Source organism: Alosa alosa, chromosome 20 (genome assembly GCF_017589495.1).
Source record: "Alosa alosa isolate M-15738 ecotype Scorff River chromosome 20, AALO_Geno_1.1, whole genome shotgun sequence".
NCBI lineage: Eukaryota > Metazoa > Chordata > Actinopteri > Clupeiformes > Clupeidae > Alosa > Alosa alosa.
Genome location: NC_063208.1, coordinates 30,017,727 through 30,139,957, shown reverse-complemented (window position 1 = coordinate 30,139,957; position 122,231 = coordinate 30,017,727). Strand labels below are relative to the sequence as shown.

Here is a 122,231-nt window from a genome sequence, read left to right as displayed (position 1 = left end):
TAGAATTCTAATTGTTAACGGCCGATTGTGGATGTCATAATCATAATGTTAAGTCAATGGGAAATTTTGATTAGTTTTTAATTAATAGTTTAAAAAAGTATGTGAAGTTACAGCTGAAAAATACATAGCACCCATGTCCTAAAGTAAGACCCACGTAACATAGTTTGAATGAAGTTTACACGCAAACTGTTGAAGCTGCATTGGCGCCGCTAGAAGAAGAAGAATAAGAATCATTTCCTGAAAAAAAAGCATTTCCCTGAAGGAAACATGTAAAATATCATACAGAGAAAACAAACCATATTGGTTGCCAGGCAGATGAGGCTTAATATAGCTGGAATGACTGAACAGTTAAATAAGTGGATAGTTTAAATGGTTAAATTATTTAGGCAGATAGCTGACCATAACTGACAATTTGAAATGGCTCTAATGTTTGCTAGCAGTTATGCTAACTATGTTAACAAAGATAATAATGTTAATCAAGTATGCTAATCTAAGATGCTAACAATGTTAAAATGTTAACCACGGACTTAGCTAATTTAGCTAATCATTTTTAGCAGTTTTGCTAAAATGCTAATTAAAGATGCCAAAGACTTAACTTTAAGAACTATGTGACTTAGCCAACTTAGCCAATCAATATAAGTAGTTTTGCTACAAATGCTAACCAAGATGCTAACACACAAGATGCTAACTATGCTTACTATGTGATCTTTAGTTAATAATTTTTAGCAGTTTTTGCTAAATGCTAACCAAGACGCTAGCATGCTAACTTACGCTAACCACGCTACTTTAAATACCTTTAGCTAATCATTTTAGCAGTTTTGATAAAATGCTAATTAGCATGCTAGCATGCATGCTATCCATGCTAACCATGTGACTTAGCTAACTTAGCTAATCATTTTTAGCAGTTTTGCTTAAAAAAAATGTTAACTAGTATGCTAACACGCTAAGACGCTAACTATTAAATTACGTTATTTAGCTAACTTAGTCAACCAATGTTGGTGGGTAGGGAGTCATAGTTGATGACAAGTAACTACAATGGCTGAAAAAAAACAGTTAAAAAAGTTCAGTAGTTTAAAGGGGTTAAATTGTTTAACAGTGAAATATTGTAGTGAGGATCTTTTATTTTGAAACAGTTTTTGGCAGGCAGAAATAACAGGATGTGTAGTCTTAATTAGGGCCAGTTTGTATGCTTAAAGTCTGAGACTGGCAGTTGATCCAGGTGGCCCGAACACCCGCCATAGGATTCTCTAATTGCTTAAAAGGTCAGACATAGATGTCATAATCATAATGTTAAGTCACTGGGAAATTTTGATTAGTTTTAATTAATAGTTTAAAAGAATAAAAAGTTACAAAAGCTGAAAAATACATAGCACCCATGTCCTAAGTAAGACCCACGAACATAGTTTGAATGAAGTTTCTACGCTAAACGGTTGAAGCTGCACATTAAATGCTAGAAGAAGAAGAATAAGAACTAAAAGCATTTCCTGAAGGAAATACAGCATGAAAATGCAAAATATGATGTAAAAAATATCATACAGAGTAAAAAAACAAACTATATTGGTTGCTAGGTAGATGAGGTTTAATATAGTTGAAATGACTGAACAGTTAAATAAGTGGATAGTTTAAATGGTTAAATTATTTAGTAGATAGTTGACGATAACTGACACTTGAATGGCTCTAATGTTTGCTAGCAGTTATGCTAACTACGTTAACAAAGATAATAATCGTTAATCAAGTGCTAACTAGCATGCCAACAACGTTAAAATGTTAACCATGTGACTTAGCTTAACTTTAGCTAATCATTTTAGCAGTTTTGCTAAAATGCTATCCTAAGATGCTAAGATGCTAACTTTAGTAACCATGTGACTTTAGCTTAACTTAGCTAATATAAGCAGTTTTGCTACAATGCTAATCCAAGATGCTAACATGCTAGAAGCATGCTAACTACGCTTTTCTACGTGATTCTGAAGCTAATAATTTTAGCAGTTTTGCTAAAATGCTAATCCAAGATGCTAGCATGCCAACTATGCTAACCAGTGGACTTAGCTACCTTAGCTAATCATTTTAGCAGTTTTCGATAAAAAATGCTAATTAGCATGCTAAATGCTACATGCCAACCATGCTAACCATGTGACTTTAGTTAACTTAGCTAATCATTTTTAGCAGTTTTGCCTTAAAACGCTAACTGATGCTAACATGCTAGCACGCTTAATCCATGCTAACCATTTTATTTAAATAACTTTAATTAACTAGCTACATGGGTAGAGTCATAGTTGATGACAAGTAACAGTTACAATGGCTGAAAAACAGTTAAAAAGTTCAGTAGTTTAAAAGGGTTAAATTGTTTTAACAGTGAAATATTGTAGGCAGAGGACTTTATTTGAAACAGTTTTTGGCAGAGTGGTAGCTTTTGAGTTGAACAGGATGTGTAGTCTTACTAGGGCCAGCCAGTATGCTTAAAGCCTGAGACTGGCAGTTGATCCATAGGTAACAACACCTGCCATAGGATTCTAATTGCTTAAAGGTCGATTGATGTCATAATCATAATGTTGGGTCAATGGGGAAATTTTGATTAGTTTTAATTACAGTTTAAAAAAGAATAAAAAAGCTACAAAGCTGAAAAAATACATAAAGCACCCATGTCCCAAGTAAGACCCACGTGAACATAGTTTGAATTGGAAGTTTTAATGCTTAAACGGTTGAAGCTGCATTAAATGCTAGAAGAAGAAGAATAAGAACTAGAAAAGCATTTCCTGAAGGAAATACAGTGCATGAAAATGCAAAAATATGATGTAAAAATATCATACACAGAAAGAAAACAAACTATATTGGTTGCTAGGTAGATGGAGGTTTAATATAGTTGGAAATGACTGAAATTGTTAAATAAGTGGATAGTTTAAATGGTTAACTATTTAGGTAGATAGTTGACCATAACTGACACTTGAATGGCTCAATGTTTGTTAGCAGTTATGCTAACTATGTTAACAAAGATAATAATGTTAATCAAGATGCTAACTAAGCATGCTAACAACGTTAAAACGTTAACCATGCGACTTAGTTAATCCTAGCTAATCATTTTAGCAAATTCATAAAAATGCTAATTAGTATGCTAACATGCTAACTTTAGTAAACATGTGACTTAGCTAATTTAGCTAATCATTTTAAGAAGTTTTGCTGTAATGCTAACTGAAGATGCTAACATGCTAACTATGCAACCATGTGATTCTTAGCTAATAATTTTAGCAGTTTTGTTAAAATGCTAATCCAAGATGTTAACATGCTAGCATGCTAACTACGCTAACCATGTGATTCTTAGCTAACTTAGCTAACTACCACAGTGGGTAGGAGTCATAGTTGATGACAAGTACTTAGTTACAATGCTGAACAGTTAAAAAAAGTTCAAAAGTCAAAGTCAAAGTCAAAAGTCTTTACCGGTCAATTTCCTTCACATGTTCCAGACATACAAAGAGATCGAACACGCTTTCACCATCCCACCTGAAGAAAAGACATATTTTACCAATTTAAGGTCCACAGACAAACATAACATTCAAGTAAACAAAAAAGTAAGTAAATAAAGTAAATAAGAGGGCACATATAATAATGAAAAAATAAGAGCAGCAAAATTTGGTTGAAATTGTGCATAGACAGTCAATAAAAAATACTAGTGCAAATCCAGGGCCAATAAAAGGTTTGGGTAGTCCTGTTTGATCCTAAGTAAGAAGAAAGTGGCATAGTGGTGCAAGTTATAAGAGCAGTTATGAAGTGCCGTGGTTTCAGGACAACAACAAAATCAGGGGCAAAGTAAAAGTGTGCAAGTGCGTAAGGAGAGTAGGCATGGCCATTGTGGGTCCAATGTCCAGGATGTTATGTGTAGCTGAGGGTGGAGGGGGGAGGAGGGAGAGAGAGTTCAGCATCCCACGTTTGGTGTATGAAGCTGTTGGTGAGTCTGGTAGTGCGGGAGCCGCAGGCTTCTGCACCCTTCCCAGAGGGCAGTAGATCAAACAGATTGTGAGCGGTGACTTGCACTCACCACAATTTTGGTCGCCTTTGGCGGGTGAGGTGGGTGGTGTAAATGTCCTTCAGGGAGGGGAGGGACCAATAATCCTTCCAGCTGTTCACCACCGCGCCTGCAGGGCTTTCCTGTTGTATTCAGTGCAGCTCACCACCCACCTATTGGCCAGCCGGGAGAGGATTTCACGGTGCCCCGCAGAATGTGGTCATGATGGCTGGTGGAGCACTTGCTGCCCTGAGTTTCCGCGAGGAAGTACAGGCGGCGCCTCTCGCCAGTGATGCAGTGTTATCCAGGAGAGGTCTTCACCGATGCACCCCAGGAATTTGGTGCTGCTCGCTTTCTCCACCACAGCACCCTGCCGATGGTCAGTGGCAGGTGTTGGGTGTGACCTCCGAAGTCAACAACAATCTTTGGTCTTGCTGACGCTCAGCAGGAGGTTGTTGTCCCTGCACCACGTGGTCAGATGGTCGACCTCCAACCTGTATTGAGTCTCGCCGCCTCTTGGTGATGAGACCCACCAGAGTTGTGTCGCCAGCAAATTTCACTATGTGATTGCTGTAGGTTGCAGTGCAGTCAAAGGCCAGCAGGGTGAAGAGCAGACTGAGCACGCAGCCTTTGGGGGCCCCCTGTGCTCAGTGTGATGCTGCTTGGAGGTATTGTTGCCAACAATTTCGCACTAATTTTGAGGCCTCTGACAGAGGAAGTCCAGTAGCCAGTTGCAGAGGTAGGTACTGAGTCCCAGTTTGTCAAGTTTGCAGATGAGTTGTTGTGGTATTATGGTGTTGAATGCAGAACTGAAGTCTATAAACAGCAATCTCACATATGAGCCTTTTTCCAGGTGGGTGAGGGCTGGAGGGCAGAGCAGATTGCATCCTCTGTGACCGCTTGGGTTCGGGTATAAACTGGAAGGGGTCCAGGGTGGGGGGGAGAATGGCTTTGATATGTGACATGACAAGCCGCCAAAGCACTTCATGATGATGGTGTCAGTGCCACAGGGCGTATATTGAAGCAGGATGGAGCAGTTTTCTTCGCACAGGGTATGATGGTGGCAGCTTTGAAACATGATGGGATCCATGGCTTGCTTCAGGGAAGTGTTAAAGATGTCTGTGAAGACATCCTTTAAGCTCCCCTTATTGAGTCCTTCAGAGCCACCTGGGATGTTGTCTGGACCTGTTGCCTTATCGGTGTTGATAGCAGCAAGTGTCCTCTTCGCCTGTCAGCAGAGAGGCACACAGGGCTGCCTCATGTAGAGGGGGGGGATGGGTCTTCGTGGGCAGGTGCTGTTTTGTGCTTCAAAGCCGAGCAAAGAAGCCGGTTCAGGTTGTTGAGCAGAGGGATGTTGCTCACAGCCTGTGGCTGGCCTTTAGTCCCGAGGGCCTGAATGCCCCTGCCATAGGCTTTGTGGCGCTCCTGCTGTCTTTGAAGGGTGGTTATCTTGTGAGTGTATTCCTTTTTGCTTCCTTTGATGCCACACGGACAGGTTGGCTCTTCTGTTTTCATGCCAGCTCATCCCCATCCTGTAGGTTTTGTCTCTGGCCCTCAGCAGCCTGAGGACATCCCCTGTCAGCCATGGCTTCCCCAGTTAGCCCAAGGATGATGTCTTGTGTGGGTCACATCATCGATGCACTTGGTGATGTAAGAGGTTACGGTGTCTGTATACTCCTCTATGTCTGTCCGGGTTGTTGTAAGTGGCTGCCTGCTTTAACATTTCCCAGTCTGTTGTGTCAAAGCAGTCTTGAAGAGCATCGAGGCTCCCTCAGGCCACACTTTTACCTGCTTTACAAACCGTTTGTTAGCTTTTTGCTTTGTCTGTATCACGGGCATTAGCATAACAGTGATATGGTCTGAAAGTCCAATGTGGGAGGGGTGGCTTTGTATGCTCCTTTGTGTGCAGTGTAGACCAGGTCCAGGATGTTATCTCCCTCTTGTTGGAAAAAATCAACATGCTGGTGTAGCTTTTGAAGTACAGTTTTGAGATCAGCATGGTTAAAAATCTCCAGGAAGATGGTGAAACTGCCTGGGTGTGCTGTCTGTTGTTCACTGACAGCCTCAGTAGTTTAAAGGGTTAAATTGTTTAACAGTAAAATATTATAGTGAGGACTTTTATTTTGAAACAGTTTTTGGCAGAGGAAGCAGTTGAACAGGATGTGTAGTCTTAATAGGGCCAGTTTGTATGCTTAAAGCCTGAGACTGGCAGTTGGTCCAGGGTGGGCCTGAACACCTGCCATAGGATTCTAATTGCTTAATCGGCCGTACAGATGTCATAATCATAATGTTAAGTCAATGGGGAAATTTTGATTAGTTTTAATTAATAGTTTAAAAGTATAAAAGTTACAAAGATGAAAAATACATAGCACCCATGTCCTAAGTAAGACCTACGTCAATGTTTGAATGAAGTTTCTAAGTTAAACGGTTGAAGCTGCATTAAATGCTAGAAGAAGAAGAAGAAGAAGAATAATAACTAGAAAAGCATTTCCTGAAGGAAATACAGTGCATGAAAATGCAAAAAATATGATGTAAAATATCATACAGAGTAAAACAAAAACTATATTGGTTGCTAGGTAGATGAGGTTTAATATAGTTAGAATGACTGAACAGTTAAATAAGTGGATAGTTTAAATGGTTAAATTATTTAGGTAGATAGTTGACAATAACTGACAGTTGGAATGGCTCTAATGTTTGCTAGTAGTTATGCTAACTATGTTAACAAAGATAATATTGTTAACTAAGTTACAATGCTAACTTAGCTAACCATGTGACTTAGCTTTTAGCTAATTATTCTAACTATGCTAACTAACATGGTAAAGCATGCTAACTATGCTAACCATGTTACTTAGCTAACTTAGTTAATCATTTTTAGCAGTTATGCTAACAATGCTAACTAGCATGCTAACTATGCTAACCATGTTACTTAGCTGACTTAGCTAATCATTTTAAGGAGTTTTGCTAAAATGCTAATCTTATTTATGCTAAATGCTAACCATGCTAACCAATGTGACTTAGCTAACTTATGCTAATAATTTTAACATGCAGTTTAACTATGCTTAAAAATTAGCTAACTAGCATGTTAACATGCTAGCATGCTAACTATGCTAACCATGTTACTTAACTTTAGCTAATCATTTTAGCAGTTTTGCTAAAAATGCTAACATCATGCTAACTATGCTAACCATGTTACTTAGCTAACTTAGCTAACTAGCTACAGTGGGTAGGAGTCATAGTTGATGACAAGCAGACAAACAGTTACAATGGCTGAACAGTTAAAAAGTTCAGTAGTTTAAAGGGTTAAATTGTTTTAACAGTGAAATATTGTAGTGAGGACTTTTATTTTGAAACAGTTTTGGCAGAGGGAAGCAGTTGAATAGGGTGTGTAGTCTTAATAGGGCCAGTTTGTATGCTTAAAGCCTGAGACTGGCAGTTGATGCAGGTGGCCCGAACACCCGCCATAGGATTCTAATTGCTGTCTATTGTCATAAAGGCAATGTTAAGTCTATGGGGACATTTTGATCGTTTTTCATTAATAGTTTAAAAAGTATAAAAGTTACAAAGATGAAAAATACAAAGCCCACATGTCCTAAGTAAGACCTTAACGTAACATAGTTTGAATGAAGTTTCTACGCTTAATGTTTTAAGCTGCATTAACTGTTGAAGCTATTAAAGAAGAAGAAGAAGAATAAGAAGAAAAAGCCTTGAATAACAGTACAGTGCATTTTCATGCACTGTAATAATAAAATGCCTAGGAAGAACAGTACAGTGCATTTTCATGCACTGTAATAAGAAGAAGCCTTGGAAGAACAGTACAGTGCATTTTCATGCACTGTAATAATAAAATGCCTTGGAATAACAGTACAGTGCATTTTCATGCACTGTAATAATAGGAAGAACAGAACAGAAGTGCATTTTCCAACTGTAATAACAATAGGAAGAACAGTGCATTTTCATGCAATAATAATAAAATAATTCGGATAACAATAGAATTTTCATGCACTCTAATAATAAGAAGAATAATTAGGATAACAATAGAGTGCATTTTCATGCACTCTAATAAGAACTGTAAGAATAAGAAGCCTAGGAAGAACAGTACAGTGCATTTTCATGCACTGTAATAAGAAGAAGCCTAGGAAGAACAGTACAGTGCATTTTCATGCACTGTAATAAGCAACGTGGCTCAGTGAGTAAGCCTATTGTGTAAGTAACTATTTAAGTAGGTCTACTCTTTTTTTAGCTAGGTGGTCCGTGAGGTTTTTTTTATTGATTAAGTGGTCCTTGGTCTGAAAAAGTTTGAGAAACACTGCTATAGGCTACGTGCACAAGCGGAAGAACGAACTTCCGCTTTGTACGAAATTCGGCACAGCTGGTTCCGGTCTGTCTCCTAGTTACATAGTAACGTTAAGCGTATGTTGCTAGCCTAGAAATCTAGACGCGCCCGTAGCGGCTAGTCTAGCAACTCTCCGTTGGCTTGTGAGCTCCAGAAATCGAAACTTAATCAGGGCATTGAAATCGTGTATAGAGTCGTTTGGTGGGCTTAACATAATGATTGATGGCAGAGTTGCCACGGTTTGGCTTGAATTCCCTGCTACTTGAAAACAAATATCCTATTAAGTCCCTATTGCAAGGCAGAGGGAATTTGAAAGACAACTGATTATCCCTTCCGGACTGAGCACTGCGAACGGTGAGTGCCCAGACCCTACATTTTAATGTGGGTCTGGCTCGCCAGGCTAGTATGTTGCTGTTATCGCTAAAACAATAAACATGAGTGTTAACGTTACTAAATTTATGAAAATTGTAAACGGCTCAAATGAACACTGCTGTGTGCCACTTTGTTCGGCCTCGGGCCGTTATAATAGTTCACTTAGTTTCCACTGCTTCCCAAAAAACTTAAGTCTTCGGGCTAAGTGGATTCATCAAGTGCGAAGGACGGGTTTTACGATAACTCGGCACACAAAAGTTTGCAGTCGGCACTTTAAAGAGAGCCACCAGCACAGTCACTGAAAGCCCAGTCACCAGACCAACTGTAAGTGTGCACTTCTCATGGTTATATACTGTACCCCTGGGGATCAATAAAGTATCTATCTATCTATCTACATGGTTATCTGTGAGGGATTAAATTTTTATGTGGGTGAAATATGTATGTATTTGTGTGTATGTAATATAAGCTACTGGATGTCTAAAATGTCCCTCAGGATGAGTAAAGTATCTATCTATATATTTCTCCCCAACCCTTAGAAACTGCTGGCGATAGATGAGCTCTTCTTGTTCCTGACATACCTGTCCACTGGCTGCACACAGAGGGAACTGGCTCATCGCTTTAACATACACAGGACAACAGTAAGTCGCATCATCGTCACCTGGGCCAACTTCCTCTACACTCTGCTGGGCTCAGTCTGTTTTTGGATGTCTCCTGCAGCTGTTAAGGACAATCTTCCACCAGAGTTCAATGCATACAGTGACACACAAGTCATCCTTGACTGCACTGAACTACAGTGCCAAACACCATCTTCCCTGGTTCTACAAAGTGAAGTGTTTTCACACTATAAATCACATTGCACTTTTAAAGCCATGGTTGGTATGTCCCCTCAGCTCTGACATTCATCTCGCCCCTCTTCGAGGGCTCCATGAGCGACAAGGAAATATTCCGTCAGTCCGGGATCCAAAACCTCCTTACCCCTGACACCGCAATTATGGTGGACAAAGGGTTCTTGGTGGACGACCTGGCCCCTGGGACTGTTTTACCGCCCAGCCTTCGTCATCCAGAGGGCCCAAATGGCAGAGGCAGACGTGCTGGAAACGCAGTCAATTGCTCGCTTGAGGGTACATGTAGAGAGGCTAATCAGAAGAGTGAAGGAAAACAAACTGTTTGAAACCACAATCCCGCTTGCCATATCGGGGAGTATTAATCAAATTTTTACAGTCGCCTGTCTACTCTCTAATTTCCAAAATGGCCCTCTGGTCAAGACCTGGGCAAATGAAGTTTGAAATGTTGACCTTGTGTTGAATGGTGTGTGTGTGCGCGCGTGTGCACATTCTTAAAATAAATGTTATTTATATAATTGTTATTTATTACACTAGGTATATGGACTCCATGGACTTTTATGTGCTGTTTGTCTAAACCAACATTTTAAAAAGTAAATCAGCCAAGTTTGCATTTTTGTGTTCATTGTTTATTAAGTTTATCAGTTACATGCATTTTCGCATGTAAACATTGAAATAAAATTGGTCAACTTTGTCTCTGATGAGCTTGAACACTTCTACGTCTCTGTGTATTCTATGAATTAATGTGTCTTCCTCCGCCGACACAACAAAATCACACCACGTCATGCCACTTACCACTAGCTGCCCCTGAATTTGGTAGTAGTACGCATATGATGTCTTCAGCTCCATTTTGCCTAAGGTCATTTTAACATAGGGACAGTCAACATAGTTTTTAACATTTGGGCACTTAATTTCTAGAAGACCAAAGGAAGAGGGTTCTGTCGGGTCAAAAACTAGTCCATCCGGAGATGCTCCCAGCCAAGGCGTGTCTGGGTGGATTATAAATCCACACGGATAGTGGTTGACCCTCTTTATTTGGGTGTACTCCCATATGGCATCAGCCTCCAACTCCAGTCCTCTTCTCATGGCCTTCGTCTGATATGTTCCCTTCAGGATCCTATCAGCCAGACTGTCCTCACATTTGTTGCTGACAAAGCAGATCTCCCTGAAACGCGAAGCAGTGAGTCTTAGTCTCCGCAACTGGTGGCATTCGTCGCAGGAGCTTTGGGTTCTTGGACACCGGGAAAAGGAAAAGGAAGAACTGCCAGTGGCGGCTGCCATTTCTGTGGTGGTTAAATCGACAGGCTCATAACCGGAAGTCAATGTGCCGAATTTCTGTCAAATTCGAATGGTCGTCATGACACTGTGCACAGAGCCTATAAAGACTACACATCCTGTTCAACTGCTTCCTCTGCCAAAAACTGTTTCAAAATAAAAGTCCTCACTACAATATTTTACTGTTAAACAATTTAACCCTTTAAACTACTTAACTTTTTAACTGTTCAGCCATTGTAACTGTTACTTGTCATCAACTATGACTCCTACTCACTGTAGCTAGAAATTCACATCCTGCTTTATATACAGCCAGGATAAATTTGACTAGGCCTAGTATGGCTGGTTTAGGCTACACAATCGTGCATAAATAACCATTGATAACTTATCAGTTTGAAAATCAAGTGCATTTATTAACTCTTCTTCATTTAGAAATTCAGTGTGTTGTGCTTCCCTGCCATCCATTCAGTATAGCATTCATAGACCACTTGGTTCGCAGTCAGCCCTCCTCCACCATCCAGTAGCAGAGTCAGGGCTGCCAACTTTTCAAATAACCTTGGAGTGAGATTTGGTGGGGCCAACCAAAATTCTGCTGTGGAAATTTTTATTTGGGTCATTCAGCATTATACCGTACAGTAAAAAAAACGTACATCAGTGGTTCTCAGGTGTAGGGAACTTTCGGGCCCCTGGGCCCACATGTATTAAGGGCTCCCCACTAATTGTCGCATATGTGGAAGGTTTTTTTTTTTATTTGTTTGATGTGATTTCCTGTATTCTGGTGCATTTTGGGGATGGCCAATACTAAATTCGTTCAGATTCATAGCCTACATCCTGATGTGTTGATATTGAGGCAATGATTCCATGCAAAGGCTTGGGCTTCAGGGCCCTCCGACACCTTGGGCCCCTGGGTCTGGGCCCGGAAGGCCCGTGCAGTAATCCATCCCTGGGACCAGGGTCCCAGAGTTAAATTAACATTGGTATCAAAGGGATCTAGCCTACTACTAGGACCATGGGCGTCGGAGGCATTCTGAAAGTGGGTGGGACATTTCAGTGAGTGGTATGGGGGTCAGACTTGCTTATTTTTATGGAAATATTTGTGCCGTAGCCTAAGCTATTTTGCACTTCAGAATTATAACCATGCATACACAGGTGGAGTAGTTATGGTGATATTGCAATAAGTTCACAACAACAAAAACATATGCTACATTTCACAGTTCAGAAATGTTCAAAAATGTGTGTACATTTCAGCACTCCATGAAATTATGCAGAAGTGGTCACCTGTGTTATTCAGCTAGTTCATTCAAGATAATATATTGGTCATTGTAATGGCCATAGCCTATAGCCTACATGCTAGTTCTTTTTCAGGATGTACCCATATCTGCATGATGTGAATGTTTGCATATGGCTTATGTCAGGCTTTATATCAATATTTGTGTCTCGTTATTTGATTTTCTTCATATTTTTGCATTAATGTCACTAGGAAGCATGTCAATATACATATATTCATGTATCTGTTTAAGTGGGATTGGCTGGAACCTGACAATATAAGAACTGCTGACAAACTGACAAATAGTTTACATCAGAATACATTATAATTTCGCACCAATGAGGCTATGTAGAAATGTGTTGCAATTTCAAAACTGGATTACTCAGGAACCACTTATTGCACAGAGCAGAGGCATGCTTTATATCCTCGTATTCGGTATGGTTTGCTGTTTATTGTGATATTGGGTTTGCCACGTGTTGTGTGAAGGGTTAGTGAGATATTAAACCGAGAGTAATGGGTGTGCACTGTGTGCAAAATGCAAATATGATTAGCCTAAATTGCACGTCGGTTCAATGATAATTTTCTCGCGAATTTATCACAGCAACTTGGCGCTAATATCATTGGAAAGCTTAGATTCCGCTCGTTCACATAATGTGTCATATCATATGTATAGGTTTAGTTTAGTTGAACCTCATCTGCCAGGTATTTGACCTACCAGGTTGACACTTCAGCGTGAAAAATACTTAATACTCAAAGCATACCTGAAGCCGGGGAAATGCGGGGGGAATGCGCCTAGGATGGCTTCTGAAGTAGAATCGCAAATGAGAGAAAATTTAGAAAATTCCACAGACAGGGGGTGCTCTTGAACCCTCTCACCGTCTCTGAAAGCATAACCGTGGCTCAACAGGTAGATAGGCTAAACTCATTTTTCAGGCATCTGACCGACCGGGTTGACACTTCAGCGTGAGAAATCTGGGGTGTGGCGTGTGAGTGTGTGAAACTAATCAAATGCGTGTGTCTCACGGCCAATGCGTGAGAGTTGGCAGCTATGCAGAGTGAAGTGGCACCTAACAGAAACAGAAGAAAAAGAGATAGACAGTGTTAGATAAATATGTTCAACTGAAACTGAAGGCTACTTATAATTGAAACTTTAGAATAATCATAAAATATATATTCTATATGTTTGTTGAGTTTGCTGTCAAAATTCCAGGCTGAAGATAGTGTTAGTTAGAATAATTCAGTTTCGCAACCTGGGTGAGCTCATTGAACATGTCGTGTTTGCTAGCAGCACCAGCCATTCGGGCAGCTCTGTTCGTCTGAACAATTTTGCTGCCCAATGAACGGTTAATGATAGCAGTCTAGTCAGATATGACTTAAAGTTAACTTATATCAGTATTGCTAAAGTTAGCCTATTAAACTCACAAAAATATGATCACCAGGAGTTACATAAATGTTAGCTAAATCTCCACGTTAACCAGCAGCACATCTTCAACCTATAATTTTGACAGTAGCCTAGAAGCTAACGTTACCGGTAGGCCTAGCACTACTTCATATTTTATTATCATGAGTAATAAACTGTAACTTACTGACAACAAAGGTAGGACCTAATTATAAATCAGACTGCCAAGTAATGTTAACCTAACATTATGATAAACTGCCATAACGTAAGTTAGCCTAAACATTAATTTGACAACAGCAAGTAAATTTAGCTAGCCTAGCATTTGAATGAGTTTGTAAGTCAGACAGTACGATGTACATAGACTGTAAACATGATCGAATTTAATGTAGTACACTTTTACAATAAAACATTATCGTTTGATAAATAAATGCTTGCTTACCATTAAGGAGGAGTGAACTTGACAGAGAGCTGAACACCCCCGTTGGTCTGACTGAACTGTTGCTGAAAATGATCTCCTGGACAGTTCAAACGTCGTTGCACGGTCAACTATGAATCCACTACTTTTCAATCACCACGTTAAGATTTCCCAGTCAACCACAAATCCATGACTTTTCAATATCTTTTAGTGAACTATGTATCGATGCTCTATCGATTATGGCAACATAAACTATAAACCAATGTTGTTTCGATATCTCTCTTATCGATATTCATGCACTGTCGGGTTTTTGTCAGGATTGTAATGCTGATTCAATGTCTATTTACCATTGAGATTTCAATCTCAACCAAAATGATGATTTGGATGGAAAATCAACATCATATCAATGTCACCTTGCTATCTGGGCTACTAATGGCTCTGGTTCTATTCAACATCAGGTCACTTTCCACAGGTTTATAGAATCAAGCACCTAGAATAGATTATGAATGCAGACTACATGGTGCTTGATTAGGCTATACTGTGTGAAGGGACCTGATGAAACTCATCATCAGGTTTCATTCATGGCATGAATAACGTTACTCATTGTTGATAATCATAAGGTTATAGCTTCTACCGTTCACATTTAGTTAAAGCTAACAAATATGTTACTGTTTTTATTTTACCAAATTTTTAACGTTGTACACCGCTTGTTTGTGTATCAAATAGGCCAGGCTACGTTTTCATTATACGCTCCTGATTCTAAGTAGCCTAAGTAAACACTATCATGGTATGCTATCGTTTGTCTATTGTTTCGTCAGGTCCCTTTCAATAGGTGTACAATCAAGCACCTCTGCTCTGGAAATTCACAATTTCGTCGCCGTTTCAAAAAAAAAAAACATAGTCCAGTCCATACAACTTCATTTCAATTTCAAAAGAAATACTGGACTATGTTTTTTTTTTGTTTTTTTAAACGGCGACGAAATTGTTAATTTCCAGAGCACACTTGGCAATCGACTCCTACGGACTTTCCCCTAAAGATGGCAGCAAAGATGGCAACATTTCCGGAAAGGTACTGGCTTGATGAAATTCATTCTGGACTCTTTATCCGACCACATAAAGACCTCGGGATACTTCGGTTTGGCTTTAGGGACCCTCTACTCACTACCACGTAAGTGCAATGTTGTTTGGAACTGTAGAAGAGGTATAAAAATAGCGTTTTGTAGCGGCAAAACAGCATCCCTTCTCACTTCCACGCTAACGAACTTTGACTAAAAATGGTAACATCGAACTTTCTCAAAACACATCCGAATGACATGATTTGGATGTCAACTCAACGTATGTACTCCCAATCATCCGTAAATCGATCTAAAGTGCATTTTACTCCTTTAACGTTAGCCTACCACTAACGTCATGTAAACCACACAATAACAATAAGGCATGTTTCTGATAGGCCTATTTGACAGAGTAAGCATATTAGCAGAGAGGTTTCATTTTAAATTGTATAATTTTCAAAAAAGTATAAAGTTGCAATACTTTTTGTATTGGTTTTATAGGCTACAAGATGTTTGTGAAATTTGCACAGTAAAAGTTCTGTATTTTGACTGCAATTGTCTTTGCATTCTGATTAGATTCTTCATTAGAATCATGAGTGGCTCTGTAAACAGCATCATTTTCTGGGGCCATGCAAATCTGCATTACCACTAGTGTGGAGTTATTCTACATCATGACAGTAAAATAGACCATCTTTAGTCAATGTACTGCAGCAATTCCTCTCTCAACCTGTAGAAAATGCTGTGAACATCTGATTATGCATGGAAAAATACCGTCATATACCGTGAAACCGTAAGAATTTAGAAAAATACTGTGATATACATTTTTGGTCATACCCCCCAGCACTATGTGAGGACTCTAATCTCTGGTAGGCCTAATGTTCAATTTCGCCAAATGACATGTCAACGAAAATTGAGTGTTGTGTTGTTAACTATGATGTTACTTTGCATACCAAAGGACACTGGGAAAATAGGGGGTGGCGTTTAGCCTACATAAGACCTGTGTCATTCCACTTTACATTTCAAGTTACTTGCACATTACTTTTAAAACTAGTAGAACATGTATTTAAAAATCCTCTGTTGAATGAAAGTAGCCTGTACGTTATACGTAATATCCAAACTTTTTCTTGTAACCGTCTTTATTTGGCTCTTCTGATATAAAAAAAAAAAAATGGTAAAAGTGGCTCTCCAGGCAAAAAAGGTTGCCGACCCCTGGTCTGGGGGATATACGTTAGACCGGCACATCCGGGAACTTGACTCGTGACAAACGTTCCCGCCCCTTTCGGGGGGAAAACAAACAACCCCTCTCATTAACTCCAACGCAAATTATGGTCAATAAACGTAATTGCATACAGAAATCGCGGGAGTAAATAATAACAAAAAATACCACAAATCAATATGATCACTCAATACATAACCACTTTGCCGGTCGTTGACCGTGAAAGATACCTACAAAAGCTTAATTCAATTAATATAAAAACATGTCCCTTCAGTCTCCCGAGTACGGCGGGTGCAACAACCCCACTCAGTGACCAGAAATATAATGGTCTTCTCTTCTTTTTCTTTTTACAATTTTCTTCTATGAGGATTTTTTTTGAGGACATGGTAGGCAAAAGAAACTCAGGGAGGGGTTCTTAGCTGTGTGGTTGGTACATCTACCGGTTCACTCTGGCTTGTTCTGAGGGAATGTTTTCCCCTCAAAAGGGGCATGGCACAAACAACCTGCTCTGTGTGACGCGGGTCCGGTTGTAAGTATAGAGATAGACTAGAGATATATCACCCAGACCCACACTCCATTTCAGCAGGTGGCGGTAATGCACCTAACGTCGTTTGCCAGCTGTCATTAAAAAGAAGAGGAAGAAGAACTTCCAGTTTTCACTGTGAAGCATGCGCATTGAAACGCATAATGCGAAAGCCCGGTCTCACTATTGTCGTACTTTCGTAGTGCTATATCCGCAGAAGGCCGTAATTTATTTTTTACCCGAGTGAAATACCTATTTTCCTCCTGTAATTGGTGATACTATATAAGTAAATACTAGCAGAGAGATTCTTTCTACTCACTTAACAAGGGTAAGTTCTCAGTCCATCGCTTTATTAATCGAACTGTTGTTTCGTTGTTCGTAATGTTAGCCCTCAGGAAGCTAACGTTAGTTAACGTTAACAAGTTTGCCACTGCTTCAAGTCAAGCCCTATACTTTAAGGATGGTCAACACAATTAAATGTTGAGGTAACGCTAATGAGATTACTCCGATGGTGTATTCTGACACCAATTTGTTTCTTAACGTGGCTGCTTAAAAATGTTACGAAAACAGCGTCAACTCAACACTTTAACGTTACATTACTGATAACATCTTGGCATCTAGGTTATAATGGTAACGTTAACGTTAGACGTTAACTTAACCACACGTGTCACAGAAAGTAACGTCAACAGTCAGCTTTATGCTAACGTTAAATTGCTAGTCTTGTAAGATTGCTAACTAACTTTAGTTATTGTTAACTAACGTGAACGTAAGACGTCTAAGCTTAGATCTAACGTTAACGTTACTATAATCTCTGTCGTTCTGACCTAGCTTAGCTATAGCAATCATAGTTTTCGTCTCACTAACGCAAGCTAACGTTAATTGTAACGTAACGGCAACATTAACTAGTTTGGCGAACAACTCCTGTCTTCACCATCGTTTGAAATGAAATATGAAAATGAATGCTAACCTTGGTGTGCAATGACTATTAGGCTGCTAACGTTGTGGCGCGGATGTTAATATTAACGTCACTCTTTGAAGCTGCAAGGACAGGAGACCAATGTGCAACCAACATCGTAGGACCCCTAATCATAACGTTAACGTTCGTTTGCTGGGAATGAGCCGTTACGTTACATTTCAAAACGCCAAATGAAAGTTAAATGGCTGTTAGGTTAACTTTGGCTAATATCAGTTCATGATGAACGTTAGACCTAGTATGTCATGAATCAGACCAACAGTATTATTAACTTAAACCGCTAAAATAAGGATAAAATACCCGAGGTTATTAGGTTAACGTTACTGACCAACGCCTGTCTAAAGCAGTGTAGTAGATTAACATTAATGTTAACGTTAAAAACACATACTTTAACGATATTGTGAAGTTAGCCTACATATCCAGTCCTCGAGGCTCCTGTGGTCCAATGAATGACACTTGTCGGACAATAACGTTGCATTAGACCATGAGTGAGGGAGGTAAATGGCATGTAAAGATAACGTAATTTTTCCAAGGGCAAATACAAAAGCAATGTCTTTATTTTTACAGCGATTTTGGTTTAAACATTGTAAACGTGCCAAAGAACCCTCTTTCCGCTCTTGAATACAAACTACTGACGTCAGTAGCCCATCGCCATATGGCCAACCCGCATCTAGTGGTCTTAGAGGATTTGCAGACCGGGGCACTGTAGCCTATGTGTCAAGAAGACTGACCTAAACTGTAGTAGTATTTGTTTTAATTTAGTATCTCCGGGATGATCTGGGCTACATAGGCTACAGCAGTCAATGAGGGAAGAATGGAATCTTGCTGGACAAAACTCAATGTGCTTTACACAGCCAGAAACAATAGCAGACCATGATAAATAAAAGCTTGTGGGGAAAAAAAGTATTTAAAGTATTATGTAGTATTTAATTTAATTTAAATCAATTGTAATTAAATGCATAATGCAGCGAATGAATGAATGAATAAATAAATAAATATCTGTTGCACTCCGAGGGGGGGGGGGGTTGTGGGTGCTGGCGTCTTGTTTGTGCGATACACTACAGACTCTGTACATTTAACAATTATTTATTAAACACTTCATATTAAATAAATAACCAGCTTCTCAAAATAACAGTTAACAAAGTAATAACACCAAACAAACTATACAACAGTATACAAATATTTGTGCAATTTTAACAGACTATTACAGTGCAAAGTGCAAAACAACAAAATGTGCAAATGTGATCAGTCACTACTTATGGCAGAGCTGACAACTAGCATCGCTACAAGCCATCCTCCTAGGCTTAGGCCTGTTCCGCAAGTATGTCCTGATCTATACACAGAGAGTAAATTAAGTTTAGATTATTTTAGTTTTGTGTAATATGGATGGAATTTGAGCGCTGAACGCTTTTTAATTTAGAGGCCGGAGCGGCCGCTTTGTTCTGCTCCAATACCGCTCACACCACGAGTCTGAGGCATGCCCAAAACCCACCCAGAATTCATGTCTTCCTAATAAAACCAAGACCATTAAATTTCAAAGATATTGGCCATAATAGCTTAAGTTCGTGGATGGGGATGGAGTTAGCTAAATAATTTAGAAAGCATACTCGTAGCCATGGGCGGGCCTGGACGGGCCTAGGCCCATCTATTTGTCAGTCTTGCCCGTCCGATTAGAAGGCTTGCCTTCGTTTAAGCTCACCATCTTAAAAAGACGCGCAAGTCAACACTGTGCTGAGAGCAGGTGGCTCTTTACTCGGCTGCTCCTCCGCTCAAATTCGCGTCAGGTCGCTCTGCTCAATTTCGCTCCCTGCTCCACTTAAAAATTATCCTGCTCCAGTGAAATTTTAAATTGCTCACGTTTTTCTTTGCTCTCCGTCGCACACTCTCATGTTTCCGCGAAATGTGTCCTCTTAGATTCCAAAATGAATCTTTACTCACTGAAACTGTCACCACATGGTTATTCTTGCTCTACATTGTTAGTAACTAGTTGTTTGTAGGAATAGTACACTTATGACTTATAACTTTCTTTTCTAACAGTAGCGTAGCCAGAAATGTTCAAATGGGTGGGCACAGAAAAAACGGATGGGCAAAGCGAATCTGATTGAACATAAGAGAGGCCTAGATTAGATACGCCTGACCATACAAGCATCAATCTTGGGCATGTTATATTTCTAACATAAAAGAGGAATTTATTAAACGCATTATCACAGCTGACAAATTACGCAGAAACATTTTCAACTGGAGCAAAACAATGCATGAATGTAGCTTTTGCGCGTCACGTGAAACACAATTGACCGATCCCAAGCCCCTCCTCCCATTGTCAATCCCATAGTTACTGTTGCTAAGTCGGACAAGTTTGCAGGAAAGTGTGCGAGAACGCGTGTTCAACATGGGGACGCAGCACCCCCATTTAGCCGAGGGCAACAGTGTATGCTGGATTTCTGGGCGTCAAGTAATATTGATGTATTCAAAAAACAGAGGTCAGAAAGGCCTTCAGTATGCAGAAGGACACATTCACAATGTCCGCTGTCATCAACGAGGTGGAACACCACAAATTGAGGACAAACAAATCCGGTGTCGTGGATCTTAATAGGATGCATGTTAACTGGATAAACAATTAGCACGTCCCCCGAGCAGGTAGTTTACCTTATTTGCTGCAGATGTGACTCTGATTCAATAAACAGGTCTGTGCGAACATATGGTGTTGACGTGTCCATAACAAAATCTAACCATATTTCGACAATTAATAGAAGACGGGACCAAGTGCTGCAGATCCAATTGGTTCCCACGCAACTTGGGAGAGTGACTAGCTTGTTAAGCAGCTCATGTTGGGGAGGTGGAGAGAGAGCTTCTCTTCGGTCGGCCGATAGCCTACTTATTTTGAATGGCTGCTTTAGAAGGAGTTCAAATAAACATGATAGAAGTGTATTGAAAAGAAACCATTCCGAGTTCAAACCCATACCACGCATGACATATCTGCAGTTTGCAGACGTGATTTGTCTTGCACTAGACTTCATCAGTGCCCGCTTATGCTATAATTATGACCGCCGCGCAGCGAAGCTTAGTCAGATTTTTTTTTTTCTTTTTTGCATGTCCAAATTTCCGTCAAGGATTCCCGGGACCCTGAAAGACTGGGGTAGACGAAACTTGGTGGGCATGTAACCCCATATGGATAGCATGGAACCATCGTTTTTCGTTTTGATCTGTAGCCCCCTCTGGACTGGACCCCGAAAGGAGGGTAGGGCAGACACAGTTTTCTGTGAATATCTCGAGAACCATAGGGTTTAGGAGGGCCTTTTTTTTTTTTTTTTTTTTTTTTTTGTATGTTGATCTCAAGGGGACATGTCAACCCATTCCATAACCACTCATTTCATGTATAGCCCACCTAGTTAAACACAAAAAGTAAAATGAGGTGTTGTAATGTCGCAGGTGTCTTTGACCTAACATAGTCAAAACTGCACGAAATTGGAAGTGTAGGATCATTGACACCCTCTGAATGCACGCCAAGTTTCATGGAATTCCGTTCATGGGGGCCACACAATAAATGAATTTATGTTACTATACACCAACTGGCCTGTAGGTGGCCGGAGACAATTTTCTGTGAATATCTTGAGAACCGTAGGGTCTAGGAGGTCCACCTTTTTTTTGTATGTTGGTCTTAATGTGGCATGTCAACCCATTCCATTACCACTTATTTCATGTATAAGCCACCTAGTTAAAAAATTAAAAGCAAAAATTAGGTGTTTTCATCACAATATCTCTGGCTGACATGGTCAAAACTGCACGAAATTGAAAGTGTAGGATCATTGACACCCTCCGAATGCATGCCAAGTTTTGTGAACTTTCGTTCATGGGGCCTTACAATAAAATAATTTGTGTACATTTAGTGACCGTACACCAACACGGATTCCCGGGACACTGAAAGACCGGGGTACACGAAACTTGGTGGGCATGTAACCCCACATGGATAGCATGGAACTATCGTTTTTTGTTTTGATCTGTAGCCCCCCCGCTGTACTGGACCCCCCCGAAAGGAGGGTAGGGCAGACACAGTTTTCTGTGAATATCTTGAGAACCGTAGGGCCTAGGATGACCAATTTTTTCCGTATGTTTGCCTCCAGGGGTCATGTTAACCCATTCCATGTGCACACATGTGCATAAACAGATACACACGCATATACATTCACAGTAATCATACGGATGACACATACTCACACAGTAGACTATGCGCATGCATGCACATGCACAAACACGCATACGCAGGCAAACACACACACACACACACACACACACCCACACACATAAACATGTACACGCACACAATTCAAGAATTTCTCAGAATTATGAACAGGCAAGATGGGGGGTGGGGTTGTATAAAATGAATTTTACATGTGAAATCTATGAACTAATCATGTTTTGGTACTTGTTGTCTAGCAGATATCAGTGAGAATTGAGTGTGGATAATGCAATTTAGTGAGACAGTTAGAATCATATAGGCCTTTCAGCATGATTTATTTTTGTGGAAAAAATGTGCTGGACTGGGCGGTGGTCATATTTTGTACTGCTCTGCGGTACATCTAGTTAATTTAAATGTGGGCAATGTAGTAGCCTAGGTCTAGGCTAATATTGGAGATTTTGAGACTGCATAGCATAGTTTTGAATCTGCACATGATTCGATCTGTAGAAGACCTTGGCTATCTCTCATTCAGCCATCAATAATGCATTGCAGTAGGCTATTATTGCGTTTGTTCAAAAATGATCATTAGCTTATTTCTGTGAACAGTCTTCTATCCCAAGTTAAACATGGCAAGGTAGCAAAGCTGAAAGTGAAAGTATTCTTGTTGTGTGTAAGGCGATACGTGATTAAAGGTGTAGACTTTTTCGCGTCTTCCAACCGTATGAATGCGCAAGTTCAGTTCCTGCAAGGTAGGTATAATGTTTTGCGTAGGCTTATGTTGATGTTTCAAAGTCAAAGTCAGCTTTATTGTCAATTTCTTCACATGTTCCAGACATACAAAGAGATCGAAATTACGTTTCTCACTATCCCACGGTGAAGACAAGACATATTTTACCAATTTAAGTCCACAGACAAACATAACATTCAAGTAAACAAAAAAGTAAGTAAATAAGAGGGCACATATAATAATGAAAAAATAAGAGCAGCAAAATTTGGTTGAAATTGTGCATAGACAGTCAATAAAATACTAGTGCAAAGTCAGGCCAATAAAAGGCTTGGGTAGTTCTGTTTGACCTAAGTAATAAAGAAAGTGGCATAGTGGTGCAAGTTATGTAACTGGTTTCAACAGTGGAAACCAGATTTAGTTATGTTTTTGTGTGTAGTTATGAACACAATTAAAGGGAACATTTTTGTACACACTCAGATTTCTTTACTGAAAAGTAGCAACCTATCCAAAGTTATGCAAAGTTAGGCCTATGTATGTTAACGTTTCACACGGTCAGGATATCGGATGTCACTTCTACAAGTATCCCAGGCTTATCTTTGAACCTTTTTGAGCTCTTTAGTTATTTAGTTACTTAGGCTACTCGCAAAAAGAAGCATTATAGAATTAAGATAACCGTGTATTGTCATACAGAATGGACACTAGAAAATTCAAAATTGACCGAGGTCCTCCGAAGTCCTCATTGTGACATAGTAAAAGGGGGCAGGGCTTGGGATCGGTCAGTTGCTCAGCTCTGCTCACTAGCTCTGATTCTGAGACATATTACTTATAGCTGGGAAGGAATATGTGAAAAATCATGAAAATTGGGCACTTCTGGATAAGCTTTTGATTTTTGGCAGGGTGTTAGGTATAGGCCTAAGGTTTTCAAAAATCCATGGATACAAAATGGGTGGCCCCCTAGTGGCAGTTATCCATAAAATCCAAAATGGCCCCAAAAAAGAAAGTTTATGTCTCAGCTTCCTTTAGTCTTAAATTGTTGCATAATGTATTTTCTCTCAAATTGGGATGCAATGTGATCCTTGAATTGGATGCCATGCAGGAATTTGCTAGGATCTCAAAACCGGAATATGAACATGCTTTGCCATAGAGAAACACATGATTGCGTTGGATTATAAACATGCTTTGCCACAAGAACAGACAAAAACGTGGGGTAAGTCCAGCTATATGAAGTTTTATTTTGCTGTCACTTCATCTGTTGTATAACCCAGAAGGATGTACTTGGTATCAAATGATGGCTCTGAGTCTCCTCTTTCATCTGACATGCGTGGCATATCTATCCGATCAGGGGTCCGCGAGTAATTCAAACGATAGTAATGGGTGTGCAGCGTTGGTTTGTGTACATGACGTTATTATTTTGCAGTCACTTCGTCTGTTTCTATAAGCCAGAAGGATCGATAAACATGGTACCAATGGATAGCCCTGTGCCCCCTCTTTCATCTGTTATGCTTGCCATATCGATGCGATCACAGGTTCGCGAGTAATTCAGAGTAATGGGTGTGCAGGTGAATGCAGAGAAGTATAGACTGTTAATATGATGCAATTTGATTTAATTTCATGATTTTTATTTTTATTTTTTTCATACTTGATTGTACAGACAAGTGTGTAGTCTCGTTGGAAAGCCCCACTCCTGCTCTGTCATGCAATAAAGGTTTCATCTCGCTGCGATGAACAGTTCCGGATCAATGTAACAGAGAAGAAAGGGTGTGTTTTTTTGACGCACTTTGCGTCAATCGGGTTCTAAGGGTTAAACATCATGTATTTATTCAAAGATTTTTGGTTTCACTCTTCATCACACTTGCACAATGTGGTACAGCAAAGTCCAGCTCGGTGGCACAGTTGCCCATACAGGCAACCACACAGCCACAGTTGAGGAGGAGTGAGCATCCCTTGCTGGCATCTTCCAGATCTATCCAATATGGCACCCAGACTTTGGTTCTGTCATTCCATTCCCAACCCCACTCACTGGGGTCTGGAATCTCTGGAGTTTTGGAGAGACTGCTTCTAGACAAAAGCTGCAGTGTTCCAGGAGTTGGGTCTCTCAGAGCTGTGGATTGGATTTGGATCAGGGAAGGCATATAAAGATATACCAATCCACCACATCTCAGAAATGCTGGGACCTCAAAAATGTCAAGCACTGCCCCTCTTCCACCATTCACATGATGTGACGTATCAGCAATGTATGGAATTGGCAAAAAAAGCATGGAATGCGTGGGCAGCTTACCCAGAAGTCACCGGCACCCTCATTCTGATTACCCAAGACCCAACCAGCCTCACGCTGGAATCAGTGCACATGCAAGTTCTCAAACGCTGGAGTGGACTGTACTGATGTATAGTAAGAACTGCGGTGTCGAGTCGGTCAATGAAACCCGGAAGCTTCTTTTCACACATGGCCTCAAATCCCTGGATTCAATCCCCCCGACCCATCATTCCTTATTCCAGCATGGAAAGCGTGCCCTGCACGCTGCAGCTTTTTGTCTGGAAGCAGTCCCTCTCTAGCCTCGTGAGACCATCCTGATCTCGAGAGTTTCAGATTTTCACTCGCAAATTAGTCTGATATCTCTCCGATAAAGAAAATTTGGAGCAGTTTGCCAAACGAACGTCCAATCAGAGTTGGTTTTGAGGCGGGTTTAGGTGTGATGCAACATGAAGCTACTGTTCAATCTAAACAACATGGTCAAAGTTCTCACTATCCCACGGTGAAGGCGAGACATATTTTACCAATTTTAAGTCCACAGACAAACATAACATTCAAGTAAACAAAAAGTAAGTAAATAAGAGGGCACATATAATAATGAAAAAATAAGAGCAGCAAAATTTTGTTGAAATTGTGCATAGACAGTCAATAAAAACTAGCGCAAAGTCAGGCCAATAAGAGGCTTGGGTAGTTCTGTTTGACCTGAGTAATGAAGAAAGTGGCATAGTGGTGCAAGTTATGTAAGAGCAGCAGAAGTGTTGTGTTTTCAGGACAACAACACCAAGTTGTAAAGTGTACAAGTGTGCAAGTGTTCAAGTGTGCAAGTGGAGTAGTGCAGGCGCCATTGTGGGTCCAATGTCCAGGATGTTATGTAGCTGAGGGTGGAGGGGAGAGGAGGAGAGAGTTCAGCATCCTTACAGCTTGGTGTATGAAGCTGTTGGTGAGTCTGGTAGGCGCGGGGCGCAGGCTTCTGTACCTCTTCCCAGAGGGCAGTAGGGATCAAACAGATTGTGAGCCGGGGTGACTTGCATCACTCACACCTTTGGTCGCCTTTGGCGGGTGAGGTGGGGTGGGTGTAAATGTCCTTCAGGGAGGGGAGTGAAGCACCAATGATCCTTCCAGCTGTGTTCACTATGCTGCAGGGCTTTCCTGTTGTATTCAGTGCAGCTTCCGCCCCACACAGCGATACAGCTGGAGAGGATGCTCTCAATGGTGCCCCTCGGGTAGAATGTGGTCATGATGGCTGGTGGAGCACTTGCTCGCCTGAGTTTCCGAGGAAGTACAGGCGGGCGCTGAGCCTTCGCCAGTGATGCAGTGTTGGTGGTCCAGAGAGGTCTTCACTGATGTGCACCCCCAGGAATTTGGTGCTGCTCGCTCTCCACCACAGCACCGCCGATGGTCAGTGGCAGGTGTTGGGTGTGACCTCTCCGAAGTCAACAACAATCTCTTTTGGTCTTGCTGACGCTCAGCAGGAGGTTGTTGTCCCCTGCACCACGCATGGTCCAGATGGTCGACCTCCAACCTGTATTGAGTCTCGCCCAGCCTTGGTGATGAGACCCACCAGAGTTGTGTGCGTCAGCAAATTTCACTATGTGATTGTTGCTGTAGGTTGCAGTGCAGTCATCGTCCAGCAGGGGTGAAGCAGCGGACTGAGCACGCGGCCTTGGGGCCCCTGTGCCAGTGTGATGCTGCTTGAGGTATTGTTGCCAACCACGCACTACTTGGGGCCTCTGACAGAGGAAGTCCAGTAGCCAGTTGCAGAGGTAGGTACTGAGTCCCAGTTTGTCGAAGTTTGCAGATGAGTTGTTGTGGTATTATGGTGTTGAATGCAGAACTGAAGTCTATAAACAGCAATCTCACATATGAGTCTCTTTTTCCAGGTGGGTGAGGGCTGGGTGGAGGGCAGAGCAGATTGCATCCTCTGTGGTATCGCTTTGGCTTACGGTATGCAAACTGGAAGGGGTCCAGGGTGGGGAGAATGGCTTTGATATGTGAGACTTCCACGGATGAGATGAGCATAGCTATCGCTGAAGTTTTATCCGAATAATATATTTTAGTATTCCTGGGGAAGCTAGGAGTCTCTGCAATGTAGCTGGGAGGAATGAAGGATGCAGACATCCTCCACGGCCAATTCAAGTTAGTGTTTGGTAGCACTGAATCTTAGTTACTTAACGAGAAGGAATATGCTTTCTTCAGACGTGTAGCCTACCATGAAAACTTGGTGGGGGATTGTCGTTGATGAGGTTCATGTCACATACAAATAGTAAGTTTAAAAACGTTAATGTTAGCTACTTATCTAACTTGTATGTTAAAAGATGGCATTAGAAGAACACTTCCTTTATCTCATTGGTTGATTTGGACCGACCAACATAGGTGGTGACAGACAGATGGATTATCCAATCAGCTAACCAGTATTTTCGACCTTTCCCCAAAAGTTCTCCAACGGAAAGTTCCCAGATGGATATGCGGAGCAAATGCAAAGCAATCCATCTGGCGGAGTCAGGTTAGTCCCTCTCAAACTCCAGAGATTCCAGACCCCAGTGAGTGGGGTTGGGAATGGAATGACAGAACCAAAGTCTGGGTGCCATATTGGACAGATCTGGAAGATGCCAGCAAGGGATGCTCACTCCTCCTCAACTGTGGCTGTGTGGTTGCCTGTATGGGCAACTGTAAGTGCAACTGAGCTGGACTTTGCTGTACCACATTGTGCAAGTGTGAGGGAGGCTGTAATGATGAAGAGTGAAACCAAAAATCTTTGAATAATACATGATGTTTAAGTATGAATTGTTTTTTTGTGTTATTTGACTAAAATGTAATATTGATCCGTAACATGGTGAAAAGCCTAATATAATTTTTCATTGTGGCATAGTTCTGAAGTTGTGTTTATTTAAGGCCTCAACAATGGTCCTTTTGGTCACAACATGTGATTTTTGACACTATAGTGATAATGACCTGTCCAATCAACAAAGAAAAGCATACATTGGATGTAAAATATGGGTCTAGGGACCTGAGTATTTCAATGTGACTTTTTCAGAGATATTGACAGTTTATGAGCTAAATATGACTATGATGCTACATGGAAATGGACTTAAAATAAGAAGAACATATCAAAATTGGATTCCTTGTATCAAACAAAGTAGAGAAAATACATTATACAACAATTTAAGACTAAAGGAAGCTAAGATATAACCTTTTTTCTTTTCGGCGGGGGCCATTTTGGATTTTATGGATAGCTGCCACTAGGGGGGCCACCCCAACTTGTATCCATGGATTTTTGAAAACCTTAGGCCTATACCTAACACCCTGCCAAAAATCAAAAACTTATCCAGAAGTGCCCAATTTTCATGAATTGCATCCTAGCTATTATGTAAAGATTATAAAAACTGATTATTTTTCGATTCATGGCACGTTTCTTATTATTTTCTTAATGCGTTCTGCGGTGAAGGGAGACTGGCGTTGGTCACGGTTTGGAATGAAAGGGAGAAAACGAAGCGAAAAAGCATCAGGTTTGCCTGGTGTCCCTTTAAGTCATCTCAAATTTGGTTCGGGAGCTGAGCTGCATAGCACCCAAATGCTGCTTCACCATGTTTGCTTCTGACAGAGGGGTTTATTGAAAAATGTTTCTCCTGAGGTCTGAATGGTGTGGAGGGTATGTCATTGAAGCCTGTCTGATGGGTACTTTGGTCCAAACCCATTCAGTGATTTTTAAAACAAACGACAGTATTTAAAATCAGTTTTGTAAGTTATTGGAAGCCAGCGCAGGGACTTAAGGAGAAACTAGGCAGTATTGGCAATTTCTTCGCTGTTTTCTCGGTATTTGCTTCTTTTTCGCTGGCTCAGTCATGGCGAATGTCTGAGAAACTCTACCACCGATGTTTGGTGACCATAATCCAGCTGTAGATGAATGTAGTGAATGGGAGGGTTAGCAAAGTCCTTTTAGGCAAGTCCCTCCACTCCGGCAGCCATATTGCAACACATTTTGGGCCCTTATCGAGCATCTATTTCATACAGAACTGCGCGTGCACTATTACATTAATACACAGGATTAGATGTTAAAATCCCTTGTGCCAAAATCCAAGGTAAAAACACATTCAGAAGCCCCTCCTCAAGTTTAACTTTAAAAAGCACACTACCCACAAATCCGCCAACAAATGGTCACAAGCACAATACAAATGGCCCATCCAACAGCAGTAGCCTATATAGTATGCGGCATGTCATTGGGGTTATCAAGTGGGCACCCTCATTCACCCGATGTTTTGGTTAAGTTAGGCCCACGACACCTCATGAAGGCTTAACAGTGAAACCAGCGTCCTGGAGACACTCCCCTCCATGCTGCCACCATATTACCACATTGAAATATCCAATACCCAAAATACTCTTAACCAGCCCAGGCATGGTCAAGGTTGGCTAGGTTGGTCCATCCCGTTGATGTGGACTGAACCATAACCATAAAAAACCTTGGCCAACCAACCATCAACCTAGGCACAGCCCATCACAAACACAAAACAAATTAGCCAGTTAGCTTAGGCCCCATCCCAAACACAAAATAAATTAGCCAGTTAGCTTAAGCCCATGCTGCCACCATATTACCACAACAAACATCCAAATACCCTTAACCAACCTAGGCATGGTCTAAGTTGGCTAGGTTTGGTCTGTCCCGTTGATGTGGACTAAACCATAACCATAAAAACCTTGGCCAACCAACCATCAACCTAGGCACAGCCCATCACAAACACAAAACAAATTAGCCAGTTAGCTTAGCCTGTTAGCTTAGGCCCCATCCCAAACACAAAACAAATTAGCCAGTTAGCTTACGCCCCATGCTGCCAAAACCTGTTTTACGTTAAGTTAAAGGTTAAACAGTTAGCTTACCTTAGCTTGCTGGAAGGGTAACTTCTCCTTACCGCAACCAAGACAAATGAGCCAGTTAGCTTACCTTAAGGGAAGGGTAACTTCTCCTTACCCACAACCATTCGGGTTGCCCGTTCTGCTGCTAAAGACATGTTACTAACCACCTGCCTTAGACTTCGACCACAAATGCCCAATTCAGACAGCAAGCCAATAGCAGATCTGGCCACAAACCCACGTGCACCGATTTCAATAGGCCTTAATCGTGCACTCCAACCTCGCTTAGTTGCCTCCTCTGCTATCTCACAAGGCTTAATGTCACCAACCTCGCACCAGCTGCGAGATCACAACACATGATTTGTACGATGCATTCACAACAGTATTCACATGTCAACTTTTGGCTGCGGGAGGGGCGGGATAGATGACTGCCATGTTTGCGTTATTATATGAGTGTTGTGTCTCCTCATTAGAAAGTCTCTGGTATAGGTCTGTAGGAGTTCTGTGACATGGAGGGCAAAGGTTATGAATGGCTTTGAATGTCATCAATAGGATTTTAAAGTTGATCTGCTGAGATACAGGGAGCCAGTGTAGCTCTATCAGGAGGTGTAACATGTTGGGAGGACTTTGATAACCGTAAATTAGCTTATTATGCCCACATGCTGTGCATTCGACGACAATTTCAAAAATAGCTTCACAATCACAAGCTGTTATACACAACGCTCAGTCTTCTTTCACATCGAAAGTCTAGGTGTATTTTGGTTTTCAGCAAAGTAAGGACTTTGAGATGCACCATGCCATGACAAAGTTTTTGCACTACCCTCCTATTAGGTTTAGACATTTTATTAAATAACATTTCAATAATTTGGAACATTAGAGAATTGGAATATTTGAAAACCTGTATAAACTGGACTGATTTGAACAGTGAACATATAAATTGTATATAATAATATACAATATAATATGATATTAAAATGATATTGATATTCAACTTGTATAAAATGAGAAAATACTGAATTTCTGATATTCATGACTGCATACATTATGCAGATTATATGCTACTATTATTACAGCTTCAGCTGTCAGTTAGCCTATCATAGTCTACTGGGTGGGCTGTTCAATTTCCCCATGTGTGTTTAAGTGTCAACAGTAGCGGCTCCTCGGCCGAAAATCTTGTAGGGCAGATATAGTCTAATGATGGGGTAGAACTGAATTCAAGTTTTATATTGTGCACGCACAGTGTGAGATGCCACTGGAACACTGAGTCCAAACGTGTTTTAATTTATTTATTATAAGGGAATTAAATGGCATGTTATTTCCTTGATATCCACGTCGAAGATAAAAAAATAATTAAAAAAGAAAGATTTACGCTTAAAGGAACCGTATGTAAGATTGTGGCCAAAACCTGGTACTGCAATCACTTTCAAAATACTGTAGAGCGGTGTATCCTCTCCCCATCTCCCCAGACTGGCAGAGCTGGCAACCCGGATGCCGAAACACTACTGACTTCGTGATTAGTAGATAGGTGGAGGGTGGCGCATCAGGCCAAACATAACACGACAACATCAACATCAGTTGAGGGCTGCAACTTCACTTTTTGAATGACAATATCCTGGCCGGACTACTGTTGTCAGTGATCTAAGTATTTGAAATGAACATGATTTCTTAATGTCTAGTGACATATCAGGGCCATTTTATGATTAATTGAAATACATTTCTTACATACGGTTCCTTTAAATGATTTTGTATTGGTGCTGCATGAACGCGAACTTGTCATTCTCTGAACTTGAAACTTCACCTCATGCAAAGAACAAAGTTAACCTAAGAAGATGATATGACAAAACAAATCCAAGAGGAAATGTGGCGTCTGAAATTATTTGAGTTAAAACTTTCCTCTCTGTGACTGAACACTTGAAGGTCGGGGAAACAGAGATGTTTTAATGACTGCAGAGCCGACATCACAGCGCTAAAGTTTCAATGCATCTGCGCTAATGCATAGCCGTGTCCAGCTCAGACTGGGAAGCTGTATGAATCCATTCTTATGGCTAGGCTAAACAATATTAAGTTAGAAGTGCTGTGTAGTTGTTTGCTGTACAGGGTCGATACTACTACAACTCATAACTCACTTACGCATGGTCAGAGGCTGCCAAAACTGGCCAGAATAGCAAACATAACCATAGCCAAAACTCACCATCACAATTCATAACTTGCTAATTCTCAGAGACTGCAATTAATCATGCCACAGCGGGCCAATATAGCAAACATAGCATACCTTATCTTCTAACTGTCTGGGTTACTAACCACCAACAACTTTGTGTGAAGTAATATGTTACATTATGCCCGTACGTTAATAATAAAATGGGCAGAAATATTTCTGCCTCCGTAGTGGGGATGTAACAGTTACCAGTGTAATTGTAAACCAAGATAACAATTATTGTTTTGATTTTAATTATCATAATTACTGCGGTGCGAAAAACGTGTGTGGAATTGTTTCCAGCATCATCCGAGACCCCCAAAGTAGGTGCACAGGCGCAGCATGCAACGTAGGTTTGTCTGAAATTATGTGCCACTGCTACGCATAGCCTATTTCAGAATAATTGCGAACACATAAACCTAGCTAGATTTGTGGATCTGCGGTGCATTTTGCAGGCCTACTCTCACAGGAATGGTTCTCCGTTGAATCTACCAAATGTATAGGGTAGGATAAGTAGCATAACACTTTTGAGTGGTTTAACTTTTTTACCGCTTGTATGATATGAATGCACAACTGCCTACTGCATCTTTTGAAGTTTGTTGTGATAAACACTCATGGCATCTACTAGGCTGCAGCTAACGACAAATTGTGATGGCCATTCATATATTGATATATTGAAATTGTCGGAAGTTTACATAGGCTTGTTTAAACTACCATATATTGTACCGCTTAGCGGTACATCTAGTTTCCTTATTTTTTTTAATGCCTTTTGAATAAGATGGGAGACGGGAATCACAATATGTTAAGAACTGCAATATCATATGGGAATAGTCAATTCCCATTCCTACTTTTCTTTGTTTCAACACAAATATTTCACTTACCTACCAGTGCCATCCCTGTAGACAGCAGTGAATAGCTGTCAAAAAGGATGCTGTGTGTGGGTGTGTGTGTATGTATACATAATCATTTTCCCCTCCCAAAAGGTGTAGGCCTATGCAGCTGGCTTTACTCGAAGATGTTTAACAAGTCATTTGGTGCTCCCTTTGGAGGTGGAACTGGGGGATTTGGTACAACATCCACTTTTGGCCAACAAAGTAAGTTGTATTTAAATATTTTTAAGTCACTTTCACTTGACTAAAATTTGAATACACTTCAAATTACTTAATGCTGTGCTTTGTCCTTCATCAGTTGGTATTGGGTCATTCCATGTGAAATCAACCAGTTCCTCCCACTCGACCCCCTCACATTTTCTTTGTTTACTGATATGGTGCACCTCTACATCTCAAAGGAACGTCTGCACATAAAAGTAAAATTCCCCAGAAATACTCAAAATGTAGGAAATATGTTGCACAGTGCACCGACTACAAAAGTACCGCAATACCCCGAAATAGAAAATGTCACAATACCTAATTTTATTTGTATTGATACTTTTAAGAATGACAGTGTTGTTTTGCAGAGAGATGCGTGTGCACATGGCATGCTTTTAGTGCCTCCCCTAGTCTACATTTCTTCTCACACACACACGCAGCTTTCAAGCTGTAGCTGTCATGCCATAAACAGCGAGACATGGCTGTTAGTTGAAGCGATGCTATAGCCACACAGCAGCAAGTAATAATAGGCTAATGTTAAGTTGATTTGCTCACTTGCATCTCTCAAGTTTGTGTTGCTAACCTACCTAGGCTATGGGATTTAGTTAATTTAGGCCTAGTGTTGGGTTTAATGACAGAAATAGGTTACGCAACGACCCACTGGCAAACTTTTACATCTGCTTGCACACCTAATCTGGCAAACTTACATAGTGTGTCTATACCCAATAAAAAACTATTTGGTGTTGCTTTAAAGAAAACTTATCACAAGCTAGTAGGCTAGCTAGCACATCTTACTTTACTGTGCTACATTCGCATCAATTTTGCTGTCAACTCAGTCAACCATACTACAAATAAAGTGTGCCGGGTTTATTACTTTGGCCAGCAAAACAACGATGTACTTACTTGCTATGTATTGTTTCATTACATTTCCGTTTGCACTTGTACGCTGCTTTTCTTTGTCTTGTTTTTCCTACTGTTTAGTTTCATCTTTTTCTACGCAACTACTTGAACTCCTCTATTTCTTATCCTTGACTGCCACCTACTGGATAGAAAAGGCAACATAGTAATTATGTCAATACAAATCTATAACCTGTTTGAATAGCCAAAAATCATGGGGGTATAGCCAACAACACATTACCTTGGTTTTGGGGTACTGCACATATCATCAACAGTGAGTGGAAACTATGCTGATGCCTGCGCCAAAGCGAAAATTATAATAAAAGAGAAAGACACGTTTAACTTTAAAGTCTATAACGTTGGTTTGGCTCTTCATTGATTCATTCATCTTCCCTGAGTTTTTAAAATATGTTCATAGTAGGGCTGTCAAACGATTACATTTTTTAATCACGATTAATTGCTGAATTCCTATAGTTAATCACATATTTTATCACATGATAAAAATTCGATTATTTTGCATTTCTGAATTTTCCAGGAGTCTATATTAACAATATAAAGCAATTATTGTGTATCTTGATTGGAATTCAATTGAAAGCAAAGCAACTTACTTTATTAACTTAACTTAAGAAGTAGGTCTATTTGATTATTTCAAATCAAATTTCAAAAGATGTGCAGCAGACCTGAGGCAACACAATATATTCTTCAGAAATATGGCTGATATAAACTGAATTAAATGCTACCACAGAAGTACATGCACAAAATGTAGGCCTACACACATTATAAAGGGCATAACAAACAGAAAATACTATATTCATACTATATTCATTATCTTTGAGTTCAGTTGAAAATAAGGAACTTATCAACATGAATGTTCTTAGAATATTTGCTAGGAAGTGTCTGGCAGTTTGAGGACAAGAAACAGTGCATCAAAGCCAAAGAGTCAAAATAGTAGCAGCCAAAGAGGATCGTTGATAACAGAACAAGTGACAGTGAAAAAATCTTTGGCGGCACACGATTAACGCGTCAGCCTGTGCTACTACTTGGCCGGCTCGTAAGCCCAAACAATTGTGTGCAGCATGCCTTTACGTAGCCTACTAACGGTGCATCATCATAGATACATTTAAAGATGCATTTAATCTGCATCACGCCCCATAATGTTAACACAAGTTAACATTATATCATTGATTCCAATGGGAAAGACGGCTAGTAATCACACGTTGACGTTACATCTAGTTATTAATTCACAGGACATTCAATCATTTTACTAACAGCAGTTATGAAGAATTATGTAACCTACTTATGTCAACTATTACCAACCTAATTTGTTTCCAATACCCCAATGCTGAGGACAAATTTAGCACTTAGCTACACTTACCATAATATCCCATGTAAAACGGTTAGCTTGCTAGCTAGCTTACTGTGGAACTTCAGTATAACAGCCTATTTCCTACAACTAGGTGAGATAATTGGCTATGTTCATATTACAAGTGATAGAATGAATGTGTAATTTATGTTTAGTTGATGTTATGACATGTAAAGTTAAGCTTGCCGAACTTAGTCATCCACGGGCAGTTTGACTGTGCCTACATTCGTGACACTCCTGTTAGTAAACTGTAAAGAGGAACATAATGGTCACATTAATCCCATTTGAATGGAACTTGCAGTGGAAATTCCAAACTTCTGCAGCTTTCTGAAGAGCTTTATTATTGGCTAATGATGGGCTACTTTTAAAATAGTTATGAAAAGCATTATATAGTTTTGGTGGGTAAAAATATGTCTGGCAAAATATGTCTGGCAATAAAAACTTAATTGACGAGATCTCTCCTAATGTTTTGCTTCCTGCAGTTGAACCCTGAGTAACAGGACGTTATATTTTCTATTAAGGCATTCCTTTACTTTTCACGCTGAAAAAAAAACTGTTTTTACAGTTGCAAGGACCTCATTGACAGATGAAGCTGCACGTATTGCCTATTTATCATATATAACCCTAGCCTCCTATGTAGGCTATTTTAGGCGGTTCTCCCCATTGGTTGAGTTGATCAGGCGTAAGTTCAGAGGTATGTTGTTTATGACTAGACCCTGTCAATATGGATAATGTGAGGACTGTTTTGGTCCCAGACGTTAACTGGTACACACGATATGAAAGTTGGCGCAAGCATTGGTTTCATTGATCTGCAGAATCATCACAACACTAGCGTTCTAACACAGAAACACCTGTCCCATAGAAATGGAAATCAGAACACCAGAGAATAATGTTCAAATGACGTTTTTACATAATTTTACATAAATAATAATTTTAAATGAAAAGAGAATAATGTTGAAATGAAACATATACTGGTTACATGGTAAAAGGAAGAGACACATTAAGCTAACCTGAATTATCTAAGCACTAAGAACACAACATTAGAAAAAGAGGTAAAGGAAAAGAAAGGATGAAAAAATGTAGGTTCCTTGGCCTCACTGTCTTCTGCCGGACCCAGTGGTTTGGGATGGCTGCCCTGGCACAAGTACACAAGGACTGCTCTGTGGGCGGCCCAACGAGGATGAGATGAGGCGAAAAAGAGTAAAGAAAAGTATGAGAAGAGTTAGGAACATAATGGAGGGCATCAGACATTACTGGCCACCAGTAGGCCTACTCCGTGTGAGCGTTTTTTCCCCTGGCAGTGAAGTTGTAACAGTGTCCCGACAGCGGTCAAGTCTCCATCTCTCCCATGTCGATGCTTTCGTTTTTTCTTATCGTGAACCAAAAACATGGCAGAGTGGAAGTGAGTAGGACTAAGACAGCGATGAGTATGCTAATGCAGGTTTGATATAGGTCAATGTTTACTAATGGCCACTAGTGTTGCACGGTGTATCGATACTAAAAAGGTATCACAATGTTTTTTCACGCAAAAAAACGATACGATTTCGACGCGTTTTAGAATCGATACTTCGATATTAAAATAATAACGTTCTGTGTCTGTCTGAACTGCTGCTCTCTGCTCCTTGCACGCATATAGGCAAGTGGGCGTGTCAAGCAGGCAGCTCTGAGTGAGTGAGTGCACAGCAACGTCAACATAGTTCTTTGCCCGACAGTCGTCGGCGTTGTGGATAAAACAAAAGGTGATGTGAAATCTGGACTGGAACTATTTCGGATACATCGTGAATAGTGAAGGCAAGCCATCAGGTACACAGAGGCCCGTTTGTAAAATATGTTTCAAAGTCATTTAAAAGCAGTAGACTACGCATGGAACTTTGCTAAACACCTCGCAGACATATCCCAACATTTTTAAAGAGTTCAAAGAACGACAGGTTAACGAATATGCTATGGACCCTTTCAACAAGGTAAACAAAAACAATGCTTGAACGTTCTATTTGGGCCCCAATCTACTTCCTCTGCATTAAGATAACATATGGAATGTTAAAAAGGAAGTCTTGTGCGGCCAACTATGATGCTGATAATGGAACTCTCTTGAAAGGGTCCATAGAAAACACAACTACATGGTTAGTGCCAAGTTCTTCTCTTCTGTTTTAGTCTAGCCTAAGTGAAATGAGTATGGTTCTCTGGGATAAAGCGAACCTTCCTTAATCAATGAATTTTGATGAGACATAGGCTAATGAGCTGTAATCATTTTGACGAGACCTAACGAGCTGTAATCATAGGGTGCTAACGTGATGAAAGTGCAATGTTCACGCCAGAATAACATTACCAACACTAATCAATCTATTTCATGTTCGGTCAGTACTACTGGTAATATTTGTCATGGCATGTAGACTGCAATTTGTTCAATAATTATTGCCCAGATGTAGGATAGGTTACCCGAAATGCGCTAATTAAAGCCCACAGCATATATGCCTATATAAGCATATATATATATATATATATATATATATATATATTACCACCAAAGCGTGTTGAGTCCTAATAATAATAGCGGCTTATTGTTACGTGGTAGCAAATCATGTTATCAAAGAAATAGACGTAATGTAGGAATGCACACAGATATATAGCAACAGGTAATGGTGTAGGCCTATCTGACAAAGACCTGAGTGGTTGGAACGTCGTACTTGTACACGGCGCAAAGACTATCCTCACATTTTTCCCTTTGCAACTGTCAAAGAAATCCCATGAACACGGGAAGGCCTAGGGTAGCCTATACGGTCTAAAGATTAGGCCCTTCTGCATAGCATTCAGTGATTTGCATGCAGTAATTTCAACACTGACCTTGATCTAGCCTAGTTTGGCTATTTAAAGCTACTTTATTGCCAAAACACAACAAAATGTAAATGAACTATAACAAACAATAAAGGATTTAATCACACAAAGTAGGCCTACTATTTTACTGAATATAAAAAATAATAATTATGTAGTAAGTTTAGACGTTTAGAACCCAGAATTGACCTGCACACTACAAAAGTGCACCGAATTCAACACAAATGACTCTATACACTTGGAGGAGGTATGAGTCCTTTCTTTTCCAGATATCTTAGGATTTCGCCTTAGTATCGTTTCAGTATCGAGCATCATGATTTTTGTATCGTGACGACACTAATGGCCACACTGTTTAATTGTTGTAAGTTGCCACTGTGGTTTATGGTAATTCCAGTTTAATTCTTTAGCTAAACACACAATGAAAAATTTGTGCTGAACTCGCGTTCGTGAAGTTGGCAATGGTTATGTTTACTTCCGTGGTCAATGCAACCTGGCTGCCAGATATATTTTTATATTAACCCATGTGGATAGTATAACCTATGTATTTTCGTATTATGTTATTTAATCATTTTGAGCCCTGAACTTAATAAACAAATAAATGAACGACCGTTATGAACTAGTCGAGGAAGTAGTTATCACCAACCACAAGAATGGTGTGCTAAGCCACCACGCAATGCATTGTTTATTTCTCTGCCTTGTGTTGGCCACATACATTATTACATTAGCAGAACAAAGTAAAGGGAAAATGTCTCAAATCCACTTGCGACTGCAAGCTTCTAACTTAATTAACCGTGACACTTGTAGCAGAACTTATACCGTGATCGTGTGACTGCTATGTTAGTATTATTCGATTATTCGACTATCAGTGCACACCCCTGCACCTATCCATCTGATCTCGCAGTGTCAGTATAGTCAGGCGGAATGTACCGACTAGCAGCATCAGTGCAACAGAAAACAGCCATTCAAGAGCCCGATGGCTATTCTGCTGCTGCTTCTTTCATTCTGGTTCAATATGCTCACACTTTTTTTTCAGACACAATGTACCTCCTCCGTTGTGTTGGGTGGAAAATCACAGTTAGCACAGAAAGCACTTGCACATTGTGAGTTAAGACAACAGAAAATTGTCTGAGAAAATGTCTCGGGTGGATGGCGCAAATGTAATTTGTACGCGTGGCCGTACATGGCATTCATCAATCTGAACGTGATCAGTGAATCTCAAGTCTCAACTCGTGTAGGCAAGTTTTTGGGTCAGCATAGCATACAGTAGTAAATCGCCGGAGGATTGGAAAGTTGGAGAGTTATGTTGATGGATGGTCTCGATAGACCAAAGACTTGTCCTGCACATTTGTAGACTATATTAATGTAGCCCGTTATTTTGACAGATTTGATGCCTTAAGATGCCCATCGTGTGAACAGAATTACTTTTGTTGCTAAAATTTTGTGGATTTTAAAAAGCAGAACATAATTAGGCTTTTTTGTGCAGAAAATAATCTGCTTTCTTCCAACCTGTCTTAAGTGTTCCATGGACACATTTGTGTTTTTTATTTTCAGGTACAAATGGCATGTGTCATGGTTTTGTAGTGAATACATTTAGTGGTATCACATGACTGTTTTGCATTCTGTGTGCATTCTGTGTGCACATGTGTCAAAATTAACTAGTTCAGCTGGACTTGCAACGTCACCATGGCTATCTCCAGGTCAGAAAATATTCTTTTGGACGTATTATCTATTATGCACCTCCCATATCCTCTAAATTATAATATGTGGGGGTGATATTTGAATTACACTTGCCATCACATTTACCAAAACCCATTCATTCTTACACTGGAATTTGAGTGATTCATGTGTTTCATCTATGAAACACATGAATCACCCCTGTCCTGAGATTATTCTTGCGCTCAGATCTGCATTTGTTTGATAAATGAGGGCCAATATCAGTGAATAAAAAAAATTAAGGGGGCCGAGAAGGAAGGTTTTCCAAAATTGGTTCATTTCACATGGATTGACCCTATTGCATTTGCACATTCTGTTTGAGATGAGACGCCTCTGCTGGTGTATCTATGCTCTATGTGCTAGCTGTTGAAGAAGGGGGCCCCCCATTTGTGTCGAGAGTGCATATGGGCAGTTCATTTAGGCCAATCATTTTTATGTATTAGTATGAGTGTCATGCCACTGGTTTATTCACTTCTGTGGATATAATATTGGTAATTGTTTTACCAGGACACATAGACAAAACCTTTGCTGAAATGGTGTTGTTGAATGGTTTTACAGCCACAAGTTTTGGAGCAACAGGTGGTTTTGGATCGTCAGCCTTTGGCACCACAAACACTACAGGTGGTCTCTTTGGAGCTGCACAGAATAAACCAGGTTATATTTTTTCTCTTGGCTATCAGGAAATTGCTTGACATAAACCTGTTACAATTTTTGGACAGAAGGGAAGGATTAAACAAAGCATGTTGTCTTTGCTGGAGAAGCAAGTAAGCTAGAAAGGAGGTGGAGGCTGCATGATGTATGGGTGAGGTCATTGATATTTTGGACTTTCTAGCTACATTAGATGACCACAAAAAGGAAAACAAAAATCTTGGCCTTCACTATTGTGGCCAGACTTTTGTTACTACCACCTCTAAAGAATATCATGTATCAAACACTTTGAACTGATTGGTTCTTACAAACACCTTGATTGAGAATTTGCCAGTTGTAAAGAAATCCTATTAAAGCAACACAGTATTATTAAAAAAAAAAAAATGAAATTGTGATACCTTGTTCTCTGCAATATATATTGTGATTTTTTATATTGTGATATATTGTGAAGAATACAATATTTTCACCAGATAACTTGAATAGGTCCATTTTAAAATAAGTAGTGACTGGGGGGATTTTGTAGGGGAGTGCATCTGCATAGGTTACGACGATAAAGGCTGGGGGGGGTGGACCCTTTAAACTGTGTTTTTATTATGGGGACATTTTTAGTAGTGACAAAGTCCTGGACTTTCCCTACATTAGGTGCAGTTCCTAAGTATTTTATGGTGTACCTAAGCCAAATGAACGTAAAAAGGCATTTCGGTGAATTCAGATTGAAAACAGTTGAGTTCCTTGCTTGGATGAAAGCGCAAACAGAGGTGTCTATCTCAAATGGAAAGCTAAACTGACAACAGGAATAACATGCTAATACAGTGTTATTGATTGGATGAGCATTTGTGTAGTTGGTGTGTAACAGATGTCTAACAGAAAAGTGGTCAAACTAGTAGGGCTGTAACGATATGCGATTCGAAACCGAAATCGCGACACTCATATCCACGATACTGTGTCGCGGTGTGAAAAGGCAGAACCGTGACACACCCTTTCTAGTGTTTCATGCAGTGCTTTGCAGCTTACGCGGCCGCATAAGCAACACGCATATCCCGCTTTACCTACCGGTAGCCTACGTTGTCCAAAAATAAATAAATCATTTTTATACCTCTCGTTGCTTTCATTGTAGACTATGTGTTCAACTTTACCAAACAGTATACAAGTAAACCTCTCGTTGCCCGCTCTCTCTCGCTCTCTCCCCTCCCTCCCTCTCCTGCTCAATGAACACGCGCAACTCGGCCAACGCAATCCAAATAAAACATTCACAATCGTGAAAGTAAGGACGCATAGAAGACGGCTAGCTAAATTACTATTAAATCATTAGCATGCTGCACAGTTGTTTAAAACTCTTGCATTCAAGTTGACTGATCATCTCAATACCAACGTTTCCCAAAAGGGCCTGTCCCAAGGAGAACAAATATTACCTTGAAACTTAAACACACATGGGGAAACTGAACAGTCCAATCAGTAGACTATGTGATAAGCTAGCTAACTATGCTACTTTGTTTACAATATTTCCAGGCTTCAACCAGACAGCTGAATTAAAGAGGTAGAGTTGTAATAAAAATAGTAGGCCTAGGCTATGAGCTAATCTGCATATAGTGAGCTGTCATAAATATCAGACATTCAGTAAAATCTTTTTATATCTGGATATATAATACAGATATTATACTGTATTATCATGTTCTAAGGTAGGCTATTTAAAATGTTATTTAATAAAATGTCTTCCACATGTTGCATTGCATGCACATCTGCTGGACTGGACGGTTGAAAGAATATGTCTTAACGATTTTTTCCCCTTTGACCTCTCAAATAACAATGCAGCTGTGTTAGTCACCCTGGTGCTGGGTAGTGTACTCCACGTCAGGTGGGGGAGAGGAGGGGGCACAGTCCTAAACTATCAACCCTGCTAGCTGGTTTACAGAAATGACCCAACATGAGTAAAAACAACCCAACAAAATGACCCAACAGCCTCAACCCAACGTTTGGGTTGGAAAAAACAACCCAGCATTTTTTTAGAGTGTATCAGTATTTATATAATGTTTATTTGATTTTAATATTGCGGTCACGTTCCAGAGCGCTTATGACTGCCACTACACATGGTTTGTGGAGGGAGACACGCACGGTCTGTTCAGTGTGACAAAAGTGTTTGCATGCCTCTGATTGGCTGAATCTGATTTCTGGTTACGAGTGAGGAAATGTTACTTTTAAAAACACATCGAGCAATCAATCACACACATTACAGCAAGCAAACCACTCATGATTTTGACCTATGGTGTAGGACAATAAAGTAGCCTAAAGACGAGACTTGTGACTTCAGCCAAAGGCATGAGCCAGCACAAGCACCAGTTGTGCTAGTGGCACAACAGTCAACCAGGCTTATAGCCTACTTACAGTAAAACTTAGGCTTCTGATAGTCAGTAAGGAATAATTAGGGTTTGGCACCGAAAAACGGTTCTAATATGGCACAGGCGGTTCTAATATGGCACTGCCGCTTAGGGCTGGGCTATACATCGGTATTACGACTACGACCGATATGTTTTTGAAATCGATATGTAGTTGAAACAATATCGTCATACCGATATAATATCTTAAATAATGGGCCATTTTATCAAAGTCCCCTTGCTTCTGTGTTCATAGCATTCAGACAGCCGTAGCTCTGCTCAACTGCGCCCCTTGCGTATGGACGTTCTCCCTCGCAGCACTACAAACTTTCAAACATGACGGACACCGAGTCAGATTTTGTTTACCGTGATCGGAGGTTGGTGCTGGGCTGGCCATACTGTATTGTCAACGCATCAACGGTTAGACTGAGAATTCTCGTCGTGAAATCAAAATTCCACTGGAGCTTTACATCACTGTTTACAGCTCTTCTTCGAGTTAGTGTAAAATTTAAATTTTTGGTACATAGCTAATTTAAATGCACATATGGGGTTGGGTGCTTGCGTTTCTTCAGCGATATAGCAGATCTAAAGTCCTCACGGAGACAACCTACACACTGATTTTATTAAAAGGATATGAAAGCGGGGACTCGCGAGCAGTTACGGACATAATTTTTTAAACTCCATTCATCCGCGCGTAGGGCTTTTTTTCTTACTAACTGGAACATGCAAAATGCTAATGAACGCGTACAAAATGATTGTATTGTCTACCACACTTTATTGGTGAGTGACCCAGTTACGGTGTTTAAGTACCATAATTGTTTAAAACTATTTAATTGTTATCGATAGCAAGTCACACATGTCTAGGCCATCATAAACTTGCTTGTCATCTAGGCCCCATCAAACACTTGCGGGGGGAAAAAACTGCATTGTGTAACAAGAAAACTGCAGTTTTTTTCTGCAGTAGGCTAGGCATAAAAAAAAAAAAAAAGGTTTGGTTCCTGTTGGTTGCCAGTTGAGGCCATGGGTCGGTAGGGATTTTTTTATTTTCCCCAGTGGCGGTAAGGGATGGGTAGAAAATCAGTCCCTCCAGGATTTCACAAGGTTTTTTGAAACTGTTTCGACCTAAAATGCCTGGATGGAAGTTGCGGTGTTTTTAGCTGTTTCTTGTGGAGAAATTGCGGGAGGAAGTGAAAATTGCAAAAATAGTTGTTGTGTGTTTTCTTTTTTTTTTTTTTTAACAGTAAACAGTAAGGATTACAGAAAATCAAAGTAGGCCTACTTTATTTGTGAAAATGCTTTGACTGAGGTAATTCACAAAGCAGTATAACCTTTCGTAGAACTGTCCAAAAAAGACAGTCACCTTAAGAGATGGCATCATGTCATATGTTTCAATACATTCATATATTTTGTAATTCATATTAAGTTCATATCTTTTTAATAATTCATAGTCTGTGGCCTGCATAATTACTAATAGCCAAGTAAGTATCTAGTAATTTCATATTGATGTAAACTATTTGACTACACTTCTGTTTAATGTCATTACATTGGTGGTGTACGTCTAATTGCCTGCCTGCCCCTTTAAGGGCGGAGAGTAGCCTAATTACATTTCTGAGTCGATTGGAAGGCTTGCATCTCACTGTGTTCGCCTCACAGTGTAAATCACTTTTTGCATAGTGCATTACGATATGTGGATGCAATTGGGAATGTCTTCTATGTCATTAGTTAAAATAAATGTTAAAAAAACAACTCGAATGTAATCATTCTTGGATCATAGAAGAGGTACTGTAAATGTCTTGCAATTTTATTAATTTCTATGATTTTGGTAGCACTACTCAAACTAAGCCCACAAGCTAGCAAACATGACATAAGCTAAAAGGACATATCCAGGTAAACGTTTGCCAATGGGTTGCATAGCCTGCTCAAATGTCAGTAAACCAAGTAGGCCTTAATTAACTTACTTTCATAGCCTAGGTAGGTTAGCAACACCAGGTTGAGAGATGCAAGTAAGCAGATCATTAACGTTAGCCTTCTATTTATTGTCATCAAAACTGCAGAGGAACGAACACGTTAGGGCAGTCTTTGGTGTCATATGCAGAAGGTGCAGAAGTAAATGTGCTATCTGGCTCAATATTCTGCGCGAGGGACTGTTGTGGTAGGTGAAATTTCATGGTGAAACTACGATGATTGGTCAAATTTGCGAAAAAGTTGCGGTGTTTGTACAAAATTGCGAGTGCCTTGGTAAGTGACGAAAACAATCGCCTTCGTGAACAGCTGTGCATAGGCTACTTTGTAAAAAGAGAGAATACGCTCATCCCTATACATAACGCAAGGGGTAATTAATGTAATTATAGTTCGCCTGTTATTTCTTCCCCAAGCTCATAAAATAAATGCGGTCGGAAACCGGAACCCAAGAATTGTTTTTTTTTTATGCCCTACTGCAATATTTTTGTGTCACATATTGCATTGTGCACTACAATGTAGGCCTGTGTTGTCAGTCAGGGTCGACCTATTGGTCTTTTTTTATTTGCACAGCTTTATTAGAGCAGCTGTAGCCTATGCCTATTGGTATTGGTAGGCCTATATGTTTTACACTAGTGTTGCGCGGGTTAAGGTTTTTTAACATCCGCACCCACTCGACCCTCAAAAATATGCGCTAATTAACGACCCGAACCCGACAAAAAAAAAAGCCAATGTGCCTACAAAGCCTAGGCTATCCTTGAGGTAGAGACCATGTTTTCTTATTAACTAGACATTAAAACAATAAGAATTTGCCCTGTAGGCTATATGCTTCAACAAAGTGAGTTGTTGCATAGGCTTGGCTCGCTAGCATGTTGGATTAATTGAATCTGAATCTAGCTTTATGGGCTTAGGCTAGGCATACTGAGTAAATAAACTGAAAGATCCTTAATTCTTATTGATGTACTTAAAGGTAAAACACAAGTAATAGAGAGCCGAAGTCACACCCTTCTTCTTCCGGTCCATGGGACCTTTCTTTCAAAAAAATATGAACGGGAGTTAATGGAGAGAGAACAATTATTTTTTTGGTCCAGTTTGAATTGTGCCAAGAATTTCACATATGATGTGTGAATTTAAAAGATAATTTTTCACGTCAAGAAAGTACTGTTGTTCGATAGACTTAAAAGTTATGTTGGTTTTATGAGAATCCGCTCCGTGGACTACATCTCTCGTCTCGAACAATGTACGTCACCAACATAATGAAACGATAAGATTAGCTGTTATGCTAGTGAATGGTTGCATCTTGCAGCCTGCTATGTCACTTAACAGTATCTTATGTACAGTCTATGGACGAATACAACTTACCTGATGTGTTTAATCCTCTGACTCATGGTATTTTCATTGACAAGGAAAGCCCAATTAAGACCTGTTGCCCGTATACTTGTACAATCTAGTGTGGCTGTGAATGAGCTAACGTCACTAGCACGACTGATGCGTTTGTAGTCGTTGGAATTACGATCTTTCACAATGTTGTAATTCAATAATTACGAAACGAACTGCAAATGTCTTTGCATGAAAAATTGTCTTTAAAATTGACAAACATCATATGGGTAATTCAAGGCACAAGTCAACCGGGACCAGAAAATAATTTCTTTTTCGCCATAGACTGGGCGCCATACATTTTTTTGAAGGATAGGTCCCATGGTGGCTAACGGAAGGGGCGCGACTTCGGCTCTCTATAGGCTACATCATGTAGCCTAACATGAACACACTCTCTCCGCGGGCGCGCAAACACACACATTGCCACAGATACAAGGAAGTTTATCGTCACATGCATATAGTTACTGGAAGTAAGAAATGCAGTGAAATGATGTCTGGTGTCAGCCTATTTGTGCAAAGTGGGGGGGGTAAAAAGTGCAGTAGAAGAGGGGTTTAGTAGATTAAGTGGCAAGGGCTGCATAAGAAAGGTAGGGGAGAATTGGGGGGGGGCACCAACAAGGAGCACCCAAGAGCAACAGGGGCAAGGAAAAACTCCCTTACCAAGGAAGAAACCTTGGGCAGATCCACGGCTCAAGGGGCTAACCCAACTGCCAGGGGTCTTGGTGTGTGTGTTGGGGGGGATGACAGGGGAGATGGGATAGTGTGCTGTGTATGTGGAGAGAGGGCAGTGTGCAATATGTGTGTTGGGGAAGCTTCCTCATGACACAATGTGCTGTGTATTGGGGGGGGGGGGCAGTGTGCTGTAAGTATGTTGGGGATGTGTGTTGGAGAAGCTTCCTGATGAAATAATGTGCTGTGTATGTAGGGGAGGGGGGCAGTGTACTGCAAGTATGGTGAAGGGACTTACTATTGCAAGCAGAGTACTGTATACATGTATGTGAGTGAAGATGTGTGTGTGGGCGGGAGGGGAGTGTAGCAGTGACTGTGTGTGTGGGTAGGTGGGGGCAGTGTGCTGTAAGTATGTAGAGGATGTGTGTTGGAGAAGATCCTGAAGACAATGTGCTGTGTATGTAGGGAGGGGGGGCAGTGTGCAGCAAGTAGAGGAGGCTTACTGTAGCAAGCAGTGTGCTGTATGTGAGGTGATGACAGTGATGTAAGTGTGTGTGTTGGGGATGAGGGTGAGGTGGGGGGGGGGGGCAGAAAGGCTAGGCAATCAAGGACATGGGTAGATGGAGGAGAAATCAAAAATAATAAATAAAAAGTTCTATGGAGATGTGCAAAAGTTGGAGAAAGACAGGTGTTTGTGTGTGTGTGTGTTTTGACGTGTGATGAAATAAGAAAATAAATAAAAGGTCTGTAGCATAGGGTGAGGGATGTAAAAGTGCTAAAAGTCTTGTGTGTGGGTGGGGTGGGGGTGGGGTCCATGAGTGCTGAGGAGTGAATGAGTGCAAAGTCAGTATAGTGTGAGTTCAGAGTTCGGATGGCCTGGGGATAAAAACTTCGCTCAGTCTCTCAGTTCTGGCTTTGTGACTACATAGGCGTCTTCTTGATTTCAGCGGTAGGAATAATCCATTGTTAGGATGAGAAGAGTCCTTCAGAATCTTTTGGGCTCTTAGAAGTACTCTTCTGGAATAGATATCTTGTAGAGCAGGGAGTTGAGTTCTTATAGTACGTTCAGCTGAGCGCACTACTCTCTGCAGAGTACTACAATCTCTAACTGTGGAGTTCCCATACCAGGTGATGATGCTACCAGTTAGAACACTCTCAACCGCTGAAGTGTAGAAGGCCTTCATGATGGATGTAGAAACTTTGAATTTCCTTAGCTGACGAAGAAGGAAGTAGAGTCGTTGTCTGGACTTCTTCAGAACATATTGAGTGTTAACAGTCCATGTTAAGTCTTCAGTAATGTGGACACCAAGGTATTTAAAACTTGTGACTCTCTCTACAGGTTGCCCGCTGATCATTAGTGGGGTGTAACTGTAGTTCTGCTGCTGCCTTCTGTAATCCACTACCATTTCCTTGGTTTTATTGATATTCAGTGTTAAGCTGTTAGATTGACACCACTGTGCCACCTCATCAACCTGATCCAAGTAGGGCTGTTCATTGTTGTTACTAATCAGGCCCAAGATCACTGTCATCTGCAAACTTGATGATGGAGGTATGACTACTGTTGGCTTTGCAGTCATGTGTGTAGATGTACAACAGTGGACTCAAAACACAGCCTTGGGGAGCACCAGTGCTGATGGTTAATGAGTCAGATGTCAGACCCCCCACTCTAACCACCTGTCAAACGGTTGGTGAGGAAGTCAAATATCCAGTGACACAGGGTGGTGTTCAGTCCTAAGGCCTTCATCTTTGTGACCAAGGTGAGAGGTACTATTGTGTTGAATGCTGAACTAAAGTCAATGAACAGCATCCTCACATAATTCCCATTCCCCTCCTGTGTGTTCAATCGGATGTGTTCAATCGGTTTAAACCCGTGACATCTGTCTGTTGCCTAAACTTTACATTTTTATGAACTGAACCAGAAATCTGTCTAATGACAAAGTTGAAAATATCATTATAGCATGCATCCACAAACTTAACAAAACTGCATCGGCTACTTAATGCAGACGCAGGCAATAACTTAATGCAGAGGGTTGCAGTCAAGCACCTGTGTGAGGGGGAGAGGGGAAGAGAAGATGGAAGGTCTTGTAGGTTAATCCTATCTTAACCTGTTTTATGCAGGGTGTCCGCGGGTAACGGGTTGACCCACGCAACACTATTTTACACAGCTGTGTTGGAGCAGTCTGAAATCCGTGTAATTAAAACTGGTTGTGTTGTCATAATTGTTGTGTTGAGTGAATACGAAACACTTAGCTCTTTCTGTTTAAAATATCGATAAATATCGTTTATCGCCAATCAGCCCCAAAATATTTTATAGTATAAGTATATGTACTATTTTGATCCTGTTAGGGACATTTGGGATATCAGTGGTCCATATCGCCCAGCCCTACCTCCGCTTAATCAAACGGTAGTAATGACATTGAATAACAATGTGAATTTCGGTGACTCATTTCGATACTGCATGTTATTTATATATTTATTTTTTAATACAAGGCATCATTGCATGTCATGCGCCATCTCTGACGTCTTGCTCTGATAGCACCACATCCAGATACAGTTAGCTAACATAAATACTAGATGTATAAGCTTAAAGCAGAGGGGTGCACAACATAGGCTAGTGGACACTTTTTGACAGCTCTGGCGACCCCATGCAGTAACTAGTAGATTTGGGTCTTTCAAGAGGGGTCAAAAGGCATATCTGTTCAACATGCGTTTAGTTCATTAAGCGCTTTGTATGCGTTATGGCTTATATAGTATTGTTTATTTTCATTAGGCTGTTGATTAATTTGACGACGTTTGTTATTGATATTCTCTTTAATGTAGTCTTACCATGCTTATTGTTGTTATATTATTGCTTTTTTCCTTCATTTTTATTGTTTTATTTCATTAGGGCATTGATTGAATTGACATTGTTGTTTATTATTGCTGTTCTCCTTAATGTAGCCTAATGTAGCCAGACATGGAAAGTATGAAATTATCATTTATCAATTATCATTTTGGGGCAAATTGAGGGAATATCAGAGAATTTTGTTGCAGCAGATAAAAATTTACTTGCCAAAATACATTCATATAAATATTTACACATCTATCTATCCATACTCCAATAACTTTGTAGCAGAAAATACAAGTACATTAGAGGGCGTCCTCATTTTTGCACCTTTGTCCTCACTTTTAGACAAAAGTGTAGTCCTCCTTTATTTTCATGGAGAGAAGTATTGGTAAGAATATCAATAAGAAGAAAGAAGTGGATCTATACAGTGCAACCCTTTCTGTCATTGCGTTTTTTTATTTTTTATTTTTCTTCCTATTTTTAAACGATATTCTCCTCGATTGTCTGGCTGGGGGCGCGTCCCGAGGCACATGATGCTAGAACCACCCCACTGCCACACTCCCCTGCCCCTGACACCAGTTGTTCCCCACTGACTGGCCAGCTCATCTACACACCCCACTATCCCTGTGGTGTGTGCCTTCTAATGTCTAAGTGCATTAAAAGGTGTGGAGCAGAGAGGAGAACTTATTCAGGTCTCACCTCAAGCACCGCCCTCGCCCTACCTATGGATTGATTGTGTGCAGCCTCTAATATGAGAAACATTTTAAAAAGAGGTGCTTCCATAGCTTTCTGGACAGCCAGCAATGTTACTGGCGCTTTGGTGTCGCTGTCCGAGGTCCGTCCATAGTCCTGATCAGCAAACTGACTTTTCAGCGTTCGTATGCAGAAACAACACAGGACAGCTGACCATGCTCCTAGAGCTCTAGTGTCTGCTAAGCCTGTTCAAGAGTGGGCTACCGAGTGTCGCTCATACCAGGAGAATAATCACTGCCCAGTGCTCATGGAATTAATATTGAGTGATTTGTACTTGTTGTATTTGTCTATGTGAAGTACTTTGAGTTGCCTTTGTGCTAGAAAATGCTATGTATAGGGCTGTCACTTTTGTAAAAAAAAATCCTGTTCGATTTTTGAGACGTAAATGTTCATTGAATCGATTGTAAAATCGATTTTTCATGTTTAAAGACGTTTACATTTTCAACGGAGAATAAAGGCCAATTCACAAACAACTAACAGGCATTAGGACGAACGTAAAGAGGGTGCTTGTAGACACAAGCCAACAATATTTCTGATGATTTATTGGCGTTTATTGTTTAAGTTTCGTGCCTGCAGTACTGCTGCAGGCTTCAACGTAGCCGTGTCTGTGTTTACGATTAGAAATGTCAAACAAATTTCGCCTACGTAAAACTTCGGTTGCACAGTTTGCATAGCCTACCGCTTTGTTCTTCTCCATAGTTTGATATACCAAAAATCCGAAGTACTTCCACATCGAACTCAAGTTATTAGGCCCCATCACTCGTCTCATGTCGCACAGGTTAATCGTAAAGTGACAGCCCTACTTATTTACTAACTTACATTGGGATGAATTATGCTGAAACAGTACATCATGCAGCCCTAAACCCTATTCACAGTAATCAAATCTGGTCAATTGCCGTATTTTCCAGACTACAAGTCACACTTTTTTTTCCATAGTTTGGCTGGTCCTGCGACTTAGGTGCAACATATATATATATTTATATGTATGTTTTTTTCCCTCTTCATGACACATTTTTTGACTGGTGCGACTTATACTCCGGTGCGACTTATAGTCCGGAAAATACGGTAAATGTACCTGCATGGATGTCATATACCCTATACAGTTGCCTATTTACTTTTGTTTCGCCTGTCATGTTATTGTAAATCAACCTGTAGAATATGTAAACAAACATAAGATGAGAATGCATTTTACTAACTAATTCTATTTTGGGTTTTAGGTGGGCTCTTTGGATCTAGCACTTTCAGTCAGCCAGTAACTTCAGCCACCAGTAGTGGTTTTGGCTTTGGCACTGCAAGTGGAACATCTAACAGTCTATTTGGAAGCACCAACACTGGAGGAGGTGGTCTCTTTTCACAGCAAAGCAATGCCTTTGGTACCAACAAACCAGCTTCCTTTGGCAGTAAGGCTCTATTTAGTTTCTTTTTAGAATGAATTGATCACTCACTCACTCACTTCGATGATGCAAAAGATAACTATTAGGAGAGGCACAACACCAAGTAAAACTGTATAGTGCAATGCAAATTTAGAATATCATTCACTTTCTTAACTTAATATTTTGATACATAGATGTTTGTTATTTTCCCAAGGGGATATTCATTTTCACATATCAGTGTATGTTCATTGCAAAAAAAAATGTTAGGTAGGCACAGAGCCACTCAACTCAACATTAATTCCCTACACCAGCCTGAAGTACACAGTAAGGAGAAACATTACATGATATACAGAACATAAGTCACAACACATACTGAATCTTAACAACAAGGCATAGGCCTAATTTATGCTTTTATCAATTTTTAGTCTAGTTTGAGTCACAATCCTGTTTTGAAATTAAATTAAATATGTAAACCTAGTCAACTACATTGAATGTCTGGTTGAATACTAATAGACACAATAAAAAAAGCATTTTCTAAAGCCAAATAGTATGTCAAATAAATAAAAGCTTTCTTCTTATAGAGTTAGCCTATATTACAGAAGAAGGTTTGAATACAGTGGCCAGCAAAGAGGAAAAAATATACACGCTTATCTTTCTGTTACAGTCTAGAGTTCCGCATAGGCTACATTGTGTATAATATGATTGTCACTTGGAGGAGACTTAGAGGTTGGTAACACTTTATTTTAAGGTTCACATGTTAGCCACCAATACATACCTAATTAATACCTGTATTAGTGACTTGTAAGGCATGTGTTAGGCAACATTAACCATTTCTTAGGTGTGTATTCACACATTTCTTGTTCATGACGAATTAGGCCTTTATTATTGATATAATCTTAATAATGACCTTGTAAGCCTGTATCTCTACATACTAATTAGTAGTAAGTACCAAAATAGAATATGCATAACCTACTTGTATACTGTCTGAATAAATCCCAAATAGTAGTTGTAGAATAAGCAAGTGTATGGCTCAACCTCATTGCTGCATTTCACTGCCCAGGTTGCTGTGTGAAATGGCACTTAATAACTGGGAGATTGGCTCCCATTTTAAAGTGGAAACTGGTTCCTTGGTAGCAAGCACATTATCATCAGTAATACCTCTGCAGAATGTACTTATTAGAATTGGTTCCATATTCTAAAGTAAGGCATTATTTATTATTATTATTATTATTATTATTATTATTATTATTATTAAGAATTATATAATAGGAACAGTCTAGACTATAACTCCTGGTCAATACAGACATTCTTTACCCTTAATACATTGCTAGTGCATACATTGTTCATTCAAAATATGGTCCCTGTTCTAAAGTAGAGGCTCCCAAATAATTCAGTTTCCATATTTAGTTGATTTGCCTCATGATTAGATTGTTTGCTATAAGCATCCTTATAACCCTGTCATTGTATTTTAGCCTTTGGGACCAGTACCAGCAGTGGTGGACTATTTGGTGCAACCAATACCAACTCGAACCCATTCGGAGGCACCTCTGGGTCACTTTTTGGGGCATCAAGTTTCACTCCTGCCCAACCAGGGACAACACTTAAATTTAATGTAAGTAATGTTTAATCTTTTGTTTAGCATTTAATTATTTAAAGGAATACGCCACCCCTAGGTGAAATTGGGTCACTCCCCGCAGTCCCTAGAGTTGGATGAGTGAGCCAAAGCGTTTTATAGCCGACCCAGCCATTGTCCTAATCTAGAAATGGCCCGGTTAGCTTTAGCTTAGCGTAGTCGCTGTAATCCGGCGATATCAGCTAGCATGCCGTTGCAAAAGTGAATCAAATAACTCAAGATTTTTTATAATTATTTCTCATAACCTGTACATTCACATCGAGTACAAATATCAATGCAAATTAACACGAAGGGATTTACTAGACCAATTTAGATTTGGAACTATTTTCGGGCATAGCACCGGCAAAGCAACGCTGCCAGGCGCAAAGACATCACGCAGCATCTGTAAACCCTAAACTTCCCGCAATACACCAGCATGACTCAAGTTTTCTGCTACTAGGCGGACACTGACAGGTGGGCTTTCTCTAAGAGTTCTAATGGCAATGAATATGGAAGATTACACGATAGACGAAGACCTTATTTGATGGATTAGGCTGGCTATGGTCCTTTATCCTTAGGAAGGGTAACAAAAGTACTCCCCTGGTAAACCTGCTATCCAATATTTTGGAATACTGCTCTTTTATTAAATGGTGGACAGACCTTCCTTGCATAGAATCCACTGCCAAAATAGTATTGGGACAAGAACCGTTCCAGGGTGGGAGTTTGTTAGAAATTATGATTTTTATATTCTGTTTAATGACTGGTTATTTCCTTTTTTCAGCCCCCAACAGGAAGTGACACCATGGTCAAAGGTGGAGTGACAACCAGTATCAACACAAAACACCAATGCATCACAGCCATGAAGGAGTATGAGAACAAATCTTTGGAAGTAAGAAATCTTTGAAAGAATAAGTGCTGCCGCGATTAGTCTACTTAGTTGTCATAATTGACCATGAAAATTAGTCAACAGCATTTTGTTGTAGTCGACTAAAAAAATTTTATTCGTCGTTTACTATTGACCGTCTTTATTTTTGGTATCCCGTATATGATTATTAAAGAAACGCCGAGCTAGTCTGTACTGTTTATTAACTCTTGAGAAGTACAGTGACTACTTAAGTGTTAATACATAATGTTTTTGAACAGTTTACTTAATGAGCTTCTAACAAAAGTAGGCTTATATTGATGTGAAGGTTAAGGTGAAATTGTTTGGCACAGGTAACATTTTATGTTTTGTTTAGTTCAAAATAAAATGGACTCAACAAAATAACACTTGATTTTTTTTTTTTTAAATAGTCATTTAGATTAGTTGATTATTCAAAAAATTATTCATTAGAAAATTAGCTGTTAGTGGCAGCACTAAAAAGAATGTCTCTTGAGTATGAATTTCACTCAGGTCTGATTTCAAAAGTCTACGATATTTTAATTCCATGTCGACTGAACAGAACAAGTGACCGTGTAAAATAAAAAAATTCTTTGGCATTTTTTTTTTTCTCCCCGCATCATTCAGAACTGTTGTTTATCTCCATGATTGCAGCAGTAGGAGGTAGATCTTGGAGCATATAATGATCCGATCTTGGAGCATATAATGATTACGTGACTATCTGGACTGGAGTAAAGGCAGGGACAAGGGTAACATTTGTCAGTATAAATGACAAAATGTGTGCTAACAAAAGCACAGTAGATTGAAATTACAATTGTGATTACAAATGCAATTAAAATAGCATAATAATGCACCTATGAAAACATGCACTGTGATGCCCTAATTTTATTCAAAAAAGTGTTTGGGAAAAACAGTGTCACCATTTTAGAAGTAACATATTAATTATCTGTGTTTACACAAAGAAACACCAAAATGTCCACTCCAACTCAAATGTTTAACAGTCCATCAGACACAGTTCAATCAAGATATATCCAAAAGTTTTACAGTTGTCCAACATCAGAACCTTTCAATGAGCGGCAAGCAATCATTTAAAAGTGTCATGGCTATTCAGTGCAAAACAAATTACACAAGAATATTTTTAGAAATTGGTGCATTTGCCACAAAAACCTTAATTAGTGTGCATGCTGAATGCATTACACTAATGTTCTTAAGTTCCGAATCTTATTTTTATTATTCCCATTAGCCCACTTTTTTAGGGCTTTGCTCAAGGGCACTTCAGCCTCTTCCTACTGGTCGGGGTTCGAACCCCCCCGTATTACGTAATATTACAATCGTTTGGAAATTATTGTTCAAGTGGAGAGTTAGCTAGGGTTTTTTTTGTGTTTCCACTGGCCTAAAAGGGAATCTTAGCATGCTGTTTAAAAAGAAAATATATATATATATTGCCATGTTTATTGTAGGAACTCAGACTGGAAGATTACCAGGCGGGTAGGAAGGGTCCCTCCAACCCTATGACAGCTGGTACTGGAGGTCTGTTTGGGACTGCCGCTGCTGCTACACCCAGCACAGCTGCTGGGCTGTTTGGCTCCTCGGCAAACAATACAGGCTTCTCCTTCGGACAGAATAAGACCACATTTGGAACTAGTTAGTATTCATTTTCCACCTTTTTTGTGCACAAACAGAAATCTCATTTGTGATATGTCCCTAAAGCTCAATAATGATTTAATTGTTCTGATTAACATGTACTTTGATGATTTACTTTGTAATAGTGTGTCATTATGCACTCTTGGCAGGTACAGGTGGTTTTGGTACAGCATCAGGCAGTCTTTTTGGTCAGCAGCCACCTCCCCAACAAACTGCCAGTCTCTTCAAGCCCTTTGGCCAAGCTACAACAACACAAACTACGGGGTTTTCTTTTGGCAATACCAATACTTTGGGACAGCCCAACACCAGCAGTATGGTAAGCAACCACTGAAAATGTAGAACTTGGACATTTGCACTTAAAGGGATATTCCACCATTTGGGGAAATACTCATTTTCCACATCCCCGTGAGTTAAACAATTGAGTTTTACTTTCCCCAGTTCATCCAGCTGTTCTCTGAGTCTGACAGTAACACTTTTAGCTCCAGCTCATTGAATCAGATTAGACTGTTAGCTTATAGCAGAGATGCTAACGGTCTAATCTGATTCAATAAGCTGGAGCTAAAAGTGCTACTGTCAGACTCAGAGAACAGCTGGATGAACTGGGAAAGGGTAAAACTCAATTGTTTAACTCAAGGGGAGGTGGAAAATGAGTGTATTTCCCCAAATGGTGCAGTATCGCTTGAATGTGCTTTCACAAGATATTTTGTACTTCAACACAGATAATTGTGAGACTAGAATGTAGAGAGTATAGTTTGACAGTTGACCTATTTCAGTTTCTATATGGTCAACCAATTAGAATTGAACCATCACCTCACCTTCCTCCAAGTTGATTTTGGGATGGTGGTAACTACACAACTTTACGATAGTGGTTAACGCTCGTTAAGTTGCTACTATGGTTTTGGGAAACACTAACGTAGTGGAACGATGCATTGACTATGTATGTTCCAAATATGAATGTAATTCTGCGGCATAAAGCAGATGTATTTGTTTATTGTACAGAAAAATAAAAATGACATGTCAAGTAGTCAATTGACTACATTGCAGTCAAGAAGTAGGGCAAATTAATTTACGAAACCAAAACGTGGGTCATAGTTGTCTAAGCCTCTATTAAGTAGCCTGTTAAAAACGCCGCCAGATAGTATTAAATCGGCAACAACATTGTTTTCAGCAGAAGCCTACCCAAGGCTACAGATTAATTCTGAACAGTTATTTCTCTACTGGCTCAATTATCACACCACTGTTTTGATTTATGAGTTGCACTGACAATAATGTAGACAGCAAATTAAGATATTTTTTACGATTTTTCGATTTTCGTTACCACCGTGTAGTCAAGCCTTAAGCCATACCCAAGTAGCCTAAATCGAGGTAATGTTTAATTATGCATGATTTTATTTTGTTATTGAATTCGTAGGCTGGGATTACTCTCGGCAACAATTATGTTTAATGGTAGATCCTGCTTTTTCAGAAGGGACCGCGAGGCAGAGCGAAGGTGGTAGAGCGGCACAGTGGCTGAAAGTGGTACTAAAGCTTCACGCAGCTTCACGCCGCGTAATTGGCGAATGAAGTGGTCATTTGAAAGCGATGCCCACTGTATGTTCAAGCAGTGACGTGGTTTAATTCATGAGGTAACGTGAGTCAGACAGAAGATGGGCCTGTCTTTAGTTCCTAAATTATTACCAGACAATACTCTCAATAGTCTGCCCTAATTCTGAAGCAGTGGCCACCGTTACAAAATGAAGAGGAAACACTGGGAAGAAAGTTAATGTTTTAAATAGGCTACATCAATACAATACATAATATGTGAATAGAAACTGGACGGGCCATAATAACCTGACTCCTTGTTAAATTGCAAGTTACTCATTGTTAAATTGCATTGTGAGCGGCAACACAATTCCACATTTCATGTGCACTGATTTCATTCTCATGGTGATCTGTGTAGTTATAATTATGACCGCCGTGGCGGTCATATATGTTTAGTCAGATTTTTTTTTTTTTCTTTTTTTCGCATGTCCAAATTTCCGTCAAGGATTCCCGGGACACTGAAAGACCGGGATACACGAAACTTGGTGGGCATGTAACCCCCTGCTGGACATGGATAGCATGGAACCATCGGTTTTTTGTTTTTGATCTGTAGCCCCCGCTGTACTGGACCCCTGAAAGGAGGGTAGGGCAGACACAGTTTTCTGTGAATATCTTGAGAACCGTGAATATGAGGGCCTAGGATGACCAATTTTTTTTCCGTTATGTTTGCCTCCAGGGGGTCATGTTAACCCATTCCATGTGCACACATATGCATAAACAGATACACAAAGACGGCACACAGATACATTTACCATCGGTTTTCGCTTTGAGTAATCATAATTTTCAGTATGACACATACTCACACAGTAGACATATGTATGTGCATAAACAGATACACACGCATGCATGCACATGCATGAAACACACATAGACATATGCAGGCTAACACACAAGCACACACAAACACACACACACACACACACACACAACACACACACCCACACACATAAACATAAACTTGTACACGCACACATGCACACAATTCAAGAATTTTTCCCCACATCTACTTCCTGAATTTTTTGGTCAACGATACCGGGACACCAACCACCGGGGCACATGAAATTTGGTATGTATGCCCCCCACTAGACTTTTTACGAAAAATTCCCCTGTTTTCGCCTACCTGAACCGTGGCAATGAGGGAAGAATCTTTTTATGGTATGTTGGTCTCAAGGACCCACATCACCATTTCCCCATAATCACTCATTTGTGATTTGCACATGGTAAAAAATGAAAATGCAATATTATTCTGCTTTAATCGCCCCTATCTTCAGTTAAGATGTTCAGAACTGCACCAAATTGTATGTGTATGATTGACCTGGCATTCTCTGGGGGTATGCCAAGTTTCTCAGAATTTCATCCATGGGGGTCTAAAAAAAATTAGGTTATGTGTACATTTAGTGACTGTACACTCATTGGCCTGTAGATGGCGGTGCACACATGCACACACACACAGGCACCCACATACTATCGGTATTAGAACGGCCGATACATAATTACAAATTCAGTAGGATTAAAAGAAAGCCAAAATAAATATTTATCATCATCATGGCTGCATTTTCAGTATTGGCGATAAGTAGTCGTTTGTCCACTAGATGGCGCATCGTTGCAGTGAGACATAATTTTGTTGGAAGTTAAAAGTGGGTTGGAAAAACAATGGACGCTTCCTACAAGGACTGTAATTTACCGCAGTGAACATCTAATAAGGATAGGATGATGTTCACATGAAGTGTAATTCCCATTTCTTCTTGAAGCCGAAATAAATCTGAGGATGTTTATCGGACATGCTTGGTTTTTACTGCAGGTACGTTAATCTTGTAATATCAATAAGGACCTAGGTAATGTTACCGTTAGCGTTGGTTGAGTGATGGAGGCCAATTTGATTGATTGCATTTGTAGAAAACTATAAATGCAGTTATACCAAGCAAATTGATAGCAGCACTGTTTGTATCTTTCGACTGTCATTTATTGCACGTGCTACAAAATCATTCTGTGCAATGGAAGATTTACCAACGTTACAATCGGTCTGATACAGTTTTGCCTATACGTCGTGAGACCGAGGCCCTGTTTATTTTGTTTTAATTTCGTGCAGGGTGTGAGAGGGGAATCGATGTGCTTTGATTCCAGCTTGGTTGTTGTAGTCTGTGAAATTAAAAAGCACGTGTGTGTGTGAAGTATCCAAACAATGACACCTTCATTTCATTATGGCTGCTTTAGCAACACGCCTTAACCTACTGTGTAGTGGGTCCCATTTAGAAGTGGCTACTTCATTCAAGGCTTTCCTTGACTCATGGAGCTGCGTGAATTTTATTACAACTTTTCGCCACGATATGGCAGTTTAAGTCCGCTTGATACTGTAAGGCGTAAGCCATTGGTTTCCAAAGGAGATTTTTTGAGTCGCCAGCATAGCCTATTGACAATTTATGTTGTAAATAGGCCTACCTTATAATCCTACCTGTAGCTTAGGGAAGCTAACAGCTTTCTATTAGGATCTAGTTTGTTAGTTACAGTTTTGTCATAACTCCCTGATGCATTTTTGCATTTAGAATAGCCAGAGCGTGTATATCTCAATCGGAAAATTAAACAATATCGGGTGCCTATGGACTAGGCTGGGTGAACCCAGCCTGATCTGCCCGCTATTTATTTTTTGATTTCTTAAAAGATTGAGCTTGGTCTGATGAAAGCCAGACTAGCCATGGACCTCAGTTACACAATGCAAGGGAACATTAATCAGCCTATATTTGCACGAACAATAACGGACTAAAGCTCTTCAACTTTGGCCCGTTAAAATGTGTATGAACAGTCTAGTGACTCTTTTCATCAAGGCCCATTTGGACATGCCAGTTATTTGCACCACTGGTTAGATGTAAAACAGCATTTCGTTTCAGACTACTGTTACTTAATTTGTGCATTGACAATAAAGTATTACATGAACTAAAGATGGCTAAAATCTTATGTAGAAGAAGAAACATTCACAAAAAATCCATCCATCCAAAAATGACCTTTGTTTTTGATAGCTGTTGAAAACTGCATGGAACTGACAGATGTTTTTGTTTATAAATACATTAAAAATAAATAAATAACATTATGCTGATACCTTTTGCTTTTCCCAAATACAATGTAGCCTACAGGTGTAAGTGACCTTTCATCAATCCAGTTGCAATGGATGAACTGTGATGAACTGCCCTACTTGTGATTGTTTAGAGATTTTAAAGGTTTTATAACAATGCTACATCTTCTTTTGCTATTCTACAATCTATTCACCTTTTCAGCACCAGTAGGCTACTTTCTGTGCAGCCGCACACACACACTCAGGCATGCCAAACAAGCATACACAAAAGTTTCAAGAGTTGGGGATGGAGTAAAATATGGAGACAATGTTATGCGCTATGCGGTACATCTAGTTAGTGATCATCTACCACTGCTGAGCAATGAAACCGTATTTGCTTGTGGAAATGCATTGTTAGATATATAATAAAGTTTGTGAGATGCACATAATTCTCTGTTGATTTCTCTTATAGGGCTTGTTTGGTAACACAGCTGTGTCTCAGGCTGGAGGCCTGTTTGGGAACACTGCAAACACCAGCACAGCTACAGGGTTTGGTGCAAGTTCAGGGCTCTTTGGCCAGACCAACACTGGCTTTGGTAGCGTTGGCGCACAGGTAAGATTTAAAGTGCACATCTGATCTGAATGCTTGAGTTGTAGCTTAATATTAGTGTTCTTTATGTGTGCGTGTTTTGTTTTGTCACAGAATTTGTTCGGTAACAAACCTGGTGGTTTTGGGACAACCACTACAAGTGCCTCGTCCTTTGGACCTGGACTGTTTGGAAACAAGCCTACACTTACATTGGGCAATAACACAAACACTGCTAATTTTGGTAAGTCTATTGTCTTTTCTGACTTTTCTAGCAGAAGGGTGTGTAACACCGATCAACATACAGGGCTCTACACATTTTTTTTCCAGGAGCAATTTAGGAGCACTCAGACAAATCTAGGGGCACAGTCAGTTCTGTACTTAACTTACACATAATGTAACTTTACACTGCAGCTAACAGTTAAACATGCCAGTGCACCAATTGCGAAGATTAAGAATGACAACATTTACAGGAAACAAGATTTTAAAGAACATCAGTGCCCACTTTTATTTTCAGTCCGTTCTTTTTTTCTTTTTTTTGTTAATGTAAAATAATATAATGCATTGCCATATTTGCATTTAGCCTGTACATTAAGTAGACCATCCTGCCAAATGTAGGTCCCTAGGCCAAATTATTTAATTGTGAATCCACCTGTAGCTAATCCAAATATGCCCATGGTGACCCATCTGACTGCATACTGCCCAATACTACTACTAAAACCATGAATTTTCTCTTGCACAAAACCCAACATAGTCTAATCAATGACAGTGTTTCCCATTCATTGACTTATTTGTGGCGGCCCACCACAATATCAACATTGACCACCACACAATGATTTTCCAGGTTGTACTAAATTGTGGTTAAATCTGGTTAGCATCATAACTATAACGCTGCGCTAATTTGCTAAAAACTGTTGTATTCAAGTTAATTCTGCAAACCTACCACCACAAATATAGTTCTGTGGGAAACACTGAATGATATTTATATTTATTTGAAATATCTGCATTGATGGGGGCACTAGGCAAATGGTATGCATACTTTCGTTTTGCACTTCATCTTATATTCGGTGTAAAACAAACAAGCATGCGTGGAAGCCTCTACCTTTTGAAGAAAACGGGAGTATTACGGGAGGCTACTTTTGTGCCTGTTCGCTACAGCTATATTTTGCATATTGCAGCCAATATGTCAAATGGGCTAAAACATCTTGGCTGGCCGCTTTTTCTGTGCACCCTTGAATTTGATAGAAGCAACTAGCGTTGTGCCTAACAACCCCTTAGCTGCTCTAAAATCAGTGTAACCTAAGCCTCTGGGCTTATTGCTTAAATGACATAGCATGTTGACCAGGCACACGAACTGACCGTGAAAATAACTGAAAGTGCAATTTTTAAGTGCCATTGATAAAAATTGAAAGTGCAGACTTGTTCATGCATGCGTCACTGATTCGACCCAAAGCGGCAACCGAGTTATGATAAAATGTCCAGATAAAATGTCCAGATAGTGAGTTTTCGATTTCATTTCCATTAATCACAGAGTTCCCAAAATTTAATTTCGTAATTAAAAAAAAAAAAAGCTAAAAATGTAATATTACGTTTTTGGCACTCAATGAGTTAAGAATATGTGAACATATATATGTTAACAAAAGGGAACTCTTGAAACTCAGAACAGGTCTGGTGGTGGGCCACTATAAGGTGCTTCTTTGTTAACAGGTTAAAAATAAATATGAGAAAATTGTAAACCATTGCAAGTACTGTCAAAGTTCTGGCAGTGGTATAAATTCACATACAGAATCACAAATTTATGGAGAAATTGAAAGTAACCCGAAGATCTGGATAGTTTGTTTTTTGACCAACATGCTCTCTGTTTCAATGTGTCAAGGTTTTGGTGCCAACCCAACTGGAGGAAGCCTCTTTGGTAACAAGACTGCAGCGAGTGGGCTAGGCACAGGCCTTGGTGCTGGCTTTGGTGCAGGTTTGTGCAGATATTCGTTTCATTCAAAAGCATCCACAAATTTGTCAGTAATGGACACTTTGGGCCCTATCTTTACAGTCTAAAATGCATGGTCACTGGCGAAAAGCTTATTTAAATTAAGTGGAATGACCAGTCCACATTGGGAGTTTTTTTTGTTATCAAACGTCGGGTGGATGACACAACAAGGCGTTCCTAGGTTTCTTAAACAGTCATGGGTGTGTTTTTGGCCGTAACATTTAAACCAATGAGAATTGGTTCCCTTTAACATTCCCTTTAACAGCGCACAGCGCAACTTCAAAAAATGCATCAGTATTTTAGTAGTCAGCAGCGCATTTGAAGAAATCTTCTTGCGAGACTGTATGGAACAGTAACCCATGCTTTACTAAAACCTACAGTGGGTCCCTGTTAAGTTTGGACGGGTTCCTTCAGGAATCACGCACCCCATTTACTCAGCAGAAATGGCACAAACTGCAGTTGACACAAACAACCACAAGGTGTCACTTTGGAGTTCTGCCACTACTATTTTTGATACGACTTGACTTACTGCTTCCATGATGCATTTTCCAAGTCAGTAGAACAATCAGAGAAAGCTGAGCCATTACCAAACATATATGATAATACAATAGCGTGAGTTTATATATCTTATACCCTATTTGTCACGGTTACTTATAGATTTGATAGTGTAACGATAAAGCATGAGACTTTCAGCGGGGGTAATCGGGATCTTAAATTGATCACGGTAGTTTAAACTTACACTTGACAAAACATTCTAATATGAAAATGTAGATGCAATTGTTAGATGGTGCAGCTCCTTTAAGAAATCACCGTGTGCAGGGATGGAGAGAGAAAAGTGAGAGGGATATGTGTTAGAACTTAGATGCGTGTGGAAAGTGCTGTTGAGACTGGAGCGAGTCATATTCAAAATAATGCAAAAAATAAATCCGCAGATAAAACCAATTATCCTCATTCATTGCAACCGCAGCATGCCTGCTTGCCGACGTTCAAACGAAAAATATATCAAAGCACCTTTTAGCTTTGAATGTAGCACAATTTAAACAGCTTGACAAATGATTTAGCTAATTGATTATAGCCTGTACAGCAATTGCTGAACATTTACCTGTACAAGTACATTGTTAGCCTACAGACCAATTTCCATAGTGCACATCTTATCAACAGTTTGAATGTCGTGGTGTTTCTGCATTGACAAATACCGTTCAGCACAATGATTCATGCCCAATTAATTTCCCCTGTTAAAGTGCCTTTGTTACACTATTTGGTTTCATGATGTAGCCTATGATAAACACCATATGGCCAAATACTCAGCTAATGTTTTAGGCTATACAATTTCCCCTCTTAAAGACAAGCTGGTGTAGCTTATTAGACTAGGCTACTATTAAAATGCACCGACAGTAGCCTTGGTTATGTGTAAAAATAAGCTATCGCATGATTTAATGCCGCGTAAGTTCATGCATCTGTCAAGTTAGGACAGGGCCTCGCACCCCTTGCGGCCCGGCCCTGCAGCTCCTCCTAAGACGGGCGAGGAAAAAAGTTAAAATCGCCGATAAACCCCGGAAAAGTTGACAGGTTTGTTTTCGGTCCCAGTGATTATTTGTGAAATTGTGCAAACGACAGCCTTTTCAAGGCATTTCAAGGAAGGAGTCGTAGCATGCAAGCTCCCAAATTGACCCAGTAGACAGAAGGCATCAATAGCCTAAATTGTTGGGACTGGGGAGGGTCATCGCGTTTTTTTCTCAATCACTTTGGAGTGTCATAGAAAAATGTCTTGCTGGCGAGGGAGGGTCACGCCTTTTTTTTGACTAACGCTCCCAAAACTCCTCCGATAGCCCCTTAAATAAATAACGAACAGTCCCTAATTGATTATAGCCTGTAGGCCTACACCAGCAATTGTTGAACATATACCTGTACAGGACATTGACAGTAGCCCAGCCTAACAAGCAGATGTTGCAAAAGACACAATTAATCAGAAATAAATAATGTAATCTGCATGGCTTTATTTAACAAACTGCAAGCAACAAGAGGGTTGAGTTTGCTGTGAGGCCAAACCCCAAGAGCAGAGCCTATCTGCTAAGGCACTCGATAGGCTATAACGAGCTGTGTCGCCTGGAAAGACAATAAGATGCTTTCTGAATAGCACAGCTTAAGACTGCTCTGGTCATCCCATACCCTCCCCCACTTCCTGTAGCCTACCATTATGACTTTGCCGCTTTTGGGACATTCAGCTTTTTTTTCATCGTTAAGCCCCCTCCCACCCCCTTCTTTCACAAGCAGTGGGGAGCCTGGGCACAAAGTAACACTTTTGGTAGACAAAGGAGGGTTCTCCGCTTCTGTCGTTTGGCCACAATCCTGTGCAACCAGGCCAGGACAGATATTTTAGAGCAGGGGTGTCAAACTCATTGTCATAGAGCCACATCATTGAATTTATAGGTTACTGAGGGCCACATAATCGGCTTAACATGTGCATGGTGCAACCATGAAATCGGTATTGCAGTATGGCTTATTCAAAATTGGTGTGTAATGGTCCTAACCACTTTAAAACAGTGTGGCTGAAATAAAAACAAACAGCCTACAACAGTAACATTTTCAAATGCAACTTCTAGGCCTACAGTATTAGTTAACAACTGATCAATATGCATTCGTGGACTGACATTGATGAGAATAAACTGCAGTCAATAATGTGCATAACAATGTCCATAACACATATCACCACTAAAATTAACTGTGGCTAAGAAAGGTACTGTGTGTGTGTGAGTGAGAGAGAGAGAGCTATGGTAATGCATTAATTCCCACCCACCCCCACCCCCCCCAAAAAACAAATTCACGCTGTACAATATTTGTCCGTTTCCGTTTTAGGTCCGTGCATTGCAAAAAAAAGTAGCCTACAATAGTGTTAATTTTGTCACCTATTTTTAATTTAGTCTTAGTCTTGTGACCTAAAATGTCCTTTTAGTCTGTCATATTTAGTCATTCAAATATCATTTTTTGTTAGTCAAGTTTTAGTCGAATAAAAGTCTTCATTTTAGTCTAGTTTTAGTCATAAGAAAACTAAAGGTATCTTAGTCTTAGTCAGTTTTAGTCAACACATTTTAGTCTTTTTTTATAACAAATTATTTCTGATTACCATTTGAGTCAAATAGTGTTTCACACATCTCAATTTTTCCAACAATATTGTGTGTCCACAGGGCTACTTTCGCCTGTTATAATTACTCATTCTGATTTTTTGTCAGTCAGTATGTTTACATGCACAGGTAAGTCGAGCTACAGTTATAGCTCGGCTGGGATTTGACCATAGACAGTAAAAGATTTGACTGGACCACTGTCATATTCAGAGACCAGTGTTTCTCAAAGTGTGGTCCGGAATCACTGGTGGTCCAAAGCTATCAAGTGGTCCGTGAGCAGACGTGGTAAAATATAATATAGATGAGTTGTTGGCAATATTGAACCAACTTGTATGTAAAAACAGTTCTGCAACACTGTCTATGTAAGATATGCCAGTTTAAATCATACAGTATGAATCCACACAATAAGCAAAGTGCAAAGACAATAAGCAAGGTGGTTCAGTGAGTAGGCCTATAGTGTAGACTAATTATAGGCTACTGTTGAAGTAGGTCTAATCTTTTTTTTTTTTTTTTTTTTTAGCTAGGGTTAGTTAAGTGGTCCTGAAACTGAAAAAGTTTGAGAAACACTGTCGAGACCAAAGTATTAATGTTTTACTCCTTTAGATGGCGATATGCTAAAACACAACACATTCCCCAAACAGACTCTCCATCTTAGCCATAGCTAACTTTTACAGCGAACTTTCCATATTAGCTTACTTGCTAGCAAACTTTGCATCATCAGTCTAACTAGTTAAATAGTTGACATTACATGATGAACATTTTTAATATGGACATTCTGGTGGATGTTAATTTGTATGAGAGAAGCTTCAACTTCTGGGTATGTAGCATTGTGGCATAAAGCTTAGGTAGTTAGTTGGTAACTCTGGCAGAAATCTCCAGTGTTCTTGTTCCATGTAGTTTTAGGGGTTGCAGCCACAGGGTTGCAGCAACAGCACGTGGACTAGCCTACAGGAAAAGCTGTTGCGTATGAACTCATTCGAATATTTTGAAAACGTAACAGCTAGATATTCTGTCTTCTCATTTTGTAGACGGGAAATGAAGAGAGATTTTATCTTAGTTCTTATTTCATGCAAACATTTTAGTCTCGCCTTTTTTTAGTCAACAATAATTCATCTTAAGATAGTCTTAGTCAGTGTTTCAGGACTACTGCCGCCTCTGTCATCGCCTTGTCTTAGTCATGAAAAAAAAAGGTTGTTGATCTAACATATTTCCTCTCGTCTCGTCTGACGAAATTAACACTACCTACATAGCACAACAATATCCACATGCAATAATACAACAACAACGTCTACGATGACCTATTAATTTGGACAAATTGATACAGCCCTATAGTTACCTTTAGTTTTGTTCTAGCGCATCGTGATCGCCTGGCTTTAAAACAGCTGTAATCTAACGCTCTGACAAGCACACCAATTGCCTACCTTGTTCTTGCCCATCTGGAATAACTCCTCTAGCTTTGCTGTCTCCATCCTTTCTGTTTTCGTTGTTTAAACTTGTGATATCCATAACTAGTGAATTAGCCCAACATTGTGTGCTGATAACCATATATAGATAGCCGAGTAAAAGAAAACAACAAGTAGCCTAGTTGTGCCTGCGTGCGTATTCTGTCTTTAAAGTTGAATAATGTTCTGCACCTTTTACTAAAGAATAAAGAAAATTAATAAGACATCTGAGCTGCACCGGCGCCTCCTTCTCTCTAACACTTTTGGCTTTGGCTAAATATTTCTAAAATCATTTGAGTTTCACTAGTCACATGTTTTAACAAGCAACACTTCTTATTGAACTAATAACAGACGTGTGTCGAAAATTGACTTTATTTTCCATACGGAGAAATGACATATGCAGAGTCTACCAAGGTCAATCTTGCCAAAAAAAGCCCTCAAACCTGAAAACACATGAGGCAAAAGTGCAAAAAATCACAAAACTAACTAAACTAACATGCGCATATTTTTGTATTGCAATCATTGTAGCCTACAGTTGTAACAGCTGAACAGTCGCTTTTACTCCCCCAGTGATGCGCCATTATAAAGAACATTTAACGGTCCCAAAAACAGCTATCAATTAATCACCAAACGCCTTATAAACAAGTATTGCCAGGAGCAACACCTTGCAAAAAAATGATATCAATAGGCCTTGGCCTTTTATATATGGCTCTGCTCCTGCCTAGATTCGAACTCAGAACTGCCTGAAAGTTGCAGACCTGTTCTGATATAATGCGTGCATTAACCCACTCGACCGTCAGACAACGCCATCTGCTTCGAGTAGCCTATTGGGTAGGAATGTAGCCTACACTGGTTGCTGTGGCACAGTCTTGAGTGACCTAATTCGCTTTCCTTTGTCATATGAATGCTGTCATTTTGTTAACATTACTGTTAAGGAGATGCTGTAGGCAAAGGCTATATTTCAACCTCGTTAGTGTAGAAAAAAAAATCAGAACTATTCACAAGGTTTCTGGGCAGCATATTTATGTTCTGTTAGCAAGCGAACTTCTCATGACTACCGACAAAGTAGCCTACTGCCAGCTGACGAAGTTGTCATTTTAAAACATTACTGAGAGACGGGCACTGTACAATCAAGAAATCTTGCCACTGAATCCAAAACTATGTTAAACATTATGTACAAAGCTTAGGCTACAGTGGACTAGCATGTTGCAGGGGCTGCTAAAAACACAGAGAAACGCTGAAAACTCGGCCAATCACAGCCCTTGCTGTCGAATGCGCCGTCCGGTTCGACCGTGGAACGCCACAGCAGACTATGCTGCCCCCGAGCGGCTGCAGTTGTACTTACATTTCACCCAGCTGCGTGAATCACCTTGATCGTGAATGAAGTGTCAATTTTTAACTGGGACCCACTGTAGCATAGTATAGCCTACACGCATATGCACTCATCTATTATTTGAACTCATTGGCCAAGTGAAACTAACTTCACCATGGTTTTAGTCAACGACAAAACAGTTATACACATTTAATTATTTTCACTATTGACTGACAGTGGGTTACCATCGAAAACATAGCCTGGAAAAAGCAACACTTACCCCAATAATGTTTGAATGACTGAATAAAAAAATGTTTATCCTGCAGAGCAGTTGCTTACATCTTGTGACAGTACGTCTTCATCTGTGCTTCATATTCGCCTCTCCGTCATTACCAATTTGCAAATGATGGTGAATAACTACTCATTGTGAGATGTATTTCGTAATATCTTTATTCTAATTACGTTTCCCATTGTAATTTGTAATGTTTTGCATGGATGTGTGCTGGTGCGCATTCATGGATGATTGTGAATTATGAATATTGTGCCGCCATCACAGACATTTAAATTGTAGACAGCCGCAGCAACTTCAAAGATCACTGGACCAAGTTCTTCAGAAATTAAAGAAATAAACAGTTTATCAAAAAGGCCATCACGATTTTAGAATTGTTACATTCATGGCGCTTATGCTACTGTTACAACGGTAGGCTACAGCACGTTTTAATGGCTGCATCAGGTTGTAACAAAGGTAGGTCCTAGGCTAGCCTACATATCGCTGTTAAGTTAAATAGAACACATTTTTTTTAATTCTTTCAACTTTCATGGAGTAAACATGTATGACTCCTTCAAAGTCTTACGTCTAAATAAGACGTACGTCTTACGTGTAAATCGAGTTTGAACGGAGAGAATAGAAAAGTGTTACCATTGTGCCAGTTCTCCCCTACTCGCATGTTGGAACATTGCGCTCCCCAACACAAATGTGAAAGGTCAGGTTTGCTTCATCTTTTGATAAGTTTTGAAGTTTTGTTTTGAAAACCTTGAATCATTGTCATAAAATAGTTCATCACATTACACATCACAACATTACACACTACGTGCACACATGTGCAGCCCAATAGGGGGATTCGACTTCATGTAGCCGCCTGCAGACGTCTTAAGCTGACTGCATAACGTGATTATTTCTGAGATTCTGACATGTTTTCAACCCGGAATTGTGCATATGTGACCCTGCAAGGCGAAACCAGTCGTTTTGGTAAAATTTACAAAATTAAGTTATTGTACTCACATGAAGGGCCATTAACTAAGCTTTCCAACGATATGTATGTGATTTGCCTTACGGTAGCGTGACTTTGAAGCTGATGACTGACTATGCAGTTTCATCCATAGTTCCAACCGTGCAATGAGTCTTTTTCTGCCCCCTAGTTAATACCTGGGACGGTCATAGGGTGTCACTAAAGAATATAATTAATGTATTTTTGGGGAAGTAAGGGGAGAGGAAGTAGCCTAGAAATCTAGACGCACCCCTAGCGGCAGCAAATTACATTTGCTGCCAGGGCTAGTCTAGCAACTCTCCGTTGGCTTGTGAGCTCCAGAAATCGAAACTCAATCAGGCCAATGAAATCGTGTAGAGTCGTTAGGTGGGCTTAACATAATGATTGATGGCAGAGTTGCAACAGTTTGGCTTGAATTCTCTGCTACTTGAAAACAAATAAGATGGATGTTGCTGTTGGCAAACAGTGTGACATGAGTTAAGCTTTTATTAAGTTGGCAAACGTTTGAACTAGCGAACTAGCCAACTAGCTCTGCTGGTGGGAAACGCATGGGACTCATAGCGCTGCCGCTGTCCTATTGCGTGCAGAGGGAATTTGAAAGACAACTGATTATCCCGCCCCTTGGACTGAGCACTGGGAACGGTGAGTGCCCAGACCCTACATTTTAATGTGGGTCTGGCTCGTCAGGCTAGAGAGGAAGTTCTGTGTACACAGGTTGTGTATAGCCTAGCCTTCTTTTAAAATGTGCTAGCCTACTTCAATGGAAAACTTCTCCTGGTCCCTAAAATGACGCCAGGATATTTCTAAAAGTTCGTGCTTTTGACCTTGCCCTGAAAGGCAAGTCTTTCACATTCATATTCGGTTACATCTGCCAAGAACGATATAGAGCTGACACATTGAGTAACGAGTAAAGAGTAGCCTAATGAGTAAATTAGCTCTACCGTACCCTACCGTAAAACTATATAGCGGCGTGGACAAAGGGAATGACTGCTAATGTGTTGAATCTTCACCTACATAAAGTAAGGGTTTAACAGTCAAAATGTATGTTTATCCGTGAAATTTGTTCACAATATGAAAGTGTAGACTGTATACTGTCGAATTATGCGAAAACGTGAAATTCGACATTTTAACCTGTACGTTTGTTTATCGTGGATTTTCTGAAAATAGCACATATGTCATGGTTAAAAACAATTAGAATCTCAAATGATCACGTTATGCAGTCAGCTCAAGACCTCTGGCGGTGGATGAAGTCTAAACCCTAAAATGTTTCACAGGTCTTCTTTTTATTATTAATGTTTTTGCAGTGATGACTAACAACTCAGACCTGTGGTAGGCGCGGTAATGTGGTTACCGTCCCAGCCCTCCGTTGTGCACCCGCCCATATCACTGTTGATAATGCACTTTTAAAATAACATGAACAACTCGCCATGGACTTGGACACTCGCCATGGTTTCTCTTGGTCAGTGGCGTAATGCGTTTTAGATGTGAGATGGTGATTTTTAGACAATGCGATAGACTCCTCCTTAGGTTGTTAATTGCCACACCCCTTGACACATTGTTTAAAAAAGAGAGAAAGTGCAAAATACAAAAAACTTTGCACTGGTAAAATGACGAGTTTTCCGCCATGCGCCAGTGTGAAAATAGGGCCCTTTGACTAAATAATCCTATGATGGCCTGGGTGTGCCACATAAAAGTTTTTAGTTTCTTTTAGTTATGACTCAGTATCTGATTTTATTTATCTGACAGTCTTTCCATTTGCATTAAACAAACATGCATGGTCGTCAGGGGCGTCGCTAGCTATTTAAAACATTCGGGGCTAGAGCCCTGAAGTTCAAGTCCTTTTTGTCCGGGGGTTTCTCCCCGAGAGATTTTGAAAATCGTGCTGATGAACATGCAATTTTAACCTACTTTGAGAATGAAAAGGAAGGCCAATCGTAACGACTCCCGTCACGGCATTCTGAATATTTTGATGTTTAAAGACAGTGTAAGGAGAACGTCTCTTCTGCCAAAGTGCACCACATACAACACCCAAAAATATGACATTAAAATAGCCTGTAGAATAAACATCGCCATGCACCTCTGTCAAGTGCACAGGTGTGAGCGCTCGCCTCGATAAACATTTCGACGCCATCCCCTTCAATTAATGGGCTATGGGTGCCTTGAAAACAATGCATTAGGGTTGTGTAGGCTATCACTTAACTTTTGCCCAAAGAAAAAAGTTCCATTCTGTCAAAATCAAGCCCAACATGCATTGCTTGAAGCCCCCAAACGAGGTCAGGTTTACCATATTTACCACGCATGTGATTCAATAGTAAATCAATATATTGAAACTGAGCTGATCGAAATGTCCTCCTGCAGATGATGACACACTGTGAACTTGTCCTTGCTTGCCCTTTTTTTTTTCTAAAGAAACTTCTAATATCCATTTGTCCTTATACACTTATTTCGCTAAGGCTAGTTAGTAGAAGCACTTGTTGTTGAAATTGCAACATTTTTGATTCTAAACCTGCCCAGATCACGCCAGATTGTCTTGGCTGCTGGTAATGCACACAATGGACACAAAAACACAAAAAGTCTCTTCTACGGGCTATTTATTTCATTCACGATTAGAGTTCTTGTTGTTGTTGTTGTTGTCGACGGCCCATAGATCCGGGGCTATAGCCCCGAATGCCCAGGTCTAACGACGCCACTGATGGTCGTCTTCTGTATTGATAAGATAAAGATTAACAATAATATTAACATTCAATGTCACCATATTAAAGGCAATTCATATTTAATAAATGCCTTTGTCGTTAATTTGGAAGGGGTAAATTGTGAATTGCTATTAATCTGTAATTATCAGTGGACACTGATGTTATTGCTCACATTTAAGTTGTTTAATTGTAATGAATGCGGACATGAAAAGTTTATTTTAAGCCTTTGTCCATGTCTTCTTTTCTGTTGCAGCTGTTGGCACTGGACAGACTTCTCTCTTTGGAAATAACCAGAACAAGCTGGGTTCTACAGTGAATGCTTTCGGAGCCTCTGCATTTAACACTGGCACTAATTCTCTTGGCCTTGGTGCCCCACAGCAACCCATTTCCCTCACAGACCCGAGTGCAGCAGCAACACAGCAGGCAGTTCTACAGCAGCAGATAAATGCACTGGCATACTCTCCCTTTGGTGACTCCCCACTTTTCCGGAATCCCTTGTCCGACCCCAAGAAGAAAGAGGAGGTGAGGATACACCATGTTAGTTTTTATGAATGCTCATCCACATTTGGGTAATTTCATGCTGAATAAAATACAGCCTCCAGGGCTCCAGAGTGCGACCAATTTAATTTTTCAAAAGTGTGACTGAAAAAAATCTGAGGTTGCACCGGTGCGACCAGCTATTCGAGAGAGGAAAAAGTGTCCGCATTGAAACTCTACCTTTGGTTCAATAACAGACACATATTTGGCCAATATCGTGGTTTAAACAAATCACAGATAGTGAAGGGCGGGACCTCCCCTCTGATTGGCCGTGGCCCAGTGCCTGTGTGTAAATTTGAAAATGCGTGTGCTGCAGAGAGAGAGAGGTCAGAGACCCGTCAGATAAACAGAGTGGATGCAGTTGCATTACAGTGTGGTCACATAGGCCGAGATAAATGTCCCCTCTTCCCACTGCCTTTCGGCGGCTGGCAGCAGCAAACCAATCAGACGAGCCCGAGATGATGATCAAGTTTATCGTTGCCTACGATAGTGAAACTTCCCTTGACCAAGTTCAGTCCGAAATAATTATTCACCTGAAAAATAGTTTGAACGTAAACCCGACGTACAGGAATGCCACTTGCGCCAAATTTATAGGAGTCATTGCAGATGAAAAGACATCTTAAAATTATGCGAACAATGCAAGGCCTTCCCGAACGACAGAGATACAGATATCGCCCGAAAGGAGTGCGTTATTGACCGCAGTTACATGCAGGGAATAACCCGGTTTTCAACAGCAATATTCTCGCTTTGCCATGAAGTTGTGTGTAAAACTCATGCTGATTGCATCAATCAATTTAATCCGGTATTTGGCGCAAACCGAATATCGCTGCTATATTTAAAGCCCGAATATTCCCTGCATGTATAACTGTGGTCATTGTGTACGGTGAATTGAATGGACACATTTAGATCGACCATGGCAAGTCATTGCAATAGCCTATAATAAGAGGCATACCATTTCGTTACTGCATTAACCATAGTGATGTTCTTATTGAAAATTTAACAATACTAAAATTAAAAAGTAAATTACCTTGTGGGGCTGTCAAATGATTATTGCAATCATCATTGCAAAATCACATAAAAATCCCCCAGGCTACTTGGAACATCTCTTTAAATTGTGCTCGAATACATTTCTATGGAAGATGCTAGCCTGGCGAGCTGGTTTAGCCAAAGCCTATAAAGATCATGAAGGATAGTATGTAAGACATTGAGCCATGAGATGTGCAGTTTGAAGCCCTTAAAAGACCTGCACTGTTAATCTACTCACTGTTATTTTTATTTAATTCTTGAGATGTTTTAAGTTTAAATTTCAGCTGTTACTTTTCTTGTAGAATTGTAAATCATAAGTCATAGACAACCTATATAGGACAGTAATTAAAGATAAAAAGTGAACCTGCTGCGGTGTTGAATGCGATGTGGTTGAAAATTTGGGTGCACCTAACTTTTGTGCTGGTGCACCTAAGAAAAAAAGTTAGGCGCACCAGTGCAAAAAGTTAGTCTGGAGCCCTGGCCTCCCAACTCATGTCATAAATATAATAGTATAATAATACACTTTGCATATAGAGCACCTTTCAAGACACCTAAGGTCGCTTCACAAAGCGAAAGTTGGCGAAAGTTTAACTTTATTCAAATGTGTAGGTGTACTTTGGAGTGGGTAAAACTGTTTTTAGTGGCAGGGTAACACATACCGTTGATTTGCGCTAGCTGCATCGCAAGGCATCGCATGTGTTCATTTGCCACACTTGTTCAGTACTTAGGTGCTTCAGATTGATCTTACATGACTCTGGATGAATTCATTGCTGTTTCAAAATATGTCGGTTCAATGTAATAACATTGTGTTTGAAAGGAAAACATGAGTTTGTTTAATTTCATTTCACTATTTGAATACAATAAGGTTGTGTTTCATTCAAAACTAGACTGTTTTATGTAATTGTTATATAATATTGTTTGATAAATTGGACAACCCTGACTTTTTTTTTTGTATATGAGATTCAACACATTATTTCTGTTGTGTGACTGTGGAATTGCTTTGAATTGCCCTGAATTTAATTCCACTTCCTGTCATTCCAATTCCAATTCAAGTTCAACTTCCTCTTGGGCGGAGCCAATTCAATTCAAGTTCCAACTCATTAATTGAATGGAGGCCAATTCTAAAATTCTGAATTTTGCACAAGCCTGCTAGCTAGACAGCTAGACTACATCTTGCAACACAGATATGAAATATATTATGGCTTATTGACCTTGTTGTTTCCATGAACATGAATTGCTGTTTATAGGCAACATCAACTTAGTCGAGGCATAAAGACCCCTGGATATCTCCACTAAGTACTTAAACTTTTGAACTAGCTGATTAACCTAATTAGCTCGCTTGCCATAACTTGCTTGACACTGCAGTCAAACGGTTAGCGGTTTGGCCGTCACGTCCCCGAGGCAAAATTTCGCTGGCCGAAATTTGCGAGGTGTTTAGCTGTGTGGAAACCGACCGTAACACTGTGTCAATGTAAGGTTTAAGACGCACCTTAGACCTAAGTTTGTCATCAAACTTACACTTGACTGCTGCAACCGACTGCAGATCTCTCTAGATGCTGAAAGTGCAGCTTGCACGTCCTATGCAATTTTCTGTTATGTCTAAATGTTCCATCATCTTCAATGAGAACTGTTTGATTGTATCTACCAACCCTTTCTTTTGACAGCGCCTGAAACCCACCAATCCTGCTGCCCAAAAGGCTCTTGTTACAACAACCCACTATAAGCTGACCCCTAGACCTGCAACACGTGTACGGCCAAAAGCACTTACTCCATCGGGCACCTTAAAGTCAGTGCTCTTTGATGGACTAGATGATGATGAGCCCTCCTTGACCAATGGAACCTTTGTGCCTAGGTAAAGAAACATTTTTAAAAGATTCCTGTGTTTGTTTATATCAAGTAATCTCAGCTTATCCAAGTCTCATGATTATAGGAAGAACATCAAGAAGCTGGTGCTGAAGAATCTTACTAGTAGCAGCCTTTCAGCTGTGGACAGGGACGTAGATGACCTTGCGTCACCTCCAGAGTATCCACTAAGGTCAGTGGTCCTGCTACCATTTGTATTGATTATAATTCAACTCTGAAGCTGCTGTATGTGTGTGGATATATTATCTTAAGCATCTTGCATATTACTGTTGATTTTTTTGAATCTCAATGATGGCAAAACATTGTCCACAAAACAGTATAAACAGCAAGTTATGGTGGCTAATAATGGTAGTCAAATCACTGCAAAAGATGCTTTCCAACAGGTTTTATCGTAGTTTTTTTCCAACTCCATTGACTTGTATTGGATGTGCTGTGAGGTACGGTATTACTCTGCCGCCGGAAACGGATATTGGGTTGTTTGTATTCTTTCTGTAGTCTTATGCAGTCGTGGTATCGTAGGCTACTCTATCCAAATTATTGTCACGTCCATGGCTAATGCTAAAATGTCTTGGAACTTGCACGATGTGAATGATGGACTAAGTGAATCATTACGTTTTCATCATGAAAGTTCCACAGCCAAAAAAATAGTAAACGTACAAAATCATGTAGCCAAATTATTCATGTAGGCTAGGGTTAGTGTTAGGCTTATGATGTGAACTTGACAGGTTATGGACATAACAAATAAGTTCATTTTCCGCCTGTTACAAACGTTACGTTACAAAATGTCAACCATACCCCAAGTTCTTCCAACTCTATCGTCCCAGGACGTAATGTGGGAACCGCTGTATTTCTCAGGCGAAAGAGCTTTTTGGGCGATTTCTTTCGAACTCCAGCCAAGTTCAGTAAAATTCAATGAAATGCCAGTGGTTTGCTTGTAATTGGCAAGTGTACGGTGTAAGCTGCATTATTGCCACCAACTGGGCTGGAGTGTCTACTATTCAAGCTCTCAAGGGAAGAATGTGCACAGTTTTACAACAAATGGTAAAACACCTGTTGGAAAGCATCTTTTGCAGTGATTTTTGTGTGAGCATATCAGTGAACACCCCTGACCACTCTGAGTTTCACGTCTTTGTAAACAAAAGTTTAATGCGTTTTAGGAAGGATTGTTCCAGTGCACCTATGCAGCGTTGTAGAGGTGGGGGTGCTACCACAGAAACTGAAAATTCTCAGGACAGCAGCATGTGTCCAAATTTCAATCTTAAACGTTCTATTTAATCATAAACTATCTGAAAACCGGGCTTTAAGTGTAAAATACCGAACTTTTCCTTTAAATGTACAGTTAGGAAAAAGTATTCATCTCCCTGGCAAATATTGATATAATGTTGGTTTCCTCTAGATAGATAGATAGATAGATAGATACTTTATTGATCCCCAGGGGAAATTCAAGGTCTCAGCAGCATACATACAACACAAACACATTCTTTAACAGCAGAAAGAGTAATTAAAGTATATAATATAAAAACACAACTAAGCAGTAAGGACAGTAGAAGATAAAGAATATGCTAAATATACTAAAATACAAATTATACTAAATATAAAATATGTTTATGTCAAGATGTTTGTTCTGACTGAAAATGACACTAAATATAAAAATATGTTTATGTCAAGATGTTTGTTCATGAAAAATGACACTTACATTAGAATCATGGAATCAGGAATTAAAGCTGCAGTTGGCAAGTCTGACTTAGCTAAAGTTTTAAATGTTTACAACTCTCATGCCCCTCCCCACTGAAAACCTCTCATGACACTTGCCACATGCCAAAAGACTTAAGATCTCAATACATTACCAGAAGAACTCATGGAATCAGGTGAAGGTTAAAAACCGCTTGCATGTTGGTCTGTCGGAATAGTCTCGGTTTCTTAATATGGTCTAAACTTTTAAATGTTTACAAAAATGGCATATGCCCATACAATGATCCCCAAACAAGGCAAGAAATGGTTAACAGAGAACAATAGCAACATTTTAGAGGGGTCCAAACCTCAATTCATAAAAAAAGTGAGCACAAGGCCAGAATGATGGCAAAGAATCATTCCTGCCTCAAAACCCATATTGCTGTTAAAGAATTGCAGTCTACAATCATTGTAGAAACATGAAGAGCCTTGGTAGGTATTATAATAACCATTTTGAGAGCTGTGATGGCAAATAAAGACGTTTCCATTGATTATTTAAAAAGGTCATGAATAATTTTGGACACGCCATTTTTCAAAGACATTTTAAAAAATATGGGAAAACACTTATTTTTCTGATTCCATGTTTCTACCACATTATCTTACAACCTTTTGGCATGTGGCATTGCCGTTTTCAGTCAGAACAACAATATTGGTCAAGAGAAAAACATGAAATCAATATTTGCCAGGGGTATGAATAATTTTGTTCCTAACTGTATATTGAAATGGCAAGGTTTTGCCCTGAACAAATAGAATTGGATGTAGGCCATTTCACCGCCAATGACTAAAGACATGGTTCCGTACATGGTGGAGAGAAATTAGTAAAATGATGCTCATCATGGGAATGTTGTTGTTGAGAGTGGTCATATGTAAATCTCACCATATATGCAAGCAAATAAGCTTGAAGAGCATTGTAATAGTCTAAAGACAACTGGCTCTGATCTTGTAAATCTGAGACAAAAAAGCTAGATGGAAGGCGCATACTCAAGAGAGCTTAATCTGGCCATCAGTCATTTTTTGCAGCTTTAGTTTAAATAAGTTTTCTTTAATGCTCTAATTAACCATTCAAACTTCAGATGTGATGAACTACATTATTAAAAATGCTGACATACTGCTTCTTCAGTTGCATAGAGGAGTCTGAAGAAGTGAACCAATCAGACATGGTTGGTGAAGATTCTCCTACATTGCCAGAATCCCATGACCAGCAGAGCACGGTGTGTGATTTTAACTTATCTAAAACTGGAGGTGAGGAGGAAAACAGAAATGACAACACCTACTTGGACCCCATCAACGAGGAGACTTTCATGAAGGATGACTCTATTCCAGAGGAGCTACAGGAAGAACAGGATGCACAGAAGTCCCCTCACCCAGCCGGTCTGTGTTCATTTTTGTAAACTTTCCAATGCCATAAAGCTGTTTGAATTCACCTAGTTTAGTTAACATACTACAAGCACACTCAAGACAACAAAAAAAACAGTGTTTGGGTGAAAGTATCGGTTAGTGTTCTTTTTTTTTTGTGAAATCAGAACTATGAAGACTCATGCTGTATACAACTGAACAATGACATCAAAAGATTGTATACAGGAGGAACACCCCATCACATAGCCTATGGAGCAACGAAGCTGTAATAATAACCTTTGTGTTTTTGAATTGCAAAAAAACAAAACAAACTTTGCCCATGATATTGATCATGTGAAGATTTTGCGGCGGCACTCTTAATCTAGTTGAATGCGTGTAGGGGAAACACTGGTGTTTATTGCCTTATCTTGGACTCTGTGCCATAACCACTAGCCTCTAACATGTGGTAGTAGCCTACTTAAATTAAAGGGAATCCAGACTACCCTCTCAACTTGGCACTCAAAATTTTAGGGTCACACGAGGTCACATATTGCATACCAATATATGCTAAATTTGAAGTAAGGTTACATAGATTAAATCCCCCAGAAGCCCAGGTACGTCTAGAAATAATCCTATATATTATAATATAAATCCTAATAATTCTGACAATGTTTCTACTTCCTCCATCACTGAAGTCAATCATAGTTTTAGAATAGTCTATGAAAGCAAAGTAGTTGTTGGGGGAACCTTTTTCTAAAACTTTTAAGAACTTTTCTTAAAACAGGGGTAGTTCTCCACCGTGTGGGCTACTACACAATCCCATCTATGGATGAGCTCAGCAGGATGCTTAATGAGAATGGAGAGTGTGTGGTGGAGAACTTCACCATTGGCCGGAAAGGTAAGAATAACATGCAATCTACACTTAAAATAATACTCTAGCCTGCAGACTTTGATTACATATCTTCATTTCTGTCATTTCATTAACAGTAAACCAGCCAACATTGCTACTTGATGGGTCTTACTAACATCACCATTCCATCAGGCATTTAGCTAGCATGCTGTTAACTCACAGCAGATATTTTTGTAATGTACGCTCAGTTAGTCTCTTTTTTTTTTCTCTGGCCCCCTGAAAACCATTACATTATGACAAACCATTTTACACAGACCAGAACACCTCCTGTTTGCTTAATCATTTCTCTAGCTTTATCTTACACTCCAGTGTTTCCTACAGTTTCCTCTGTAATTTTATTTTCATGTTGTGTGTAAACAAAATGAAAAAAGAATTTTGTACCTGGCTTTATCATATGTTCAGATCTATCTACCGAAAATATATGCAAAATCGTGCATATTTAATGAGATGATGCCTAATTTACATAATTAAACATTCAAATTAAAAAAAAAAAAAATACATTTTTTGTTCATACTTGTGTAAGTGATCAACTGAGGAAGTTTCATGATGGTGTCTATTATTTTTAAAATGTTACTCTATTCACCTGTAGTGTCTCGCCTTATGCCCTGAACAAATAATGCAGGTATTAGGCCTACTGCTGCTTTACTAGGCTATTGGTTACACACTGTGCAGATGGATGCCCTGATTAGAAAGTGCTCCATTTTATTGACAAACTGTACTTGTGACACCTGGTCTGCTTATAGCTGTGTTAGCACCTATAACATTGTCCTTATCCTAGCACTATTCTAACATTATCTTAGGTTGGCCTATCCATGGATATTAACAAGCTTGCAATTGTCTTTTTCGGGTCAAATGACCTTTTGAATGGGTACTGCTATTTTGATGTAATCATACTATGAGCGCATCAAAATTGCTATTTTTAAAACACTAAGAAGGTTCGATACAACATGAAACTTTGCTTGAAGTATCACCAGGGTCTCTACACATGAACTCGAGCAATGAGAACATTGTTTGTGTACACAGAGTTTACTAAAAAGAGAAAGGTTTTAAACAACTCACTTTTAGGGATGCACCGATCCGACTTTTTCTGTCTCGATACCGATACCTGGGCTTTGTGTATCGGTCGATACCCGATACCAATCCGATACCATAGTTAAATTAATAAACCACCATGTGGAAAAGACTAAAGGCATCAGGCCTGACTTAAACATTCTTTACCTAACTAAACATTACTTTCCTAGGACAAAATCTAACAAAATAACACTTAGTTATTAATTGAATGTATATTATTTATTATTATTATTATTATTATTATTATTATTATTATTATTATTATTATTATTATACTACTACAAGTTTACAGTTATTACTAAATAATAAATCTAACAGGCAAAGACCTTTCTTTTTAGTAAACTCTGTGTACACAAACAATGTTCTCAATGCTCAAGTTCATGTGTAAAGACCCTTGTGATACTTCGAGCAGAGTTTGATGTTGTGTCGAGCCTTTTTTAGAGTTACGCTTTAAACTTGAAGGTATTTTAATGTGTGATTGCATGTGTTTGGTATTTTGATTGGTTTCTCACTACAAAATAATCCAAAAATGTGGATGTGTGCACCTATTCTGCACATTTTCTTCTTTCTGCTTTATTTTAGGCTATGGCTCAGTATTCTTCCCTGGTGCAGTGAATTTGACCAATCTGAATCTGGATGAAATTGTGCATTTTCGACGGAAGGAAATAATTATATATCCTGATGACATGACCAAACCTCCGGAGGGGGAAGGCCTTAACAGGTAAGATTAAGATATTTAGTTGGTTTTTAATTGCCTGAGAAATGTTCTGCTGTATTTCAGTTCATTAATGCAAACTATTAACAGAAAATACATTGTTGGACCATAGCATTTGGGTTTTATTTTTGTTTAAGGGTCAGTGACGGATAAGGGTTGGCAAGATGAGAAAATTAAAAATATGTTTAAACCTTTAAAACAAAACATGCCTGAGGTTTGCTAAAGTGTATACTTTGTATTTCTGTTATTCATATTATTTAATATGACTTGTATGCTATTTTTTAACAAAATATAGAACTAATAGCCTGTTAAATTGTCAAATGGTTTAACCACAAAAATGACAAATATCTAATATTTCACACCTCCTAGAGTTCATGCAATTGCTCTCATGAAATTATTAGTTTATTTTGTAATATCCTATGAGAATATGTTTTTATTATTTTATTTTTAAATGTAAATTATATGTGTTTTTCATTGTACTGAGCAAGGCCATATGCTGTAAACATCTTGTTTTCTGTCTATTCTTTGACCATTTGAGTAAAAATTGTTTAAACAACCATTATTACAGTAAAGTAGAGTATTAAATCATTATCCATATTCATTTTTTTGTACATTATTAGTATTTTAGACAAAATACTGGTTACACCAATTGACCATGAAACATTTATAGCAATAGGACAAGAAATTGACACAGAAAATAGGCATCAAGGTAAACTGAATTGGATATTTTGATATGTATTCATGTCATTCATCATATTCCATATCAAATATCATTTCATAACATCAATGAAGAAACTTGTTTGTTCTATTTGATTTCAATTCAGTTCTCATACAATCTCAGTCTATACCCCAGAGGGAGATAAAGGGCCCTATTTTCGCGATGCAAAACCTGGCGCAAAGCGTATTATTATTCTGACGCAAAGTTTTTTCCTATCTTACACTTCACTTTTATTAAATAATGTGCCCAGGGGTGTGGCAATTACCGATATAAGGTGTGGTCTGGCACATGATCTAAAAATTGCTATCTTATACTGTCTAAAAAAGCCTGGTCTATAGCTAAAGGCATGTGAAACACAGCATCCCCACCACCAGAATAAATGTCCTTAGGTTATTTATTCAGTCATTCGAACATTATGGGGAGAAGTTTTGCTTTTTTTTAGGCTATGTTTTTGCTGGTAACCCATTTTCAGTCAATATTGAAATATAACATATGTCCTCCTCAAAAAAAAATACATTTTTTATAGCCTATAATTTAATTTAGTATGACAAAATATTTCTTTTAAAATATTAATTGCTTAAAAATACTGCTAATTTTATGCTGTTTAACAAATGTATAAATTGTGCACTGTCGCTTTAATTCACGTTTATTTCTCAATGATCTTCTGCCTGCTACGGTATGGCCCTCTTACACGTTTTAAATGGATAGTAGGTGGAACTACTGCTGCCTTCATGATTTCCTTTTAAAAGTTTCTTATAAGAAGGTGATTTCAATTATCAACAATGACAAGCCAGCTGGAACCTGCGGCTCTCTCTCCCTCTTGTGAGTGCAGACGCGTTCCCAATTAAATGGATCGCATGTTCACGTTAGATCTGCTGCAAAGGAGATAACTATAGAGTTAACTTAGTTTAACATGATGTTTTGACATTGACATTGTAAACGTTCTCTAAGGAGAGTGAAAAGCAGTTTGCAGTAAAGCTGACCAACGTCGTCTCTATCGCAGGAAAAAAATTGCGAGCAGCCTGATAACCAAATGAAATGCTCAGCGGGCCGGATGAAAGTCCTTGGCGGGCCGCCCGCGGTTTGCCCACCCCTGGTTTAATGGATGTTAAGCCCAAAACACACCCATGACTGATTAAGAAACATAAGAGCCACCTTTTTGCGCCAGGCACCTGACGTTTGATAACAAAACCACTCCAAATGTGGACTGGACAAATTCCTAAATGTATTTACACTATTTGCTAGTGACCATGCATTTTTATATTGCTAAATTAGGGCCCAAAGTGTGTGTGAGCGAGAATAAGAGTGAGTGAAAGAGTGGGTATGATAATTTCTTAACAACCAACCAACAGCAGGATCTGCGTTCACATGCACTCTGTGCAGGGCTCGAAATTAACTTTTTTTTCTCAGTGTCCCGCAGCTGTCCCGAATTCTACTTGGCACTGTCCCGGACTTAACCACCAGTGTCCCAAATTCAAGTTCTTGTTTTTTCCCATTCTATGTAATAAACAGTATAATAATCAGTCACTTGCACCAATTAATTAACTCATTCTGGTCCACCATAAGTTCTAAACACTTAATTTATTAAACACCATTTTATTAACATTAAATCATCTGCTGTTTCACAACACTCATTTTCAGACGCTATGCTTTTTGACTCTTTTTTTGAGGTTGCACTAGACGTTTTTCATTGTCCGTCGTTTTGAAGGACAGGTTTGTAAAACATTCCGTCAATAATCTATTTTCACGTGTCTTTAATTTCAATGTCAGTTTGGTGTGATGTCATGGCCACAGATCTAAGTGAAAACAATAATGGGAAATTACCACGAAGCTGGCCAATTTCTGTCTAACTACCGAAGTGAAGCTGTCAGAGGCTACTCTCCGGTATTTGTTTATTTTCTCAATAGCCTATAACTTAGAATTGCCACAACGAAATGTCATATGCTAACTTAAATAACTGTTTTCATAATTATAGGCTACCTTGCAACACTATCATTTTGTCAAATCGCAGTTGCAGTATGCTATTAAGCTCAGCATGGTAGGCTATTGGTGACGTTTCGTCTGTCACTGACAGAAAACAAGCAACGTTTTAGTCAGAGGACAGTCATCTCGTTTTTTTAGAACACCAGTGTAACCTCAGGCCTACACTATCAGTCAAAAATGTTCGCAATGTCATTAAAACAAATGGCATTTCCTAGCCTACCTGCCTGCTAGTTAGGTAAGTTAACCTCTATATCGGAAATGACCCATTAGACCTACCGCCCGTGCCCTATGTTTGTGTCGGCATATGTGTCACTTAATATTTATTTTTATACAAAACCAAGACGGCGGATTCCTAAGGAAACGCAAGCACCCGTCCCATTTGGATATGTTATATTGTATTTGTACCAAAAATGACATTGTAGCCTACAGTGATCCGAAGAGCAGTAAACGGTGTTGTAGGCTGCGTAGGCCTATATAAAACCGCTTTCTTTATAGATCAGCTGGCTTTTGCCAGCTGCCCTGTCAAACGCCAGGTCAAATTTTGTATAATTTCATTCAGACAAGAAAGATACGTTTAGATTCCCATGTGAACAGTTTAGGAAAAAAGTACCTATTTAGAAATTTGCTTTGCCATTTTTCTACTGTCCCAGAGATGTCCCAGACATCATTCTATTGTGTCCCGGGGCATTTTTTTATAGTCCCAAACGACAATAACAAATAAAAGCATAAAGGGCAATATAGTCAAAGAATAGTTAAAAGGTAAAGATCATAATAAAAGAAAACATAAAACACAAGGTAAAATCATTTAAAAATAAAGCCCTGACTCTGTGGCGAGACAAGTTTTTCTTGCTTGTAAGTGGCATCCATTGGGGGACGAGGTGCATTTTATATATAATAAATGTATTTATATTATTTATTTATAATTTGAACATACTGTTTACATACATCATTATAAAATATAAAAAAAAGAATTATGGAAGTTTAAATTTAAAACTAAAAAAAGCTTTGACATTTCAAAAAATCGCTAAATTACAATCTAATTAAACCTTTTTTAAAGCTATTGTTCATGCTAAACAGTTAGTCACTATTTAAATTATAAAAATAACATAATTGGCACCTAAAATTACATACTCTTGGCCCTGAATCTGATCAAACTGGTCTCAAACAGAAAAGAGTCAAATGGTGTAACACCATTTGACATTTCTATTTAAAAGCAAAATTTGCAGGCATTATTATGGACAACTATGTACACACTTCACCTTTTATGTGAATATTCAAACACAGTTTTACATTAAATTGAATATTTTATGATTATTATGATTTATCAACATTTTTAATAGGTCATACCATTTGACATGTAACCTAAGCTTGCCTGGCCATGGCCTAAAAACACTATTATGTTACTTTAAGAGAGTTGCTAACCTTGACTCATAGCAGTTGGGGTCTTGAAGGGTCCTTCTCTATGACATAATTTCCTGTCACATGATTCTCTGACATAATACATACAAAATTGCTCCTTAAATGGTGGTTACACCACTTGACATTTTAAGTGGTTGATGTGACAGACACGATTCCCCATATTATTCAAACATTCAGAACAATGGGGTTTCATTACTTGTATTAAATATTGAAAAGTTCTTGTGCAAGATCATGCCAGATTATTTTAGAAGGGATTTTGGAGTGAATTTTACATTTTTTTCAGCAAGTGTAATTATTTGGTTCATGTTTTTGTGGTTACACCGTGTTGACAATTTTACCCAAATTCAGTTAATACTCTTTCAAAATTAAATAAATCCAAAACTTTAAGATTAGGGTTTGATGGAAATGATGATTTGTCAAATTATTTTCAAATTTTAACAATTTTTAATGTATGTAACCCATATGTACACAAAAAAAATGAGTCACGTCATTGACCCTTAAATAAAGTTATTATATAGCCACTGAAAACATCCGTCAGTTTGTCTTTATTGCCAGAATTCTGGAATATCAGTGGTCATAAGTCTCTGGGTGGCACTTTTATTAATGAATATCAGGACTCTTGCACAGTTATTTGTCCAATAACCACATCACTTTTACTTGACATTCTTACAAGAAATCGCTTTAGTCCAACCAAAACCAGACTTTTTAAAGGAGCGATTTGTAGGATTGTTACCGAACGTTCTGTAGGCTAAAATCAAAACACTGGTGAATGTTCTCAAGACTACCAGACGCGAGCCTCTTCTGGGTTGCAAGATGTAATGCAGACTTAGCTAACATTAGTGGACCTGCAGCAGTCCTTTAAATGCCCGTAAATATGTTATGAAATCGGACAAAATCAAAGTTCTTTTAGCTGGACTACTACATCCAGATAATGCGGTAGAAGATCAAATACCTCTTGGATGTATGCGGTCAATCGGACTCACATTAGCTGATGCACTCTGAGCATGCGTGCCTCAGGATAAAGCGAGACGGTCGGCTGAGAAAACGGATAGCCTGCTCTGTCCGAGTGGATATGCCTAGCCTAAATATAGGTCTGACCATAGCATTGTTTTTAGGTTACATTGTCTGTATGGTGAAGTTATAACCAGACTTCTAGCAATGCAAAGCAGAAGAATATTGGGCAATATTCGTGGTTAGATGCATGTTAGATCTGAAGTAAATTGGGTTGTGATGGTCTGGCATTTTTAAAAAGTGGGTCCCCAGAAAAAAAGTTTAAGATCACCTTCACCTCGTTGAAACACAGTAGACAGGCTAAAGGAGCCTACTTTTTTTTTTTTTTATCAAGCTGAGGCCAGAGATGATGGCCTTTGGGGAACAGTTTAGGCCTACTCAAAATGAGTACAAACAAATTTGGCGAAATCTCACACTTTTTTCCCTTTCCCAATTTGCACAGTAATTTCATTAATGCCGATCGGAGGAAAGAAAGACACACATTTTTCTTGTTTAATTAATTTGGTAGTGTTATCTGCTAGCCTAATGCAAAACCATTTTCTGATATTTTGTATATTGGCTATATGAAGATATCGATGGGCATAAACAGGCCGCCCAATGCGTGAGATTTCAATTCGTTCACACACTTACACGCCCACACATTGTATTGCTGTTAATAACTAAATGCTAATAACACTTAGTGTTTTGAAAATTTTCCTTTCCATATTAAAAATCCCAGGGGACACGAATCAATCAGAAGGAGATGGTATACAATATAAAAGTACCTTATTTTAAATATTCGCTAAAACCAATTGGAATAGAAAAATTAGAAAAGAAATACTCATTTTCGCCAGGTGAGATGACACCCCCGCCCCCAACTTGAACTCAAGCATGATCTTCTGACAAAAATGCATTTCTAGGAGAGAGGGAGATAGAGAGCATGCACGTAAGTGATGATTATTTCTGGTGGAAGCAGAATAATGGCTACCTACAACAATTGTTTCGAATAAGACAAAAAAAAAGATGTAGGCAACAAATGAAATGTTAGGTGTCCGTGCGATGTAGGTATCCGTGCACAGGGGGTTCAGACAGCAGGTAAAGTGAAATAAATCAACCTATTCTGTTCTTGCTGTTTGTCTCACGATACAGCCCATACTGAAACTATAGGCCTAGAAAGCCCCAGACGAAAAGGCAAGATGTTTTGTTGTGTGTCGGAAAATGAGACATTTTATTTATTTATTTTTCCCGAAAAGGGGCCACCCAGTGACGTTGGACCCCGGAAGCGCACTAAGACACTTGTCATTTTCCTTGTAGACAGACCCATGGCTACACTAGACAGGCAACTGTGTTCTGTTCCTAGAGCATGCTTTCTCTGTCTATGATCTGCAGGGTTAGGGCCTCCTCGACGAGGAGATTGCCCGCAGATAATTTGCGGCACAATTGAATTGGTAGCCTATTATGGCCCCGTGGACCGAAAGAAAAAGAAACTAAACATTTTCCTGATTAGAAAAAAATTTGTTTTGAAAAAAAAATTTTGGGGGGGAGGGGGCTTTTATGCCTTTAATGTGACAGGATAGTGGAGAATGACAGGAAGTGAGTGGGAGAGAGAGTCGGGGTGGGATCCGGAAAGGACCACGGGGCAGGAATCGAACCCGGGTCGCCGGCGTATGGTGCAGGTGCCCCAGCCAGTCGTGCCACGGCCGGGGCCTAGAAAATATTTCTTAATTTAGTGTCCTCAAATAAAGAGACATCCAATTAGGAGGTAGTGGTGTCGGCACTCATTCAATGGGTGTGCGCGTCTGCGCAAGTCAAACTGAACCACTGGAGATGACGTGTGTAGAAGCAACAAACAACGTTATTTAAAACGAACGAAGCGGATCCTTGCTGTCCATGAAAACCGCATGGAGTCTCGTGTAATCCAAAAATGGAAATAACAGGTCTTTGAATTGACATGCGAAATTTGACTGTTGTAGGCCTATAGCAGCAAATATCGTAGCAAATAGCCTTGTGATGACACAGCTTTTTGAAACATTTATTTCACTCTCGCTGAAGAAGGGGCTGTTGCGCAAACAAATGAATTAGGGTGATCTGCATCTCCGTTCACCAAAAGCTATGGTTTTGCTAACCCATTCGCACAATAAATAATTTCTGAAAGGTTCTCTCGGCATTGTTAACGTGCAACATTTCTCCATGTGGATGTGGGGTAATGTCAAGCAGTGAAGGGATGGCCTATTGCAGGTAGGCAATATTCAGACAGAAGACGGGCACTGCTTTCTCTTGGTATTTCTGTCCCTTAATTTAAATTGTTAAAATTGTTGTTTTTAGTAGTCAAAATTTTATTTTCATGAGCCTAACCATTAATGAAAGTAAATGTTATAACAAACATAAACAAAACAGCCAGAAGCGCCCTTCATAAACAATAAGTTCTATCGTGACACTGCATGTCGTTTGGGGCAGCGTATCGGTAGGCTAGCCTATATTAAAAACAGAAGATTTTCCCATTGCTTCGGGATATAGGCCTACCCGTAATTCACTTTTGGATTGTTTTATTATAGTGCGAACTGTTGGGACTGTTGCAGGAGAACAAGTGTAGGCCTATCAGCCATCGAAATGAAAGCTCATCAGGGGGTAATATTGTGAAAACAACTGGAAAAACGTTGGGTAGGCAAAATATATGGTCCATACTGTAGCATACTGGCGATATAGACTCAAAACGGCAAAAAGCCGACGTTCCTAACCCTGCTCACAAGTGCCACCTGGTGGTTGTTTGGGTCATTGCAGCGTCACTTGGAAAATATAAATAAAAGACGTGTGATGTCATGTGAGAATCACCCGTGAAACCGAACAATTCGAAGTAGTACCCACTGTAGCTGAGCTATAACTGTAGCCTGGCTTAACTGTGCATGTAAACGTAGGCTAAGCTTCTTTGGTTTTTATCTATTTTCATCTACTTTATACTTAATTAGGTTTCTTAGGTGACATGAAAGGGGCTTTTAAAATGTTCTTGTTGTTTCCATTTGCCTTTCTTGACTTTCTTATCTTATCTGTAACTAGACGAGCTGAAGTGACTCTAGATGGAGTATGGCCAAATGACAAGACTACTTGTAGCCAGATAAAAAGCCCTGATCGTTTGGTCGACATGAACTATGAGGGAAGACTGGAGACAGCATCCCGGAAGCAAGGTGCACGCTTCCTTGAGTACCGACCGGAGACGGGTTCTTGGGTATTTGAGGTATGTGTTCATGTCCTGATGAAGATCAATGTTTAATTGTTGAAGATATATACAAGTTCTTAGATATGGGGGAGTTTACATTAAAGGGCTCATAGAATGAATGAGTATTTTATCTTGCTCTGTGGTTACCATAGAAGATCTGCAACTATGGTCTGTCAAAAAACTCCATCTTAATTATACGGTTGTAAATGGGATTGTGCTTTTTTTTTTTACAATCGCATTTACAACCCTATAATTTAGATGGAGAGTAAAACGGTCTGTTTTAGCAGATTTAGCACCCCCTCATGGTTTTCTGGACATCCACATGAATGATGAATTACCTTGCAGCCAATGATGAACAACAGCTTCCGTGAATCTTAACTGAAGTGAAACCCCATACACATGGAGCCGTGCATCAATTAGCCAGAATCATAGAAGAACTCAGATACTGAGGAAGATTCAGTCCCCCAAAGATTAGAATAAATGTTTGAGTGCGTGTTGTACATTTTCTCTACTTCAGCCCAGTGGCGTAGCCAGAAATGTTCAACTAGGTGGGCACAGAAAAAAACGGGTGGGCAAAGCCAATTTGATTGAACATAAGAGAGGCCTAGATTAGATACACTATAAACATTAATCATAGGCATGTTATTTATGACATAAAAGTGGAAGTTATTGAATGTATTTGATCACAACTGACAAATTATGCAGAAACATTTTCAACCGGAGCAAAACAATGCATGACTGTAGCTTCGGGGTGTCACAAACACAACTGAGACAATAGATTGACCATATTGGACAACTTTTTATTGCATTGCCATGAACAAAGTAAAGGCAAAAAAGGTATTTCTTTGTCGAACAAATTGGGATGCAATGTGAGCCTTGAATTGGATGCCATGCAGAAATTTGCTACGATCTCAAAACCGGATTATGAACATGCTTTGTCATAGAGAAACACAAGATGGCGTTAGATTATAAACATGCTTTGCCACAAAAACACACAAAACGTGGGGAAAGTCAAGCTATATAAAGTTATTATTTTGCTGTCATTTCGTCTGTTTTATAACACAGAAGGATGTACTTGGTATTAAATGATAGCTCTGTGTCTCCTCTTTCATCTGACGTGTGGCATATCTATCCGATCACTTGTTCGCGAGTAATTCAAACGAGAGTAGGCTAATGGGTGTGCAGGTGAACGCAGAGAAGTATAGACCATATACTTCCTCCTTGGTGGCTGTAGCGGTCGTGGCCGTGCGTGTGCGCTTGTGTGTGTGCTTGTGTGTTTGAGTGTATGATGTTACTTCCCGGCCCAGAATAATGTAGGACCGACCCTGATAGAAACCCAACCAAAGTGTTCTGGAGTACAGGTTGGGACTCTGCAGTGGTTAACATAACAAATCATAACATTATTTTTTTGTTATTGTTGTTGCAGGTCGCTCACTTTTCCAAGTATGGATTACAGGACTCGGACGAGGAGGAAGAAAGCCATTTGACAAAGACTGATTTAAAGAAAGTCAAGACTGGGCTTGCACCTCCAGCTGCAGTTTTGCAGCCAGCACCCCCAAACCCTCAACAGCTGGGGTCTCAACTGTCTCAGGTATTTGGGCAGTTTCACTTCAACATCAGTATTGTTCATATTTATATAGTGTTATTTATATACACACACACACACACACACACACACACACACACACACACACACACACATGGAATTAAATGCTCTGAAACTGGGCTGGTGCGTTTTGTCGAGTTCAGAGACAAAAGCAGTGTTTGACATGGCTTTTAAGAAACGTTCAGTGGCCTGATCAGTAGTCCGTGTAGGGTACAGTAAACTGTAATGTAATGTGAACACTGTTCACACAACTTTATTGGTTGGTTAAACACACTAGCACAATTCCACAGTCTGGGCCTAGGCTGCAGGTTAAAACATTTCAAACCAATTTTACAAATTAAAGCCTAGTCTACCCTATTATGGTTATGGGATTTTGAAGACGCCTTTGTCCAAAGCGACACACAAATACAAATATAACATATTTCAAATTTAACAGGGAACAGATTAGAATGTCTTTAGACCCCTCTTAAACGACCCCAGACGACCCAAAACTACCGCAGGAACGGAGAGCACTGGGCAACTCATTCCACCAACATGCAACCACTGAGGGAAAGAGTCTTGAATTAGACCTACGTGTTTATGACTGGTCGACATAACAGACGCTCATCAGGACCGCAGTGGGCGATTGGGGATGTACGCATTGATTATTGAATTAAAATAACTAGGAGCAGATCCAGTCCGTGTCCTATAGGCCAAAGTGAGAGATTTAAATTTAATTCTGGCTACTATAGGGAGCCAATTCTAATAGTCTACTATAAAGTGTCCATTAGGCCTATGAAATCTTCAGAAATGTACAGAAATGTAACTTCAGACCTTCTCACCGTTTTCATGCCTGTCAAATGCATTTACAAATGTGGTACTTACATGTATATTAACTCTTGTTTTATTTTTAAGAAGCTCATATTTCAATAGATGAGCAAGTGAAAATATGAGGGTTTAAACAGTGCTAACTTGTTTGAAAATGCTTACTCTTTTTTTTGGCATACATTTTACTCAAAATGTGTGCATGATCTCTGTCTTTATCAGAATTTGGTTTTACCTGAGCTTCTGGGCCATGTGTCTGAGATGGATAGTGACATGGCGGACATTACTCAAGAGCCCACTGTAGATGTTTTGGAAGAGGAAGATTTTGGAAGTCCTGTGGCATTAGAGCATCAGCTGGCAGACCCTGACACTCTTGTCCATCAACCACTTATGTCAACTTCAAGTCACATCCCTTCTTCCATGGGTATCAACCCTCACACACTTCAGGTATTAAACTGCTTGCAAACGGTGTGATTTCATGATGCTGGTGTTTTATTTAAAACCAGTAATGTTTTAAAGGGACACCAGGCAACATTTTCGTGTTAATTAATCATCTTTGTAAGTCGGTATATGGTTAAATGACTCATTACAGTTAGAAAGTCAAGACAGGAACCATTGTCAAAATTTCGGTGTCCACCACTAGTTCATCCAACACAAACCAGAAAAGGGACTAAACACCGGAATTATCCTTCAAGCATGTCATCATTTCTCACCTAGGTCATTGCGTTTTTGTCACGTATCATTATAGTTGTTCTGAATCGGTTTGCAAACCTGTACAAACAAAGTGATCAATAATAGTTCAGTAATAGTCCCATTTTCCAGATCTTTGAAGATCAGTTTGGTCTGCAGCAGTCAACAATAACATACAAACTCATTATTTGGTCACATCACTTTACAGTGATTCTCTTAGTTATTATGTTTACGTGGACATTAATATTCCAACTATTGACCTTGATCAGAATAAGACAATATTGCGATTATGTGGTTGACATGAGTTGATAGAATATTCCATTTGTTTTCCCGTTTACATGTAACACAGCATAGTCTGATTGTTACTAGTAAAGACTGTTGATTTATATAAAATGTTCTGCATTGAAAATTGTAATAGTACGTAATGCGACTAAGGTGTATGTTTTTAAGTTCATAAAAGGTTTGAATGCCTGAAGACACACCATATATATGTGGGAGCACTCCCATATTTATAACCACTTGAAAAATCATTAGGTATTTGTAATTTTTCTCTTATGTGAAGTATCAAAATATCATGTGTAAATGTCCGACCATGACTGCTGTTTGTGAAACTTCTTTAAAATTCTCTAAAAACAAATGTGCTTTCTGCTCTATCTGGCATTTTTTTCAAAAGTGTTTTGTAGCTCTGTAAAAATTGGATAAAAATTAGAAGATGGAGTGAGGGCAGGAAGGTAATTGCAAAGCAAAAGATTCACTGAAAGAAAAACCCATGTGGTAGACCAAAATGTGGAGAATACAATGCAATCAAGCATTTTGGGCAACTCTAGCCATGCATAATGTTAATATAATAATGGAGCGGCCTGAATGCGGGACTATTGACTGGACGGACCATCTCTGACTTCGATTGAACCCCATGCAGAGACACACTCACTCACTCACACACACACACACACTCACACACACACACACTCACTCACTCACTCACACACACTCCCTCACTCACACTCACTCCCTCACACAGACACTCACTCCCTCACACAGACACTCACTCCCTCACCACAATATCTATCACGCTAACTATCCCACTAACACTATCCATCACAGATCACTATCCGTCACACAATCATGCTATCTATCACACTATCAATCTACCACACTACCTATCTATCATACTATCTATCTATCTATATCCATCATCTGTCTGTCTTCTAGTCTCCCCATCTAGTTAGCCTAACTTCTGTCTCACTCTTTTAAGCTTTCATTCTGCCATTGTTAGTCTGTCTGTCTGTATCTTTTCATTTCTTTATCTTTTATTCTCTTCCTTTCCTCATTTTGTTTCATAAACGGACTACAAAAGAAGTCATGTGACTTTACCCTTCGACGTTACTCACGGTAGCATGGTTTTTTATTAGCCTGGTTAGCATTGACACTTAACACTTACTGCCAGCTCTTCATGTGAGTAGGAGCACAACACAAGTTATCCTGACATAAAGGTAATCACCATGCCGTTTACATTGCGCTCCTTTATTACAAAACTATGTTAAGCCAGTCAAGCAAACTGACCGTTTTGATCAGTTAGAGATGAAGCGCCCAAACCGGTGACTTCGCATGCAACTGTAGTTCGTAATCACCATGTTACAAAAAAAACTCAAAACAATTAAACTGATCCTAAAAATAAGGTATGACCACTAGAAGCAATAGAGGTGACCCCAGTGCATAGCAAATGGAAGGCATTAAATTAAGGTCCCAATGTGCCCCGAGATATATTTTTTCTATAAAAAATCCCATCCACTCCTCTAAACTCTAGGAACACAACCAGTAGGTGGCGATGAGATTACTTTTTACTTTTTTTTTTTACATTTAAATGATTAATATTATGTAGGCCTTTATGAGCCTTTATATATTAAACAACTGTATTTTATCTGATTCTTCAGTATCAATATGCAACACTACCAGCATTTTTGTTCAGTTTGGTCATTTCAAAGTTTCCATGGGAAATCTAAACATTTTTGAAACGGCAAAAAAACAATCTTTTTGTGCAATTACTAATTTAGGTTAGTTTTAGCATTACCCACCATTAAGACTTCAGATGCTGTTTAAGTTCTGATTTCAGTGGACAATTTGGTTGTAATATTTCAATAGCACTCACCTACAGTTATTTTATAGTTATGAGATCTCTCCATGATTAGGACAAAAAAGGTTTTGTTTTTCGCCTGTTAATGCAGTCCTATTGCATGGCATGCATGCCACAAGATTTTCAGCGCTATTGCTACACCTGTAGGCTACGGAGAAACACGGAACACTGAATAGCCACAGAACTTTTGCAAATGATATGCTTCCATTGGCTACACCAGACGAGCAATCTTTTTTTTTTTTTTCACTGTCTATTTGAATGGGAAGGGCATTCGGAGCCAAAGGCTAAAATTTAACCCTGCTACAATTTGTAAAGTATCACCAATATCAAGTTAATGTTAGATGTCCTGTATCTATTCAAAAATTCAGAGTGGAGGATGTTTTAGAGCGTGATTTGCAGGCTATTTTTAGAAAGTGTGCTGCGGGTGCCTTAGACCCCTGCTTTGGTCATTCCTCATCGTTGCTGTGGGAAGTCATGAAGGGGATATCACGACTGCGATGCTCTAATCTTTCTACTTTTCGTTGAAACGAGCAGATCATGAAGGCATCTTTGTTTGTTGGGGATGATGATGGAGACCCTTTCCAACAGGACGCATCAGAGCCTCAGATGTCCTCATCTCTTCAAACTCTGAACGTAATACAGGAAAGACGATACGGTGAGAGCCTCTCCGTTGTGTCTGGTCATGCATAAATGTTGTACATACACCATGTTAAAAATGTGTGACGTATTAGCGAATTAAGTAAGTATTAATACAGCACATTTTTAATGTGTACACAGCAACACAGTGCAACACAGCGTTTTACCCTAAGATATTGAGAGATAACAAACAATTAAAACAAAAACATGTTAAATCAGTTTATTGGTTAAATTTATCCAGCTGAAATGTTCATAGGCAATGATGGTGAGGCTCTTTATTATTTTATTTTTTGGGCGGCTTGCCTTTCTTCAGATAGGATAGTGAAGACACTGACAGGAAGCGAGTAGGAGAGAGAGATGGGGTGGGATCGGCTGTACTCGAACTTGGGTCCCCGTGGGCACTTGGACCCGAATGTGGTATGGGTGCTGTGGCCAGTTGCGCCACAGCACCCCCTGATGGTGAGACTCTTGGCGCGAAAAGCGTACAATATAGTTTAATTAAAAAAGACCGACCGAATAGCCTTGCTGGCCGTCTGGAGAGCTCTAGATGCACAGATCAGTCTGAGGTCATGAATGATCTCTGAGCAGATGCTGGAAATTGCACATCAGCAGCTCTGTGAACGTTTAAATCCGTCGACCAAAGAAGTTGAGTGCATATGCTCAGCGTCATATCCAGAGTTTGTCTTTGGAAAAATAGACGTATGAGTGCTGCCAGCATTGCAGCACTCATAACATGAAATGTTAACTTTAATATTAGGAATGGGGAAATAATTGCTGGATTAATAATAAAAAAAGTGTTTGATTAGTTAAATAATCAGAAAAAAAAAACTTGGGCAGTGACTATCTAATGCTGCTAAAGATGTAATGCAGCACAAATGGAGAAATCTTTGCATGTCTACAAATGGAGGAATTGGCTATATTTCCTCTCTGCATGCTAATACATGTGTAACGGAGGTGAACTGAGCTAGCATGCTAGTTGCCCGTGTAAATCCTCACACCCCTAACCTTAAGCCTGGGCTTTTAGCTCAGTGGTTAGAGCGTTCGACTCCCATGCCGGTGTGTGTTGAGGTGGCGGGTTCGAGGGCTGTGAGCAGCGGACGAATTACGACCTCTGTTACACATGGATAAAGATCATCAACTCGTAACAGGGTGAACGGCAATTCTGCATTCGCTTCGCGGCCCTCTATCGGCTATAACTGAACTATGTAAGTTTGCCAGATCGGGTAGCGGATCTGTAGTTCGATGGAATGAGACATAAGAAACTACAAATTTGACTTGCATCTGATTCGCAATACATCGTACTTTTATAAGTCATGCAAAATATTCTACCTTGTCTGTGTACATTGTTATTTGCAAAGCCGGTGCTGGATAAACAAATAGCGTGCGTGCGACAGAGGGAAAGTTCTTTCGTGTTGCTTTAAGGAAAGCATGTCATTTGCAAAGTAATTCCAAATTGAAATGGTATATAGTATATAAATTATTAGATATTTGAAAACAAAATGCTGTAACTATTACATTGAGCAGTCTGAAAACATTTTGATGGATTGTGTTTTGTTAACTGTAAACATGCTTGTGATTTTTCAGGACTGGGTAACACCAAAGGCCTTTTGACATATCGCCAAGAAGCACAGTGTAATGCCTCACCTGCAAAGCAAATCAAACAATTTTTTATGAGCTCTGACCCATACATGGCTTTGTCAAGCCACTGCCTCTCACATACTCAACCAGTGTTAGAGGCAACTATGCGCACAGTGGGAGGACGCCATCTTGGTGGCCCTGTACCTATTGCAAACTCGGTGACTCAGGGTAAATGCCGGCTGCTCATGGATGCTGCCTTGTTTGCCGGCCGCTCATTCCGTGTTGGTTGGGGCCCTGGATGGAAGCTGGCACACAGTGGTGAAGCACTCTCTACCAACGGAGCCTCTGACATCACCAAGGAACAACTCTGTGTTGACGGTATAGGCTTTTCAGCTAAACCAACCACAAGCAAGACGTAAGTGCCAGATATTCATGTTGTCCGCCTGTCCTACACTGATGTTTTGAAGGATTGTGATGGTTAGTTACTCAAACAGTAATTCGCTTTTATTTGTTAGGAAGATCACGCGGAAGTTACACTCCCAATAGATTTCTTGGTGCCACTCCGCAATTAATGAACCAAAATTTAAGAACAATATGTCCATTTGTACAGTGGGTTGCATAAGTGTTCACCCCCCCATGCTAAATTTGACTAAAAAGAGGAATTAAAAAAATCATCTTAATGCCTTAATTAAAAAAATGAGGAAAAATCCAACCTTTAAGGACACCAATTTTCTTTGTGAATGAATAATATATCATTATACATTTATATATAAAGGCCAGTTATTTCATGGAATCAGGATACTATGCATCCTGATAAAGTTCCCTTGGCCTTTGGAATTAAAATACCCCCACAATACATCACATCTCAACCCTTGTTTCAGCGGCACTGGATGGTGACTGTCTGTGCTCAACAACGTATTTTTATCAGTCTCTTTTCGAAACACTGTAGTGGATATGATTATGTTGTTTCAAGATTAAAACATCTAAGAAATGTATTGACTGTAAATCCCTCTCTGATGAGAACTTGATGGTTTCCAGTCTTGAGTTCAGAAAATTTGTGAACTCCAATAGTTCGGTCTCATTCCCTTTCCAAATCAAGAAACGGTCATCAATGTATCTTACCCAAAATTTGACAAAATGTTTATAAGGATTATTATTATACACAAAATCCAGTTCAAATTTCCCCATAAATAGGTTCACATAGCTTGGTGCCGCTGAAACGAGTGTTGCCCCTTAGTCAATTATACCGGGTCCGGCGTATCTGCGAGACAGATGAGGAATTTGAAAAACAGTCGACAACTTTGCTTAACCAATTTCGATCACGGGGTTACCCTGAAGAATGGTTGACCCCAGCTTATGAAAAAGTAAGAATATGAAGTATTCAAATGACTAAATATTTTTAGCTATTAGTATTATGCAGGTCATGCAATACAATTTATTAACAAACTATAAAGTTTATGAATTCCAAAATATGAAATAGAAACATATGACACGTCATAATTTTTTTGTGTGTGTGTGGAGGGTCGAGCAGAGTCTAGGATCGCCACTGATGTGAATGATTACACAATATACAATGTTACTGACTTTACTCTTCTGATATTTAACCCTCCTCTGTTGTAGTGGTCCCTTCCAAGTCCACCTCGAGCAGTTGGGAAGTCTAGAATCCACGGAGTCAGAGTTGGACCAGTTTTTGTATCGGCATCCTCTGGAGATTAGCCAGAAGTACGGTACCATCAGCACTGAGGAGAACTGCCCCTTTATTCAGCCGCAGCCTGGCGTGCATGCGCTTCACGATTATGCTCAATGGATTACCAAGGTCAATGAAGATGGCAGCAGGAATGGTATGTTGCACATTCTGAAGAAAGCGCTAATGTTCAGTTTTGAAATTTGTAATAAACAGTAATATAAATTAGATTCTAACCAACATGCATACAGTATGATCTAGAATAATGATAAATGGCATGACAGTGTTTTTATTTATGCAAATTTAAAACCGGTCTATTGACCGCACCCAAGTATCTGCCACAGTACCCAATAACCCAATCAAAATCAGTTTGTGCTGTAATCTAGGGCTGAAATGATTACTTGAATAACTCGAATAATTTGATTACAAAAAATGATCGAGGGAAATTCTCTGTCTCGAGGATTCCTTTAATTTCCATCACTTGCGTTATGTGGCCTGCTCAGCTCAGAGATTATTGCCTCACACAGACTGTACTGACACGCACCCCACTTTCAGAATTAATTTTTTCATGCAGTGGCCAACTTTGAGATTTTGGGCTAGTTTGCTACCTTAGCATGTATTCGTTCACACTACAACAACAACAAAGTCTGATTTACACATGTAGGTGTTTATTTCATTACATTTTGTCTATTTGTGCCTGTATATTTTTTCCTAAATTCACCAAAAGTTAGCATTCTAACGTTGTATGCAGTACTGTGACCGTGATCCGAAACATACAGTATCATGTGTAGTACCATTGGAAAGTTCTGTTTTTCCTGCATGATTATGTGCAATCTAAATATGGACACTTCCATTATATCAGTAACCAATCATGAAAGTTCAAAGGCGAGACTCTAGGCTGAGAACGGAATTTCATTGGCTGTGTTTCAAGGCCGTTTTCTCAAAATCAGTTTTGTCATTCTCCAGTATAAGAAAAGTGAAGATCCACTCACTGGAGAGCTCCCATTAAAGATTTTTTTATTTAAAGATTTTTATTTTATTTACAGTGACGTTTCAAGCCCTTACTGCCCGGCCATTTTTGTCCAGTGTTCACATACATTTGGACAGAGCAGACCAAGCTTCATCAAGCCATCTACATGGCATTTACATACATTTAAAGGCATTCGGCTGACAGTTAGTGCTTGACATGAAACTTCCTGTGAGTGTTTATATCCATGTGCCTTACTTTGTCTTTATTGGCGTACTTCCGTGAGTGCACTTTAATGCAGCGCCCTGTGTGCTTACTGCCAGAGTGCGTACATTTTTAACAGAATAGTGTTGTCTCATATCGAACACCAACTCCGTGCACTTAACTGAAATGACAATTGCAACATTTAAATATAACTTTATTGGTGTCCTCTATTCGACAGTGACATGGTCGTACTGTGTCAAAACATGAACAGGTTATGTATGTTGTAACTTGCTTGTACCTCTGAAAGGGTGTTTTCCACTGATGTTGCTTCAGCTTTCTCAAACGCGATTACCACAAGTTTGAAAATGCTCCCTCCCCTTCCGCTATATAGCCAAGATGGTGTCTGTTGAGGGCCAAAAGTGTCCAACGTTCCACACTTAGCTTTTTGACTGTTATGAGTGACCATCCGGGGACTAGTGGGGCACTTTGTGTCTGAATTTTCAGTGTAAACGCCCTCACGCACTTAAATTAGGTATTTGCAGTGCAGAAGTACACCATTTGAGACAGTGTCTGACACAATGAAGTCGTCATGGCAACTCTGGCATGCTAAGCTACGTGGCTACTTGCAGCTATATTTCTATTTCTGTATGACATGAATTGTTTGACTCATTATTTGTAGAGCATTTAAAGGATCACAATTCTGTGTTTGGTTTATCTGTGTTCAGCTGTGCTGAGCCATTGGCAGCAGGTATGGACTCTCTGCAAGGCACTGTGGGGTGGACTTACTGAAGCCAGTGAAGAAGAGAACGTTGAACAAAACTGTTGTGGCTCTTACAAACAGCAGCTAGAACGACGACAGAATTTCTCTGCATGGCTTGCTTGTGCAGCTGAAACGCGTATTTGCCAGGAGCTTGGTGTGGCAACCCAGCATAGCCCAACAGAGGCCATCTTCAGCTACCTGACAGGACACAAGATTAGTGAAGCCTGCAAGCTGGCACAACAAAGTGGTTTGTTAATTTTCAGAGAGGGTGGGTTACAAATAACTAAGGTTGTGTGTTTTGTCAATATGTCTTAAATTCTGAATGTTTGCAGGGGACCACCGTCTGTCTTTGCTGTTGTCTCAGGCAGCAGGCTTGCCATATAGCCAAGATCTTCTGGCACTTCAGCTTGGTGACTGGAACAGGATGCAAATAGGTTCTTGTCTACAGGAAGAGAGACTCCGTATTTATGCCCTCTTGGCAGGCAAACCAGTATGGCGTTCTTATTGATCTACAGTAATTTCAATTTATAGTGTATAGGATGATTTTTTTTATTTTAAATTACTTCCCTGACTTGCTGATTTTTTTCACCAAATAAATATGCAAAGTACCCTTTGTTTATTCTTTCTCCCATAGGTATGGCAATCTGGTAACAGCTGTATAAATGTTTGTGCGGAGCTGGACTGGCAGCGCTGTATCGCGGTGCTGTTATGGTACATGCTTCCTCCCACTGCCTCTATTTCTGACGCACTGACCAAATATGAGACCGCTTTTCAGGTAAGCATTACTTGTTGCTCTTTTTTCCTTACTGAATGCTACAAAAATGTGAAATCAAGTGGACAGATCTTCAAATATCTTGCCATTGTTGTAAATTGATTAGAAAATAAATTTTTATTATAGCCACCCTTTATTTACAGTTAAGAATTTAGCAGTTGTTTTTATCCAAAGCGACTTATAAAAAGGATTAACATTCAACCTACATTGCAAAGAAGACCTTAGGTAACAATGAATACTGGGTTGTTGGGAGAGGTTGAGTTGGGACTGTTGCTCTGGTAGCATTTGATGGGTCGTTCCACCATTGAGGAACTACAAATGAAACTAATCTGTGTGTAAGGGTGACAGTGCCAGACAGCATAAATAAAATAACTGAACTAATAATGGGAGCTATCTGGTGTGTGGATGATCCTTTATTCTTTAGTGCCAGACAACATTTCTTGGAGGAACAGAGTAGTCAAGGGGTGACCTGCCTTTACGAGAGCATTAAGTAAGAGAGCAGACCCAGCAATCACTTTGTAGTGATTGTAATATAGTCAACTTTAGTGACTGACTAACAAAGGTAGCAAGTGGATCTCAATGAACAGCAGTGGTAATGTGCCCTTTTTGGTTGATTGAGACACCTTTGTTTTTTGGACCTCTGTTTAACCCGTTTCGTCCCGTTAGCCGAGGCAAAAGATAACCATGAACTGTACTAAGAGCAGGGTGGTGTGTTAGGCTTTTTACAGCCTCATTTTTTTATATTGAGTAGTGCAAAGCAGCACAACTGCACAACAGAGGCAACATGTGAAGGTCAGCTGGTCCTCAATCATGACTTCCAAGTTTCTTGCAAGCAAGAGAGAATTCCATTTTGATGTTGATAGAAATCCATCATCCCAGCTACTCTATTCTGGGCAGTGATTTCCACAAAAAAGTAAAACTGGAACTCAGATTTTCCTTCGTATTATTTGTTGGTAAATGCATGATATCTGTCCTTAAAAAAAGACCCTAGAATGTTTTAAACCGGGAGAAACCCTGATGTAACATGTGACTGCATTTACTGATCTATACTGCTAAATTAAGATCTGATGTGTAATGGTGAATGTGGCTTCTTAATACAGCAAATTCAGTCATGGATATGTGCTCCAATTATTGTAGGGTTCTCCTGATGAACTGAAATATGCTTGCGCTCCCCTTCCTCCCTATTTGGAGAGTTGTGATCTTGCTTGCATAGAAGAGGAAATGGAGGAGGAAGGGGTCAAGAAGCCCTTGTACGACATATGCTTCCACTTGCTGAAACTCTACAGTGACCGGTAAGCCAGTCTGGTTGTCACCTCAAAGCATAAAACATTTTCATATTCATTCTGAAAGGGTGTTAGCCAACATTGTGCTGTAATCACTGCCAGTAATTAAATAGTACTCTGAAATTTCTTGAATTTCCCCTTGGGGATCAATAAAGTGTCTATCTATCTATCTATCTATCTATCTATCTATCTATCTATCTATCTATCTATCTATCTATCGCCAACAGGTTCATGCTCAATTAATGTTATTGTATATTATTATAATTTATTACACAGCTCTTCACAAGGCAAGTAGAACGCTCCATTGACTTGAATGGGATTTCACAAAGTTCTAGCGGTCATTATTTCTTGGGAAAGGACCTCTGAAAAAAATAATGACCGCTGTCGATGATAACTGAGTTTGTGCTTCAAATTCAGGTCTTTCATATCACTACGCAAGGACTGGAACTTTATTCAAAAGGGAAAGCAGACGATTTATCAGCTGTGTTCTAAAGAATGTTTGATTCAAGTTCAGCATGCCGCTGCACATCGGGGTCCTGTTCACCCTGTCGGGACTTATTTTCCCAATAATGACAGGCGTTCTATACATTATCCCTTACATATGTATAAACTAGTGCTGTCAAACGATTAAAATTTTTTAATCACGATTAATCGCTGAATTCCTATACTTTCCAGGAGTCCATATTAACAATAAAGCAATTATTGTGTATCTTGATTGGGATTCAAATGAAAGCAAAGCAGGTTACTTTATTAACTTAACTTTAAGACGTAGGTCTATTTGATTATTTCAAATCAAATTTCAAAAGATGTGCAGCAGACCTGAGGCAACACAATATATTCTTCAGAAATATAGCTGATATAAACTGAAATAAATGCTACCGCAGAAGTGCATGCACAAAATGTATGTAGGCCTACACACATTATAAAGGGCATAACAAACAGAAAATATTATATTCATACTATATTCATTATTCTTGAGTTCAGTTGAAAATAAGGAACTTTTCAACATGAGTGCATTGCCATTTTATAGGCCTACAGTCTATGGTGCACTGTCACTTGCCCCACACATCAACGCCGAAGTTCTTAACAGGCAAACACTGGATGAACAATGGATTTTATGGAGCAGCGTTGACCAAATACTGAATCGCGGATTTACACGGGCGGCAAAGTCTTTGATGCTGGTGTATGCGGAGTTGTATTGAAAAGAATGGAATCTAATCTAAATGAATGTCGAAAGCAGAGTGCATCGCAAATAGTAGCAGCCAAAGAGGAATGTTGATAACAGAACAAGTGACAGTGATATAATCTTTGGCGGCACACAACTAATGCGTCAGCCTAGGCTACTACTCTTTGGCCGGCTTGTAAGCCCAACCAAGTGTGTGCAGCATGCCTTTATGTAGCCTACTAACGGCTTATCATCATAAAGATACATTTAATCTGCATCACGCCCCATTTTAGTGGAAAACATGTTACATTACAGTGGGCAGTCCTTCGACTTGGCCAGCTTCCCTCGCGGTCCGCGCGCGGGATCACGCGACTTTTAATTTGTATTTTTCTAGTGACGCTGCAACGACACTGCAACAACCGGCAGAGGTCTCAAGTGAGCAGGGTGTCTCAGACGTAACCCCAGGCCTAGGCAGTTAAGACCCACGATACCCTCTAGAGGTTATTGTAGATAGCAGGGACCTACTGTCGAAGCCAGTTGCGTCTTCCTCTGGTGAGATAACCTATTACTCCTATTTTTAACTATCTCCCTTGGAAGTTGATCCGTGGAGATGTTTATGAAATAAGGAGCGACTACGCCTAGCTCTCGAACAGTTTGCTAACGTGCAAAAATGTTTGACCCTAGAGTTTTTATAGAGACACAGGTTATAGGCTACTTCTTGCTCTTGGTTTTATAAGGATGGAGATTTTGTTACCATCCAGCAGTACTAAAGTCCAACTAACCCAAGTCTTAGACAGAGCAGATGAATAACCACAGAAGAAACCAGTTATCTTACCCTCCTGCTGGAATTCGTAGAAAAACCAAGAAAAGACACAAATACTGCTTGAAGAATTGGATGCCAAGGTTAAATGAGTTCTTTACTTTTCAGCACTTTGGTGATGTTACAAAATGCGGCGTAATATCCACTTGCAGGTTACAATGTTGTAGAAAATGGAAAAAGAGTAAATCCACAAAATAGGAAAATAGTAAATCCACAAATGGAGAAAAAGAGAAATAAGGAAAAAAGTCCTCAAAAAGGGGAAAAAGTCAGCTGATTGTCTTCTGCATTATGGCATTACAATGCAATCTGGATACATTCATTTAAACAGTTTTGAGACATACAATTCTTTACATGCATAATTCCCTAGACTTTACAATGTCAGGCTACTAAAGTACTTGTATTGATACATTTCATTCATCGCACTTTATTATTTATTATGAGTTCATTGTTTGCAGTTATGGTTCATTTTCCATTCTTTAATTCACATTCAATACTCAAGTATTTCTGAGGTCAGGGCAATCTGGTTTAGTAATCCAGCACATTGTTCATCATCTGTTAACACATTCATCCACTTCCACACTTTCAGGTAAACTTAATTCAAGAGTAGGTTGCAAGGTCATTGGTTTAACATTACGACTCATTTCCTGGTCAGTTTCTTTCCTAATTTGCCTAATCATATTTTCTAGGTCAGACAGATTACCTTGATAGCTAATGCCTATCTGTTAAGGCAGTCGATAGGCTTTTAGCCTACAAGATGATATTAGTCAGTGAGCTGCACCCACAACTCAATCGAAAGACAAGTAGGCCTAGCCTACCACCTATTTACTTTGATGCCTTCAAAAGACGTTTTGCTGTAGATCTACGTGAAAACACGTCCATACTGACTGAAAATTTGTGGAACACAGTCTCATAGTAATGTGGTTAACTGACCAAGCATGCCCCGATCAACCATCTGCAACTAGGAAAAAAGTCCGCACGCTGCTCCCCTGCAGCTTTCTGAAGCGGTGTTTCTGAAGCTAATGTAACAACAAATACCAACCACCTTGACGTGAAAAAGCTTAACGTAGCTTATGTCCCAAAACGGCAACAAGTCGTTTTACTCCCCGTATGCGCTCATTATAAAGAACGTTTAACATGTCCCAAAAACAGCTATCAATTAATCACCAAACGTCTTATAAACAAGTCTTGCTAGCAGCAACACCTTGCAAAAAATTATAACAATAGGCCTAGGCCTAATAATTGTTGGAATGGAAAGATGCAAGTTAGGCCTATGTTTTAAAAACAAATGCTCCCGTTACCCCGCAGAAGTTTCAAAGTAGCCTACATCAAGAAAAACTTTGCTACTGGGATAAGTTTAGTTAATTTACTGGGCTATCTTGGTTAAAAACACTCATTGCAGAACACTTCATGTAGGCTACAACTTCGATTCAATAAAAAAGATTTCTAAAGGAAAACCGTTGCATCATTACTCCTGCCTAGATTCGAACTCAGAACTGCCTGAAAGTTGCAGACCTGTACTGGAAATGCGTGCATTAACCCACTGACCGGCCAGACAACGCCATCTGCTTCGAAGTAGGCCTATTGGGCAGGACTGTAGCCTACACTGGTTGCTGTGGCACAGTCTTGAGTGACCGAATTCGTTTTCCTTTGTCATATGAATGCTGTCATTTTGTTAACATTACTGTTAAGGAGATGCTGTAGGCAAAGGCTATATTTCAACCTAGTTAGTGTAGTAAAAAAATCAGAACTATTCACAAGGTTTCTGGGCAGCATATTTATGTTCTGTTAGCAAGCGAACTTCTCATGACTGCCGACAAAGTAGCCTACTGCCATCTGACTAAGCTCTCATTTTAAAACATTACTGAGAGACAGGCACTGTGCAATCAAGAAATCTTGCCACTGAATCCAAAACTATGTTTAACATTACAGTATGTACAAAGCTTATAGGCTACAGTGGACTAGCATGTTGCAGGGGCTGCTAAAAACACAGAGAAACGCACTGAAAACTTGGCCAATCACAGCCCTTGCTGTTGAACGCTCCGTCCGGTTCGACAGCAGAACGCCACAGCGGACTATGCTGCCCCCAAGCGGCTGCAGTTGTACTTACATTTCACCCAGCTGCGTGAATCACCTTGATCGTGAATGAAGTGTCAATTTTTAACCGGGACCCACTGTAAGTACGACAAAAGTGTTTCCCAAACGATAGTTTGAACTATGGTGGTGGAACTTACATAGTCCAATGCATCGTTACACTACGTTAGTGTTTCCCAAAACCATAGTAGCAACGAACGTTCGCCACCACTATCGTAAAGTTGTGTAGTTACAACTACACCTCACGACCTGTGGTAGAATGCTAGTAGAAGCATAGTTCCGGGGATCTTAATAATTATAAATATATTTAGGTTTCTAATTGATATTTACTCTTCTAACCACCAAACAATGTTTAATGCATTAACTCAAGACATCAAACGTTTTCTAAACGATACAAACAGAAAGGATTCAGCAGGCAGCAAATGTAGAAGAGTAATTTCCAGTGGAAGAACAAAATGCTGAATGAAGCCCAAAGATATGAAGGCATATCTGGCAAGTTGTTACGTAAATGTTGACGTAAATGGTTGGGCTATAGGCCTAGTTTGCAAGGAGAAGACATAATGCGTGAGCATGCCACACTATCCACAGCTGTGGTAGTGGGGGGGGGGGGTGGTAGGGGTATATCCAATATATTTGAATACACATGTTTAGTAGGGCTGTGAGCGTCAACGCATTAATTGTGATGCGATTAAGGACCAAGCATAACGCTTTATTTTTTTTTTATTCTCATTAATCGAGTGGCACAAAATTATTTGTTTTATTTTACACAGTCACTTGTTCTGTTATCAACAATCCTCTTTGGCTGCTACTAGGGGTGTAAAGATTAACCGATAATGCATCGGGTATCCGCTTTTAACGGTAACGATACAGCTACATCGATAACGCGAAGCCCCGTGATCGAATAAAACTGAAATGAACCGGTCGTTATATCGATTTACTTGTTACGAATCGGTTCACAACCTTCTCTGCTCGCTCAGACTCTCATTTATGTTGCAAGCGGCGCGTTCATCCCACTTGCGGTTTTGAAACTACACATGGCACGGATTTGTGGGTAATGCAGTTCGTTTTGGGCTACATTCATTGCCAAAAGTTGTCAAAGGACCTCATTACCCATACATCTACTGCAACTTAAACACGTGACAACTCACACTCTGTCGTTTGACAGTTTTTACTCTTGTTTTTCAAAATCCAGCGCGAAAACGATAGTCTGAAGTATGTATGTCTGAAGTCTGAATTCTGATAGTCTGAAGTCTGATTTCCTTAATGTTAAAGAATAATTTGGCCCTTGCTGCTAAAACGAGAACAAATTATTATTATTATTATTATTTCGTTCATATTCACTCAGACTTGTGGCACTGAGTTTCTGGTTTTTGCATATTAGGTCTACCGTTGGAACAAAATAAGCCCAGAGAGTTCAATGATATGTAGGCCTATTTTATTCTTGTAGCCTAGGCTATGAGAAAAGGCCAACAGTGTCTTAAGCACTGTTTTATTTTATTTCGGTATTGTCTTACCTCAACAATAGACTACAGCTCCTTGAAAACAATCAGATATAACTCTATCTAGATGTGAATCATATTGTCTTTTACATGAGAGATTCACACCCCTTTTTCCTACTATTCTGACCCTTTGAGGCACTGTTTCTTGTCCTCAAACTGCCACAGACACTTCCTACTAGGCTTCTGCCTAGCCCTCCTCCTCCTCCTGTAGTCATGGAGATAATACTCCAATGCAGTTTTGAACTCCCGGTCGGCTGAATGGCACTTTAAAGCGCTGTGGACGCCGGCATCGTCATGAGTGTGGCGCACTATACTTTCGACATTTCAATTACATTACATTCCATTCTCAATGTCTCCGCACATCATCATCGCACTTTGCCGCCGCCGCTGTGTAAATTACGATTCAGTTCTATTTTGTCGACACAGCTCCATAAAATCCATTGTTCCTCCAGTGTTTGCCAGTTAAAAAATTTAGCACTGACGTGCGTGGCAAGTGACCGTGCACTCATGTCAGCGCCGGTGTCGGCTCAGTCGACATGGAATTAAAATATCACCGAAGCACTTATAAACTATAATCTACAGGCTAAGCACTCCTACACTGTTACACGTGAACTGAACATAATTAATGGACTAGGCCAGGGGTTCTCAATATTCTCGCATATCCCCAAATTCTCGGATGCGCAATAAAACTTATTTCGGTGCAGCACAGGCTTTTGCGGTGCTTCAACCCGTTATCACTAAGCTGTTCCTGTAATTATCTTGCGCTGCAGACAAATGGATCACCGAGGATGTCAATTCCGATGTAAACATAGCTAAGTAGTGGAAATAACTCAAGTCGTCATACTGTATTAGTGGAGGTTTCTTTTTGGGAAAGTGAAATCTGCCTTTTTTTCTGGAGTTAGACTTGTGCTTTTTTATTTCAACTTCAGGTGTATGGCCGTACGCATTGTGCATGCCATCAGGCTACTCCGCTACGAGTAGAGAAAGAATTTCCCGTGTGTATATTCATTCCAAGTTGGCCTACCATAACTTCCCAACTATGTAGCCCATAAAGTGCATGACAGTAGGCTATTTATATTTTTCTGTAAAAGAAACAAATGCATTTGTACAACTTTATGATGCAGAATTATGCACTAGGCTACTTGGAACGCACACATTTTGTTTGTGCAGGAGACAATGACACACGCACCAACTTGCTTATTTACTAACTCAAGACTTCAAGGCGATAAACGGCGCCTTTTAGGGCTGTACGTATAAAGTTATCCAAATTAATATAGTCTGTAGTTAGGAGTAAATAAAGTAGGCTACTTTGTAGGCTACATTATTAGCTGACCAATGCACTTATTTGCAATTGGGAAACGGACAAAAATTAATACTGCAACCCTTTCAACATTTCATTGCGGGGAGGGGGGAACATTTATTCCTGCAGGCGCCCTTGTGTCTGTGCCAAGGCTATGTAAGCTATTGGTGTTGTGGCTATGTACAAAATGTGAAATGAGGCTTTTGCGCGATAGGCGAAGAAGACGGAACGAACGATAATGCGCCTTTACTGTAGTGGAGTTTGTGAGACAGAAACAAGAGGAAAATAGTGATAAAAATGTATGTTTAAATTGTAGCCTGACTGTTGTAGCCTACTGCACTCTTGCACATTTTAAATCTGAAATAAGGAGGAATGTGAAGAGGCTGCTATTAACTGCAAAGAATGCATTTGCAAATGAAACTATCTGCAGCCTATGACGCAAATCCAATAACCTAAATGTCCGGTCTGTGGATGTCTGTTTTAGTTTTTGACAGCGCAGTCTTTGAGAATTCAAATGATGCATTTTAGTTTTTGCCCAAGCTGAAGAGTGCCGTCTGTTATTGTTCGAAAAAATATAGACTGATCATGCCCCTTACATTTTGCTACTGCGAGGTCCATGTGCGCCCCACAGAAATATTATTTAATTTTATGAGTGAGCTGTCACACCCCCCTTGCAATTTTCGGGCCCCCCCGGGCGCCCCTATGAAAAGTTCCTTATTTTTTGTTTGTTATGCCCTTTATTTTGTACATGCACTTCTGCTATAGCATTTATTTCAGTTTATATCTGCTATATTTTTGATGAATACAATGTGTTGCCTCAGGCCCGCTGCACATCCATGTATTAAAGTTAAGTTCATTAAGTAACTTTCTTTGCTTTCATTTGATTACCAGTCAGGATACACTGGTAAAAATGGCTTTACAATGTTAATATAGACTTTTGGAATGTTTATATGTAAAATAATATAATTTTAATCATGTGATAAAATAATTAATCGCGCTTAACTATAGAAATTCAGTGATTAATCAGATTAAAAAACGTTATCGTTTGACAGCCCTAATTTTTTGCAATAATTAGAGTAATTAATAAGGATGAATGATTGACTGGCTGGCTTACACATGTCTAGTCTGGACATATCACAAAGCAATACATTGAAAGGACATAAATGAATGTATGTAACTGTTATATGTTGGTAGTCATGTGATCATATCACATGACTGAGCTCTACCTTTTTAAGTGCACCTGTGTCATCAAATGTTAATTAAGCCCTGAAGAAGGTCGGAAGCGACCCAAACGCGCCGGCAGGTCCAAAGTAAAATAAAGAACTTTTATTAATATATCAGAGTGCCTCGGATCTCTTCTCTCCTCTTTGGACATAAATGAATATTGAGGTAAAGGATCTCATGACTTCCAACCAAAATATTTTAATATAAGGGCAAAGCCAGAAAGCATGGAAGTAGTCTGGAAAAGCCTGGAAAAATTACTGTTACTTTGACTAAAGCTAAAACTTTTTTTTTTTTTTACATTTTTCTGGTTACTACTTAACTCCATATACATATTATTTCATAATTTTGATCTTTGTTTTACAATGTAATGAGAAGTCAAAATAAAGAAAAACCTTTGAATAAGAAGGTATGTCCAACCTTTTACTGGTCTGTTTATCTCAAGTTTGGGTGGGATGGGTTGAGCAACAATTCTTTTTCTCTGATTCCTTGACAGCTCCCTTGTTTATAAAGTGAAATTATAACAATATCATCCATACTTTGTTGGACTGTGCTGTACAAATTAAAAACATGAAATGTTTAGTCCCTGAAATTACTGTTGAAAATGTTGACCGCTTGATCTATACATTTGTCTGTAGACACCATAACCTGCAGCAGCTATTGGATCCCAGCACAGTAACAATCCAGCAACTTGACTACCGACTTTGCTGGCATTTGTGGAATGTCCTACAAGCATTAAACTACACCCATCTTTCACCTGAGTGCCAGGCCCGGCTCCACTCAAGCTATGCTGCCCAACTGGAGAGTGCTGGCCACTGGGAGTTGTCCATCTTTGTGTTGTTGCATATACCCAACTCGATGTAAGAGCAGTTTTGCCTTTGCCTTTTGTTTTGTATTGTATTGAAGTTGTTTGGCGAGAAGAATTTTGGAGCATCAAGGCCTCCCTGTGCACCAGCACATCTTTATTGACCATCACAGGGAAATGGTTTTGAAAAAGAAAAATTGAATATTACCTTTTGTTGGTATTAAGATTATCTGTGCCAAAGTTCTTAAGGAAAAGTATTCCTTAGGGAACCCCTATTTAGTCGTTTTTCCACTGAACGGTACTTGCTGAACTCGCCTCGACTCTACTCGGGTTAGGTACGAGGTGGAAAGTACCACCCTCTTTAATGTAGCTGGGTGCCATAGCGAAGCAGAAGGAAACTACCATGGCATCATTAACGCAGGACACACAGTAATAACAATCTTAACAATATCAGCAACGTGGGAAATCAAGGGGATTTTGTTTCTAATGGGCTCTTTGCACATACTACTCATTTGTTTCCAGTGGAGCCAGGTGTGTATGAACCTGCCGCTATTGTTAATGTAATTAGTGTTTACACGGACCTGGTTGGGTGTTGCACCTAGTAACAGCATGTTAACGATAAAGAAGGATTTATGTGAGTTAAAATTGTTATTATTGGGCAAACAAGATATTCAGTGTCTGAGTGAAGATGTTAGGAGCAGAATATAACAGAAGATGCCATTACAACACAGTTAACGCTCCACCGGAAAAAAAGCGGCTGCCTTGAGAGCCTTTCGTGCAAAGAGCCCATTTCTGGTATGTGGTAGTTTCTTATGGATTTAAATTGCCATTGACACAGTTTGTTAATTCATAAGGATATAGAATGCTTATCTTTTAACTGCAGAACGTTTTCCATTTCAGAGTAATTATGTTATTCCGTAATTATGCATATTACGTTATTCCATTTTCAAATGTAATTAATGAACTGTGATATGTTGTGAATAATGTTAACAACATAATGTTGTGAATAATAACGTAACGAAAATTGTTAACATTAAGTGCTTGTCCTAGCACAGTATGGCTGAGTTATTTTTAAAAATGATCGGCTTGTTCAAAACATGGAAATGAGAATAGGGATCAATCAGTAACTTGCAATACTTTTTACCTTTTGGCCTTATCGCCTTAGCTCACTCAAAACCTCAATGGTGGTGATGCCAAAAATAGTGCTAGGTACCAGTTTTTGCTTTTGAAAAAACAAAATAAGCGAGTAGAGGCAAGTTGAGCAGATCCCATGCAGTGGAAAACCGACTTCTGTTTAGTTTACCTCTCGCATGACAACTGGAGACAGTCATAAAATGTGCACTCTGGATATAATTTAAACACTTGTCATGTGTGCTGCTGATGTCCTTTCAGGCAGCGTGAGCGAGCTGTTCGTGAGATGTTGTGCTCTTACTGCTCACTACTGGAGACTGAGGATTCTGCAGAAAAGGAGTCTTTTCTGACAAAGGGGCTGAAGATCCCTGTTCACTGGATTCATGAGGCTAAGGCCATCCGTGCACGCCATGATTCAGACAAGCATCAAGAAGCATTGCACCTCTATCATGCCAGGAGCTGGAGCCAATGCCACCGCTTGGTCATTCATCACTTAGCAGCAGGTAATTGATAGCTTAGCTGATACCAGACTCAATTTAGATTAAGACTTCATACAATTCCAGACATTTTAAGACATGTTAAGACCTTAAAGCAACACCAAAGAGTTTTTTTATACCTTAAAATAATGTTTCCAAAATTGTTTCAGTGGTTCATCAACTCGTAACAGGGTGAACGGCAATTCTGCATTCGCTTCGCGGCCCTCTATCGGCTATAACCGCAATCTATGTAGGTTTGCCAAATCGGGTAGCGGATCTGTAGTTCGATGGAAGGAAACTACAAATTTGACTTGCATCTGATGTCGCAATACATCGTACTTTTCGTCATGCAAAATATTCTACCTTGTCTGTGGACATCGTTATTTGCAAAGCTGGTGCTGGATAAACAAATAGCGTGCGTGCGACAGAGGAAAGTTCTTTGGTGTTGCTTTAACTAACAAAAATTAAATTACATATTAAACGGGTGGTTCAGGATTTTGGACATAGGACCTTATTTCCAAGTTAGTAAGTGTGATATTTATCAGTGGAGACCGTTTTCAACACGTTTCATCCAGTCCTAGTTGCAGAGTTTGCAGGTGCTAAGTCTACGGTATGTGTTAGCCTGCCACTAAAAACAGTCTTACCCACTCCACAGTACACCCAAGGCAAATAAATTATAACGCCAGACTATCAATGTAAATGTCTGTGTTGATAGAAATATGTTAGAAATAAAACTACCCTTGCATCACATTGCAATAGTTATACTTTGTTCCCTGTTGTTGGTAGTAGGCTTATAAGCTAGGCTACTACTAGGTGTCCCGATTGGAGTGCACTTCTGTTTACTTTTCAGCGCGGTACTACTAACCGGAGCAAGTAAAATTCCGCCACTGCTGAGAAACTAGTAATGTCCTCAAAATGTAATGTGATCATTGAGATGCAAGGATAGTAGTTAGTAGTATCTTAATTTATCTCAGCTAATAACAGAACCCACAAAAAAGCTCATCTTTTCCAATAGGGCTGACAAAATGATGTCTTTGAATTAGCTATTTGTGATCATTGCCCTTTTGAATGCATAAGAAATACAAAGATAAACATGAGCAAATATCACAGAGAAACCTAAAACATTTTAGTGACCAAGACTTTTTATCTGATCTTTTTCATAGCAACTTACATTATACTTCTGAATCACAGATATTGAAATGGCAAAAATGGCACTGGATTTCTTTACAAAAACTTTCCTTTCAGTCATTGATAAACATGCAATATTATAAGAGTAACTCCTGGTTACTTGAATTATCAGCTATATTTAAAGAAAGAAACGGAGCCTGATCACTAGCTAGGAAGACTGGAAACCCATCACACTGGTTAGCTTTTAAAACATTTAGAAATAAATGAATCATCTGTGCGGAAAGCTCAATCTAATTATTACTTAGACTTCATAGCAAACTCCAGCTCAAGCCCTGCACAATTTTGGAAAGCGGTAAACTCAAACAAAAACACAACCACTAATGCTATGCCCACCCATATCAAATATGATGACTGTTTCATATCTGAACAGAATAGGATTACCCTTGCTTTCAAGAGACATTTTGTTGAAGCTGGGCATTTTTTTCATAGAGTTTAAAGGGACTCCTCAGATAGTTGTCAATTCTGTACATTATACTTTTCAACCTTTCTCTCAAAATGAAGTGTTTGAGGCATTACACTACATGACAGTAGGAGTGCTGCTGGAGAAGATAATTTAGATCCTTTTTTCCTTAAATTGTCTGCTCCTATTATCACAAAGCATATAGTGCATATATTTAATCTTTTATTGTGGTGGTTATATTTCCTAGTGCATGGAAACTACCCCATCTGACACCTTTGCATAAAGGGGGTGTTAGATTATTTAAACTAGATGTACCGCATAGCGGTACAAAATATGACCGCCGCTCAGTCCTGTACATCCATTCCACGAAAATAAATCATATTAATGAATTTGTCTCCATCTTCTACTCCATCCCCCACTCGTGAAACTTTTGTGTATGCTTGTTCAGAATGTGTGTTTACGGGCTGTACACAAAGTAGCCTACTGGCGCTGCAAAGGTGAATAGATTTGTAGCACTTACCAAAAAATTTGTAGCATTGTTATAAAACCTTTAAAATATTTAAACAATCACAAGTAGGGCAGTCCATCCATTGCAACTGGACTGATGAAAGGTACACCTGTAGGCTACATTGTATTTGGGGGACTTTGACAATCCCTATATGACCACTTCGCTAGCGGCGGTCATAATAATTACTGTCCAATCTCCAAATTACCCTGTTTACCCTTCTTTAATTTGGCAGGCCTTACAATGTCAATACCAGCCCTCAGTAAGATTATTATGCTATTGTTGTGTTGTGAGATTTCACTTAACACTTAAACATGACCAAAACATGGGCCAGTGTTTTTACCAAATTAGTTTAACAAATAAAAATACAATGTGGAAAAAATGTCATGCACGCATTACTGAAAGTTTAAACAGTGCTTCTTTTGTCGCACAACAGGCATTCTGATCGGTCTTTTTGTTTTGTTGTGTGTTGTAGACTGCATCATAAATGACAACCACGACTACCTACTGCATATCCTAGAGGGACTTGCTGTGCCAGAGCGCCATGCACAGATACAGGACTGGGATGTTTCTGGTAGAGTGTTTCTGGACTACATCCATGTCATCCAAACACTGCAATCCATCCAGCAGGTATAAAAAAAAGTCACTCATCGTTTCATTATGATGTTTATCTGGAGGAGTCTCAATAGACTTTCATACTACTGGCTTCTATATGTTTATTACGTTGGGCCTTATTCACCAACTGTTCTTATGAAGAAACCCACTTACGCAGTTTTCACAAAGATGGCATTCACCAATGTTTTCTTGTACAACAGAATTTATGCACACTCGTAGATAGATAATGTAAAGAGCACCTTTACACATGTTTGAGTACGGACTTGGTGTAAATATTCTAAAATTGAAGTGGCAACTTTATATCTTCTAATTTATGAAATAATAATTAAATAAACTTGTAATCAAATTTCACTATTTTCCAAAGCATTAAGATCTTTAGAAATGAATAAATCAGAATCAGGTTTTATTGCCAAGTATGTTTCCACATACAAGGAATTTGCTTTGGTCTCAAGGTGCATGATGTACAATAATCAGCGGCAGTGTTCCTACTCCAACGCCAAACTTCCTATGGTTGTTTTACAAACGATAAGACCTGCTCAGAGCGGCAGTAGTGCTGTATGTGCCATCGAAATGATTTTGGAAATGTTAAGGGTAAAAAAACTCTTTAGGCGGCCTTTAATTACAAATGCTTTATTATTGTGTGTGCAGATGGATGGTCCAGGCTATGAGCTGGAAAGACTCTACACTGAGGTGACATCCCTTTGCAGCAGAATTGAGCTGCTCCCATGCATTTCAGCTAAGGATAGACTTGCTCAGTCAGGTGAGGATCAGTTGGCATTTTAGTGACTGAACTATGTAACTTGGTGCTGGGCATGGCACTATGTCACATTTGTGGTGATGAAAAACAATAAGCATTATCAGGCTCTTTAAGTGTGTATGGTGCATCTCACAAACTTTGGTCATCTCCTCAGAAATGGCAAAACGTTTGGCCAACATCCTCCGTGCAGTCCTGACTTTGCAACAAGAGGGAGATGCTACATCAGACCTCCCTCTCATCCCATTGTGCTGCCTTGCGCCTCACATTGGCCGGCTGCCTATGCCTGAAGATTATGCTCTAGAAGAGCTCCGCAGCCTCACCCAGTCTTACCTACGTGAGCTCATTTTCAGTCAGTGAAGTCAGTGACTGAAGTGGTGGATCCACTGGATATGGAACAGGAGGGTTTGGTTTTAGTAGCTTGCAGAAGAAGCAGCACTGCTATGATCTTTTTCAGACAACACTGTTGAAAAGATACTACTTTTGACAATACATTCCATTCTGTACCATTATCACTATTTTATGTCCATATTGAAGTTTTGCTTGGTGATGACTGGAGACTTATTCTGCAGTCTTAAAAAAAGTGCAAGTATTGACTGCAAAATGTTTTTACCCTTCAAGTGAGAGGTTTGGTAGATATGCTAAATATGTTTGAGCTTTGTCAGTGACCCTTTTTTTCCCTTCACATTGTGTAGTCATGGGAGGAGTCATGATGCTCTGAAGTTCAGGGTGTTGCAGTGTGCAGTGTTTGTAAGGGCTTGTAGCGGGGTTCCAATTCTTGTATATCTAATCAATTTTGTGTACCAAAAGATGAAACATATAGGCAAATGTTTATATTTTTGTAAAGTTTTAAAGGTATAAAGTATTACAGCAGCACTGTTGTGTAATAGAGCCAAAATGCACAGCTGAAGCAGTTCCATCCACCAATTGACACTTTTCTATAAACACACCTTATTTTCGCCCATGGAACTTCCATCCAACCCCCCCCACCATTTAATTAGTCTGTCCAGAACTACCGGAAAGATTTTTGTAAGGTATTCTCCACAATAGCTGAATCATTGTTTAACTTTGTTTCCTCATATTAAAACCATGAATAAAATAATTTTCCTCCTTGAAATCTGCCTTGACTTTTTGGAATGGGCCCACTTGCTAAAAACAATATTAAGTATAGGCCTAGTTGCCATGGCACTGCCATGACATCTTAACTATGGCTCCAAATAGACTGCATTTATTTAACTAGTGCAGTGCCCGTTCAAACATGCTATTCTTATATTTCTGGGACTTTCTGGGATAATTATTTCTATTTTTTATTCACTCGTTCAAATGTTCATACAAAGAGTTCACAAAGTTCTCATCAGGTGACTGAAAGTTAGAATGGTGGTCATTTCAGACCACTTCAGCACTTCATAAAATTCTCATAGTTTGAGAACTTTAAATTATTTGTAGGATATTCACAACTTGAGCTGTGTATGCAAAGACACAGAATTCAGAGTTCACACATTTTTTAATAAAATATACTTTTGGGACTACCTGCTAATACTTTTGGGAATGCAAACGTTTTTTTATTAGTATTATTTAATGTTACACTGATATGGCATGATGACAATATAAACACAGCTAACAATGGTATTAAATCGCAATAGCCTATGATTAAATGTAATAAAATATTCAACTAAGGTAGACTGCTGTTGTTCACAGCACTAAGCTATTAATGGTTACTGATAAAGAACTACTCTGAGTCTCTGGCCCTCTCTTGGAGCCAGGCATAGTGAGCTGGCCCTCGGAAGAAAAAGTTTGGGGACCACTGCTATAGCCTATGCTTAGCCTATTGAATAACTTGATGATGGAGAAAACAAACCATTTTGTGGAATGATGCATCATATGGAATTTGTAACGGTGTGACTCTCAAAACTCGGAAGTCTCTGGTGGCCTATAAGTGACATCACACTCTGTCTGCCACTCGTTGCTTGTCGCTGGTTATGCTTTGCATGTGTGGCATTCTGAGACGTTCTTTAATTCGGGACCATTATCGCTCGTTTCAATTTAGGACCTTGCAGTTGGAATTTTCGTGTGCTTATTCAAAGTCTAAAGACAGTCCAAAGTAGCTATCATGTAGGCCTAAGTGACATCTCACACTGTCTGCCACTCGTTGCTTGTCGCTGGTTTTGCTTTGCATATGTGGCATTCTGAGATGTTCTTTACTTCAGGACCATTGTCGCTCTTTTCAATTTAGGACTTTGCAGTCCGTGGAGTTATCTTGCACTCGCTTAAGTTTTTGTGTAACCTACACTGATCCAATTCTGCCAAAGCCCTGCTTCTATCCTCACTGGTAGCTTACAGTACAGTGCTGTGTAGGAGGGGGAGTGGCTACAGCAAAAGCCAATGTGCTTCTTTTACCGATATATTTAACAATATCTTTTGCATTTGTTATTCAAACAATGTCAAATTTGGCACTGCACTTACTCATGCCCGTAGCAAGACACCCGCCAAGTTTGAAATCAGTCTGACAAACGGTCAGCGAGATATGCGTGCCACAGACATCAGACGCTTCTTGCTTTATAGATAGATGTATTGTATTATTTTATTTACTCCCCTTTACATTGGGTTTTGTAACATGATGGACAGACATTGTTTGACACTGGTTTACAAAACCACTTTTGTGGAAACAACTTTTTCCACTTCTTTAATCTTGCCAAGAGATTCTCCATATTTCTGATGAACACAACTTCAAAAAACGTTTGTATCGTATTGTTTATTTTCATTAGGCTGTTAGTACATTATTGATTGAATGGATATTATTGTTTATTATTGCTATTGTCTTTAATGTAGTCTGACCAACCATTTAAATTGTTCCCTTGTTAAATTTAAGTATTATATTGTTTTGTATTTGTATGTCGCTTTGGACGTCTGCCAAATCCCATAACTATAACTCCCATAACTATTGATAGTAGGGGAGATTATGCGAAAAATCGTTACGCGGTGGATAGAAGCATGAAATTTGGTAGGTATGTTCCTTGGGTGATCCTAAAACATCCTAGAAGGGGTGCCCAAAAATATCTCAAACAGGAAGTGAGATTTTGAAGAAATTGAAGAATGCTGCGTTCTCTGCCACAAATTTGGCAGCTAATTCAATCGCCACCTAAACAACCTCTTTAAAGCTTGGTGTATATATATTCCTAAGACATCCTAGAAGGGGTGACTAAACATCTCAAACAGGAAGTGATATTTTGAAGAAATTTAAAATGGCCACCCATATAATTGACAGCTGATTCAGAGGCCACCTAAGCAACCACCTAAAAGCTTGAAATTTGATATATGTCCCTTGGGTGATCCTAAGTTATCCTGGAAGATTACTCTCAAACGGGAAGTGCATTTTTAAAGAAATTGAAAAATGGCTGCACTGCCTATCCACAATTGGCAGCTATATCAAAGGCCACCGAAACAACCTCCTAAAAATAAATTAGGTATAAGTGTCTTATAGATGTGTCTGTTTTAAGCAGACAATATGGCTACATTATGGCTACCTATACAGTATATTCACCAACTGTCTCAAGGATACTATAAACAGACACTCAAGCACCTCAGGCAGACCTCATAAAAAACATAACATTAAGCACACATGTCCCCTGCAACTTCTTAAAACACAGTAAAACACCACACTAGATTACATTAAACCTAGTCTACATACTGCATATTTGCATCTCTTCACTTGCTCTGTGCAAGGCAACCCAGCATCCTGGCAGAGGCTCACCTTTGCAGCCACATTTAAGAGGTTCTTGACATATACTTTGGTTGCCTCTGGTAAAAGTGTCCATAAAGGTGTCCAAAAATCACCTAATTTGGTCCATCCATATTTTTCAGGAGAAGGCACTGACTGGGTAGCCTGCAGACCTTTGGACAAAATGCTAGCTTGGTACACTGCTCTATTTGAATGCTGTATCAGTGCAGCCTTTGAGAGACATATTTGAGAAAACAAGTCCTTCCTGAGATCATTGACTTTTTTCAAGATCCGTTTTCTTATCCTAAATAACACAAGTGTACTTCTACAGCAATGCAAACATGTTTGATTCCTGGCTAAGCAGTTGAAAAGGATTTGCCGTCATAGCAATGAAGGCATCCATTACTTCTGGAAATGGTTTCCATGCAGCCCACCCTTTAGTCTGCTGTTCCAGAGGTAGCCACCCCAGCATCACATAGTGCAGTTGTTTAACTACTTCCATCTAAAAGTTCTCCGATTGTGTTCCATAGAGCCATCTCTATGTGTGACTAGGTGCTCTGTCAATTGTTTTACAACATTCATGCCATGTCTGACCATGGCAAAGCTGGCAGCTTTTTCATGAAGGAGAGGAAGGAGTGAGTTTATAGCAGGTGGGTCAGACAGTTCTGGCTGGAGTGAAGCATCAGTTTGATTGCATTGTCAGCCCACTTTTCCTCCTCTTCACCACAGGTATTGGTTTGGTTAACTTTTGGCACTAAGATGGCCTTTGGTTGACAAATAACAGCTGGAATTGTAGTGTATACTTCTCTGGAAGACAGAGCATATTTTGTGCTTTTTGAGCTGGCTGAATGTATATTTGCTCTCTAGCACCTTGGATCGGGAGGCGAGGCTGCTAGTTCTCTCACTAGCACGTCAAGGTAGGGGAGGTTTACTCAATGTACATACTGCACAGCAGTGGCGCAAAAAGTGGGTATGTGCTATATGCGGCGCATAGGGGCACAGCTCCATGGGGGCGCCAAA

General features: G+C 39.6%; 1 protein-coding gene across 2 annotated transcripts; it reads left to right on the top strand.

The window, feature by feature from the left end:
• The first annotated feature begins 16,827 nt into the window (after positions 1 to 16,827).
• nup98 (nucleoporin 98 and 96 precursor) lies at positions 16,828 to 118,610 on the top strand. 2 transcript variants are annotated; one of them, XM_048229240.1, is made up of 32 exons: positions 16,828 to 17,016; positions 32,839 to 32,949; positions 40,304 to 40,399; positions 51,568 to 51,750; positions 53,196 to 53,335; positions 54,117 to 54,224; positions 55,676 to 55,859; positions 56,009 to 56,175; positions 60,959 to 61,099; positions 61,190 to 61,316; positions 62,949 to 63,041; positions 73,147 to 73,415; positions 76,121 to 76,308; positions 76,387 to 76,491; positions 79,171 to 79,421; positions 80,170 to 80,283; positions 81,949 to 82,087; positions 90,246 to 90,423; positions 91,832 to 91,996; positions 93,038 to 93,262; positions 96,174 to 96,294; positions 97,860 to 98,268; positions 99,474 to 99,694; positions 101,434 to 101,715; positions 101,801 to 101,958; positions 102,103 to 102,243; positions 103,378 to 103,532; positions 112,258 to 112,479; positions 113,817 to 114,058; positions 116,600 to 116,754; positions 117,388 to 117,499; positions 117,651 to 118,610. In XM_048229240.1, the coding sequence occupies exons 2-32, from the start codon at positions 32,871 to 32,873 to the stop codon at positions 117,851 to 117,853; spliced, it is 5,373 nt and encodes a 1,790-aa protein (XP_048085197.1). In that variant the 5' UTR covers positions 16,828 to 17,016; positions 32,839 to 32,870; the 3' UTR covers positions 117,854 to 118,610. The 2 variants fall into 2 exon arrangements, with proteins under 2 accessions (XP_048085197.1, XP_048085198.1); XM_048229241.1 differs by lacking the exon at positions 40,304 to 40,399.
• Positions 118,611 to 122,231: the final 3,621 nt, after the last annotated feature.

Bases quoted from the DNA above. Each gene is read 5' to 3' on its own strand.
- nup98 (XM_048229240.1), top strand. From the start codon at position 32,871: ATGTTTAACAAGTCATTTGGTGCTCCCTTTGGAGGTGGAACTGGGGGA. The intron at 98,269-99,473 runs GTAAGTGCCAGA...CCTCTGTTGTAG, and splicing joins AAACCAACCACAAGCAAGAC to TGGTCCCTTCCAAGTCCACC. The intron at 103,533-112,257 runs GTAAGCCAGTCT...ATTTGTCTGTAG, and splicing joins CTGAAACTCTACAGTGACCG to ACACCATAACCTGCAGCAGC.